This window comes from Squalius cephalus, assembly GCF_949319135.1.
Source record: "Squalius cephalus genome assembly, chromosome: 5".
Classification (NCBI taxonomy): domain Eukaryota; kingdom Metazoa; phylum Chordata; class Actinopteri; order Cypriniformes; family Leuciscidae; genus Squalius; species Squalius cephalus.
In genome coordinates this window covers 31,854,829-31,976,724 of record NC_137126.1, presented here as the reverse complement: position 1 = coordinate 31,976,724, position 121,896 = coordinate 31,854,829, and the positions used below count along the sequence as shown (strand labels likewise).

At 37.7% G+C, this 121,896-nt stretch overlaps 11 protein-coding genes across 19 annotated transcripts in view; 6 read left to right on the top strand and 5 right to left on the bottom strand.

The window, feature by feature from the left end:
* Positions 1 to 1,046: 1,046 nt before the first annotated feature.
* Positions 1,047 to 20,962, top strand: slc25a25b (solute carrier family 25 member 25b). 6 transcript variants are annotated; one of them, XM_079871667.1, is made up of 11 exons: positions 1,047 to 1,891; positions 11,679 to 11,805; positions 12,323 to 12,410; positions 12,807 to 12,842; positions 13,354 to 13,465; positions 14,858 to 15,016; positions 15,898 to 16,050; positions 16,605 to 16,712; positions 17,015 to 17,182; positions 17,774 to 17,924; positions 18,072 to 19,119. In XM_079871667.1, exons 1-11 carry the CDS (start codon positions 1,559 to 1,561, stop codon positions 18,257 to 18,259), a joined length of 1,623 nt encoding a protein of 540 aa, XP_079727793.1. In that variant the 5' UTR covers positions 1,047 to 1,558; the 3' UTR covers positions 18,260 to 19,119. The 6 variants fall into 6 exon arrangements, with proteins under 6 accessions (XP_079727793.1, XP_079727794.1, XP_079727796.1 ...); XM_079871669.1 differs by lacking the exon at positions 1,047 to 1,891 and adding an exon at positions 6,796 to 7,094; XM_079871671.1 differs by lacking the exon at positions 1,047 to 1,891 and adding an exon at positions 9,646 to 9,910.
* Positions 20,963 to 21,131: 169 nt separating this feature from the next.
* uap1l1 (UDP-N-acetylglucosamine pyrophosphorylase 1 like 1) lies at positions 21,132 to 26,365 on the top strand. Its single transcript, XM_079871666.1, has 9 exons — positions 21,132 to 21,823; positions 21,937 to 22,141; positions 22,538 to 22,713; positions 22,861 to 23,033; positions 23,164 to 23,357; positions 23,794 to 23,934; positions 24,009 to 24,194; positions 25,420 to 25,486; positions 25,873 to 26,365. The coding sequence occupies exons 1-9, from the start codon at positions 21,535 to 21,537 to the stop codon at positions 25,960 to 25,962; spliced, it is 1,521 nt and encodes a 506-aa protein (XP_079727792.1). The 5' UTR covers positions 21,132 to 21,534; the 3' UTR covers positions 25,963 to 26,365.
* Positions 26,366 to 26,470: 105 nt separating this feature from the next.
* On the top strand, positions 26,471 to 32,394 carry zdhhc12b (zDHHC palmitoyltransferase 12b). The gene is made up of 5 exons (XM_079872281.1): positions 26,471 to 26,922; positions 27,886 to 28,025; positions 29,402 to 29,494; positions 29,779 to 29,945; positions 30,837 to 32,394. The coding sequence occupies exons 1-5, from the start codon at positions 26,826 to 26,828 to the stop codon at positions 31,150 to 31,152; spliced, it is 813 nt and encodes a 270-aa protein (XP_079728407.1). The 5' UTR covers positions 26,471 to 26,825; the 3' UTR covers positions 31,153 to 32,394.
* A 580-nt stretch (positions 32,395 to 32,974) lies between these two features.
* Positions 32,975 to 51,902, bottom strand: pkn3 (protein kinase N3). Of its 2 annotated transcripts, XM_079872279.1 has the most exons (22): positions 51,589 to 51,902; positions 50,083 to 50,359; positions 49,199 to 49,353; positions 47,054 to 47,183; positions 45,914 to 46,065; positions 41,367 to 41,583; positions 39,289 to 39,471; positions 38,904 to 39,013; positions 37,601 to 37,744; positions 37,390 to 37,465; positions 37,003 to 37,171; positions 36,782 to 36,884; positions 36,612 to 36,685; positions 36,371 to 36,440; positions 36,193 to 36,284; positions 35,529 to 35,705; positions 35,040 to 35,102; positions 34,855 to 34,931; positions 34,616 to 34,758; positions 33,959 to 34,066; positions 33,807 to 33,887; positions 32,975 to 33,724 (listed from the first exon to the last, which is right to left on the bottom strand). In XM_079872279.1, exons 1-22 carry the CDS (start codon positions 51,607 to 51,609, stop codon positions 33,524 to 33,526), a joined length of 2,823 nt encoding a protein of 940 aa, XP_079728405.1. In that variant the 5' UTR covers positions 51,610 to 51,902; the 3' UTR covers positions 32,975 to 33,523. The 2 variants fall into 2 exon arrangements, with proteins under 2 accessions (XP_079728405.1, XP_079728406.1); XM_079872280.1 differs by lacking the exons at positions 49,199 to 49,353; positions 50,083 to 50,359; positions 51,589 to 51,902 and adding an exon at positions 48,229 to 48,652.
* Positions 51,903 to 52,455: 553 nt separating this feature from the next.
* Positions 52,456 to 56,292, top strand: iscub (iron-sulfur cluster assembly enzyme b). Its single transcript, XM_079871753.1, has 5 exons — positions 52,456 to 52,628; positions 53,103 to 53,216; positions 53,622 to 53,732; positions 53,897 to 53,975; positions 54,121 to 56,292. Exons 1-5 carry the CDS (start codon positions 52,533 to 52,535, stop codon positions 54,213 to 54,215), a joined length of 495 nt encoding a protein of 164 aa, XP_079727879.1. The 5' UTR covers positions 52,456 to 52,532; the 3' UTR covers positions 54,216 to 56,292.
* Positions 54,630 to 58,965, bottom strand: tmem119b (transmembrane protein 119b). The gene is made up of 2 exons (XM_079871752.1): positions 58,786 to 58,965; positions 54,630 to 57,144 (listed from the first exon to the last, which is right to left on the bottom strand). The coding sequence occupies exon 2, from the start codon at positions 57,127 to 57,129 to the stop codon at positions 56,245 to 56,247; it is 885 nt and encodes a 294-aa protein (XP_079727878.1). The 5' UTR covers positions 57,130 to 57,144; positions 58,786 to 58,965; the 3' UTR covers positions 54,630 to 56,244.
* A 1,441-nt stretch (positions 58,966 to 60,406) lies between these two features.
* coro1cb (coronin, actin binding protein, 1Cb) lies at positions 60,407 to 79,141 on the bottom strand. 3 transcript variants are annotated; one of them, XM_079871749.1, is made up of 12 exons: positions 77,830 to 79,141; positions 76,072 to 77,181; positions 68,733 to 68,932; positions 68,492 to 68,614; positions 68,252 to 68,381; positions 67,952 to 68,133; positions 67,759 to 67,878; positions 67,564 to 67,668; positions 67,037 to 67,182; positions 63,135 to 63,192; positions 62,647 to 62,889; positions 60,407 to 62,556 (listed from the first exon to the last, which is right to left on the bottom strand). In XM_079871749.1, exons 1-12 carry the CDS (start codon positions 78,914 to 78,916, stop codon positions 62,437 to 62,439), a joined length of 3,624 nt encoding a protein of 1,207 aa, XP_079727875.1. In that variant the 5' UTR covers positions 78,917 to 79,141; the 3' UTR covers positions 60,407 to 62,436. The 3 variants fall into 3 exon arrangements, with proteins under 3 accessions (XP_079727875.1, XP_079727874.1, XP_079727876.1); XM_079871748.1 differs by having other exon boundaries at positions 77,335 to 79,056; XM_079871750.1 differs by lacking the exons at positions 76,072 to 77,181; positions 77,830 to 79,141 and adding an exon at positions 74,027 to 74,191.
* Positions 79,142 to 84,097: 4,956 nt separating this feature from the next.
* On the bottom strand, positions 84,098 to 92,578 carry ssh1b (slingshot protein phosphatase 1b). Its single transcript, XM_079870696.1, has 15 exons — positions 92,395 to 92,578; positions 90,773 to 90,810; positions 90,566 to 90,666; positions 89,861 to 89,925; positions 89,650 to 89,771; positions 89,474 to 89,542; positions 88,345 to 88,410; positions 88,001 to 88,195; positions 87,771 to 87,864; positions 87,554 to 87,682; positions 86,978 to 87,024; positions 86,721 to 86,867; positions 86,401 to 86,601; positions 85,310 to 85,937; positions 84,098 to 85,126 (listed from the first exon to the last, which is right to left on the bottom strand). Exons 1-15 carry the CDS (start codon positions 92,464 to 92,466, stop codon positions 84,185 to 84,187), a joined length of 2,916 nt encoding a protein of 971 aa, XP_079726822.1. The 5' UTR covers positions 92,467 to 92,578; the 3' UTR covers positions 84,098 to 84,184.
* An 842-nt stretch (positions 92,579 to 93,420) lies between these two features.
* Positions 93,421 to 99,367, bottom strand: svopb (SV2 related protein b). Its single transcript, XM_079872645.1, has 16 exons — positions 99,243 to 99,367; positions 98,880 to 98,989; positions 98,412 to 98,497; positions 98,192 to 98,290; positions 97,987 to 98,058; positions 97,745 to 97,869; positions 96,313 to 96,376; positions 96,045 to 96,170; positions 95,798 to 95,926; positions 95,607 to 95,680; positions 95,448 to 95,527; positions 94,683 to 94,787; positions 94,436 to 94,547; positions 94,218 to 94,299; positions 94,029 to 94,118; positions 93,421 to 93,946 (listed from the first exon to the last, which is right to left on the bottom strand). The coding sequence occupies exons 1-16, from the start codon at positions 99,302 to 99,304 to the stop codon at positions 93,743 to 93,745; spliced, it is 1,620 nt and encodes a 539-aa protein (XP_079728771.1). The 5' UTR covers positions 99,305 to 99,367; the 3' UTR covers positions 93,421 to 93,742.
* A 5,451-nt stretch (positions 99,368 to 104,818) lies between these two features.
* On the top strand, positions 104,819 to 109,209 carry ungb (uracil DNA glycosylase b). The gene is made up of 7 exons (XM_079872881.1): positions 104,819 to 104,927; positions 105,034 to 105,215; positions 105,306 to 105,401; positions 105,496 to 105,593; positions 106,011 to 106,099; positions 107,958 to 108,136; positions 108,392 to 109,209. Exons 1-7 carry the CDS (start codon positions 104,918 to 104,920, stop codon positions 108,530 to 108,532), a joined length of 795 nt encoding a protein of 264 aa, XP_079729007.1. The 5' UTR covers positions 104,819 to 104,917; the 3' UTR covers positions 108,533 to 109,209.
* A 230-nt stretch (positions 109,210 to 109,439) lies between these two features.
* The window catches only part of myo1hb (myosin IHb), a 22,318-nt gene continuing 9,861 nt past the window's right edge, over positions 109,440 to 121,896 (top strand). Inside the window, exons 1-13 of the mRNA XM_079872302.1 lie at positions 109,440 to 109,509; positions 117,399 to 117,560; positions 118,046 to 118,161; positions 118,751 to 118,949; positions 119,060 to 119,140; positions 119,218 to 119,397; positions 119,497 to 119,595; positions 119,729 to 119,842; positions 119,985 to 120,056; positions 120,486 to 120,605; positions 120,695 to 120,762; positions 121,051 to 121,156; positions 121,316 to 121,396. Of these exons, the coding sequence (XP_079728428.1) occupies positions 109,489 to 109,509; positions 117,399 to 117,560; positions 118,046 to 118,161; positions 118,751 to 118,949; positions 119,060 to 119,140; positions 119,218 to 119,397; positions 119,497 to 119,595; positions 119,729 to 119,842; positions 119,985 to 120,056; positions 120,486 to 120,605; positions 120,695 to 120,762; positions 121,051 to 121,156; positions 121,316 to 121,396 (1,419 nt within the window). The 5' untranslated portion in view covers positions 109,440 to 109,488. The remainder of the gene's footprint in view (positions 109,510 to 117,398; positions 117,561 to 118,045; positions 118,162 to 118,750; positions 118,950 to 119,059; positions 119,141 to 119,217; positions 119,398 to 119,496; positions 119,596 to 119,728; positions 119,843 to 119,984; positions 120,057 to 120,485; positions 120,606 to 120,694; positions 120,763 to 121,050; positions 121,157 to 121,315; positions 121,397 to 121,896) is intronic.

The window sequence follows — 121,896 nt, the reverse complement described above, 5'->3', positions numbered from 1 at the left end:
GGTCTACTGGAAGGCAACAAATGTGCAAACATGGCTGAATGGAGTGATTTTATTCCTGAAACTTAGAAATTAACTAAGATTTGTTCAAATAGTTCAAATACACAGAATCGGTCATGAATGAAACTTGTGGTCAGTTTACTTCTTCACAGTTACATCAATACCATAGATAATTAATGCAAATGCAATATTGTATGCATCAGGTTCTTCTGAAGTTTATCAAACCCATGTCTTTCAAGATGCTTGTATCACAGTTTGCTTTTGGTAAAGTCTGCCAGATTTTATACAATCTTTCAACTCTTGTGGCTGAACCGGCCTTCATTATTTAGAAGACACACTGTAAAAAATGTTTATATGTTTTCATAAGTTAGACAATATTCAACATTTTTTAAAGTCAAGTTAATACAATTTAAGTTGAAATGACTTAAACATCCAAGTTGATTGTACTTAAAAATGTAAGGCAGAAACTTTTTTTTACAGTGCAGTATTAATAATCCTCAGACACAAAGCTGTTGTTATTAACTTATTGGTGTGTTTCCCCAGTATAAAAAGCTAATTGCACTTTAGGAAATTGTCTTTAAAGGAAATTCAAATCCTAATTTAAACAGCAGAAAACTGCATTCTATGATTTGTCCAGCAGGCGTCTCTCTTAAATATTTTTTGGGGGGAATTTGATCACTAGCCTGTGATGTATTATGATTCTGAGTGATGATGGGTAAATGTAGGTGTTTGCCCACTGGAATATTTAAAAGTAGGGTTCCAGGGTCAAATTTAACAGCATATTACACACACAAGCATACAATTACAAATCTGCATTTGCTAGATAAATAATATCTATAATATCATAATTCACAATAATGAATTCTAAATAATAGTAATTCTAATAATAATAATATTTATATTGTTATTATTATTATTATCTAATTACAGAGGGGAAAAAGAAATATTGGGGCGTGACACGTATACAAAAGTGATTGGTAACTGCATGTGTCCATCACGCACATCATTGGCCCCTCCCGCTTCAAAGGCCCCTTCCCTTTCATTTCGTTACTCATTTCCGGTCGAACACGAGACTCCGCCCGCCTTACCGGCATTCTCGTTGCATCAGCTGTCATCCAGACCGCCAATTCAAACCGGATTACCTTTAGAAATTCACAAACTAAGGGATTTGTATCCGGAAAGAGATTCAGAGCGATGTAAATGCCGGAGTAAGCTGATTTGTCTGCGCTTTTTGACATTCTAAAACCCGGAGTATCGTTGGGACATTCTTCCAGCTCATCACTATGACCCGGAGCCCTGAATGCCGCCGCCGCTGCTATAGCGAGTGAACGAGCGATCCATTTTGAAACTTACTCCAAAACATATCAAACCAATAGTTGAAGTAAAGAGGCTCTTGTGGAATAGATAACTCTTTAGACGTATTTGGAAGCTTATCTCAGTGCACATCTGTCACGCATCTTGACTGAAAACGATCGGGTAACCAGCCACAGGCTCACGCTCCCCCTACGCTCGCTCACACAGAGACTCTACGTGACACTGTCTGGAGTTCAGCCCGGGTGAAATGCATCAGCGTGGCTCTTTCGTCTCTCCGTTGCTCAGCGGAGTTTTCTGCCAGTGCCGCTCGGAGGAGTATCAGGGCTCGGATCCCGGAGGTGGTGGCCGGACTGTGGGCTCCACACTAGCCGCAACATCACTCTCAGACCACGGATATGATGAGTCCTGCGACTCCCCGCATCATTGCCCGTGCCCGGTGTGCGGGGGACCCGAGCAGGAGCACCGACTCAAGGTGCTCTTCCAGATCCTGGATGTCAACAGAGACGGAGGAATCTGTGTCAACGACCTGACCATCGGACTGAAAAAGCTGGGCGTCCATCGCACTGAACACGAACTAATGGTGAGTGATTTTATCTCCTTTATATCCAGCACGATTGAATTATTGAATTAAATGATGGAATTTTATGATGGGTTTATAGGTCAAATTAAACACATTGAGAGGATTAGGAAAGAGGTTAGTTCATCCAAAAATGAAAATGATCCCATAATTTAATAGGTGTAGGCTATATGACTTTCTTCTTTCAGCCAAACACAATCAGAGTTATATTAAAACTTATCCTGGCTCTTCCAAGCTTTATAATGGGAGTAAATGGTACCATAGATTTTGAAACCCAAAAAAGCGCATCCATCCATCATAAAAGTAATCCATACGGCTCCAGTGGGTTAATAAAGACCTTCTGAAGCGAAGTGATGTATTTTTGTTTACAACTTTATAAACTATAATCACTGGCTTCCAGTAATGCCCGTATGTCGAATTCCAGCGGAAGAGTGACCTCTGATTTCTTTTACTGTCTATGGATCCGACGCATGATGTATTGATGAACACGGAAGAGCAGAGGATAGAGCAAATTAAAACACGGGTCACAAATTAGAATTTTTAATGAGAAATGTTTAAGGATTTCGATATAAGAGAAGCTTGAGTCTGTTACCCAGCCCTATTTGTTTGAACCGCGAGAGTTGTCTACTCTCACCTAAGCTTATGCTAACTCCTACATCTTTTGTCATGCGTCGGGTCAGAGGTCACTCTTCTGCCAGAACTCGACTTGCATACGGCCGTTACTGGAAGCCAGTCATTATTTAAAAAAACTAGCACAATTCACTCCCAATAAAAAGCTTGGAAGAGCTAGGATATGGCTGAAAGAAGAAAGTCATATACACCTAGGATGGCTTAAGGGGAAACTAACCCTTTAAAATAACACGTTTAGTTTATAAATGATTATTTATTAAACCCCAGAACAGAAGTTTTGTACTTCCAGACCATTAGATCCTTACTTTCACAGCTCTCGTGTGAGGCTGCTCACTAAACCAGCAGATTTGAGTGACATTTGCTTAATACAGTGCCACAAAAGACAGCTGTGCCCCTTTCTCTCCACTGTGTGAAGAGGATTGCTATTTTTCCTAGAGAGGATTACACTTGTTTTCAGTGTGTTTGATGTGGACATATGGCAAAAAGACCTTTATTGTTAGGTGAACACTAGCAAGGCTTACACATCATGATATTAATTGCAGTTTTTGTAGCATAGTTTCTGTTTTGGGGCAGTCGTGTGGGTTTCTGTCCACCCAAAATATACATTTAAGGAGCCATATTTAGTTGAATTTTAGTCAATAAAAGATGTCTTTATCCTTATTTAGCTGGAACAACAGCTGTCAGACACTGTGGAATATTTTTTCTAATAAAAAGATATATGTATTTTTATTAATTTTTATTGTTTTAATATTATATATTTTTTATATTTATATATATATATATATATATATATATATATATATATATATATATATATATATAAGCATTATTGAGGATGCCCATATACTGACATCTTGTTTTCTATTCAGACTCAGAGTTCCGTGTAACTTTCACTATCAAGTTTATTAGATATGAATCTAGACTACAGTGCAATTGTGCAAAGGAGAAGGAAATGCATAATTGAAAAGAGTCTCTTGAGAACATTCAGAGCAACATAATAAGGATAAACAATAGTGGTAAAGTTTCACCGAGTGGTAAGAATACACAGAACCTGCTTTGGGTGATTGTAATATTTTAAAGCGCAACATAAATTTGTGGAATGTGACGTGAGAGAAGGCAGAAAATGTTTCACTTTCAGAATCAGTCCTTCAGGAAATACAATAAGCTATACAACTACTTCATATCAATTAGCCAGAGCAGCATGTTGGGAAAGGAGCATCCTGTACATCAGGGATTCAGATCTTGGATACTGATCACCTGGAATGTGGCCTGTTTCTGTAGCTGAGTCACGAGACGGGACGGAACCACCCGGCAGCTCTCCCTCTTCCTCCCCCGTCTCTCCCTCTGTGATGGGGGAGGGTTGGAGGTGACTAAATTTATAATTTACATAGAGCATAATTTTAAGGCTTTCAGAATATGAATTGAGGGAAAGTTTCAGAGGTGGTTTACTCATTGGCTTATAATGAAGACAAGCATGTTCTGCATTCCACATTACTGATACTGATCTATGGGTGTTTTCTAAAGCTTGATGGTTTGAGTGAGACTTGGTTTCCTTAAGGTCAGACTTTTTTTTTTTGGGATGACGGCAGTCTTGGACAAAAGCCTGGGTGCAGTTTTTTGCGCATCAAGAATTCTTTTGTTTGACAACTAACAAAAGCACTTTGAACAAAACCGAAAGTTCCTCTATAGTGGACCAGCTTAGATTTGTTGGCACTGCTCAAATAGACCAGTAACTGTGTTATTACATGTTTTATTATGAAGGTCAAGAGAGTTTACTGCATAATTCATAACCTCTCCCGCAGATGAATGAAATCTGCTGCTTCAATTATGGAGGGCAAGAATAATTTCCTAGCACTTAAATGATCATGGGTGGATTGCACTTGTGGATTCTTGACTTAATTTGCATGCTGGATTTGCAGATGCAGTGAGAAAATAAATGCAAATAATACAGCACTAGCCATATGTAAGAACAGGACCTGGCTCATAGTTTTTCTATTCAAAGACATTCAAAGATAGAGGTTAAAGAAACATAAGAAGCTATAGGTCTTTAATTATAAGAGTTTTTAAATGAATCTTAAATAGGTTAACAGCTTTGTAGACACTTTTTTCACTTTTATCGCACAGTAACTGCTTAAAAGTCAAACAGAACGATGTCAAACTGCCACATATAGAGCTATCCAGTTCCACCCGCATCAGAAAATCATTTCCTCAGTGGATCATTACATTAGAGTCTGCTAGAAACCTTCTTCAGTAGCTAATCCTCTCCATTCAAATACAATAATGATGCCTTTTATGTTCTGTCTAGATACTTGTGCCTTCTCATGCTTTTTATCTTTATTTTCAATCTATTTTTTGTTTTATATTTTTAATTAAGTGCAGTAAAAGCTGGCAGCCAGACCTCTCATCACATTCAAAGGTCTGGGTGAATAATTTAGGATCTCTGTGTCGTCACATATTAATAGTTTAGGAGTGCAAGGGCCCCCTGGAGGAAAGGGGGAACCACTACAGTGATTGGGAAAATTATTTATTTACCAGTAACATCACTGAAGTGCACCTGAACCTCATATGAAGTCAGTTTTTTTGTGCATTTCCTCTAATGGCCTATTGAGGACAGGCTTTGTCTCACTTGCTCATTTTATTGGATTTAAAAATTCTGTCATTAATTACTCACCCTCATGTCGTTCCAAACCTGTAAGATTTTCATTCATCTTTGGAACACAAATGAAGCTATTTTTAATTAGGCTAAATCTGAGAGCTTTCTGTCCCTCCATTGACAGCTACGCAACTACCACTTTGATGCTTCAAAATGTTCATAAAGAGATCATAAAACTAATCCATATAAATTGGTTTTATAGGCTTTTATTTTTAGGCTTTTATTCACATTCATTAGCTCACTCATCAGTTGTGGTAAGCGTAAGCTCAAGCAAGTTCGCTTGACTTGCGAGAACCAATGAGGTTCATTCTCATGTTTTATGCAGCACGAACGTTGCAGCACTAAAACGAACGACATGAGGGTGAGTGATTAATGACAGATTTTTCATTTTTGGGTGAACTAACTAACCCTTTAAAAAAAAATATATATATATATATATATATATATATATATATATATATATATATATATATATATGATAACTACATAGTTATTATAATCATATACATGCATACAATTTGTATCCCTGTGTAATTTGCAAAAAAAGGTAGGTTCCTGAGATCTGAATATTGATCTTAGACCTCCCTGTGAAATAAATTGTGGTGCAGCTGCAGTTTTAGTCTGATCAATAGAAAGAGATTGTGCTCAAATGAGCTGTATTGAAATCCTGGCATTTACAAGTAAAATGAAGGAGGGAAGATGTATTTGTTAAAATTAAAATGTCCTGCTGTGCATGCCCAGATACATTTTAAAAAAAGATTTGGTTTCAACATGCTGATAAATGAATGAATGAGGTAGATTTGTATAGGTGCGTATTAAAGTGTTAGAAGTGCTTGGAATCACCATGGAGGCGATACAGGGGAGATCCTGATGATGATAGAAAAAAGAGTCAGCAGAATTTCCTCATTGCTGGGTGAGTGAGAGATCACTCCATCAAATGGCTATATTTCATCCTCTGATTGGCTGCCTGTGAATTGTCAGGCAGGGGCAGCCAGTGTGGAGCGCTCTGATTGGCTGAGGCACAGCTGCAGTGAGGTTGCAGCTTTTTTCACTGCATCACTTTTTGCCGGCTATAGATGCAGCCAACCTGCAGAAGCTTGTAGGCACCAAGGAATACACGCACTTGAAACATGGAATCGCTTTATAGTTAAATTGATTGTGAGGATTTCAGATTCTTTTAGTTAAGTTGTCTTTTTTCATGTTTTTGGCTACTGTGCAGTGGTGTGGAGTCACTTGAAGAGTGAATGATTTCTCTTTTTTTTACCTGCATGTTTTTGCACTCTGCAAAGAACAATTTTTTTGGAAAGTTTTCTGGACAGTTTGTTGTGGAAAGATGCTCTAGGTTCGAGATGATTTCAGAGCAGTTATTGGAACTGGTCATATACTGCATTTCAAAGTTTTGACTTAGTCACTGTGTTACTGTGGAAATTCTGTCGGATATGCCAGTGAGTTTTGGAAATTGTGCGGCAGTGTCCTCATCTGCCCTCATCCTCCTGGCCTCACATATGACTGCCTAAGCAGTTTCTTTCTATACACTCACATAAAACATCTGTAGACTTAAATTGATAGTTCTTACAAATACCTAGGTACAACAAAAACTCACACCACTGCTGGATGTTGTGATTGATCAAATACACAAACTCATAAGTTCTCAAGAGTAAACAGACTAGGAGCATCTTCACGAAGATGCTTAAGGAACTGTGGTCGTCCCTTTCCCAGTGGTTTCTGGGAATAACCGCATGCGAGCATGGTGCCACAGGGCCACATGATGGACTTAAGGAACGAAACGTAGAAGATGCTGCAATAAAAGAAGGCCAGAAGAAACCAGGTACACAGGCAGATTCAGTCGATCAAGTAAAGAGCACATCCACAAGGAAAACTACAGTGCTGATTATGGTGGCGCCTCCTAAGGATCTCCAGCAGGTATTACAAAGAGAATTACCACATAAGTCTTTATAATGCGCATGCATTAGCCTATATTCCAGAGACCAGAGGGCAAATGTGATAACAATTCAACTGCTATATGATCAGTGAGATAAGATTATTGCAATTTATTTCACATTATGATTCTTGATCTAAGTCTTTTCAACTCAGACTTTAAAAAAAAAAAAAAAATTAAAAATAGTAAAAAGCTATTATTTTAATCAAATTGTCTTCATGTCATATAGGTGTCTGAGAAAACAGGAGCATTGTAATGAAATAATTTCAGATAGTCCAACAGACATTTGCACATGATCTGAACTCTAAATAATAATTTACTCAATAAGAGGTTATGCCTGTTATAGTATCAGGAAAAGTTCTGAAATACCACTTGTTTTTATTGTAATTATATTAAAGGAACAGTCAAACAGCTTATAGTCTGCATTTAATTGTGTGATTTATTTATTTATTTATTTTCTAGACTTAAGCAAAGTCCTACTATGCATGTAAAATTAGCTTGGTCCTCCCTAATTATTGCTTCACATCTTTACCCCTGGTTTCACAGACAGGGCTTAAGACTAGTCCTAGACTAAAATGTAAGTCTGAGCTGTTTCCACTGAAATAAACTTATAAATATAAATATCTTAAAAATATATCAGTGCCTTTTTAGTTTTAAGATGCACATCGGTAATGTTTTTTTCTAAGCATGTTTATAAAAATTACTTAAATGTCCTAATTGATCTATGGTCTAATCCTGGCTTAGTCTAAGCCCTGTCTGTGAAACCGGGCCTTAGTGTGTTACAGCCTCTGTTGCTTTTTAAAGTCCCCCTGTAGTCCTATTCTATCCCTTAAAACTCATCTTTGAACACCAAAATGACATATTACACCCTTGCTTCATTTAGTAGGGATCATTTAGTTCATTTAGTAGGATCTATCGCAGCCTCTACTCAATCACACCAGTTCAGAATACCTGATCCACTCAGTTAACTTTACTGTAGTACACATTGCACAATGGCAAGTGGAAATACTGGTATTGCCTAATTCATGTTTAACATGTATGAAACAGAAACTGAGTCAGAAGAAGTGGATGAGTGAATTATACATCGTCTATAAGCCGATGTATCAGAATGGTAATGCATTTAATGTATCGCTCTTTACAATGTCGGACACACAACGATAATTGATATGATTTGAACAACTTAAAACATCAGTGGAGAAAGGCATGTACAGTAGTTCATAATATACATCATATACATAATTCGCCAGCTATATTGCTAAAATTACCAGGTTTTTTTTCATATCAACAGAAAAATATACTGGGATAACCTGGTTTCTCTTGAGACTCCCCTGCTTCAGAGCAGTTAATGATATGCGATGACACGATGACGTGATTGGTTACAACATGCTTGTGACGTAGAGAACAACTGCGATTTCAAACCACGTCTTTTTTTCACTGCAGTTTAAAGAAGAAAATACTCAACAATGGTGTTGACTTATGAATTTGCACATGTTTTGTCTTAAAGCATAATAAAACAACACATAGACATATAAACAACATTAAAAACTGACTTTAAATACTGTCAGAAATATTTCACCTGGTCAGAGTCAGATTAATTAGTGACAGATCATGTGCTAGTGACATGATTAAACCCCATTACAAATGTGTGTTATCAGATGGATTTTCTGTTATCTCTAGGGACCAATGAGATTAATCACAAACCGCTCAGTAAAGTGCTCAGTTTCATGTTTTCTGACCACCAATTTCACTAATTAGTTGTTGCTGAACAGATAGTGTCCCTTAGGAACCACAAAACCAGTCACATTGGTCAATTTTTAAAAATTGAGATGTATACATCACCTGAAAGCTGAATAAATAAGCTTTCCATTGATGTATGGTTTGTTAGGATAGGACAGTACTGGGCTGAGATACAACTGAAAATCTGGAATCTGAAGTTGCAAAAAAAATCTAAACATTGAGAAAATCGCTTTTTAAGTTGTCAATTTATGTTCACGATTGTGCTGCATTCACTCACAAATTTTTTCTGTATATTTATGGTAGGAAATTTACAAAATATCTTCATGGAACATGATCTTTACTTGATATCCTAATTATTTTTGGCATAAAAGAAAAATCGATAATTTTGACCCATACAATGTATTGTTGGCTATTGCCACAAATATACCCGTGCGACTTTTTGTGATCCAGGGTCACATATGGAGAGTTTTGTTAAAATGTATTTTGAAATGGGTAATTTATGGGATCTGAAATTAAGTGATAGATATATATATATTAGTGTTTTTTTCCTATAAAGTAATTGTTGAATTAGATGATTAATCAAATAAAATTCTGTCTGTTTTCCTTATTTTAAGTATGTGAATTTTCCAGAATTGTGCTGTTACATGACTGTCAACCTTTAAGACTGATACACCGATAAGCCGTGTGAGAAGGTGATGCTGTAAATGACTTGAGCCAATTACATTGCAAGTTGCAGTTCAAGCCTTAAAATGGGCGGGTTTTAGACGTCCCCTAATCCCATGTGTAAGAAATTCCTGCATCATAGTCCTGGTTACTTCAAGAACAGTCAAGAGCTGTGTACATATGTATCTTTCTTACCTTGCCTTTAAGTTTTTAGTTGTCATGTTTTTTTCTTAAGGTGAACATGTTGTGTTTGTGCCTTTACGTGCCTGCCCATATCTCAGAACGGGTAGAATTTGAGTATTTTGAATCTGATAGTTTACCGGCACAGCTGAAGTCCCTTTTTAAGTTGAGTTTATTTCTTCCATCACAAGAGTTCGATTCTTACAGGAAATGGCGAAAGGTATGTTATCTGTATTATGTTAAAAAAAGATTGTTTAGTGTGTTTCTCGATGTAATAACATTTTGTTTTGCCTAGCCTCATACAGTTTTATTTTAGTATTATTTATATACTATTATAATATTTATTCATATTTTGAATTAGTTTTTATTTTTTACATTTACATTTATAATCTTTCTATTATTGTTATTTCAGTTTTAGTTTTTTAGTTAATTTTATTACTGTAATTTCAATTTTATAACTGTTATTTCAGTCAATTTGACCTACTGTAAACTTATTTATTTCAGTTACTTGCCAAGGTAACATTTCTAAAAAAATAAATAATAATAATAATAATTAAGTTACTTTTAAATTACCGAAAATGATTTTTAATGGTTTTCGGTTTAGTTACCAAAATGTAACCTATGGGTTTGGTGTTTTATAGAAATTGAGGAAAATTAGTTTCAATGTAAAAAAAAAAAAGTCCTTATGAGCCCAAGACCTGAGCTCCCTTCCTGTGTCCTTTACAGAGTTCGAGCTCACTTTTATTTGATAAATGGCTTGGACATCAAATGTCCTTTTATTTGCACAAAATGTCAATAATCGATATTGTAAACTTAAAGGAACTTTAATATTTATATTATAGAATGTAATAGTCAGATTGCAAGCGTTTCCCTTCTGGTTCTTCAGATTCATTCTATTAGAGTATTGATGGTCGTTGTCACAGACCATCTGAACTTCAGAAGGCTAATAACCCCCAAATCTCGTTTCCATTCTCATGACCCACTTGTCTGCAGTTGAGTCATTGCAGCGTCCGGATTGAGTGTGTGAAGACGATGTCTATCTTTAAGCTACTTTACACTGACAGGGCTATTTGAGACACAGGCTGGAGGCCTGTGATCTTGACGGTCTAAATGATGGACATTAGACTGTCAGACATGACAGATTCTGAATGGCTTCTGATTACATGTACCTGTCTGTCATGGCCATTTTAATCAGCAATATCTCTTGAATGATGATTAATTAATGGATTATTATAATTGTTGTTATTGTTATCATATTTGCTTATATATAGTTAACAGTATGGCCTCCTGTGGTATAGATTTAATGAGCACAGTTCAAAAAGTACTCATTTATGGACTGTATGTGCTTGTATGGCTATGAGTTCTTGTAGTCTATGTACAGTAGAGGGGAAATTTTATTCAGACACTTCTACACTTTTTTTTATGTTTAGCTAAGGTATCATTATGCAATAGTCTCTAATCTCATAATAGAAAGTAACATAAATGATCTGACTCGTGTTCTAGTTTTCAGTGGCTCATTCTGAAGTGCTGATGTCACTGGGTGGGGTGTTCATTTGTCTGCTTGTGGTTGAAAAAGTTAAGTAGTGGACAGACCAATGATTTTGTCACCCCATAAGGTACACGCACTGTCTGAGCAACATCAGCCATTAAAACTGGAAACACACTTTCTTTTGTTTCTGTCCTTCCAGAACACTTCAGGTCAATGATTAATTCTTCTTTTCCATCTCTTTCCATTACCTCCAATTATATGCTGCTCAATGGTTCAGACAGCTTGTGTCCTAAAGGTCAAATGTTATCAAGATGGGCCTCATAAAGCTGATGCTCACGAGAATGTTAAACATGGTCCGTTCAATGCTATCTTCAGCAAACAAAGGCCATATGTCTGTCCCTAGTGCCCCATTAGCTCAACACCCCGAACAACACCGGCTCACTGTCCTCAAAAAATGTTGTTCTATCTTGAGGTTTAGATTTCTGCATATGTGTTTCAGAAAATCGTCAAGGCTGGAGACAAAGACTTGGATGGTCAGTTGGACTTTGAGGAGTTTGTGCACTACCTGAGGGACCATGAGAAGAAACTGAGGCTGGTCTTCAAGAGTCTTGACCGAAAGAACGATGGTAAGTTTTTCACTGACGTTCTATGATGTTCAAAGCGTTTCTAAGGATACTGATTTTTTTAGAAGGCAGCTTGCATAACAGCTTGGTTTGTGTAACATTTAACAACACTATTAGCTGTTTGATAACGTTGTCAATCAAAAAGCTAATCATATTAATTACCTTTATGTGTTCGATGTTGTAAAGAATGATACCATTGTGGAGCATTTACCTCAGTAAGTTGACCGAGTGAATCTCTGTGCTGGCGTGAGTGAGTGAAGGCGGGGATAATTTGCATTTTTTTTATGGATCCTAGTATACTAAATGATGCAAGGGTGTTACTTTCAAGCTATTTTAAGGCATGAAAACATTTTTGGGAGCTTGGTTTTTATAAAAACTGTTTTGAGTTTTAAAACTTACAGGATATTTTTTTATAGTACAATGACCTCAAAAGATCAAGGAAAATTTGATTTCTCAATTCATGACCCCTTTAAAATGGACAATTGTTTCAGTTTCACCACATTTTCTTTTAAATCTGCAGGTCGCATAGACTCACAGGAGATCATGCAGTCACTAAGAGACCTTGGGGTTCATATATCTGAGGAACAGGCTGAAAAGATCCTCAAGAGGTAAGTTGTTTAACTGCTTTTTATCTGCCAATCTCCCTTTTTCTCTTAAGTCTTTTATACCTACCTAATGATTCAGGCCTAACTGATCTGTATAGTGTTGAGGTGACTGAGAAACATCAACCAGCACAGATTATACAACACATCTCCTGGTTCTCATTTTTCAGCATGTTTCTTGAACATTTTTTGACCAGTCAATTCCAAAGAGTTTTTAACGCTTATTTAAAAACCCTCCCAAAAAAAAAAAAATTAATTAAACGAAGCACTTACTATAATAAAAGTTATTATTTTATTTTCTGTCTGTGTGACTGTGTACATGTCTTTGGTCGTGTGCTGTTTCTTTATCACTCTCTCCTTCTTGTGATCCCACACCCACTGTCTCGCTGCTCATCTTATCAGAATAAGGAGGGGTAATATATGTGCCCCTATAATGTAGTAAGTAGCTGTCTTTTCCCTGCATGTTTGCCTTGCTCTGCATTTGCATTTCATCTACTTTCATCTCTGCGATTTCATGTTGCATATTTGATACTCTCTCTCTCTCTCTCTTTCTCTCAGAATCTGTTTTGTCCCATATGGGTGATGCTTTTGAAATAATGAATAAGCCAATGATTTATATATTTAAGGGTTTTCAATAATATTATTCATTTTTAAGGGAAAGTCAATAATAGAACTTTTAGCAAAAGAAAATATTCTTAAAATTATTAAAGAAGGAATTCAAAATAAAAAGGCTGCGATGTTTGTGCATGTGAATAATTTTATTTTCTAGTCGCTTGACTGTATATGATTAATTTTGCTAGAAGTAATGCAGGTCTAAGCAGTTTCTTATCTAACTGCAAGCTGGTCTTATTTAAAAAATCAACAGCTGCTACCAAGAGCCAAAAAAGTGCTTACAAGAAATGGACATATTATTTACTTTTGGTCTCTATTTGTCTTTTTATTTGAATAGTATGGATCAAAACGGTACGATGACGATTGACTGGAATGAGTGGAGAGATTACCACCTGCTTCACCCTGCTGAGAACATTCCTGAAATCATCCTCTACTGGAAACACTCCACGGTAAAACACGACCACACCGTCCTGCCATGTAGTTCAAAGTTCCCAGCTTTGCTTTCAGCACCAACTGTCTCTCATTGCTCCTTTCAGGAGGTTTTGGTACTTTTTATAGTCTCTTTGTTATGTAAATTGCCTTTACTTGCATCACTGACATACTGTACACCAGAGATCTCATTAAAACTGGAGATGCTCTTCCACCTTAGTCATTCAGTCCTACTAAGCCTGCTTAGTTCAATTTGTTTCCTTGCACCTGAAATACTCCATGAATGGGACAAAAGGACGTCACTGTGATCCAGTCTGATCCTGTTAAACAGATCAACAGTGTTTTGACGTCACTGACGAGACCTTTTTTACACAGGAGAGGTAGATGTATTCCACCTCATGGATTATTCTAGCACCTATACCCAGGTGGACAGATAAGTCACTTGTGTTACAAAAGAGTAATGTCAGTTTGATTTTTGAAAATTAAAAGCCAATTATTTCTGGATTTCTTTTATGATGTTATCACAAATTCAGTATGTTATTTGATAAATAAAATTAATAAAATATAGCCCCCTAAAACTAATGAAAATAAAAATGGATAAATGGATATTACAAAAAAGACAGAACTAAATAAAAAATTTTTTAAATAGTCATGGTGAAAAAGAGTAAAGCCAGGTGCACACTGTGCGATTTATAATGGTCCTTTACGATTGTTGCATGTCAGACTGTACGATCATGATCCTCACTGTAAGCCATGTCACACTGTAAGATCTCAGGTGTCATTAATGTCAGGCTGTACAACAGTCAAGATGCGTTAAAAACATACATTTTTGTCATGGCTTGTCTTGAAAAACAAAGACAATTTGACGGTTGTCATAGAAGTCACACTGCAGGACTGTGACTCAACTCTTCTGACTTTGCCAGAATTTCGCAACGGTCATTAATCGGCTGTCAGTGAACATGTCAAACTAACTGTCAAAGACTTCATATTTTAGCCTAGTATCAGAGGAATCTTTTAGGATTTGCAAAATTTGTCTCAGATGGCCAAAGCGTGTCCAAAAACGTTCAGTGTGAACCCGGCTGAAGACAGATATCTCTCATCTTTTCGTATACATTCAAATTTTTCTAGTACTAATGATAAATCACCTAACCGGTTGATTGTCCCATTCATTATGTTCTCACTGTACAATGTCATGTGTCAAACTCCAGTCCTGGAGGGCCACTGTCCTGCAGAGTTTATCTCCAACCAGCTCCAAAAACACCTGCCTGGAAGTTTCTAGTAATCCTGAATACCTTGATTAGCTGGATCAGGTGTGTTTAATTAGGGTTGAAGCTAAACTCTGCAGGGTTGTGGCCCTCCAGGAACTGAGTTTGACACCCCTGCATGTACATGATGTCATTTCCTCTCTACAGATATTTGATGTAGGGGAAAGTATGATTGTCCCTGATGAGTTTACAGCAGAGGAGAAGAAAACGGGCATGTTGTGGCGACACTTGGTAGCAGGAGGTGGAGCAGGTGCTGTGTCCCGTACCTGTACCGCACCTCTGGACCGCCTAAAAGTTCTCATGCAGGTATGAGTCCTGTATAAAACATAGCACACATCATATGATTACTGAATAATACACATTTAAGTTTGGAAAATGTATAGGCCTATGTGATGTGATATTATCTCTTATGGTCACCTCTAATGTACATTCATTATATGGTCTCTTATGGTCACCAAGGCTATATTTATTTGATCAAAAATACAGTGAAAACATTACTATTGTGAAATATTATTACAATGTAAGATAACTGTTTTCTTTTTTGAATACTGTAATTTATTCCTGTAATGTCAAAGCTGAATTTTCAGCATCATTACTCCAGACCTCAGTGTCACATGAGCCTTCAGAAATCATTCTAATATGCTGATTTACTGCTCAAGAAACATTTCTCATTGTTATAAATGCTGAGCTGTAGTGCTGCTTGATTTTTGTGGAGACATACATTTTCAGGTTTCTGATAAATAGAAAGCATTATTGGAAATAGACAATAAATGACCCATGAATTAATCTTGGCTCATGAGCTGAAATACTAGGCTTTCTTCAAGCCCCAGTTAGGGTGGTACATGAACTGAAGTGTTAGTGAGATCCCCTGTCACCAGTGTCCTCTTTATGAAGGGACTTCATTGCAGAGACGCTGCTACTGAGTGAACTGTGTAAAGTCACTAAAGTACATGATGTTCTGTTCTTTGGATGAGTGCCTCGGTGGATGACCATGCACATTAGAAATTGCCTTGTTTCAGTTTGGTTTGTTGGATTTTACAGTTCATCTTTAAATTCTTTAGTATGTTGAATTTATAAGACTCATGGAACATTGAACCTCTTGTCCGGTGTAAATTTACCTTAAAATGCTTAAATGAAACAATTTATCAGCAAATTGAGATGTTTCACCACTGGAACGATGTTGGCAGGTTCACGCGACCCGCAGCAACTCCATGGGTATCGCCAGAGGATTCGCCCAAATGATCCGTGAGGGTGGAGTCCGGTCACTGTGGCGAGGGAACGGTATCAACGTTTTGAAGATTGCACCTGAGTCTGCTATCAAATTCATGGCATATGAGCAGGTAGCTTGTTGTTCAAACATGTAATATATGTTTTAGCATAGCTATTTGATATTTAAAGAACATTAATGTTGTTTTTGTAAACAAACAGTTGCATCTCTTTTGTTGATTTGTTTACATTGACAACTCTGTTCACACCAAGGATGATAACTATAAGTAAAAATACATAAATAACTATATTTATAACGGCACAGAGAAAAAATATTGTTGGAAGGATTTTTCCCAGCTGATGAACGATAAAAACATTGACAGCCAATCAGAATCCATCCTGCTTTAAAGACCTCGAGCATTTAAAGCAACAGACGACAAAAGTGCGTTGCACGCACTGATCTATATAGAATGACTATATATATATATATATATGTCATTCTATATAGATCAGTGGTTGCACGCTTTAGAATAAAAAGAACGATATTGTTCGCTGGTGTGGACGTTAATATAGTAATGGTTATCTTTATAGTTATCATTCTTGGTGTCTTTAGCCAGAAAAAAAACTGAATAAAACTTTGTAGCTATTATATCTGTGATTTCTAAAGCTCTTTTTCCCCGCTCTTCAGATTAAGCGGCTGATCGGCAGTAATCAGGAGACGTTGGGGATCCTGGAGAGGCTGGTTGCTGGGTCTCTAGCAGGAGCAATTGCCCAGAGCAGCATCTACCCCATGGAGGTAAGACCATAAACAATCATTTAAGAAAATGTAAGCACTACTTTGAGAAAGAAAAATAAGCTTTTTGTTCTGTCATTTAGATAATAAGTATTAATCATATGCTTTCACTAGACCTCCCATGCATTCTTTGTATCATGTGTCCGTAATGTATCATTTTAAAAATTCCAGTTTTTAAGAAATAACTGCCATCTCAGAATCTGAAACTAAATCAAGTTTTGGTGATGTCTTTCTACACCAAACAAAGTATTGCATTTTCAGATCTCTTGGAGTTTTAACAAAAACACTTTTGTGTGTTTTTAAAGGTTTTAAAGACTCGTCTTGCCCTGGGAAGGACGGGTCAGTACTCTGGGATCGCGGACTGTGCTAAATATATATTTAGGAAGGAGGGTCTCACAGCCTTCTACAAGGGTTATGTTCCCAATATGCTGGGTATCATCCCTTATGCTGGAATAGACCTGGCTGTTTATGAGGTAGGTTTTTACACAGTAAAAAAAAAAGGACTCTATTTTTTTTTTTTTTTATCAGTGTTGTTGATGTTAACTAAAACTATTAAAAAGGTTCCATTAATTGAAATAAATCTGAATTGTTTCAATTAAAGCATAGAAATAAAATGCTTAGACGAAACAATGTATGGCTTATATATATGACTAATAAAATTGAAAAAGCTAAAATTAAATCTGAAAATATAAAAATAAAAGCTTATTCAAAATATTAACAAATACTATAATGGCATATAAATAATATTAAAATCACAAAAAAATATTTTTTGTGTGTTTTTTACCTTCTAAATGTTTAATATATTTTATGTTTTATTTAATAAAAAGTATGTGTTATGTAATTATAATTAATATTATTATTTATTTATTTTTATCTGTAGACTCTAAAGGACTTGTGGTTGCAATAAATGATGCTAAGACAACTCCGGGCGGCATGCGTTTATTTATTTTAATATATATTTTATATTTAATGTTTTATATTTTATTTATTAAAATGTATGTCATATAATCATTATTTTATGATTAATTTATATTGTAAATATTATTCTATTTCTTTATCTGTAGACACTAAAGAACTCATGGCTGCAGAGGTTTGCTACGGACAGTGTCAATCCGGGTGTGTTTGTGCTGCTAGCCTGTGGTACAATGTCTAGTACTTGTGGACAGTTAGCGAGCTACCCATTAGCCTTAGTGAGGACACGTATGCAGGGTCAAGGTAAGTCTTTAACCTCTCAAATACATCATTACAAGCCTTGATTCTTTACTACTATTATCATTCACAAAGGAAACTATAATTGTTTCTCTGTCACAGTCTAATGGATTTATTTTCACTTGCGTTTTGTTCTCGTTCTCCATCTATTAGCGGCTTCTCAGGAAGGCAGCCCTCAGATGACCATGACTGGTCTCTTCAGACACATTGTACGGACAGAGGGTGCAATTGGACTCTATAGAGGCTTGGCACCCAACTTTATGAAGGTCATCCCTGCTGTTAGCATCAGCTACGTGGTTTATGAGAACCTAAAGATCACCCTTGGCGTCCAATCCCGGTGAGGGGAAGCCAAAGACTGTTAAATCCTTAATGGCTTTTGTTTTTCCTCTCAACTTTTCTTTTGGACCAGTGAAAGAGATCGTCCTAGAGGGCCGGTTTGCACTCAAGGGGAAGTGTAGCAACACTTGGCCAAGAAAGAGCTTGCATGATCGGAAGAAGAAACCTTTGCGTCAAAGACCTGACGTTTGATCTGTGAATGTAAGAGTAACTGGAATATATTAGAACAGGGCAAACAAACAATCCTAGCTGCAAGTATAATGTGAGCACCTCAAAATGGCATCTGTATTGGATCCCAACGCTCCCTTATTCCAATCCTGAGGTCATGTGAGGTCACCAGGTTGTGGTAGTAACATTTTAGTTGGGACCAATAATATGCAAGATATGCTTTTTGGAAAGGAAGGGCCAGACACCTGATGGATTCAAAGAGCCAGATTTACTAAAGCATTTAGTATATGCAACTTTTCTCTAAGAAAATAATATTTCATCCATTAACTTATTCATTTAAACTGCACAACTGGAATTGAATGTGCTAAATGCTTTGGCAGATATGATGCTAGTAATCCTGATGATCACTGACTCATTCATCCACTGGATGGCAGTGTTCTGTAATAAAGGGCTGACAGGGCAAGGCTCCCATTTTCAGTCACACTTTCATATGCTTGCATTTCGCTCACATAATTTATTACTTGTATTATTACGTTAACTGACATGCCAGTTTTGACATCTTAAAAGTTACAAGTGTAACAAGGGAAATATTTGAACCATATGTCTTATTCATCAAATGGTCCAAATAATATTGTTGAGGGCTTTTCATTGTTGTTTTTTAAATGTTGTTTACAACATTCATTGAAAGTTAATATTTAAAAAATAAAAATAAAAAAAAAAAGAGTCCTTGAAATTAAGAATACTAGACATGTGCACACACTCCTAATGGTGATTGGCAGCTAATCAAGCGTTAAGAAAAAAGTTTCAACACTGGGTCAGTTTGAGAATAAAATGACCTGGGTTTGAGAATTCAGCACCAGTTTAAATGTGGTGGGTTGAGTTCCATGTCTAGGTAGACACTGTATGGTCTTAAGTTGGAGAAAGCAATGCTACTATTTGATTTGTTTTTACTTTAAAACAATCCTGGATAATTTACTGATAAATTATCTGTTCAACTGCAGTGTAAATATAATTTCTCACCAGTATTAGTTTGCAAACATTTCAAACAGGACTATAACACTCTAGTAAAGGAACATATTTAAGCACTTTATTTTAATAAAAAATAAACCAGACTTGAATTTTTAGGAGGATTTATAATGGAGGATATTCAGTAGTTGTGGTGGTTGTGATTTAAGTAAATATATTATTTTTCAGCATTTATGTTTAATGTTTGTATCAGGTTGGTTGGGGGGGGGGGGGGGGGGGGGAGTTTAAGTTTTTGTAAAGAAAACACTAAAGAGGTTTAAGTTAGGATTTCTTTTGAAAAATGTAGTTGCTAATGTATCTACTCTGCAGCAGTCAGCAAATATCTTGTATATTTGGATATGACATTTGTCAGGATAGGCACCCCAATGTTCCAAACTTGCATTTTTTTTTTTTTTTATTGACAAGGAAAAAATAAGTTGCACTTAAAGCTATTGCATGTGAAGCCCAAAAATCCCTCCAGTTCAATGGGTTTTTGCCCTTTGTTGTTCTACAAAACTCTAGTATTAATATAGTTGCCTTAATTCTACATAAAATAAAGCTGCTTTTAGACTCTGGGGGAAATGTAGGGAGATGGTGTTAATGACTGAAATATTTTTCTAATGATTTGATTCTCAGGGAGAATTTAGTGGTCTCCAATACTCCTGTGCAGATGTGCCTCCTGAGTCTCGTCTCCATTGAGCTCTTGAACTGATATCTGCATATAAGTAAATATATAACTTGTATGAATGACTTTGTGCAGGCCTAACAGTTTGCCTTTTTCAAGTTTCAATACATGACTGAAAAAATAGCAAACACCCTTCTGTGTCCCGATGGTAGTTGAACTGAACTCAGCTGTGGCCCAATTCCCTTTGAATCAATTCATTCTTTGTAATGCATGTATGTGTGTGTCTTGTCTGAATATGCACAAATTGCACTGTGGAGTCTTTACAGGGCTTTAAAAGCTGTATTTGAGCCTGCCTCATAATGAATGCAGCTTTCTATTTTTTGTTTGTTTTGCATTTTGCACCTTTCACAGGAGAAATCTTTGGACTGCTCTGAACTTGTGGGCTAGACCCATTCGTGTAGTAGTCCTGAGACTGAAGGCTTTAGATTTATGTTTGTTTGTGGCGTTCAACACAATCAAGGAATGCCGCTCTGAGACTGCCTGTAATCTATTGCCTTACTGTTCGGCTGTTTTGGTAGCCGTGTTAGGGCTTCTGTGAGTGCTGTGAATGCACAGTGTTTGCCGTGTATATCAAAATGTTCTGTTGCTGGGGTCCCCTGAATATCATAAACATACATGCTAATGAAATATCCAAATATCTGTTCTGCAAAACATATCTAAACATTTCTAGATGTGATGACACATCTGTGAAGTTTTAGTTGATGCTGAGATGTGCAAATCAATGCAAGAATGTTTACTGGACAATAAAGGAAAATAAACTGTCCTCTGTAAAATGCATAAACTCTATGTAGAGCGGAAATATTTATGTTTGTACAATAACGGTTAAATAAAGTTATTATTGATTCTGTTTATGGAGGGTGGCATTCCACCATATTGTGTACTTTGCTCTTCCAAATGAGACTTTATTCTTTATTCTAGTCAATTTTAGTTCATTTTGTTTTCTATAGGGTTAATGTGGTAATATTTGAATGATAAAAAAAAGAGGAAGAGCGACTCAGCAGACTAGCGCAGGACTAATCACATGACAGCGGTTTGCTCTCTGAGGAAGTCATTCATCCACAGGTCTAGAGTAAATACTGGATGTGTGTTTCGAAACCTGCTGAGCTGCCTAGCTAGACAGCATTTGGGACGTTCCGAGTCAACGCAGCTCTGATTCGCTTTGATATCTAAACAGATTCGAGCTGCGAGTAAAGAGCTAGGCAGCCTACTAGGTTTTAAGACACAGTCAGCCACTATGCCTAAAGGGAGTTCCCAAACTTTTTGCTTGACTGGTTTTCTGTTATTGCAACTAGTATATGCCACTCCAGCGATAATGTTCACTGGTCACGAGTTGCAGGCAGTGAAAACAGGATCCGGACTCATACGAGACTCGACTGGGCGATTGTTGTCATATCATTAATGTGTTAGTCCTCTTGTAGAGAAATGTTGTCATTCGAGGAAGCTAAAGCGAGGTTAGAAACTGCAGGGCAGAGTCATGTTTTACAGTTTTGGGCTGAACTTTGTGCGGAAGAAAGGGATACAATTCTGGAGGAGATATCTCAGCTTCAGCCCGAAGAGTTACTCGAGCATTGCCGAGCGGCTGCAGCGGCTGCAAGCCGACACTCGAGTGCTGATGGTCGGCTAGACGAGCGGATGGAGCCCGTTCCTCCAGAGTTCTTTGGAAGTGTGCGTAAAAGTGACAAAGAAACACTTCAGATGTGGGACGATGAAGGTACAAGAGCTCGTCTGGACTCTAACATTCAAAAGAATGTACAATACTGTTGCAATGTGTTCAAAAGTAGCAAGGCATTTAATGCACACTATGTATAAGACTTCTTTCTTCAGGGTTATTGCAGATTTCACGGGGCAGAGTGGCTGTTTTGCTGTTAGCTGGTGGTCAAGGGACTCGACTTGGAGTGTCATATCCCAAGGGCATGTACAATGTTGGACTTCCAAGTGGGAAAACCCTGTACCAGCTCCAGGCTGAGCGTATCCAGAAGGTGCAAGAGCTGGCCAAAGTGAAGCATGGTTGTAAATGCACAGTACCATGGTATGGTTCTTTTAGTTGCAGTTCACATGTGGGTGTTTTGCAACTATAAACACTTTTGGCATAAAGTGTAATTTTGGTCATTTTTCCGGACCAGTAAATGTCATTTCCACCACATTGTGCAAATTATGTATAGTGTTTAACATAATTTTATGGTGGAAATTATTAATAACTAATAATATTTATATGTTGGGTTTTGATATTTGAAAGTCTGGGTCTGGGAAATGGGTAAAATAATGTTGACATGGTAAAAAAAAACAAAAAAACTCTATTTTATAAAAAGAAAGATGTTACCCCTGGGACAGTGCTTGTAGTTGAAGAAACCCTAATGCATTTATCCATAAACAGCCTCCAAATAACAGAAGAACATGTAATGAATTGTTTTTAAATGATGTTTAGGTACATAATGACCAGTGAATTCACCCTGGGACCCACAGAAAACTTCTTCAAAGACAATGAATATTTCGGTCTATGTCCATCCAATGTGGTCATGTTTGAGCAAAGGATGATACCAGCAGTTGGCTTTGATGGAAAGATCATCCTGGAGAAGAAAAGCAAAATAGCCATGGCGCCAGGTCAGAGAATTTTTTTATTTTTGCTTCAGAAGGAATACTAATTTTGTATGTTATTTATTAGTTTTTTTAAATTAGTAATAGGTAGTTCATAAATGAATAAAATAAAAATACATTTAAATAAAATTATATTTTTCTTGTCCACTTCAGATGGAAACGGCGGCCTCTATCGTGCCCTAGTGGACAACAAGATTTTAGAGGACATGGATAGAAGGGGTGTGGAGTATCTTCACGTGTACTGTGTAGACAACATCTTGGTGAAGCTGGCAGACCCAGTCTTTATTGGCTTTTGTGTAAACAAAGGAGCAGACTGTGGTGCCAAGGTAAAAAATATACTAGTTGTAGGACTGAATTAGATACCATCCTTTTTTTTTTCTTTTTTACCATTATTAGTTTCTTTTTATTTATTGTTTTTGCATCCAGTTAGCTATGTTTACCTTTTTTTCTGGTCAGGTGGTGGATAAGGCCTATCCTGCAGAGCCTGTTGGAGTGGTATGTCGTGTGGACGGTCTGTATCAGGTGATTGAGTATAGTGAGATCCAACCAGAGACCTCAGAGCTGCGAGGCCCGGGAGGAGAGCTTCTGTTCAGTGCTGGGAACATCTGCAACCACTTTTTTACACGAGGATTCTTAAAGGAAGTGGCTGAGTATGTCATCGACAATATGTGTAAAGTGTTTCTTATGTGTAAAGTCAACCATTGCCCATAAATGGCTTTTTTTGCTATAATATAATACATTATATTGTTTTGTTATAATGTATTATAATAAATTATAATGTTTTGTTATACTGTATTATAATAACAAGAACGAGGATGCGCAATTTCAAGAAGACTAGAACTTTTATCGACTTTTGTCAATGTACAGGTACAAGATTAGTTATACCTGTAAAGGGACACTTAATATATCCTAATACATCCCAGATGTAACTGTTTGCATAGTCAATTTTGAGGTTAATCCCAAAAAGCACATGCTCTCAGAATACAAGCATTTTATTAAACAATTAGCAACGTATTATCTCTGATTAATCTGCAAACAAAGCCCTTTGTACAAAATATTTCCTATTTCAATGCTTTTTCCTTGCAGAAAGTTTGAGTGTCAACTGAAGCAGCATGTGGCAATCAAAAAAGTGGCATTTGTGGATGGAGAGGGAAACCTGGTGAAACCAACCAAACCCAATGGCATCAAAATGGAGAAATTTGTCTTTGACGTCTTTCAGTTCTCAAAGTGTGTTTACTGCTAGTGTTAATTTTGGCAAGTTTGGAAATTGCCATCTTCTTTATCATAGTCTCTTCTTGCAGGAAATTTGTCGCTTTTGAGGTGTTGAGAGAAGAGGAATTCTCACCCCTGAAAAATGCTGATGGGGCTCCTCTGGATACACCAACTACAGCACGCCGATCCTTGTTAGTGCAACATTACCGCTGGGCTCTGGCAGCTGGTGCAAGCTTCCTGGATGAACAAGATAAACCCATCCCCTCAAAACACAGGTGATAACACAAACTCCCTTCATAAAATAAGAAAATATTAAGTCATTTACTTAAGTAAATAAGGCACCTTTTTACCAAAGATTGTTTTGGATGGCGTCCTCAAAATTTCTCAGAGGGATAGTTCACCCAAAAATAAAAATTCTGTCATCACTTAGTCAGTTGCATGTCATTCCAAACCTATAAGACCTTTGTTCATCTTGGAACACAAATGAAGATCTTTTTTAATGAAATCTAAGAGATTTCTGTCACTCCATTGAAAGTCTATTTACCCCAAACTATGACCGTTCAAAACGTTCAGAAATCCACATGAAACGAGTGGTTTAATCCAAGGCTTCTGAAGAGACATGATCTCAGTGAATTCAACAGATTGAATTTAGGCTTTTATTCTGTACATTGATTATTACATACATATATTACTAAAATATGTTAAACGAAAGCTCAAACGTACTTGGTTGACACACGAGAACAAACATGTCTCTTCAGAAGACTTGGATTAAACCACTCAATTCATATGGATTTATTTTTTACTATCTCTTTATGGATGTTTTGAAGCATCAGAATTTTGGTAAGTAGACTTTCATTGGAAGGACGGAAATCGTTCAGATTTCATTAAAAACGTCTTCATTGGTGTTTTGATGATGAACGAAAGTGTTATGGGTTTGGAACAACATGAGAAGAGTGAGTAACTGATGACACAATTGTCATTTTTGAGTTAACTATTCCTTTAATGTAAATGTCATAATTTGTTCACCCAAAAATGAAAATTCTGTGATCCTTTACTCACCCTCAAGTTTCTGGAGACAAAATATATTTTGAAGAATATGGTTAACCAAACAGTTAATGGGCCCCATTGACTTCCATAGTGTGGGGAAAAAATACTATGGAAGTCAATGGGGCCCATCAATTGTTTGGTTACAGACAGTCTTCAATATTATCTTATTTTGTGTTCAGCAAGTTTGGAACTTGAGTGTGAGTAAATTATGACATAATTAAAATTTTTGAGTGAACCATCCTTTTTAATGTAAATTTCCTGAAGTATTATAATTCTAGAAATTTCTAAAAATCAACACCATTCTCGTTATGAATCCAATACCTTCCAAATGGTTTAACCTGAAAGGAATATGCCCGTTCATGCGGAAAATTAACTATTTTGAGGCAGTTCCTAAAATGGACAGCAGGGCATGTGGTTTACAGTGGCTGACTTGGTCTACTCTTTCTTTTGCAGTATGGGACAGAATGAAGACCCCCCAGCAATTTGCGAAATCTCTCCACTTGTATCATACTTTGGCGAGGTAAAAATGGACTTACTACTTTTATGACAATATGGAGCTTTTGCTTTAAACTGGAGTTGCTAATACTGATAAAACAGTCCAGTTATTGGATCTCAGGTTAACATATTTAGCTCAAAAGTCATTCAATTACAAAATGTTAGAGTTAGTACAAAAAGAGGCAAGATTGGCCCTGAGGCACAGAGTGAAAAAAAGGATAACAAGCCAGTGTGAACATATGGAGCATGATGTGAAACAGAGCGAATGATGTCAGAGTAGTGTTCCTGTTCTCAGGAGAGCAAAAGAGACAGCTGTAGCACTCCATCACTTTCTCTCCTTTTTTCATTCATTTCTTACCCTCAGTATATCTCAATATAGGATGGATACATTTTAACTGCTGTGTTTTACAGGGTCTGGAACGTTTCCTTGAACAGAAGAACTTGAAGTCCCCTTTTCTACTTGATGAGAATGAAGCCAAGAACCTTGTGCAAACTACATAGTGTTTCCAAATTTCAACTGAGGATCCTATCATGTTTAGGCAAATTTTGTTAGGAAATCAAAGGGATGTTTACAGATAATAATTAAAAAAAAGTCAGTAATTTTGTGAAATACTTTTTTTCTCTCTCCAGTCTTCAGTCACCTGATTCTTCAGAAATTCAATTTCAAAAACATTTGTTCTGCAATTTTTTGAAACCATGATACTTTTTTCCCAGGATGTGTTGATGAATAGACATTTTAAAAGCACATTACTGAAATTCTTCAAAAGGTTAGAGTAGAATTTACTCATGATAATAAAATAAAAATTATTATAAAATACAATGTAATATTTTTGTTAGTTTGTAATGCCTTTCGTTTGAGACAACTTTACAACAGCAATAAAATCACACTTATCCAACTTACAGTTAAGAGAAGGTGTTTTCTTTTCCCTCGGCTTTGCCTTTGCATCCCAGTTTCAAGCCGAGACGTCACATGACCACAGCTGACCAATAGGAAACGCGACATCTACCCGATTCACGTCTAAGCAGCGGAACGGAACGGCATCAACAAGCTTATTAGAGCGAGAGAAACACAGTATCTAATGAAGTACCGCGCTACTGTTGCATTGCAGAGCTATAGCCAGCAGCGTTAGATGTTCAGCATACAGACCCCATGCTAGGGTGAAATATTCTGGTTCAAATGGTTCTTGTTCTGGAATTTAGCGTAGGAGCTCACTTGACAGCTGGAATGTAACGTTAACTGGGTTTCTTATGAGCTGGCTAACACAGCTAGCTGTCTATAGAGGTCTGTGAGTCTGAGAATAAGATGGACTTCAGTACGAGCACACAGTAGATGCATGCTTAGGTGTATATAGAAGTATGCTAGGATGTTCAAAAATGTGTTCGGATCAGGATTCCTGGTGAGGACCGCTCATGTCATTTTGACATGGGTTATAACGTTGATTCTCTTCCTCCACGACACAGGTAAGTGCTCTTAATAGATGCTGATTGTACTGTGAGTGTATCCGCCTCATCTGTAAGACGTCACGTGTTATGTTATGCCTATAATGTACATAATGCTACTGCACACCGGTATCTGCATCACTGAGTGTTTAAGGATCTACTTTTAACGTTACATATGATCCCTAACTATTATACTCTAGCACACTGTTACATTATATTTTCTGCTATGACAAAAAGTCAAAATGATCAAATACAAATTTATTGTGATATAAAAGTCAAAATTATGAGACGAAAACTCATGACGTAAAAGTCTCAAAATAATGTGATAGGCTACTCATGATGTGATTAACTAAGTAGTAATCATGAGGTAGATCAAAATTATGAGATACTAAATTATAATTATGAGATAAAAAGTTGAAATTTTGACACACTAAGTCATAATTATAAGATTAAGTCACGCTTAAGTCACGCTTAGAATAATTACTGCATAAAAATTAGACTTTTGTCATAATTATAACTTGGCTCATAATTTAAACTTTTTTATCTCATGAATTACTAATGGCTGGAATACATTATACAACTTTTGCTAATTGCTGAAAGTAAAAGCTAGCCTGCAGTTTTTGGGATATCAGAGTTAACAGATTTAGATTTAATAAAGCACATGTCTGTTGTGTTTGGATTTGGAAGTCTGTAAGTGTGTGATCTTCAGTCATTTTTTCTCTGTAACTATTTACAAAGTTGGAAAGAGTATGATGTATAGTGTTCCAGCCTTTGGTATATCAACTTTATTTCAACTTTGTGTGCCAATTTTGTGTTGATTTTATGTGGCATAAATGGGATTCCACAGTTCTGCACAATTCTACTCTGTTTCTCTCTATTATGCTCTATTCTGTAATTTCCTTAACTCTGTCCTACTCCACTATGTTGTATTCTACTTCACTACTGTACTCCTTTCCACTATGCTCTTTCTACTCTTCCACACAGACCTGCGCAAACAGGAGGAGACGGGAGAGCTCACGCTGCCGGTTCTCTTTGTCCTGCTGGTCCTGGTGTCCGTGTTGCTGTACTTTGCGGTTTCTCTCATGGATCCTGGTTTTGTCTTGTCTGATGACTGTGACTTGCAGGTCAGTTTATATAGGGGTTCTCCAATTTTTTGGTCATCCAGACTCCTGCGACGTGAAATATTTACTTGAAGTACCCCCTGCAATTTTAAGTTAATATTATAATAATTTAATAATATGTCGGTTAAAGCTACAATATGTAATTTTTTTCGCCGCTAGGGGGTCGCTAACCTCTTACAATAACAAAGGCGTAGATTGATGACGCAGTGATAAGCGGAATGATGGGACTTGTCGTCATGCTGATGGATCTAATAATGTTTATGGAGGAGTGAAAACATTCATGTTTTTTAAAACGACTGTGGTATGAAGCAGGGCACGATTGCTAATGAGAGACAGATATCAGCGCCACACGCAAGTCCCGCGGATATATAAAGGAATAAGGACATTTAATTCTATCGAACTAACGTACCCGCAAGTGCTGAATTACTACTCACACAGGTCAGTTTATTTGATGAATTACACTTGTGAGGTAATACAGCGTTGTTTCACTTGGTCTTAACGTTACACTATCATACTAAACAACATTTGAGTGTGTTGAAAGTTATGTTATTCTATATGTTAGTTTGTTGGCTGTATGAGACTAGCAGTGAGCTAGATCAACATTAGAATAACATTCTGATCATATTCATATTCAACATTTCATCATGTTGAGCCATATAACATTGATTTGTTTTATGTACATTTGCTCACCTGTCTAATAAAGTAGCCTACATGCAAAAGCGGCATCCCGGTGAAGTCGAAGTTTGATGCGAAGCTCTCGGCATCTCGAAAACGCCACGCCGATATTGACCCTCGTTTTAGTTCTCCCTTTGTCCCAAAGTCTGCTTGCCATGATCCATAATGTTTGAACGAAACAACAACAGCGTGCCACTAAACATTACGCAGTTGTCCACATCTGTCGCCATGGTTACTATGGCGGTACAAACCAGGGATAATGTGGATATTACGTCACTGACAGGCGACAAGTGACAAGGGACGGGCACTATTTAAAATTGTGAATTTCTCTGAATTTACAAATTCTTGGAAACATTTGGGATAATGTAAGTACACAATTGAAAGAAATATAACACTGTGCAAGTGGTTTTTGGATATTTTGATACAAAATGATTACATATTGTACCTTTAATGATCACATGACATTCAGGTAAACAAATAAAATATTTCTTCTTTTTAAAACAGGATTTATTAGCTGCATCTATTCACAAGCCCCCTGCATTTCTGTTTTGAATCCTCAGGCGTTTACAAACCCCAGTTTAGAAAACCCTGAATAGAAATAAAGGCCTCTTAAAGTTTACCAGTCTTCAGAGTGAAGTTTACCTCCTCTACATAGTCATCAGATTTTTTCAGCAATAAAAATGCACCATTTGACTGTATTTCAGTTCACACTTGGTATTGCAGAAGAAACGCAGGATATGATTCCACAGACTACCAAGTCCATACGGCTGCGGCGCTGTGGACACTGCCTGGTACAGGTGCGCTGTCACTTATTAAACGTGTACTAAATACATAAATAAAGAGCTTTTTATAATATTAATTCAAAGGTTTAAGGACAAGCTGCAACACAAACTAAATATTATTTACGATCATTTTTTATTCTGTTTTGTTTCAGAGCCATGAAAATGTTATTTAAATTAAGTTTTTGTCATTTTCTTTTTGGTTTATTATAATAACCTTATGTATTCATGCATAGGAAAAACATCTTTGTTCATTTATAACAATGTATCCATTCTAAAAATGAATGCACACTTTGACATAGCAACCCATGAGATCCAAACACTGTCAGACGTGTCAGCACTGTGTGCGGCGCTACGATCACCACTGCCCCTGGATAGAGAACTGCGTTGGGGAGAGAAACCACCGCTGGTTTGTGCTTTATCTGGCTGTCCAGCTTGTTGTCTTACTGTGGGGACTGTACATGGCCTGGTGAGTAATACCTGAGGCCAATTCACACTGCGCCGACAGACGCAGACCAACAGCAGCAGACACTTCACTGGCTTTTGTCGGTTCAGTGTGTAAATGTCTGAGAAGTGGCGTACTGTAATCTGGTGATTGTCTGCGTTGGTCGGCGTCTGTCGGGGCGGTGTGAATTGGCTTTATATATCATGCATGGGATGTCCAGAACTGCTAATGGACAATAGTCCTAAATAATGTATTAGTTTCCATACCTTTTCAAATCTAAAAGGTGTTCTCAAACCATTTCATCAAAATTAAAGCATCCAGAAAAGAAGAGTTCTGAGTTTACCATTAAAGGGGTCCTATTATGCCCTTTTTTGTTTGCACAAAAAAAAACCCACAGGTTTGTTTCCACAAAAAAAAAAAAAAAAAAAACATTATTTATCACATATTTTACATTATTGCAGCACCTCTTCTCCTAATCTTTCAGTAACACTGTTTAGTTCCTGTCACTATTAAGCCCCTCCTTCCAAAAAGCTGAATGTGCTCTGATTGGTCAGCTGGACCAGTGTTTTGTGATTAGTCAACCGCTTCAAACATGTGTTAGGAATTGTCACGCTTACTAACGCAACTCAATCGAGACATGCCTTCATTTTATTTTTGTGTATGCCTTGGGCAGGAATTATTTAAATGAGGAATATTATGACGTGTACGCTTCTGGAAGAAAACTCAAGACTACAATCATGGGTTTTCAGCGAGTTCAGAAACAGTTCTTACTGATATAGGGAAGAACTCCCTTTAGAGTGGACTTTGTGCTTTGTAACTTCACAGACCTTTTTTATACTCAAACAGCAACATTACACACTAAAGAAAGTTGAAAATATAAAAAAGCATAATAGGACCCCTTTAAATCTTGTACAGGTCCGGCTTCAGTCACGCTCCCACCTGGCAGCTGTGGTTGAGGACCAACGGTGTGCTCTTGGGAGCAGCAGCGGTGGTGGCGGTCCTATCCCTGACCGTGCTTCTTCTCCTGGGCTCTCACCTGTACCTGGTGTCCCTAAATACCACCACATGGGAGTTCATGTCTCGACACCGAATCTCTTACCTCAAGCACTGCGGAGTAGACGAAAACCCCTTTGACCGTGGAACCCTGCGCAATCTCTGGGGCTTCTTCTGCGTTTGGGAACCAGTGGTTTGGGAGCATGTGTATTTCAAGCAAGGCAACAATCCCATTTAATTCCCTGGGAGTCATGACTGCCGTGACAAATAACCCATTAAATGGAAGTTGATGTTTTGGTGGGAATTGCTCCAAACTGCATCTGCAACTACATCTAATCTACTTCTTCCTTGTGAATGACCCATTCCATTTTGAAAGTGATTCTTTCTTAAATGCATGAACTTCTTGTTATCAAATAGGTTGGAATGAAGACCATTTCTATAAGCGTTTTGTGAATACTTTGCCCAGATATTACTTTGACGATTCGTCTGTGCTGATTTTGCACATTTTATTAGCAAACGCAGAACAAAAAGCACAAAATCACAACAGCATTTTGGAGCTGTATTGTGGTTTCCCATTAATGCAATATGAGATTAGATTACAATTTTATATGCTTATTAATTATTATCTTGGCTCTGCTCAAATAATATCTTTCATGGTACTAACAAGCTGTTGGACAAAAGTAACTTAACTAGGCAGTCTGCCAGCTTATTTTATAGCTGCAGCAAATGTTGTATTCTTACATCAGCAATGATTTTTGTGCAATTATTGAACTTGTGAAATACAGTCAGTTGTATATTGTATATACATATTTTTACATGTTTTTTTGGAGGGGGAGGGGGGAATTGACCCCATTTAAGATCAATTTTTAGACGGTAATAAGTTCATATGAAATAATTTCCTATAGCACTTTATTTATCAGTGGTGAAATTTCAATATGCTTGTAATGTGATTTTATCATATTAATTGTACTGTTTTATCTTGACAATCTATACATAAAACATGAGAAATTATCATATTAGAAGACAAATTTAGAATACAAACATAATCAGTGCAGTACTGTTCAACATTACAGATTTTTTTTTTTCTGAAAAACTTTATTTTTATATAAACAGGGTATTTCTTATTACACGTCAGCAGCTTAAAGAGAGGAATATGTAGGTGAACGTGACACTCCTTTGACTGTTAGATTCTGGTCCAGTAATATGTTTGGTTGATAAATGCAGTATAATGAATTGTTTTCTTCAACAAACATTAGTTCGAAATTTCTCTGCATAATATAGAGGCATAAAAAGCAATAACTGTTTTTTCTTTTACTTGATTTCAGTTTCTTTAAAACGTTACTTTGCACTCGAGTGTTCTTAACATTAATATTATGCTGAGATTTCATGAATGATTTGTGCCGTTTTGATCAAAGTTATGCAATTTTTTGTTCCTCTGTAATATTTTGAAACGTCAATATTCAATAAACTGAACAACATGATCACATTGTATTTTATTTCAGAAAATACATTCATCCCGTTCAATTACATTTACTTAGATATTTTATTATCCTTCATTAGTGTCATTTTGTTCACAGTGTAACCTATCAGTAGTAAACCACATTGACAATGATGCAATGGTGGCCTGATGTAGAAAAGTAAAATTTAGACAAACATGTTAAATAAGGAACAACGTAATCAGCTTCTATCATACGTGGTGCAGAGAGCAAAACAGTTGGACTGTTTAAAAATCAGCTTAGTGAGTGAATGTGCTAACCGTATCATGCTAAGACATCGAGTAGAATATGCCTAGTCTAATTCAAAAGTCCTACATTTGTCCAGAGGAGACAAAAATCTGTTTAAAGCCAAAAAGTCACAAGACGTTTGGAAAGTTGAGAACTGGTCTAAAATCAACAAGCAACATTTATCTGGGGCACCAATCCTAAATCAAATCCAGATTAGGGACAACCAGAGATCAAAATGTGAGGGTTTAACATGAACATACATCCCATAGACTGAGCGTGGAAGAATTTGCATGATCTAACACTGAGCACACAGTCCCATAGTTAGAGCCTGGAACTTAAGGAGCTTAAGATGTATCGCTCGGATCAGCACTACATCAGAAATCTTTAAAAACGGCACAGCGTTCGGACAATTATTATCTGTTCAGAAACAGTGCAAGTATATTTTGGCATCATAGTTCATTGTAACAGGAAGACTTCTTTATTTTAACAGCTGACTAAAAATAAACATCTGCACACGATAAACAGTATAACATCCCGAAAATAACATTAATATATACGTTTATAACTGCATGTATAAATATCAGGGATGGTCGGAGCAGGTCTGAGCTTACTCACAGTGGTAGCCGAAGTTTTGGTCGGGGGTGATCACATGGTTTCCTCTTGGTTTTAAAGTCCAGTCTGGACTGTCTTTGGAGTTTAAGCACACATTTGCAGCCAGTTTCACAGAAAAAGCATACAGCAGCTTGTAAAGGGTGAGACGGGGCCAGCTTCACTTGATTCGACTGCATAACTCAAGGGAGAGAATAATTGGATAAACAAGACAGAGAGAAAAGAAAGCAGAGATTTGATATGTCACAGCCCCTTCGGAGTGTAATCGAGTGGAAGTCAGTGCAAAGCAGAGAAGTCAAAGTCTGCAAAGAACTCCTGCTGCTCTGCGGTGAGGAAGAACGGAGTCTGCGGAGGGGTCAGGACTGGCTTCAGGCGCGTGAACTCCTCGTCAAAGTTACTGACGTCTGCTGGTGCTTTAATTGACGGCAGGAATGGAGGTTTGGCTCTTTTGGCCAACAGGGCTTCCCAGTCTATGCCCTGTGGAGAGGAACAGGCCTTTTAAAGAGAACGTTTAAAAAGAAGCTTCTCTAAGGTAGTCAAAACTATTAGTGACTGTCACCTGGAAAAACCTGTGTTTCTTCACTTCATTGGCATCTTGGTCTCCTGCTCCCAGCCGTTTTTCAGGGTTCTTCTGCAACAACTGCAATGAAAAGATAGAGTCAGAGACTGAATTTCAATTTCAGTTCTTCTATGAGAGGGATGAGCGGTTACCTTTTGGACCACAGAGACCGACTCAGGGGACAAAAACCTGGGGTAGCGCACTTCATCGTTCACTATGCTGTCAAACACTTCTTCCTCATCATCACCGGGGAATGGAGACTGGAATAGAAAGGATACAAGTAAAAACTCAAAGTTTTGGGGTTGGTTTTTTTTTTTATGCTTTTGAAACAAGTCTCTTCTCACCAAGGCTGCATTTATTTGATCAGAAATCAAAACCGTAATATTGTAATTGTAAATAAACGTTTCTATTTTTTTCTATGTAATTTATTCCTGTGACGCAAAGAGGAATTTTCAGCATCATTGCTCCAGTCTCTTCAGAAATCATTCTAATTTGCTGCTTTGATGCTCAAGAAACATTATTATCAATGTTGAAAACATAATATTATGGGGGAAAACTGTAATACATTTTTTAGGATGTATTGATGAAAAGTAGTTCAAAGGAACAGCATTTCTTTGAAATAGAAATGTTTGGTAACATTATAAAATGTCTTTAGTTTCACTTTAGATCAGTTTAGTGTACCCTTGCTGAATAAATTTCATTAATTCAAAATAATTATTATTTTTTTTTTTTTAAATACATAAACAACATTACAACACATGGCCAAGAGTTAGTGATGCTGTATTGTGAGTCTGAGGACCAGGACTGACCTCTCCCACTAGCATCTCATAGATGAGCACACCCAACCCCCACCAGTCCACTGCGCGGGTGTAAGTGCTGTCCGTCAAAACCTCCGGGGCCAGGAACTCTGGGGTTCCACAAAAGGTTGACGTACGATCGCCATGTCCCATACCTAATTGGAAGCAATAATTTGGTGACTCTGCTCAAATAGTAATTTGAGATGAACAAACAAAAATTCCACAGGACAAATGGTATTGTTTAAATATACCTTCTTTGCAAAGGCCAAAATCTGCAATTCTCACAAAGCCATCAGAATCCATTAACAGATTGTCCAGCTTTAGGTCCCTACAAAAAGGAAAGAGAGAAATCATACATGCATTATTATTTCATATATGCATATAATATGGGAATTTAGTTATAGTTGTTGAATAATAGAAGTAATAGTGTAGTTACCGATAGACAATCCGGTTTTGGTGCAGAAACTCCAGGCCCAGTAATACACAAGCAGAATAAAACCTGCCAGAAAAACCCTCAGTTTACAGTCACAGACAGATGAACGTGTCAATGCTAAAAATAACAATGCTAAAAATATTCAGTGTGTGCGTCTGACTCCGAGAACATGTGAACAAGTGTGGCACTTATGTAAAATGCTCTGTAATAAAACACACTGTGGGTGTCTGAGTGTTTTTGTTGGGGGAGAGGGGGGGGTTAACCAAATGTACCTGGTAACCAAATGTCCCCACACAAAGATAAGTGATAGCAGAAACTAAACATACTAAATTATGTTTTTATAAAAATGTAAAAATGCAGAACGTTAAGCGAGGGCTGAGATTAGGGGTAGGGTTAGGGGATAGAATATAGTTTGTGCAGCATAAAAATCATTATGTGTAAGGAAAGTCCCCATAAAACATGGAAACCCAACATATGTATGTGTGTGTTTACCTAGCCTGCCGTTCAGAGAAGATGTTATTGTGGATGTGGGTCATCAGGTCTCCTCCAGGTGAGTATTCCATCACAAAGCACACATGGTCAGGTGTCTGGAAACACCCATATAGGTTGACCAAGAAAGGATGACGGGACACATTGATGGTCTCAAAAATCCTCTTTTCACACATTAAACTATAAAAAGAATAAAATGAATTCACAATATATTACAAGCCGAATACAGCTAAGGTGTCCACTAAATCAGAGCTTTAAAACATTTAAATTCCAAGAACTTACAAAATAATGATACCCTTACAAGCATCCACTTCCTAAAAATATGAGGCAGCTATACATTTTCATGTATACAGACCCATTTATACAGTATAAAAAAAGGTAATCTCTTAAAGAAGTTTCCAGAATTATTGCCATTGTATTAAATATATAATTTTTTGTATTATTATTTATATATATATATATATATATATATATATATATATATATATATATATTTATTTATTTTTTACAAAATATTACCTAACATAAAATACTACTTAAAATAAAAATGTACATTTATTTGTATAGAACTTTGAACAATAACTCTCAAAAGACTACAAATTACCATATCCAATTCATGGTGCTATTTGCACAGGAAGACATTCCCGACAGGGATACAGAGCCTCACCTGTCCACTTCATCTCGGGTCACAACGTCCCCTTTCTTCAGAGCTTTGATGGCATATAGTTTCCCAGTTCTCTTGAACTCAGCCAGCAGGACCTTCAATGAAAGACAATAAGATATCGCGTCAATGCCACCCCCCAGAATCATCTGATTACAGTACAGAAGGACATCTGCAGTTTTACCTTTCCAAAGTGCCCTCTTCCTAAAACAGAAATGCAGTTGAAGTCCTCCATTTGCATCCCCTCTTTCCTCCTGAGAAACAGGATATATACAACATACAGTGAGCAATTGAGGAAAGAGACAATAATGTGAGAGGGGTTACATGTTGAAATTTAAGACTTAAGGTTAGGGATCTTCCAAAATCTTCCTTAATCTTAGATATGAACAATAATAATAGCATTAATAAATAAAATATTGACTTACTGAGGTGTAGGCTGGGATACAGGTCTGCCTTTGAGAACTTGCCGATCCTCACAGGAATTCACTCTGGTAGAAGTCTGGGAAACACATCACAAAACACAATTACAACTTTAACTTGACAAGAGCAATATAGAACTACAAATTAAAAGCAAGTCTTTGTCCACGAGACGTACCCCAGAAAATGATTCGTCAGTTGTAGGGTTCTTTGCCAAGAGGAGGCGCGGGGGCTTGGCGGGACGCTCCTCGCTGAAATTCAGTTTAACAACTGCTGAGTCTCTGTGATAAACAGCCACAACGCAGAAAGAGAATCACTTTCTACACTGATTAATGGACATATTTTCCTCAAACAAATCTGACTCGACCAAAACCCCAGGGACACCTGTGCAAGTCTCACCCAGAGGAAGGGGGCGTGAACAGAGATGGAGGGGACGTGGGTTCAGAGCCGGGCAGTGGAGGGCTCAGGGCGGTGATGGTGCTGTTGCAGGGGGGCAGCACGCTCATCATTAGACGCCCCCAAGTGGCAAAGTTCATATTCATTTGCGCTGCCCGCAGGAAATTTTTCCCTGAGAAAAGCATTAGATCAGCTATTTAGAATACAAATAATGACGCATTCCTCTGAAACATCAATCTTAATCGCTGAGCTTCAAGCACTGCCTCTACATGTCATGTTAATAGCTCCATAATGTCACTCTTTATAGTTTTGAAAGCATTCAAGTGCTTATGAGAGAGATTAGGACAATCACTTAGGACAATACTGGAGAAAATGTGAGGTCAAGCACACCTTTTTCTTTTGGGAAAATCCGTTTCTGTCGCTGTAGTTTAGGATGCCGCTCAATGACAGGGTTAATGAATCTCACCTGAAACCAAACCGCACAATAAACAGCTGACTATATGCATTAGGTTAATGCATTAAGCTCTAAACTGTACCAGACTCGGCTCCGTGTTTTAGCATGATTTGGCACTAGGATGAAGGTGTTATGAGGTTCTCTCACCTCTGTGAACAGTGTGCCCTGTGGCTCTAAATAAAGACACATGCTGTGTCGCTGGTTGTCTAGGAAGTCTTCTAAACGCAGGAACTTCACAGCACACAGGGACCTCCAGTCTCGCCAGTACACTGCAATCTCCAGCTCCCGAGACTACAGGGGTCAAAGGTCACATGAGACGCAGAAAGAAAGAAGAAAAAACACACACACACACACTCAGATATCAACTGTAGTTGTAGTTCTCTGTAGATCAATTCAATAAATACTTGCTGAATAAAACTCACAGACCCCCAAACCTTTGAATGGTATTGAAGTGTATGTTCACTGACATGGCAAAGTAAAAGTTATTCCAATTATAATTGATTAAAACTGAAACATGCCTTTTAAAGGGATAGTTCACCCACAAATTATGTCATCATTTACTCACCCTCAAGTTGTTCCAAACCTGTATAAATTTCTCTCTTCTGCTGAACATAAAGATATTTTGAAAAATGTCAGTAACCAAACAGTTGATTCCATACTATGGAAGTCAATGAGACCCATCAACTGTTTGGTTACCCATATTCTTCAAAATATGTTATCTTGTGTTCAGCAGAAGAAAGAAAGTCATAAAGGTTTGGAACAACTTGAGTATGAGTAAATGACAGAATTTTCATTTTTGGGTACACTATCCCTTTAAGTATTGTCCTATTTAAAAAAGCAGTTTGAGCTGTTTTCCCCCCGACAGAGATTCATCAAAATGTGCATGATGAGAAGTCAGACACTAAGTTATGTTTTTCTAAAACAATCAAAACCTCAAAGACAGGTACAGCAAACTTCCCCATTCATCAAACAGATGTGAAGCGCAACCTTTGAATAGAGAAAAACTGCAACAGCAATTCAGAAATAATGAAATAAGTTCTCATTTTCCGCCAGAACAGCTGAATCAGCTTGGAGAGAGCTGCAGGCTGACTTGGCCAGTATTCAGGCTGAGTGTTTGTGTCCAAGGGGTGAGCAAAAGATTACAGTAATGTTGCGGGATTAGTTTGGATTACTCTGGAGGCGGCTGATTGCACTCTGGGAGAAAAGCTGCGTTAATGAAGGTGAGGAAAAGCCTTCAGCCAATGCCATCCCAGGCACTTTCCATAAAACAGATGTGGCAAGTGTTGCCTTGGATGACTGACAGTTATAAATTGCAAGCCGTAAAAGCACTCAGACCAGGAGTTTGAGATTGTGATATCCATTAAGGGTGAGCTCATTATCTGAATTCAAAACTCTTATTTATTTACTAGACATGTCTATGAAATATGCAGTAGAATTTGTTGGCACTGACCCGTTCGAGTTCAATGCTAAAGCTCTGATTCCAAGCCTCCTTACTCAGCGGCCGCCAATGTGTGCGACCAACTATCTTGTTATCCACCTTCAATACAGCACTGATCTCAGCTGAGAGAAAAGAAAGAAAAAGAAAGAAAACAATACATACAAAACAATACAAAAAAAATTACATAATTTAAAAAGTCACATAAAAAATTAAGTAATTTGAATTCTAATGATTAAGTGAAAAAAATGTCCATTAAATTCCATTCAGTCTGTTTATTTGAACCATTTTAAACACATTGGATAAGGTAGGAAAATACAGATTCCTTCTGTTACTCTCCACAGCGAGACCAATCCATTATATCCATTATATTCCACTCTGCAACCCCTGAGAGACTCACATGAGAGCTCGTCCGTCTTGGTGGTCTTGCCGTTGGTGCTGCGGGTGGAGAGACCAGTTCTCATCCTTAGTGATTTGGACTCAGAGGGACTTCCAGGGGCAGAGGACATGTTGCTTACCCGACAACGGCCTGGAACTGACTCCAGCAGGTCCTGACAACCCATCAGCCTAACCTCCAGTCGCCCTGAAAACACATGCATGCAGGTTTTACACAATACAGCAGCCATACGTATACATGACAAAAAAAAAAAAAAAAAAAAAAACCTTGCCAAAAAAAAAACCTTGCACAAAAACAAAGATTAGTATACATTCAACTTTCATTGCCTCTATACTTGTACTTTGTACAAGTATACCAATCAGTAGTGCAAATATGAATAAAATACAAGCCCTATGGCAAATATAATTATGCATAAGTGGGTAATAAGAGGTCGGATAAGAGCCATATCAGACCGAGCAAAGTGACCAGTACAGTTAAACAAGTCTCTTATGCACACCAAGGCTCCATTTATTTTTATTAATAATACAGTAACAGCAATATTGTGAAATATTATAATTTTGGATGACTGTTTTCTATTATAATAATTTTTAAAATGCAATTTATTCCTGTAATGACAGCTGAATTTTCAGCATCATTACTCCAGTCTTCAGTGTCACATGGTCCTTCAGAAATTATTTTTTGGTGCTCAAGTAACATTTCTTATTATCAATGTTGAAAACAGCTGTGCTTCTTAATATTTTTGTGGAAAAATATAAAGTTGTGCTTATACACACACACACACACACACACACACACACACACACACACACACACACACACACACACACACACACACACACACACACACACACACACACACACACACACACACACACACACACACACACACACACACACACACACACACACACACACACACACACACACACACACACACACACACACACACACACACACAAGATTCTTTGCTGAACTGATTAGAAATGAAAAAGAACAGCAATTATTCGCAGTTATTTTTAACATTATAAATATCTTTACTGTCAATTTAATGCATCCTTACTGAATAAAAAAAATATTCATTTCTTTACAAAACACCTTGTCAAGCTCTTCTGTCAGCTTTTTCCCCCTTTTCAAATGTCCTATAGTACTTTCCGAAGAGGACAGGAGTGAGCAATGCATGGATGAGGTCAGAGGGGTCCTTGACGACCCCTGGAATATGTCCTGGACCATTCACAGACAGTGTCAAAATTTAACATCTTAAAGGCAGGGTAGGCAGGATTTTTCTAAAAAACTTTTTCCCAAATTTGTTTAAACTGTCTTTATATACCAATACATAATTACAATGTAAGTACTCTGAAAAAGAGAGTATAAAAATCGAGTGTCTGTAGTCCTCTCAGGGCTGCAATAAACACAGCTACTTTTAAATGGAGGGTAACTGTACACCAGTGATAACTATTCATCAGGAGGGCCTTCTGGCCAAAGACAGAGCAGTTGCTATGCCACACTGTGATGCAGTTGGTTAAAGGGTAAACATTCAAAAGTGTGATGGACCTTGACACTGGGTTAGTCAAGTCAACTAATTTGGGTTAGTTCACCCAAAAATTAAATTTCTGTCATTAATTACTCACCCTCATGTCGTTTCACAACCGTAAGACCTCCGTTCATCTTCAGAACACAAATAAAGATATTTTTGATGAAATCTGAGAGCTTTCTGAACCAGCCATAGGCAGCAACATCATTGCAACTTCAAGGCCCAGAAAGGTAGAAAATACATCATTAAAATAGTCCATGTGACTACAGTGGTGCAACCTTAATTTTATGAAGCGACGAGAATACTTTTTGTGTGCAAAAAACAAACAAAAATAACGACTTTATATGAGTACTTAATGACAGAAGTTTCATTTTTGGGTGAACTAACCCTTTAATATGCCTTTGATGGTACAGAAAGCAGTACAACAGGGCCTTCAGTCTCTTAAAGTAAAGACACTTTTCACTAATTTACATATCGTGGCATCACAACTATATTTATCTTGACATCTTAATACCATAACCTTCCTGCTAACTTTCAACTGTGTCAATACCTGTCAGGCTGGATGGTTTGAAGAGTGAAGAGGACGCTGAAGACGAAGAGCGCAGGCGATCTCTATGCAACCCAACGACAGGCGAGGACCCCACTGTCAGCTCCTCTTTAATGGCAGCTCGTTTGGGATGGTCATGTGGAAGGTCTCCAAGCCGCTGCTCCAGAGACAAACGTAAAAGGTCCAATTTCTGAGAGGACTCCTGCAAACGGGCCTGAGCCTGGACACAGAAAGACATGCTCAAAAATACAAAAGAGGCTCAGAGCTAACAGATGTGAGCTACATTTATGAATGACAGTAGAGTGAAACAAGGCCACTGACAGTAATAGAGTTAGTATATATTATATTTCCTATATCAGGAACTCTAAAACTGGCTTTTTTAAAGAAAATTTTATGTAATCGTTATCATCCCAATAAGAAATTCAGGCCGATATATTAAAGCCGATAAATAATGGATTATTTCCTTCAGATGCGCGCTGTTCGCCATGATGGTTGAATTTCAAAGTGATTCCAATCATATTTCAAGAGAAGGATAAGTACAGTTTAGTGCAACATGTGCAGTGCAAATCTGTTATATAGGCTTCACAAAATTATAACGAGTCACATCACGTGTCATTATGAATACCACATTTACAGTCACATCTGTTACTGTAAACCTTTATTTTTGCATGATGCTGCATGCACGCTGGTAGGTGTGGTAGGTATAGTTTACCATACATAAGTGTAACATTGGTCAGCGAAAGATAAACCAAAACTTAAGACAGTTGAGGAAGATCCATGGGCGGAGTATTTATTTGTTTGTGAGTTAGACGTTAACAAGTAATCAGAGTCTGATATTGATCTCAAATATAGATAGGCCTATAATATAATACGTGGTTAGTGGTTCTCATATGGTTTTAATATTTTGTCGTAATGGTCGGAATATTATGTAAAACGATTTTTTTATGGTGTGAACATGCATTCCTTCTTGAGATCCCAGAATGTTTTGTTAAAGTATTTGACTTGATGTAGGCACATTATAATAGACATCCAGTTTAATATAGTATCTACATACCTACATTATTGCATTGTGAAGAGCCAGTGTCAAGGTCCATCACACTTTTGAATGGTTGGTGCCAGTTTTCATAATGCATTTCGGTAAATGCGGTAAAATCATTTAATCATTTTTCGGTACATATTGGTAAGTGTCAATTTGTGATGGCAGATACCCCTGCTGGTTGGTAGCACTTTAATTAGAACAATTTACTTTTTTAGTTGAGGCTAAAAAAAATATATATATTTTATAATTCCAAATGACATAGATGAACTGTCAATCCTATGCAAATAGGAAAAAATGTGTTGAGTTATCAAAACAACTGTGTATTTACAATATGTATTTAAATACATAGTATAAGTTATCAAAAATAAACTTATAATAATAAATATAAATACAAACAATGGGCGACAAGGCAGATATTAAATATATGGAGAAGCCTAATGGTTGTTGTAAAAATTAAATCCGGGGTGTAATAAACCCTGTGTTTGAAAGCAACGTATTATTAGTTAAACGTCGTTCTGCTGTTAAGTGTGTATGTTACACCATTTACATAACGCTCCGGCAGACAGCGGCATGTGTCACGACTCACTAGGTTACTGGAGGTGCCACAACATAAGGCGACATGCTTTGCAAGAATGTCAGTGGCACATGACGCAATTCATCGGCACGTCACAAGTTTTAGTGGCACATGCCAATGGCATCTGTGCCTAAGATGCAATGCCACTTAATGTTAATACCAGTTCTCTAAGTGCTTCAGTTTACCGCTGATCATCTTTAGCTTAAGCATCATGTGCATGCAGCTCAAACAGCAATGCATGACATAAATAATTATGATTGGGACTCTCATATTACATAATACATAACATTATAATGAGAACACTATTGTAATAAAATGCTGTGAATTCTTTGGATTTAGTGTTTCAGCGCATCCACAACAGGAGTGTCACATTCTGATTATGTAACTTAGTTCAAGTTAACTTGTGCTTTTGCATACATTGGTTGGAGTATATACTAATATTACGTTTGTTTTGCATAAATATCTGATTAATCTCATATAGGATGCGTTTCGTTGAGTTAATTAACCCGTTAACAAAGCACTTAAGTTTCCTGGTGTTCATTCAGCTTCAGCGCACGCAGCGAGGTTTCTTTTTCCAAAAACAAAAAAACTGATGCATTATTAATAACAACTAGAACTTTTATTTTAATCATATTATTATTTTTATCAACAATATGGTTTAATTCAAATTATTTAATTATTGTTTGTGCATAGGCTATTCCATTTTATTTAACCATGGCACGTGCATTTGGATTCTTTGTACGCAAGTGATATACGTGTTTGCATTATTTTGGCATGATTTTATTTCTTTGAGGCAATGCTTTTTTCTTTTTTGATAAACAAAGTTGGCCATAGAAGTGTAAAATTAAAACTGGTTCAAACTAGGCTACTGTACTGTATATATTTGATTTATGTTAAAGTTCTTAGGACATCTCTTTTAATCATGAGACATTTGTTTTTGTAATTAGGCTCTCAGATTATATCAAAATTTGGATTTAGATTTATCTGCATTATAAGAATTATCGGTTATCGTATCGTATTTTCATATCAGTGCATCCTTAGTTATGACTGGACAGGGAAGGATTGTAACCTGTTTTAATACAAGCTGAGTGATTGTAAATGCTTCTAGTCTTCAAAATGCAAAGTGTAAATCAAAAAAAAAAAAGAAAAGAAAAAAAAAGATTAGTGAGGCCATTTCAGCAGCAGGTTATCTCTGAGCAGCGCTAGAGCACAGATTTCTCATTTTATCACTCGCAGTAGACTGTCTTGTCTGTCTTAATGCCAAATCATGTGCTGGGTGTGCTGCTTCAAGGTCAAACATGCATGGCTGAGCAACACTGCAGGTACACGCTCAACTCTCAGGAGTGAATCAAAACACTTCCAAAAAACACTTACAGGTTTATCACTGTTACGAATTCACATGCATAGATGTTAGCCAATACATCTCATTATTTAAAGTGCCCCTGTTATGCTTTTTTGGATATTACCTTGTTTGTGTTGTCATCATGTTAAGAAAATCATGTTTTTTTCTGCACTACGAAAGCAAATACACTTTACATGCACTTCCAAAGGATGAGGATTCAGGCTCAAGTTGATACGGTAAAACCCGACACCATCGTGACTGATCGTATCACTGAGAAAGCCTTTGGAGTTGAAATTCAGATATGGTAATGGGCCAATCACAACAAACTGACCAATCTGACTAATCAGAGTAGAGTCGGCTCTCGGAAAGTAGTTTAGAGAGACCGAATCCTTGATCTACCATTTAGGAATCTTTAAAATGGTATAATAGGGGCACATTAATTAGGGATGTGTACATTAATCACAGTGAATGATTAAAATGTCTCCACAATCTGCCTTTGAAAAGAGATTGAGGTATCATGCTAGTGCACATTCTATCAGATGCAGTTCTGGCACCCCTGACCCAACATACAGTACAACATGATGTACATTCACATCATGTTTAGAAACGCAGCAGTAGGGTTACGCCCATGTGAAATTGCAGTTCTTCGCTATCACAAAAGTTTATTATTTGCATGAATTTTAAAGCCTTAAACTTAATATTCACAGAATGTTCTGACATAGCTTTCTGAGCGCTTAAACCTGAAGCGCATGCACACTGAAAGCCTGTCACACAACGCATGTACGGAACTAAGTTCTCTTTCGACTCATATTGCGCTTAAACTGTCAAATACACACAAGGTTACACACAAACACAGTCGTTTATATCTTAAGTGAATGTAAACAGTTCGATTACGTGTCAGTATATTTATGATACTCATTTGTATCAGTACTGCTGCTGTCTATGTCATTAATGGAAAACCACTCACTGCTCTTGCCTGAATAACTTCAGTAGCATTAATAAGAATCAGTGTAGGGGTGGGCAATATGACCAAAATCTTAGATCACAATATGAGTAATTTTATTTCACGATAACGATATATATCACAATATAGTTGTTTTTGCTTTAAATAAGGTTATAATATCAAAATGTTTGATACCATCGAAATTCTTGCCACTTTTTTAACATAAAAAAACTGATACTAGCCTAAGTTAAAAAAAAAAAAAAAAAAAAAAAAAAAAAAAACTTTTTCAAACTTACTGAAGACTAGTAACTAGTGATAAAGAAAGAACAAAGAAACAAATTACAAGCATATAGGAAAACAAACTACAATAGAACAAAGACACAAATGAAATAGACCATTGAGCTCCAATGGGTTTCTAGTTCACAACATTCTACAAAATATCTTCTTTTTATATTCCACAGAAGAAGAAAGTCATACAGGTTTAGAACCACATGAGGGTGAGTAAATGACCAAATATTAATTTTGGGGAAATATCATCACTTTAACAGTGGAACCGTCTGTTGTTCCCTGACGGTAAGCGCATTCAGAATGAGTCATGCATGCGTGTTGGTTTCTGAAAAGCCTTTACATCAAGTCCAATATAAACAATTACCTCTGCTAGAGCACGTCGGTCCTGCACTTTGCGTACTCCAAGCTGCTTGACCACATTCTTGGCACCTTCTGCCACAGCTGCTTCAATCTTCAGATGGTGCCTGAGCTCCTCCACCCGCAACTCAAGCGGACTAATAGTTTCAGATGGGCGACCTGCACAAAAACATGTGTATAAACCAGTCGTGTATCATATATATATATATATATATATATATATATATAAATCCCCATAAGAAATAATAGTGAATAACCATTCAACAACTTGCATTACTGTTTTACAATTCACTGACAAAAGTAATTTCAAACATTTCACAAAATAATAAATGTTTATTGTTTAATAGATACTTAAATGTGAATTTAATCACACAAAAACAAGTATTTAATTTAAAATGTGCAGTGAAATTAACAATTCATTTCTATATAAAACATGAGCAAAGAAATTGTTAATACATTCTAATTAGGTTTGTTTTATGCACCAAGTCACAACAAATCAACACTAGAAGTATCACAACATGACAAAAGTATATCACCCACTTTATAATCAACAGTGTAGACAGCATCTATTAAAAAGGGAAACATTGAATTCAGTCGTGTCATGCTGTGCCACTAACTTCCAATGCATCTGGTAAACCACACCCAATGAAAACCACACCCAGAGTCAATACTGAAAGGTTACCCCAATGCAAAGTTGACATTTAAGCTTAAGTTCAAAATATATAATAATAGATAGAGAAAAATAGATCCAATTATTTCAAAGCAACTCATCTAAGATGGGTGATGCTGCTGTTTTGCTGATGTCAAGGCTGTGATGTCTGTCTGAATGCTTGAGAGATTTGGCTCAACACACACTGTACCTTGGCAACCTGTTCTCTTTTTGATTATTATTTTGAGAATTTGGTTTGCAAGTTTTAAGATCAATGTCATTGTAAGAATGACTTTTTTCAAGAAACTTGCGACCCTCCTGCAACACACTTTGGGAAACTCTGCCATAGACTGATTTTGTTCATCTTGAAAATCGTTTTAGTGTTGTATCTTGGCTGTATTAGGGGCAATGTCCTATGAGGACATATTTTGCTTGAAAAATCCATAATAATCATAATTTCCTACATGTACTCTTTACTGATTGAAAATGTTTGTTTACCCTCTGGCTGTGTGGTCTCCCGCTCTCCTTCTCTGGCCTGGGTGACTTTGACAATCTGCATGCGGAGCAGCTCGATTTTCGTCTTGCTATCCTGCAGCATCTGCTGGGCAGTGGACAACATCTTCCGATCCTGGGGAGTGACAAGAGAAACAATAGATCAATAGGTAAATCTTGCAACTGCATTATAACAAATGGTAAAGACACTGTCAGAAAAAAAACAACAACAACATAAATAGTCAGGGACCACAAAGAAAGAAATACGAAGGAATCCAAGATCCAAGATAAACATCATGTTTCCCACATATTTTGACCAATTAAATTTCATGATTAATTTTCCAGTTTATTATCATTATGATGATCATTTATTATTACAACACCAATGTTTCCAAAAATACATTATAGCCAATGAATATCTATCCCTTTCTAGCCAATGAAATATAGAAGAATATAACTGTAAAATGTGTATTCACTACAGAAATTTATATGACTTTTACAGGTCCGAAAATGTCCTGATATTTCCAGGAAATGTGTTTTCCATGACCATGGGAACCCTGTACTAATATGCAGCCACAACAGCATCCATATGTTCCAAAAAACTGTAAACACTGTGGAACTATAAAAAAAAAAATTCTGTTTGTTCGAACATCAGCCTGACACAGAAACAAAAGGGGAGTGTTTGAGAAACCAGACATATTTTTGCCGTTCCATTTGATGACATTATTACTTTATTAGCAGGCACACACACAAACACACACACACAAAAAAAACCTTACTACAGCTTTAAGCTGAGCTTCCCCAATATGAGAAACTCCCATGTAGAATAGAAGGCCAAAAGTGCAGCAGTCTTCATTAAACTCTTCTCTTACTCGTCATGAGAAGCAGCCAGGTGTTCACCACACCCAAACATACTCAAAGATCAAACACTGACTGTGCAATTTTTCGTCCCAGAGCTTTAGGAGCCGTGACGTTAGAGTCATAATAGCACAACAGAGCTATATATCCTGAAATGCAGCAGCTACATTATGCAAACGAAAGAGACACATTGACTGATTGCGATGCCCAAAACAGCCTCCTACAGCCCCAGTGTAAACAATGTTGCAACATGAAACATGTGACCTTCTCTGAAACCTGCAGAAAAGACCCATTCAAGAGGTAAAGGAAGAACGAAACCATACCGTCCATAGCGCTCTCCCCCTCTCAATGCAGCTCAAGAGGTCATCTGTCATGTTTTGTGAACTTTCAGATGGCTGGTTGACATCCCCTTGCTCTTCTTTGACCCCCATCAGACGTTCCCTCCTGATGTGTTTTTCTCTCCATCCTCAAAACTGCTCATGTCAGTTTATCCTGTATAGCAGACACTGAGCCTCAGACATAGCAGATCAAGGATCAGTATCCGAGAAGCCACAACCATTCTTTCTTCTTATTGTTCTACTGTCCTTGCATCTCGTTCGCTCACTCACCACTCCTCCTCCTCCCTCCCCTTTTTACATTTTTTCTTTCAGCCTCTCTCTCTCTCTCTCTCTCACACTCCGTTTACAGATCTCCTTCCACAGGAGTTAGCCACCTCTAACTGCTGCTCCTGCTGTGCCCTGCCTGGCTGGCCCAAACCCGAATGCTTCGGCATTGGTCGGCAGAAAGTCACATGGGCTGCTGCTGTCGCCAAGACCGGAGAAACCGATTCAGTACCAGCAAGCTCTTCCATTTCAGACTCAAAGAGAGGATGTTTTAGTGTGCGACTGTGAGTGTCTGAGCGTGTGTGTGTGTGTGTAAGATCAAGGCCCGGTACTCAAGCTGTCTGAATCCAGCACAGACATAAATCACAGAGCTGCCAGCACACAGTGTTCTCAGCCAGACACCGCAGCATTATTGAAGCCCTGTCTGATAGAAACGCACAGACTCAAAGAATAAGTGGCAAATACACTCAAAGCTAGCTAGAGGTCATGAGACTATCACTCTAAAAGGGTTATAAAGAATGGGGGTCAGGGGGAGGGGACTTGGGACCTCCTTTGTGTGCATATTATCATATTTCATAGCATTTTGGCAGCGACCCAAACTGATTTAAATTCACACAGAGGAGTGGAAGGTGAGTTAATCATCTCCAAGATGCACAGGAGATAAAAAGGGGCCATGAGGGGAAATCCTCACCTTGACAGAACTGTTGGCGTAAGTCTGGATGATGTTCTCAGCTCCTTGTTTTACTTTGAGCTCCATGGTAAGCTGTTTTTTCAAAGTACGGACACGGCCGCCCAAGGGTGATGTGACCTCTTCCCAATGGCAAGGGTCTGGAGAGGTGGCATCATCTGCGAAAACAAGAGTTTTCATAGATTTATTATGTAATGAAAAGCAAATGAGACAAAGACAAAAAGTTCTGCGCTTTATTAAGACAGAAATGCAATTTGGTTAGCCTTTTTCCTGATATTCAAATTTGTTCAAAGGGGTGTAAAAACTAAAAAGCCACAACTTTTATATATATATATATATATATATATATATATATATAAAAAACAGTCTACAATACCATTCGAAAGTTTGGGGTCAGTACTTGTTTTTTAATAAGAAATGAATACTTTTATTCAGCAAGGACACATTAAATTGATCAAAACAGCATTGGTCATTGCAGTAAAGATATTTATAATGTTACAAAAGATTTGATTCTATTTAAAAAAAAGTTTATTCATCCAAGAACCTTGCAAAAAATGTATTGCGGTTTCTACAAAAATATTAAGGAGCACAATTGTTTTCAACATTGATAAGGATGTTCTTGAACACCAAATCAGCATATGGTGATACTGAAGAGACTGGAGTAATGGCTGCTGAAAATTCAGCTTTGCTATTGCAGGAAAAAATTACATTTGAAAAGTTATTTCAAATTGTAATATTTCACAAGACTGAATAGGGAAAAAATAGGGTGGAAACCTGGTCAGTTCAATCAGTTTAATCTACAACATTTAAAATAAATATATAAAAAATATCAATTATCAAAACTCACAATATAACGTCAAAGGCTGATCACACCCTCCTGCTCTCACCTGTCACAGTCTCTTTCTGTGTAGCCATAGCACGTGCATTCAGCTCCTGGAGCTCCCAGTGGAGCTGCTCGAGTTTGCGGCTGGAGGCTCTAAGCTGACCGTCCACATCGGCAGCATTCTTGCGGTTGGTCACTGCCCGTCGCAGTCGCTCAGCCGCCTCTTTGATCTTCAGTTCCCGCTGGATCTCCTGCCGGAGAAGGGCAATGGCATCTTCTACACGCTGCTGGAACTCAGGGTCCATGAGGTCACCTTCAGCCAGACCCCGCAGACAGCTGCTCTGTGGTGTTCAAGTGACATTGAGAAAAAAGCAGTATATAAAAAGTCAACATGCTTGCTCGTTTATGGCCTTTTTGATAAAACATATTGAGATCTGCGTATCAGCTCAAGTAAGGCAAGCATCTGAGATGCTGTTAAAAAGGTTAAGTAAACATATAATTTTACTATACTACCCAAATAATCCATTATTTACATGTGAAGGTGATATTATTGATATATTGATAAAGTAGACTTACTATGAGCAAGGTTGGATAGGGTGAAAATAAGGTCACTTACTGATATAAGCTGTTACACCATAAAGGCAAACACACATATCTCATAAATACTCGCAGACACTTAGATATTTTCAAACTGCAGTGGTTGGAAAGAGCTAAATGAAAGGAAGAAACCTACATTTTTCTACATTTTTCTATTTTTCTATATAGTAATGGATATTTTCTGAACAAGCCATTCATACGGCATTTCACTTTGACACACATAGAGGGCAGCGTTTCACACATTCTGACTGTCTTAAATTAAGAAAAGGACAGAAACAAATCGAATCAATTTACATAGACAATATATGATGTCGTCCACATAATTCAGTTTAATAATAGAAGTATTCAACAAATTGTTCAGTAGAGTTGGTCTAATACATCCATCAGGACTTTCCTAACAGCAGTAAAGCTGGAAAAACAGGCAGAGCACATTTCAAAATAAAGAGACGCTGTCATTAACCACTGTCACAAAATAACCATTTCAGCTACTTTAAATCACAAAAGACTTAAATGTGACTATTTTTTTTCATTCACACATAACTTCAGTTACATTTAAGCCTCTGAAGGACACAGGAGGAAGCCAAGTCCTGTCAAACTCGTTAAACCTGAAAATCTTTCGTGATATTTAATTGTTTGGTAATAACCTTGTCCAAAAAATACCATATATAAAGCAACATAATAGAAGGAGGCAGATCTAATTTTTTTCTAAATCAGACATTTTTATTTTACACTAGTTTCGCTATTAATTTTAAAAAAATCCTTGTGGTCAGGGTGACTTGTGAGTAATTCGGTTGCATTACTCAATCAAAAACATTGGGACTCACCCACAAGTTAATGTAAACAGGAGCGTCTGAACGAACTTAGCGATCTGACTGCTTTATTTTATGACTTATTTGATATTCAAACAGTACTTTTTTCAAACGTAACCGTATCAATTAGGCTGTGTGAACTATATATCTCATTTGTTTCTTACCTGTAGCGTCACGCCCGACATTGTGAAAGAGAGTCCGACACACGCAGACAGACACTGATGCTGCTCGGACTAACCGACTCTTCGCTCGAGCTTTCGGCTGACTCTGGCTCACGCGGCGCCTGATTGAATGACACTAGAAACCATATCCAGACTTCCAAGTGAATCTGAGAGAGCTCAAACAAAAAAGACATTCAAAGGGAATAAAAAGTGTTGTGCTGTTGTGTGCTGGAAGAAGATACAGGTGGCTGACTGTCAGCTGGGAGGCTAGACGGCTCTCGAATTACCGGTAGTTTTTTTTTTATGGAAGTTGCATTGCCTTTTGCCTTTCCCATTTCCTGAGGTTTGAAAAATCCTCGCCGCCTCCCTTTTCAATGATTGGCTGGCAGCGCTGTCAGTCACAAGCGTTGCACTGAAGTCATTTGGTGCAGAGAGAGACCAATAGCACACACTACTACTACGACAAGTCCTACTATTATTAATAAATATTAAATAAATATGTATACTATTATTTAATATACACAATAAATGCACCACGGAAGCTGCAAAGTTTCAATAAAGGCGTCCGCATAAAAGTAAAAAAAAATACTCTATGGCGCTACAAAAAAAAAACAATTTTTGAGTTTATCAGTTTCGATTTGATTAAAATTCTTATATGGTCTTTGTCATCTTTGTTCACTGTATGGGAGTAAACTTTTTAACTTTAATGCCTTCATATTTATATTAAAAACGTATAAACTGTTCAAGTTGAATAAGAACAATAAATTGTATGCAATAATAATAATAATAAAGGTATATAAAGGCATATAAATAATAAAGGTTTAAAACTAATGTATGCATAAAATTCAGGCTCCACTTGTCTCATATCTCGCGATGGTTGAAAAGTACGAGATTCAACTGCGTATAAATCCGCTATTTGAGTTCTCAAGTGCGTCATTATAGATATCATGGCGGCTCTGCTGGTTAAGAAATGCGCGTCTCCGCTATTTCTCAAAACGCTTTCAGTTCCACATTTGAGGATGCAATCTGGGTATCACATAAAGGTAAGCTAGCATGACTCATGTCAATCGACTATTAAAGTTTTCTGCTTTGTTGTAGTTCAAGTGGCTTCCTGTCTGTGAGGTTGTGACATCCCTTGATGGTAATGACAGTAATTGACACTTCTATCATGTTTCGCATGGTTTCGTTTTAATGTTTTAAGTCAGTCCTTGTTTCATATCACATTTGTATAATAATGTGAATAATTAAAGGATTTACTTGTTTCTTTGAATGAGCCCAGGACTTCTATGTAACACAACATCCTTTGAGATCATCACTAAGACTTTTATTTTACAAATGACAACTTTTAAATTTGATGGTAAACTGAGCACAAAACTAACTAGTTAAAAAAATTGGGGGCCATTGGAGATCAGTATGGTCGTTTATTTGTCTTGTATAACGCACTGACACATGATACTGACTTTTTTAACCAAATAACTCAATTGGCCCCTCCCCTAAAATGTATTTTTGTTTTAAAGGTTGTGGACCACTATGAGAACCCAAGAAATGTAGGATCTTTGGATAAAAATGCCAAAAATGTGGGCACAGGGTTGGTTGGCGCCCCTGCATGTGGAGATGTAATGAAACTGCAGGTAGGCTAATCCTCTCTTGCTTAACTTGTGAATGGCTGCTTTGTTCATCCTAAATAATGCTGTTGTTTTTTTCCCCCAGTGACTGGGTATGTTTACTACTGTAGGGTTATTGACTGTCATTTATCATTATTTAAGTAGGTGAATCCCGCAGGATCTTAATTCTCCATTACATGGCTGAAGCCTCGGATTGGATTGAGGATTTAAACAGGATGAATCTGCATTAAAGAATTATTTATAAAACAATCAACAAACAATCCAAAATTTAAAACCATTATTCAATAAAACTCACATATTCAACAAATAACCAATTATCTATGTAAACTATGAAATGATGGAAACTCATTTCATGCAACCCTTCACACAGTGATTATTTAATCTTAAGTGTACTGTTTTTCTCTCACCTAGATTGAGGTGAATGAGGCTGGGAAGATCGTGGATGCCAAGTTCAAAACCTTTGGCTGTGGCTCTGCTATTGCTTCCAGTTCCTTGGCAACTGAGTGGGTGAAAGGCAAATCTGTAAGCAAAAATAGTCCCATTTGCTAGTTACAGTTCTAATTGCTTTGTCTTAAATGTTTATCCTTTTTTCAAATCTGTGTTGTAATAAAGCTTGATTGATTGTAACTGAGCTTTTTTGTCCTAAATGGTGGTATCAAACCTAAAAATGAACTTCATTTGTACAGGTTGATGAGGCCCTCGAGATAAAAAACACTCAGATTGCTAAGGAGCTTCGCCTTCCACCAGTCAAACTGCACTGCTCAAGTAAGATTTCTGATTCATCTGCTTGTACAATATTTGGTGCTCAGGTTGACATTAACAGTTAACATTTATATTTTTAATACAAATCTTAATTGTATGTTCAAGATGTTTCTGTTCTGTTACTGACCTGGTTCTCTGTGCTTTGCAGTGCTGGCAGAGGATGCCATTAAAGCAGCTTTGGCAGACTATCGTCTGAAACAGGAAGGTGAACAGGGTGAGAAGACCGCCGTGTCCCGCAACTAGGAGGTGCACTTGATCCTCTAAATCAGTGGTTCTCAGCTGGTTCTTCACAACCAAATGGGGTTTCAGGTCTGTTCTGACTGAATTGCGGGCAGCAGGAAAATAAAACCAAATGCCAGTGTTAAAATGCGTTCCACAGTTAAATATTGACGTGGAAGAGAATAATGCATTTCTTTTCTTCCATTATGCAATGAAATTGATTTTACATATTGTTTGGTCTACACCGATTATGGTAATTTTAATAAATCTCAGTGTCACCATTTGATGCCCAATGTAAACTCTGTCTTGAAACAATACCAGTTGAGAAGAACCACTGCTCTAAATCCTCCATATGAGTTTAGACCAAAGCTCTCCAACTCTTGCACTATAGCTAGTCTTTTAAACGCACAATGTAAAAGCACTGACCTATAGAGACTGTTATTATGTCCAAGCCATATTTGTTTAGATATGTTGATGTAATGAAACGAGTAATAGTGGTTTCACTTGTTAGCTGAATGCGCACAAATCTTGTTCTCTTTTAGTTTGAAGGAATGAAAATGTGATTCTGATGGTGACTTATCCTGCTGGTCTTTTATTCAATGGCCTTTCAAACACTTTGTTAAATAAAGCAAGCATCTGTAAACATCAGGCATGTTGGAATTGGATTTAATGCTGCATACCCATGGGATCAATAAATATGAAGCTCATTTACAATTAAAATTTAGTTTGCACTACATTTGGTTTCAGCATAGCTATTATACGGTTTTTCCACTTGAAACTGTCATCCATTCTGGCTTAAAAAATAGAAATATTCATAAGAGTTCCAGAAGATTTGGGTGGTGGGGGGGGAACACCATAGATGGCGCTGTTTTGCCAACAATGCTCAGGTCTAAAATAAGAACAGAATTCTCAGTAGTACTCTTTTTGTCTCATGCATTAAAACTTAATATGTAATACTATAAATGTATTTTCAATTGGAGTAAAATGCAATATCATATTTGTTTCATGAACTGTAAGGTGTAGATCTAAAAAACAATTCAAGAAAATCTAGATATCGTGTTTTTTAATCTTGAACATTAAATAATTCAGAAGTGTGAATTAACTGGTGAAGTTCCATAAAGATGTTTATTGAGGATATTGTGTTCTTCATAAAGAACATGTTGAGACTTAACTGATCTTTAGACTAAACTCTTAGAAAGGTGGCATGGGACTTTGTGGCATTCAACAGCTGTGGCTGAATACCTCTCGACCTTGAAAGGAAATATTTAGAGCCAGAATGTGTAAACAATAACCTGGCTCACAGCAAAGCTTTTCTATACTGAGGCTCCTCTCCTTAATTGGAGTAGTAAATGTGCTTGCTTTATTTTTTGGGTGTGTGTGTGTTTGCAGCACATTGCAAAGTTGTGAGACATTAGAAAAGAGACAACATTAAATGACAAAATAGCATTCTTCACATATAAGCCATCACCCTTCCAGTCTTTATAAATGTCATCGCTAATAAAAAAAGAGTAAAGAAAGCAAGAATAGGCATCAACACGTCAAACGAAAAGAGATTCACGACAACTAACTTTAAAATCCAATTTTTATGTTAAAGTCTTGCCCAAAAGGCATCCGTTCATATCATTTACATTTAAGTAAATTAAAATACAAATTTTAAGCAGAGTACATTTATATTTGGTACATCAAAGTAAACAGTCATAAACAATGTTAAAGCCATACATTTTCCTGAAAACAATCGGATAATTTGGTTGCACTTTATTTTACAGTACGTCTACTACTTACCTAAAAAAGTATTGGGTTATATAAGCTAACTACATGGGTTAAGGTTGGGTTTAGGGGTAGGTTCAGGGTTAGTACCTAGTTATTACCCAGTTATTACAATTACTATAAGTACATAGTATGTACATGGGAACAGGACTGTGAAATAAAGTGCTTCCGATAATATCAATAAAACTTCATACTACATTCTTTAGTTTTACAATGTGTCCAAGAAATACACTTTGGTCAGTATTTATGTCTAAGTGTTTCCTTTAAGGCTTTAAAAAGGTCCACACTAAAATGCTGTTTTCTCTTCACTGATAAATGGTGAGTCTGAAGTAGCAACTTCCTGTTTGTTTGTGTTCTCTTGTATCTCTGAATTCTCTGGCCCAGATAGATGTTTGCTCTCTTCAGGGGGCCCAGAGTCCGAGGGGTCAGTCTTTTCCATGTCACAAGCAGGGACGCTGTCCTGGGACCTGCTGGGGCTGCTCTTTTCCACTGAATCCTCAATGGCAGACTGATTTGTGGTCTTGTCCTCGAGCAGGCCACAGCCATTCTCTTGACTCTTGTCGCACTGAGGACATTCCTCGTCGTCGGCAGATTTTTGATCTTCTGCCGTTTCATTCTTCTCTTTCCATGGAGTCTTGGCTGGAGTTCGGAGGTTCTTGGTAGCCAGCATGATGTCCTCCTGGAGCTGCCTGGCTGAATTCACCGGCTCCTCAGTGGATCTGGTGTTGGCTTTCTCCGGGACTTCGTTGAAGATGCGCACTCCTCCAGTCTTGTCTCGCTCGTCCACGTACATCTTGGAGGGGAAAGCGCAAGGGTAGTAGGTGCTGACTTTACGTCGACGACTCAAGATGGCAGCCGAGCAGAGGATGGTGAGGATGAGAAAAAGTAAAGTGGTAATGACAATTATGGGAAGGTGGTTCTCTTGTAAGAAGTCCACCATCTGATTCAAGAATGATTTGCTATGTTTTTCTTCATATATGGAGGTGGTCTTTACCGATTCATTGAGTAAGGAGGAAATGCTAGGTGTGGGGATCAGGTCTGTGCTCTCAGATTCCCACTGCCCACTGCCCTCCATAGAGTCATTTAAAATTACTGGAGTGCCATTCGCGGTGTGCCTGGTTAGCAGAGTGACGGATAGGCCTATGAGGCATCGGAGAGCTGAGTGGTCCATCCTGTGACTGAATACCTGAGGTGGTTAAAAGGCATTTTAATTACTCCATTTTACATTTTTAAACCACTTTAAAAAAAAAAAAAACATCCCAGCTAACCGAGAATCTTTTCAGAACTTTGGCTAACATTTGTTGACAAGGCGCTTGAGTTATGAATGCTATTGTTTGGTTCAAAGTAATATTTAAAGTTTCCCTAACATTTGCAAAATAATAACCTAATTTTCCCTTCACATTTTCACTGACATTTGTATAACCAAGAGAAAATGTCTTTCATATATTTAAAAAAAAAAGAGTTGAACATTCAGACTGAGAACATTCAGAAATAACTTTTTCATAACTTAATGGGAACATGAGCAAAATGTTCATAAAACATATTTTTGTTAGCTGTGATGTTATCAACTTAGACTCACTAACTTAAACTTTAACAACAAATAGTTAAAATCAAAAACTTTGGTATGTTCTCACTTCATTGTGACATTCATTCACTGCAGTTGTCTGCAATCAAAGCGCCACATGGAAACCTCATTGGATTCTGAGCCAGATGCATTACTGTATGTTCATAGCAACTGCAGCCGAACATCACTGCCATGTCCGCTGGTAACACTTTACGATAACGTTTATTAATAGTAGTTAATGCACAGATCATGAACTATCAATAAACAAGAATTTAAAAAGATTTATCAATCTAGTTAAATGTTCATTTATAAAAATGTACTATAGTTAATTGTTAATTCGTGTTTGTTCATAATTATGTATATTGATTATGATAAAGAATGTTAAATTCTACAACTTAACATCTAATTCTATACACTGTAAAAAGTGATCAGTTGACTTACTTAAAAAAGGAGGAAACCTTTTGCCTTAAAATTAAGTTAATAAACTGCATGCGTAATTGAAAAAAATAAGTTATGTGAACACATAACTTAATTTTTTCAATTATGCATGGTTTATTTTACTTAATAATTTTAAGGCAAGGGGTTTCCTCACTTTTTTTAAGTTAAGTCAACTGATCACTTTTTACAGTGATTTAAGTATAGTGTATAACGAATATAGTTTCACAAAACAGCTGGTGAACCAACAAAATAAATGATGCCGATTTGTTTCTTTAAACAAAGATCTTTCATCAGAGGTCTCTCTGCTCTGTGCCATCTGTGCTCAAGCTGACGACCATAATCATCACTGGGCATTTGTTGCACAATGGAAATAGTATCAAGCTCATGTGGTGCCTCATTTTCCAACACACACACACACACACACACACACACACACACACACACACACACACACACACACACACACACACACAAAGCATTAATATTAGTCTATGTCAGTGCTTTAATGCTAGCTTCAAAGCAGTTCCAAATGTATGAAAGTTCTGTCCTCGTCACATGAACTTCCTTTTATGTAAGTCTCTGTCTTTTAGGGTCAACTTGCCAAAGTCAACAGCAAGAGTACATTCAGAAACTATTTTATGTCACAGAATCTTTTAAACAGTTAGAGAACAGTTTTAAACTTGGTTAGCCACATCTGGACATGGACCTTTTAAAGCTGTGCATTCCTGTAAGGCAAGTCATCTGTCTACCGTTACATGGACAGGGACGGCATTACTAAAATAGAAAACAGACTAAAGTAATGTTGAAATCTGAATTCATACTTACTTTCAAGAGCTGAAGTTCTAAAACATGCCGACTGGAGAAGATCTAACATGGAGAAGAACGCTTCTGCTGTTTCCTCCTCTCAAGCTGAATGTCTGTTGTTACAGACTGCACGATGAAGAACAGTTGGATTGGTGAGGGGGGAAGAAACTCTTGTTCTCCCCTCCTCCTCCTTTTTCTTCTGCTTCTACTCTGTCCCAGAAAGACTGACTGGGCCAGTTCCAGACACACTGTTCTCGTTAAAGGCTGGTTGGGGGAGAGCCGAGTTTTTTTCCTCCTGCCTGTGCACTGGAGAACTTCAAGCCACCAGATGTAACAGTCTGTTTCAACAAACTGGGGAGACTCTAAAGAATATTCTCCAGATTTTTATTTTCATCCATCCAGTATCTTGAATCTAAAAACCCTGATTAAACCCGTTCTTCTAATCATTAAATCTGTTTGAGGGTGAAATACAGAAATTGATGGTCTCTTGTAAAATACTTTGGGTTTGTGTTTGGTCTTCAAACAGAAGCTATCAGATCCCTGAGGAAGAGGTTTATGTTTCCTGTGCTCACGTGAATTAGGGGGTAGAGGGCACACGTGCCGTGAGCCACTGCTGGAACAATGGACAGGGTGTTGAGAGCAGAAATATATAGGGCTGCAGTTTGCCCTAAAACCAAAGAATAGCAATATAATGAGCTGAAAATGATGGAAAGGCTAAAGGGTACAGTATTTAAAATAAAAATAAAAACAATTAGAGGAATATTTGTCTGCAGGAACATATATCCTATCTTATAGTCCTCTTAGGATTAGTTTTCAATATGGCAGCCCTTTGAGGCATCTAATGACTTGTCAAGACATACAAGATCATGAAAACATCTGCTTTAAGAGCACCTAAGCTAATCTTGAGAGAGTTGAGGATGAAGGATGGAGTATGTCTTTTTCATGTCATTCTTTCTTTATTTCATAATAATAAACTTCGCTGAGAACAGACTTAGAAAATAGTCTTTACATGCAGTAACAATAAGTGAGAGATAATGTCCTTTACTAGGAATCTTGGGATAATGTAGGGGTCTTGAATTACCCCAAAGAGGTTTATTTTGCAATAATGATTAAAAAAAAATACAAATGTGGGGATGAAATACTGATCTAAATAATTTTACCTGTGCGTATATTATCTAAAATTTTCTACTAATAAAGTAAATACAAAACTATTAGCCTAAAAACAACAAGAACATTGAAACAATATCACAACAATAATAATGAAGTCCTTTGAGGTCATCATTAGAAATATTAGGAAACATCTGATCAATGAATGTTACAATAGATCAGAATCAAGTTTTCAAGATGAGAACATTTCATAAGCATAACATTTGGTTGCACTTTATTTTAAGGTGTCCGTGTTATAGAGTAATTATGCATTTAAGTACAGTGTAATAATAATTAACTACATGTACTTACTACAGGGTTAGGACTGGGGTTTGGTTTAGGGTTAGTTGCATGTAATTATGCATAATTTATAGTTATTACTACAGTATGTAACGTGTAACAAGGACACTGTAAAATAAAGTGTGACCCAGGATTTTTGTTTAACATCATTGTAAACAGTCCTACAAACACCAAGAAAATGACCACAAACTTCATGAAGAATTATTAATGAAAGGATTTATTGTAGAGTCAACCTTTTTTATTTTAGGTGAAGTTTGGAATGCATGCACAAGACTGTTTAGGACACAGATAAGTGCTCAGATTCATGGATGATGTCCTCCAGCAGTGGTCAACTGAAGAGGTCTGTCTAAAACCAGAAACACACATAGAGGCACCAATACATTTACAGTACATATACATCAGAAGAGCTTGCAGGTAGCCACTGCCTCGTAAAGCCAAGTTCATGTATCAGAGCATGTGTCAGCCCAATATTCTGAAACATGAGAATAATTCAAAAGTGAGGGCAAACATAGATAATGATAGCAAAAAAAAAAAAAAAAATAGCCATTTCCTATTCAAAATAAGTTGATACTATTTCTTTGGACAAAAAAGTCATGCAAATGGCAAGTGTTGAGCATCCAATGTTTCTGACTTCAAAGTGGTTGATTTCCTGAGGTGCAACAGTAATTTCATAATTACTATAAAGTTACAGCGGTAGGTTTTTGATTTATGATGCCTATGCATGATTAATGCATTTTGAACAAGTTTAGGTTTAAGTTCACATTCATTCTGCAACGTTACGTTATTGCTTCTGGATATACTGTATACTGATATACTGATTGTGTTATATTTTGAAAAACCCTGTTGTTGGATGCTTTATAATCAATTATGATGATCTCAAAGCCAGGCAATGGAGGAGATTACAATGTGCTTAATACTTCAGTGATCATGATCATCACAAGGGACAAGATATGGACCGATTTTAAAATCCTAAATGTTGAATTTTAATGGTTATGAGCATTTCTTAGATTTCACTAGAAGCACCCACACACTACACACGGGCCGATTTTGGGCCCAATTCTCCCCTTCCGACAATCCTAGGTAAAGTCCTGATTATCTTGATGGTTCAACAGATTATCTTATCAGATTTTCCTGTGGTGTGACTCAGGTGCGTTAAGGGTGATTGAATCTGCTCGGGTCCGCACTGATCTCAAATCGTAAATATCCAACATGTATCCAATATTTACGATCAGAAATCCTGTTGTGTGGGGGGAATCCCGAAGACAAACACGCACGCACTCTGTAGATTGTCACATGGAACGAAACGATACAAAATCAGAAAGCGAGCTGCCGGTGTGGTGAAGAGATGAGTCCCACCATAGAGATGAGTCCCACCTTAGGACCCAAGCAATCCGATTGGTTCAAAGCGCGTTTTATGGGTAAAACGACTTGTCCACCATGTTTGTTTACTCTAAAGTCATGTTTGACTGCAAAAGATTTTGCGAGATTTCCCGTGTTCACAGTCGGTTTTTCATTTTTTTTCCGTGTTTTTGTGAATGGAATCTGTTGGAAAAAAACTGTTAAATCTATAATAGTTTTTTTATCGTCATGTTTGTGGTCTCTCACATTTTGAAAATCTGATACGATTTAAAAAAATCTTTCCATGTGGGCCAGCCTTAAATCATATCCTTATCATCACCAATGATTAGTTTCTGAAGTACCAATGGCCTTTACAATCACACATTACTGCCTTTTCTGCTTATGTCCCACTTTGAATAGTATGACATGTAAATTCATGTTTTTCAATAAGCCACTATCTACAACTGGGAAAAACATATAAAAGTAGAAATAAAAGGAGAGGTGACCATCACCTCAAATTTGGCAGCACAACAAAAAAGGAAAGAGAAATACTGATTTGTATATACAACGACACTCTGTAACATACTGGTAAATATCAGAATACTCATGGAAACAATGTTACAATAACTAAAAAAGTAAGAACATTTTTAACAAAATGTAAAACATCTTTGCCACAATTTTGCTTCTGTTATGCGAATGCTTGGGGGAGACTTGGCAAAAAGTAAAAGTCCATCTTGGAATGTTGCTTGAAGTTGTCCATGTGAGAAACACCAAGCGGAATGATCGAGTCAAATTGAGAAATTTTGGCAGTGACTGACCTCCCCTGCCCACCTGAATCTCTCTCTTTCTCTCCATACTGATGCTATGGCTCAGACCACCACCAGTGTCTTAGATTGCCACTTTAGCCACCTGCTCTTCCAGTTTGGCGATTCTCCTGTCCTGCAGCGTGACCAGATCTCTAAGGGACTTGACTTCTCGCAACAGCTCCTCTAACTTTACTTCATTCTTCTGTGGGGCAGAATAAAAGAAACAGTGTTTTAGCACCAGTTATTAAGGGGGAATACAAATACAAACAAGCCAATGAAGCATCATCCTTACTCTGGTTATCTGAGGAGAGGCAGGTTTCTGAGGAGTTGCTGGCTCCTCCACCTTCTTGGTTGCCTTGTTATCCAGCAGATTTTTCTTGACTACTTTGAGGTCACGGTTCTTTCCCGGGACATAACCATGTTTGAGCGAGATCAGGATTGGTTCGCCATTCTTGCCTTCAAACCACTCCTCAGCCTCTAATGCCGGGTCTGGACCTGCTGTGTCCGGATAGAGGTCGTCCTGGAAGAGGTCTGACTGCCAAGAACAGAAGAGACAGGAAATACCGTAATGAGTATTTTGGAATCATGTATTCAAGCTGTTTGTTTTCTCTGAAAACATTTGCTGCCTTAATGTTAACTGAAATCATGTGCCTCCCCTTTTCTTCATCAATGAATGACCATTAAATCACACTTTTTATTAAGCTTTGCCATTATATTGAGGAATAACTAAATCATAGGGAATAATTACATAAACAGCAAACATAATACAGTAAAAAGTACCTTTCTAGGGACGGTCATGATAATTGGCTCACACTTTCTCTCATGAAGTTTATAAAACCTGTGAGAAACAACAGAGATGTTATTGGTGCCATTGTGTTATTATTGGTGCTAACAGCACAGCAATCTTTTTTGCTTCATTTATGTTACAAAAGATTTCTTTTTCAAATAAATGTTGTTCTTTTGAACTTTCTTGTAATCAAAAAATACTGAGAAAAATTTTTCCACAAAAATATTGACTGTTTTCAACATTGATAATAAGAAATGTTTATTGAGAAGCAAATCAGCATATTATAATGATTTCTGAAGGATAATGTGACTGAAGACTGGAGTATTGATGCTGAAAATTCAGCTTTGCCATCACAGGAATAAATTACATATAAAAAAAACTATATATATACACTGCTCAAAAAAATTAAAGGAACACTTTGAAAACGCATCAGATCTCAATGGGGAAAAATATCATGCTGGATATCTATACTAATATGGACTGGGTATGTGTTATGAACGAAAGGATGCCACATCGTTTGATGGAAATGAAAATGATCAACCTACAGAGGATTGAATTCAAAGACACCCTGGAAATCTAAGTGAAAAAATGATGCAGCAGGCTTGTCAATTTTGCTGAAATTTCATTGCAGCAACTCAAAATGGTACTCAGTAGTTTGTATGGCCCCCACGTGCTTGTATGCATGCCTGACAACGTCGGGGCATGCTCCTAATGAGACGACGGATGGTGTCTTGGGGTATTTCCTCCCAGATCTGGACCAGTGCATCACTGAGCTCCTGGACAGTCTGAGGTGCAACCAGGTGATGTCAGATGGACCGAAACACAATGTCCCAGAGGTGTTCTATTGGATGTAGGTCAGGTGAGCGTGGTGGCCCTTCAATGGTATCATTCCTTCATCCTCCAGGAACTGCCTGCATGCTCTCGCCACATGAGGCCGGGCATTGTTGTGCACCAGGAGGAACCCAGGACCCACTGCACCAGCATAGGGTCTGACAATGGATCCAAGGATTTCATCCCGATACCTAATGGCAGTCAGGGTGCCATTGTCTAGCCTGCAGAGGTCTGTGCGTCCCTCCATGGATATGCCTCCTCAGACCATCACTGACCCACCACCAAACCGGTCATGCTGAACGATGTTACAGGCAGCATAACATTCTCCACGGCTTCTCCAGACCCTTTCCTGTCTGTCACGTGCTCAGGGTGAACCTGCTCTCATTTGTGAAAACCACAGGGCACCAGTGGCGGACCTGCCAATTCTGGTGTTCAACGGGAAATGCCAATCGAGCTCCCTGGTGCTGGGCAGTGAGCACAGGGCCCACTAGAGGACGTCGGGCCCTCAGGCCACCCTCATGAAGTCTGTTTCTGATTGTTTGGTCAGAGACATTCACACCAGTGGCCTGCTGGAGGTCATTTTGTAGGGCTCTGGCAGTGCTCATCATGTTCCTCCTCGCCCAAAGGAGCAGATACCGGTCCTGCTGATGGGTTAAGGACCTTCTACGGCCCTGTCCAGCTCTCCTAGAGTAGCTGTCTTTCTTCCTGGAATCTCCTCCATGCTCTTGAGACTGTGCTGGGAGACACAGCAAACCTTCTGGCAATGGCACGTATTGATGAGCCATCCTGAAGGAGCTGGACTGCCTGCGCAACCTCTGTAGGGTCCAGGTATCGCCTCATGCTACCAGTAGTGACACTGACTCTAGCCAAATGCAAAACTGGTGAAAAACAGTCCAAAAAGATGAGTAGGGAAAACATGTCAGTGGCCTCCACCTGTAAAACCATTCCTGTTTTGGGGGTTGTCTCACTGTTGCCCATCTAGTGCACCTACTGTTAATTTCATTAACACTAAAGCAGCTGAAACTGATTACCAACCCCCTCTGTTACTTAACTGACCAGATCAATATCCCAGGAGTTTAACTGACTTGATGCTATTCTCTGATTAAAAAGTGTTCCCTTTATTTTTTTGAGCAGTGTATATATATACACACACACACACACACACACACATACATACACACATATATATACTGAACAAAATTATAAACCCAACAATTTTGTTTCTGCCCCCATTTTTCATGAGCTGAACACTCTAAAATGTGCAGTTTTACTGTATTGAAAAAAAAAGGTCTTTGTTTGTGGCATGTGGGATGTTGGTCCACTCCTCTTCAATGGCTGTGCGAAGTTGCTGGATATTGGCAGGACCTGGAACACACTGTCGTATACGCCGATCCAGAGCATCCCAAACACATTCATTCATGCTGACTGCAGGAATGTCCACCAGAGCTGTTGCCCGAACTGAATGTTCATTTCTCTACCATAAGTCGTCTCTAAAGGAGTTTCAGAGAATTTGTCAGTACATCCAACTGGCCTCACAACCGAAGACAACGTGTAACCACACCAGCCCAGGACCTCCACATCCAGCATCTTCACCTCCAAGATCGTCTGAGACCCGCCACCCGGACAGCTGCTGCAACAATCGGTTTGCATAACCAAAGAATGTCTGCACAAACTGTCAGAAACCCTCTCAGGGAAGCTCATCTGCATGCTCGTCGTCCTCATCGGGGTCTCGACCTGACTGCAGTTTGTCGTCGTAACCGACTTCAGTGGGCAAATGCTCACATTCGATGGCGTCCGGCACTTTGGAGAGGTGTTCTCTTCACGGATGAATCCCGGTTTTCACTGTACAGGGCAGATGGCAGTGTATGGCGTCGTGTGGGTGAGCGGTTTGCTGATGTCAACGTTGTGGATCGAGTGGTGGGATTATGGTATGGGCAGGGGTATGTTATGGACAACGAACCCAGGTGCATTTTATTGATGCCATTTTGAATGCACAGAGATCCCGTGATGAGATCCTGAGGCCCATTGTTGTGCCATTCATCCACAACCATCACCTCATGTTCCAGCATGATAATGCACGGCCCCATGTTGCAAGGATCTGTACACAATTCCTGGAAGCTGAAAACATCCCAGTTCTTGCATGACCAGCATACTCACCGGACATGTCACCCATTGAGCATGTTTAGGATGCTCTGGATCGGTGTATACGACAGCGTGTTCCAGGTCCTGCCAATATCCAGCAACTTCGCACAGCCATTGAAGAGGAGTGGACCAACATTCCACAGGCCACAATCAACAATTTTTTTTCCCCCAATGAAGTAAAACTGCACATTTTAGAGTGGCCTATTATTGTGGCCAGCCTAAGGCACACCTGTGCAATAATCATACTGTCTAATCAGCATCTTGATATGCCACACCTGTGAGGTGGATGGATTATCTCGGCAAAGGAGAAGTGCTCACTAACACAGATTTAGACAGATTTGTGAACAATATTTGAGAGAAATAGGCCTTTTGTGTACATAGAAAAAGTCTTAGATCTTTGAGTTCAGCTCATGAAAAATGGGGGCAAAAACAGAAGTGGTGCGTTTATAATTTTGTTCAAAGTACATATATATATATATATATAGATAGATAGTTCATGCCAGATATATAAAAGGTAATAATTAAGTAAAATAATAATAAACACAGAACATATACCTTGATAAAGGAGTAGATACTAAAACTAATGATCCATACAGTGATAATTAGTTGTCAAATAACATTTCAATGACCTTTATGAGCCACAGCATGATCAGTGCCACACTGCCATCCCATTAGATTTTATAGTTAATGACAGGCTAATGCCTCCCCCTACTGGAGAAGAAAAAAATCAAACTAGCAGCAGGAGTAAAGCATCAGTCAAGTCACACCACTGAGAACCATAATCACAACAATGCTGATGGCTTCAAGTCAGTTTAGTTTCTCTACAATATCCAGGTTCTGATGTGGCCATCAGCGCTTCGAACAACAAAGGTTTTTTTTAAACACTTAAAAGAAATACCTGTCCAGTGCAAACATCGCATACCTGGCTATCTCACACTTGTTGACGTCTAGGCCTCTTTTAGGCATGTATCCCATGCCTCTCTGGGGCTCCTTGCTGGAAAACGTGTTGAGGTAGTGCACATACGGTGCCTCGTCTGTGATCTCGAAGTAACGGATACTGCTGTCACCCTGGACCAGAAAACAAGCTTACAGTTTTGCAAATTTCTCCACAATGTCCTTTTCACAATTTTTTCAAAACTTTTAGAGAGGCCCCAAATGATTTAAATTTAGTTAACATAATCATAATTAAAATAAAAAAACACAAAACATAAAGATGTCTAACATTAAACTGACATAATGGTATTACATATAACAGAATTGTCAGAGGTACATATCAGCTCAAATAGGAGGGACTGTGACTATTGTCTCGGACAAAGAAGGGTCTTGGTGTCAAATAGGTTGAGGAAAAACTGTGCTAATATGTGTATAATTCATTTCAATCAATATGTTGGAGAATTAATACAATATGGCTGAACTTGCGCTTCTTGGGTCACATAAAAACTTGCTCACCTTTCCACACAGGTAGACCACATTAGTGTCAGGGTCATAGAAGGGAAGCAACACTCCATTGCTGGTGTCCATTTCGTGCACTGATATCGGCTCTTCCATGTTTTTCTTAAAGATCATATCAAAATATTTCATTATAGTGCATAAACAAATCTAGCTTTTTCAAAAACAGAGAGAAAATCCATTTGTTTGGCTTACTGGATTCCATAAGGCCAGTTGCCGCTCACTCATACGACTGAAGCCGGTGGTGAAGATGTTTCCATCAGCCAGAAAGATGGCCCTCATGGGCCGGGCCCCCTCATGGGCCTTATCCTTCTCCTGTGATCATCAATGCCAGTGAGACACTCAGAACTGTGAAAAAAAAGAGTCCTTTTGAGATGTTTTCACTTACCGCAGTGATCTTCCCCTTGCGTGGATCGATAACGCGCACTTTCTTATCCTTGCATGCGGTGCAAATGAGGCTGCCGTTGCGACTCCAGCAGACGCTGAAGATCACGTCAGGATGCATGTCCTCCAGGTTGATCAGAGCTTCTCCTGTGCCCACGTTCCAAACGATGATGAGATTATCGCATCCTGACGGAGGAGAGAAGACAAGAATGTTTTTTTTTATCATTCAGTCACAGGTTTTTGATCCTCAAGATGATTAATGCAAAGGTTTTTATGTAGCGCGCTTGCTTTTAAAATCTCTTACCCGCACTTAGCAGAACATTACGAGCTGTTGGATGCCACGTCACAATGCCCACCCTTTTGGAGTGACCCTCCAACACCACGGCTGGCTCAGAAAGAGCTGAGGTGAGGCCGTTCTCAGGGATTTGCCACACCTATGTAACAAAAATGGGAATATTTGAATAATACTAATTACTCTTTTTTTACACTTTTTGGATCTGAGCATGGTTTCTATGAGAGGATGTAGCGAAGGAGCTGGGCGTACCATTACTGTACAATCTTCAGAGCCGCTGGCAATGACGTGATCATTGTTCGGGCACCAGTCAATGTCCAGCACAGGGCCCGTGTGACCACAAACAGTGGGGTAGGCCTTGTCAATACGACCCGTCTGCAAAACATGAAGCGGGCAGAGAGCATTCATTTATGTCTCATCTTGCATAATTCTGAACAACTAAGATTGGAAAAATGATGAGTGGACATTTAATTCATATGCGGTTATGGCTTACCTTTTGCAGAGGCAGAACAAGGAAAGCTCCACCCCCACTAGCCTCCACAATAATAGCAACAAATTTGGGGTTTACCGCACAGAAGGCACTGTCCCAGGTAACCCGCGAAACCCTAATGTCATCATAGCACTGGTCATTCTTCACCGCCTGACCAAACACATGACGGAATTTACTCTGTCGTACCACTCGTCTGATCATTTCTGAAAATATAAGACGAGAAATGTTTTGTTCTTACTTTTCATAATGATTTTTTAGATTTAAAATAATACTTGTAGTAATTAAATATGTATTATCGTTACTATTACCTGACAAACCTGACAGTTTATATTTTGCAGTATAACAAAGTCATAATGACAGATAAATGTTCAATGTTGTTTTCAGACTTAATACTGACAGTGTATCATATTTGAGTAAGATGAGCAGTCAGCTAGAGAGCACTGGGAAACGGTTTTCCATTTCACTCTGTATAAGCAATTCTCCATAATAGGCAAAGAGAAAATGCAGTTTTGTGTGTGTGAATTTCATTGAGCCTCTGTGTAGAAACTTGTTATGAGAATGCCATGCTCTGATGACAGTTTGTTTAAATTATTGAATATATATATATATATATATATATATATATATATATATATACAGTAGTCAACATTTGAAGTGGATCAAAAAATTCATCAAAAGTGTCCTAAGACAAGAGTATTGTTCAAAATTAATGTATAACTTCGATGAAAGGTCACTTCAAATGTTGACTACTGTATATACAGGTGCTGGTCATATAATTAGAATATCATCAAAAAGTTTATTTATTTCAGTTATTCCATTCAAAAAGTGAAACTTGTATATTATATAGACTCATTACATGCAAAGTGAGATATTTCAAGCCTTTATTTGTTATCATTTTGATGATTATGGCTTACAGCTTGTGAAAACCACAAAATCAAAATCTCAGAAAATTAGAATATTACATGAAATCACACAGTAATTACACAGTGATACCATGGTCATTGAACCAGGTTTTGGTTATTTTGGCAGTGTGGGCAGGTGCAAATCCTGCTGGAAAATGAAGGAAGCATCTCCATAAAGCTTGTCTGCTGAAGGAAGCATGAAGTGCTCTGGAAATGTCCTGGTAGACGGCTGCGTTGAGTGGACAGCACAGTGGACCAACACCAGCCGATGACATGGCTCCCCAAACCAACACAGACTGTGGAAACTTCACACTGGACTTCAGGCATCTTGGATTGTGTGCCTCTCCATTCTTCCTCCAGACTCTGGGACCTTGGTTTCCAAATGAGTTGCAAAATTTGCTCTCATCAGAAAAGAGGACTTTGGTCCACTGTGCTTTATTAAATCCAGAGTCAACGCAGCCGTCTACCAGGACATTTTCAGAGCACTTCATGCTTCCTTCATTTTCCAGCAGGATTTGCACCTGCCCACACTGCCAAAATAACCAAAACCTGGTTCAATGACCATGGGATTACTGTGTAATTACTGTGTGATTTCATGTAATATTCTAATTTTCTGAGATTTTGATTTTGTGGTTTTCACAAGCTGTAAGCCAAAATCATCAAGATTATAACAAATAAAGGCTTGAGATATCTCACTTTGCATGTAATGAGTCTATATAATATACAAGTTTCACTTTTTTAACGGAATTACTGAAATAAATCAACTTTTTGATGATATTCTAATTATATGACCAGCACCTGTATATATACAGTGGGGAGAACAAGTATTTGATACACTGCCGATTTTGCAGGTTTTCCTACTTACAAAGCCTTTAGAGGTCTGTAATTTTTATCATAGGTACACTTCAACTGTGAGACATGGAATCTAAAACAAAAATCCAGAAAATCACATTGTATGATTTTTAAATAATTAATTTGCATTTTATTGCATGAAATAAGTATTTGATCACCTACCAACCAGTAAGAATTCCGGCTCTCACAGACCTGTTAGTTTTTCTTTAAGAAGCCCTCCTGTTCTCCACTCATTACCTGTATTAACTGCACCTGTTTGAACTCATTACCTGTATAAAAGACACCTGTCCACACACTCAATCAAACAGACTCCAACCTCTCCACAATGGCCAAGACCAGAGAGCTGTGTAAGGACATCAGGGATAAAATTGTAGACCTGCACAAGGCTGGGATGGGCTACAGGACAATAGGCAAGCAGCTTGGTGAGAAGGCAACAACTGTTGGCGTAATTATTAGAAAATGGAAGAAGTTCAAGATGACGGTTAATCTCCCTCGGTCTGGGGCACCATGCAAGATCTCACCTCGTGGGGCATCAATGATCATGAGGAAGGTGAGGGGATCAGCCCAGAACTACATGGCAGGACCTGGTCAATGACCTGAAGAGAGCTGGGACCACAGTCTCAAAGAAAACCATTAGTAACACACTACGCCGTCATGGATTAAAATCCTGCAGCGCACGCAATGTCCCCCTGCTCAAGCCAGCGCATGTCCAGGCCCGTCTGAAGTTTGCCAATGACCATCTGGATGATCCAGAGGAGGAATGGGAGAAGGTCATGTGGTCTGATGAGACAAAAATAGAGCTTTTTTGTCTAAACTCCACTCGCCGTGTTTGGAGGAAGAAGAAGGATGAGTACATGAAGCATGGAGGTGGAAACATCATTCTTTGGGAATGCTTTTCTGCAAAGGGGACAGGACGACTGCACCGTATTGAGGATGGATGAGGCCATGTATCGCGAGATCTTGGCCAACAACCTCCTTCCCTCAGTAAGAGCATTGAAGATGGGTCGTGGCTGGGTCTTCCAGCATGACAACGACCCGAAACACACAGCCAGGGCAACTAAGGAGTGGCTCCGTAAGAAGCATCTCAAGGTCCTGGAGTGGCCTAGCCAGTCTCCAGACTACCCTGGTAATCCAGAGTTCTCGCAAGAGCACAGGTTGAATTTGATCAGCGAGTTACTCTGGTGTCGAGTAATGATGCTCATTAAATATGCCCCTCGATCTGAGCTGCACCAATCACATCGGGTTATCAGATATAGGCGGGCCAGAGGCGAGCTAAACAGATGACGACAGTGCTGTGACTTCAAAGTCATTAGTAAACATTGCAAGATGGCTATGGATGAATACCAGATGTTTGAAACGGCTTTCGCCGCTACAATGAACGAGTTAGACTTGGCTTTTTATCTGAAACAGGAACAGAAGACGCCGCTCGAATCGTTCCTTTGCAAGAAGGACGTTTTTGCTGTTTTGCCGACCGGATACGGTAAGAGTATAATCTACCAGTTAGCTCCGCTGGTAACTAAGCGTATGGGGTTTATTGTTGTGATTGGTCGTAATGTTATCCAATTGCGTGCAGTGAGATTTTCAAATGCATGCTTGGTGCCGTCCCTTGAGCTGGGCAATTTTCATTAGTTGACGCCAGACCATTAATCTTTTAGATTTAGGTCTGGATTTCCAGGCTATCTCCAGACCTGAGCCCAATAGAAAATCTTTGGAGGGAGCTGAAAGTCCGTATTGCCCAGCGACAGCCCAGAAACCTGAAGGATCTGGAAAAGGTCTGTATGGAGGAGTGGGCCAAAAGAACTACAGGAAACGTATGATCTCTGTAATTGCAAACAAAGGTTTCTGTACCAAATATTAAGTTCTACTTTTCTGATGTATCAAATACTTATGTCATGCAATAAAATGCTAATTAATTACTTACAAATCATACAATGTGATTTTCTGGATTTTTGTTTTAGATTCCGTCACTCACAGTTGTAGAGTACCTATGATAAAAATTACAGACTTCTACATGCTTTGTAAGTGGGAAAACCTGCAAAATCGGCAGTGTATCAAATACTTGTTCTCCCCACTGTGTGTATATATATATCCTATATTTAATTAAATTGGACTTAATTTAATTTGATTGGATATGATGAGTTGTTACATAATGATCTATTTCATCTATTTCTTCTCAAACAAACAAAACATTTTTCCTTCATTTAATTTACATGTACTCAGATGAAGCACATATTTTAGCTTACTTGACAAAATTGTTTTATAGTGTCTGAATGCCTCAAATGTAAACTATAAAAGTAAAAAAAAAATATTTCTTGAACAGATATAAATTTGTAAATAAAATAGATAGATAAAATAGTTTATTTATCATCCAGGATAAAAGATGCAACTCAACATAATCTAATGAAACCTAATAAAATCCCAATGAGCTGCCAAAACAGACATTTCTTATGATGCTACTCACACCAAAGATGCTAAAAACTTATGCACACATCAATTCCCAAAATGTCAGTCTAGTTAGGCAGATTTTGAGACACAGAGTGCTTATTCCTGGCCAGTGTTATAAAGGGTACAAGATATAGGCCTACTTATTGATATTCATAATTAAACATTAACAATCACTGGTTATATGAGTCGTTTTTATTAATGCATTATGTGCATTATCTGAAGCACTTGCTGAGATGAGCCTGATTGGTGACGGTGCCTTCCTAAATAATAGCAACTACCATTAATAACAATGTAAATAAATTAAGACGATTCCAAACAGTGTTTGAGAGAATAAAATGCGGTCATCACAATAAAGCCATGGATGTGTTTTTGGAAATAGGTCAGATGTATGGCGGTGTGAGTGTGTTTGCTTTCTAATGGCCGAGCTGCGTTATTGATGATGATGGTGATGATGATGATGATGCTGCTGACGAGCATACCGGCGAAAAAAAAACCTCACATTAAATGTCTACTAAATCATAAATTAAGATAAAGAGTGAGAGATAAAACCTATCTATGGATGAGAGAAAGAAGATAATCGCCTATAGTGCAAGAGTGAGAATGAAAAATAAAAATAAAACATGACATAATCGATAGATGGGCAGGCTTCTGCTGGTGTGAGAAAATGAGAGCTAATCGCTAACCGAACAAATGAATGAAAAAAGCCGGAAAAGCATCAGTAATGCAGCTTGTTTTGAGCCGAGCATGTTTTATTTTGCATGCGCTGGCGAAATGCGACGTGCCGCTTTGGAGTGGAGGCGTGCTATCAACCCGGCACAGGTCATGATGGTCAACTTTCAATTAATATCTCACTATTTCTGCTTATCTCGCCATATGCATGATCATCAAATGCTGGATGTAGTCTCAAATGTCAGAAAATGACGCTAAATGCAGCAAATGCACATGCACGAGCGCAAGTTTTTTTTCGGTTAGGTAGGAGCTGTTTCCAGAGCTTGTTTTAAATCAGTGATGCTTGCTAAAATCGAGCTAGCATTCCAGTAGAGGCTAGTGCAAAACTGACCTGCCTTGCATTAATATGACCAAACGCAAAACGCTTACCTTTATCAGTACTAGGTCTCTCAGAGCGTCAAATTCAAAGCATTAATTTAATTTCTCTCAGATTCAGTTTGTGCTGGTGACTGTCTCAGTGAATTGCGGCTAGCCACAATAGCTTCCCTCCTCTCCTTTATTCTGAATGAACGGGAGAAAACGCCCTTGTTCTCCTCTCCCCTCCCCTCCTCCTCATGTCCTCCTACATGGACATCAATTCTATGTGTGTGAATGAGAGGTGTACACATTGTAACGTACTGGCCGACAGGTCACTGCGGTTTAAATGGTAAGACATCTTATGCGTGGAAAAACATTTGAGCATCTTTCCTTTGCAAACACTACATTGATTCCAAGCTTTTCCATCTTGTGTATTTAAACACGTTGTGCTTCGCCTTAAACGGAGCTAATAATGTTACAGGAATGGTAATTATGTTAAGAGTGAAAAAGGATGAAGTCATGCTCATGTTGGATTATGTTACAAAGTGCAGTGTGTCCTAAAATCTAATATGGAATCTTATTTTTCTGTTTCAGTGTGGTGTAGAGCTTTTCAAACTTTGTGATATCAAAGACCAAATATATCCTATAGTTTAAGATTAAGAGACCACTGCAAAATTATCAGTTTCTCTAGATTTATTACACACCCATCTGTTTGAATAAAATGAACATTTCTGATTATTCTACAAACTACTGACAACATCTATTCAAAATTTCACATATAAATATAGTCATTTAGAGCATTTATTTGCAGAAAATGACAACTGGTCAAAATAACAAAAAAGATGCCATGTTTTCAGACCTCGAATAAGTTTATATTCATTTTTAAACAACACAATACTAATGTTTTAACTTAGGAAGAGTATTTGCTGGAATAAGCCTGATTTCCAATCAAAGTATTCATGCGTCTTGGCGTGACCATCCATCTTCCTCTTGATCACATCCCAAAGTTTTCAATGGGGTTCAGGTCTGGAGATTGGGCTGGCCATGACATGGTCTTGATCTGGTGGTCCTTCATCCATTCCACACCTTGACTGGCCTGGCTGTGTGGATTGGAGCATTGTAGAACATTGTCAGAGCAGAACAAAGCCATTTTTCTTTCAGGATATTCTTGTACGTGGCTTGAGTTATGCATCCTTCGGAAAGACGTATCTCCCCAATTCTAGCCTTACTGAAGAACCACCAGATCATCACCAGTTCTCCACCAAATTACACAGTGGGTGTGAGAGACTGTGGGTTGTAGGCCTGTCCTGGGCTCTCCAATTATCGGCCTAACCATTAGAGGACCAGCTGAAAACTGGACTTATCAGAGAAGATCAGAATCAGGCAGATCTGTTTTTGTGAAGGACTTGTGACTCAAGCCACATACAAGGTTATCCTGGAAGAAAACATGCTTCCTTCTGCTCTGACAATGTCCCCAACTTGAAGGATTGTTTTTTTTTTTTACAGGACAATGCTCCAATACACACAGCCAGGCCAATCAAGGTGTGGATGGAGGACCACTAGATCCAAGTCCCTGTCATGGCCAGCCCAATCTCCAGACCTGAACCCCATTGAAAACCTCTGGAATGTGATCAAGAGGAAGATGGATGGTCACCAGCTATTCAAAGAGCCATTGATAATTATGATAAAAACATATTAATAATATTAATTTATAAACTGAAAAGAACATTCTAAACAATGTCAGTGTAATTGTGTATAGTTTTCTTATTGGCTGGTTATGTTGTTGCAAAGAATCATGCTTATGGTCTCACCCTCTTGTAGAAGTGCATTTAATGGATTGTTGTTAGTCTTATGTTAGATCATAATTAGTGTAACTGTGATGATACAGTAATGTTCAGGTACTGTGATAAATGGTATTATTTGTATGTTCATCTACTGTTGTGTTTATATATAATAATACATGCTATAATAAAGCATTCTCACCTGACAGACATTTTGGATAACTGTGCATATGTCTTACCTAAAACTGATACTCACTGAAATTTGATTAAGACTCTTTATAACCCTGTTAGCTGTATAAAAACTGGAAATGCAGTCAGCTTGAAAACCTGACTTACCTTTCTTTGGTGAGGATCTTCTTTCCATTTTATGTGGAGATGTTTGTACATGAAAGGCTGTCTTCATTTGCAATACTTTTTGAGTCTGGCTTCCCATAGCCACATCTGGCCTGGCTTCCATTATGTTTGCCCTGCTGTGATGTATCACTTTCTCCTGGATTTTGTTGCTGTCTCTGATGAGTTCAGAGACAGGTCTGTATCTGGACACTTCGTTTTCTTCTGAGGCAGAAGAATTACTGCTTGGAATTCTACAGGCGGCGTAAGGATATCTGGTTGGGACTGCAGTGAGTTTAGACTCTTCTTCATCCTCAATGTCCATCATGTATTCAGAGTCAGAGTCACGTCTACCATATTTCAAAGGATGTTCCACATTTTCCAAAACTGAGTCTTTGCTTGTTTGTATCTTTTCCGTGTCTGTTTTAGCAAATGGATTTTGAGGCTTCTTTGGCACAGGTGGTGGTGGGCCCTTTATTTTTGCTCTTTTTTTCAATAAAGGTCTCAGCTGAGACATATCCATTTTGTTTAGTTCTCTATCATCGACAGTTTCTATCAAGTTATCGCAGTCAGGTGCAACAATTTCATCATGTGGGGCTAAATAATATCTTGGAATATCAGCAGCCTCAGGCTCTATGGACATGCACATGTAGGATGGGGACTCTATATAATAAGGCAACATATCAAGACATGATGCATGTGCATTAAAATCCTCAGCGGACTGCAGTGCCTCCTGCCTTCTGCCCATTTTGATATTTTTCAGCAGCAGGTCCAAATATTTGCTCGGCTCGTCTATTGAATGAGAAGCAGATTCCTTGCGGCCAACAGCTTTTTTAAAGGGATTCTTTGGTTTCCTTGGAACAGGTGGTGGTGGTCCTTTGATTTTGGCCTTTTTTTCTGTCTGAGCGTCTGTGGGTAAGACGTCAGGGATCATGCTCTGTATTTCAGTGTGAGGAACATACATATGAGAGATGTCAGATGACTTCCTCGCCTCCTGATCAGGAAATGTATGAATATGAAGTGGTGGTGTGATCACAGCCGTGAAATAGAGAGGCTCTTTTTCCCGTTTCAAAGAAGCCATCTGTGTGACTCTTGCGGCGTCACCGCCATCAAAATCTGAGTGAGAAAAAGAGTTTAAATGGTCAACAAAAACTGTATCTAAACATTTACCGCTGGAAATATTCTATTTGACCTCTATTTCTGAACCATCCAGCCTGTAGATCTTTGGATCACAGACTCTTTTTCTCAGATGTACTTCTTGAATTTTACCTTTTTCTCCTGATAATTCAAATAATGGTGATGTATTGTGCCTTCCATTACGGTGACCATCTTTCTTGTTTTTTATGGATTTCGACTGAACAGCTTTTTGATAATCAGATTTACTGTCTCTTTTCACACATAGTGCATCTGCTCCCCACACTCCCTTTTTGGCTGGGTGAGGCGCATTGCTAACAAGGACTTTTTTAGCACTGGATTCAGTTAAACTCTCAGATGACATGACTGCTGAGTGCTTTTCCATGACAGTGAATGCCCCTTTGTCATCATTTTTCTTCTCAGTGTGAAACAAAGTATTGCTTTGGCTCAAATCTGAATGGAATGCGCTTAATGACTTTTGTTCAGAGTCCTCTTCAATCCTTAACGGAACTAGAACTGTGTCTGCATTTGTGGGTTCAGTAACAATCTCAGAGTTAGAGTTGAAATCTGTCATTCTAGACTTTAATAAACAAAGTTCATTGAAGGGAGTATGCAAGATGTTGTCCTTACCTTCATTTTCACCCCATGCAGGATCTACAGTCTCTTCTTTTCCCCAAAATGGTGTATGGAAAGTTGGGTTTCTTTTGTCTTTTCTGAAGTTTTCTTTGGGTGTTGCTGCAAAATGTGTCTGTGAGGCATCATAAGGTATTTCTTTTAAAATACATGTTGACATATCTAGACTGATATTTTTTTCCTCCTGTAAATTATCCTTCTTATTTGCACTCCGGAGCCATGGGCGACTTGAATGTGATTGGCGGATTGGTGGACATGTAGTCACAGTCTCCGGACATAAAGAATCAGCTTTGTCCAAATACTCAGATCGGTCCGGATAAGGACTTTCTTTGTGTTGAACAGTTCCAGCACTTTCTTTGCAAACTTTTTCACAACTTTTTCTAATTTTAGCACTACTTAGGGTCTCAACTTCCTCTTTATCTTTACCCTTTGAAACTCTAATCTCCTGGAATGGCTGTCTTTCAAGTAAATTAGCATTTTCTGATTCCAAAGAGAATTTCCTCTTTATTTCAACATTACCACTCATCTTTGTCATTGCCTCTGTGTCTAACATCGCATTGTGTCTGTCCACCAGCGTTTGTGTCTCATTCTTCCCAACGGTCATGGCATCATCTGTTGAGTCCCCCTGACAAGAACCTTCTAACATGTTTGGAGTATCCTTGAGGTGAGTTTTGTTAGTCATTCCTTCTGTTTTGTCAGGTTGTTGCTGGTCCACAGCAGTAGATATATCTGTGGCGGTTGCGTCGCTTGTGACTGTTTTGAATTCTGAGGTACATGGACCTCCTGCCAGGCTCAGTTGAGGATTTGGTTTCCTGGCATTCTGTGAAACATCCGTGTCATAACTCTGACTGATCTTTTTTCCTCCCTGGTCGAAAGAGGGCTCAGTGTTGTTGTCATCAGGTCTTGTTGGTTCCTGAGGACAGGGCTCTAGTATGGAGGTGTCCAAGTCAACAAAATTCTGGTCTGTTTCTTCTGGGTTGTTGGAATGTGCTTCCTCCTCACTGTGGTTTAGGATCTCATAGTCACTAACGGCACTGGTCAGGACGTCTTCTTTTCCTAGCTCCTTGACCGGTTTCTGTCCCATCACCCCTGTGAAGAACACATATCACCACCCATGAGTTCATGAATAGACCGTATATCTTTATCTATAATGAGCCCCCTCCCATCTCAAGCTCTCTCTTGTTCCTCTCACATCACTCCTTTCAGGAATGTTGCAATGCCTAAAATTAAATGTCTCTCAATGTAGCCACTGAGTCACAGAACCAAAATGGCAACTGGCAGAGTAGATCAGTTACCAGGTGCGAAGGTCACATTAGACATGAAAGGGGAAAACCCATGGACTCCAAACATATCCCATGGCGCTTGACAACAAAACTCCTGTTTCCATCTAAGTTGTGAGTTTAGTTTATTTATTTAAATGTATTACAATTAAAATTAATTACAAGTAAATGTGTACACACACAATATATATATATATATATATATATATATATATATATATATATATATATATATATATATATATATATATATATATATATATATATATATATATATATATATATTAACTTTCTCAAATTGACCTTCTGAAACTTCTATTGCCCAGCCTGAGTGGTTTGAGTGTAAGAAGTAACCCATAATGCTCAGCTTATAGGGTCACAATGTGTCTCATAGGAAGAATAGTCTAAAATAGCCTTCCAAATATAAGCATATGATAAGGCTTAAGCAGGTCCTTTGTCCTCTGCCCTCAGACCTCAAGAAAGCACAATGTTTTACTTAAAAAATGATGTCATGCTACAGCATAAATAAGTAGATTCTCCATTAGCATATTTTGCGGTACACAACACAGCTTATGTATGTGGATTTGTCTATATAAACATGAATAAATATGGCTCTACATTATCAGGAAATGTCATCTCATTTTTGTCTCTCAGCATGATGGGATATTTTAAGGGTCCAGTGCTCTGTGTTGACTCTGTCTGAGAATGTCAGCTGTAGAGGTAAACGCTCAACTGGCTGCGTTGCTGAAAGAATGGCAAACTTATATTATGGATGTGTCATTGCTCAGGCACTGCGCAGGTTATTTTGAGGTTGATGGCCTCAGCTTGCAATAGCCCAAGCAGCTGGGAAGGGCCATCCATAAAACCAGACTCTCTCCGTTTAGCTTCATTGCCCTACCCAAAATGGTATGTGAATGAATTTGCAGGTTGAGCACAACGTTTAATGCTCAAATAATGCCAACACACACAATTTCACATACAATAAAAGAGAAAATGCTAGAGAAAAAATAATTTATTAGTTGTGGTTGGATATAACTTGTTTCATGTTGTAACGGTTATATTCAGTTAGCTACTGTATGTTCTGTTTTGGCTATGTTTCACTGTGTTTTGGTTCTGTTTTCTCTGTTTGACCTAGTTTCCCAGTTTATTTATATATTTATTTAATGTTTTTATATTATTTATTTATAATAAACTGGGGTTTATAAATAACAGGGATTTATAATCCCCTTCACCTGTTGTCTCATTAATGATCTCATTAGCTCTTTTGTTTGCTCTGTGTATTTAAGCCCTCAGTTCGAGTTAGTTCTCTGTCCGCTATTGTTTGTGATAAAATGAGTTTGCTACTTCTTAAGCTCCTGTTGTTTCCACAAGTGTTTAAAGTCACCCTGTGGTGATAATCAAGGTTTTAATATTGTTTATATGACTATGTGATGTTTTTAATATGTAAGACAAATCGTGTAAATTCATAAGTTAACACCATTGCTGAGTATTTTCTCTTTCAAACTGCAGTGAAACAAATACAGTCTCAAAAATGTGGTTTGAAATCGCTGGTGTTTCTGACGTCACAAACTACATTGTAATCAATCACATCAGCGCGTGATCATCAACGAGTGGATCTCTGAGCTGGTGTGAGTGGAGGCGGGGCTAATTTGCATATTCACAATCAAGAATGAGTTACAATCAAGCTATTTAAAGGCATGAAGAATTTTTTTTTTAAGGAAAAACGCTTAAATATGTCATTTTGGTGATCAAAGATGAGTTTTAATGGATAAAATGATTGACTACAGGGGGACTTTAAAAAGCAGATGGATAAATAAATTAGACTGGTTGTCCGACTGGTTGTCTTTGAGCTTTTAAGACACTTATTGGAATTGCAAATGACAACTATCAGTAACTTTCCTTATTCAATAACTGTCCTTATTATCTATACAAAACAATGCAGTTAATGCAGAACAAAAACTAAATGCAGTCAAACATGTCCTAACAAGGTTCAATGAATACAGAGACAAACGTTGTAAAAAGATGACAATAAATCTCCCCCAGACAAGTAATTCACAAATACGTTTACATTTATGTATGTCTGTATGTCTGCCCAGATTGATTACAATACAGCAGAAATCACATGACTGGCAAATGCAAATGTAACATAACTTAACATAAGCAATAGAAATACAGCTGACAACCTCACCGTGTTAATGTATTCCTAAAGAAGGAGAAAAATCCTCACCAATGATGCAGATACGTCTTTGGATTGCACCAAATACACTAATTTTAGTCTGTTTAACGACTCCAGCCTCAAGTCTCTGGGCTGCTCCAGTGTCTGCAGGTCTTGTGATGTCAAAATCACATTTGCTTAATTCAATAAGATTTCCCTCTGTGAAGCACTCAAAGATCAGACAAAGCAACACTTTTTCTACATTAACGTGTCATTTACTTTACTGTCATTTTGTAGAAAATGTCCTCATACTAAGAAGTTAATTATTATGTGCAGCACATATATATATTTTTTTTAATTAATTATCAACATGTCTCTCTCTCCTTATGAGGAACTAAAGGCTGTAAATAAATGCAATACTGGTCCATTTCTGATGCAGACAATAAACAATTTATTTTTTATAATTAACTGTACATTACATTATAAAACATAGTGCAACACAACTTAAAATGGTCAAAATGAAGTACAATATCTGATGTATGTTCCCAGTCTCTTTTAAGAGCTGTTAAGTTAGGGCTAAAGGCAATCTTACAGTTTCTCCAGTTGATTTTATTGTTAGCTTAGTGTGTTCAAACATGTCAAAACATGACAATAAATAAATGACTTTGGTCTCTTCTATTCAAATATGAAATGTAGTATCAAAATGAAAAGACAAACAGCCCAAAAATAAGCCACAAATAAACGTTGCTCTATAAAGACCGCAACCAGGTGAAGACAAAACCTCTGTGAAACAAGCGGTTTGTACCGAAGAACCGTTTGATTGCAAATGGCAACAGGTAAGGCACTTGCATGTCTGAAGAAACGAAATGTCTAGTACTCAAATCAGCAGCAGCTGGGAGGAGGTATGAGCCATGAGCGGAAAACAAAACTACAACTTTAGTCTTTTTCGGGAGGCCATCTTTTTTGGCAATCGTAATAATTTTGATTTACAGAAATGCCTCCCCAAAACTATACAGTTTGAAATGGGAATGTCCTCACTAAAATATGGGCGAAAAAATAAATGAAATAAAAAGCCAATATTAAGTTCCAAATAACTGGCAATTTACAAAAGCATTATGAAACAGGTCTCACAGATATTAAAATAAAAGCTAGAACATAGTTTCATACAGCAGTGACTGATTCCATGTGGACCATATGGGAAAAAAAGCTTTCACTCAAAACTCACTTAAGGTGCTTTTCTTTCGCATCTGATTTTCGTTCTTCTAAATGAAAACTAGTTGCTAAATAAAACGGATTCTCTTCAAATTCTTGCTTACACTTATTGCACAGGCCACTTTGCATATTTAAAAATTTTCCCACAAAAAAAGTAAAAACATAAATAAAAAAAACTTAATAGACAACAAAGATCAATAACATAAATTATTATATATATATATATATATATATATATATATATATGCAAAAATATTTAAGGTCAAGTTTAACCAATACTTGCAAACTTACTAGTTATCCCAGAGCACTTATCAAACTTTGTGTTCTTTTACACATATCAGACCCCATCATGGTAGTAAAGTCCCTATGGCCACAATATCATAAGATAACGCACTGCTCGTACCTGTTAATACTTAACGTACATTACTGTTATTATTATCAGATGCCATGATGTCATTTCGTATAGGAGACACTTTAAAAGGACCTTTTAAAGGACGATAGTGACACATTTGAACATCCTCTGATCAACTTGAAGACTGTATTGTACTAATGTGTTGCTGCTAAAGCTTTTTTGCACATCACAGGCTACAATTTGTACAATAAACAGCTTAAGCTAAATTACATAACAGGAGCTATGCCCTAGTAGCATATTTCAGATGTAGTTGATCTGATAAACACCAGCTGAGAAGCAAATTAGAGAATTGTAAGACAAATAGCCAACGACATTCAGGTTGCATTCTTCTCTGGAAATAGACAATAATTATGTGGCTTTGTTGATGTCATTTTTTGCAAATGGCAACATTTAAGGACTCAAGTAACTATCAGGTTGGAATGACACAGTGACAATCACAAATTTCAGACTTAACTTTAGTCTGAAATTACTTTTGTGGTGTGACATTATGATTCAATTTTTTTCACAAAGGTTTGTGGAGCTTTTAAAGGCAAAACTTCAAGTGAACAACAAAGTTTAAAATGTTCATTACTTTGGGCTAAAATTTTGATCATGTTTTAATAAAGCCATACTAAAATGTTATCATGGTCATGCATCAGTATCTACATCTGAAAATGTCTATTATCGTTAGTAAATAACACGCAGCCTAATTTTTACATGTATGTGCACTTTTATGGTTTGTGACAATTATCTAAATCAGATAAACTGCCTTTTTTGTCATCGAATCATCTCAAATACACGATTGGTTTATCTGCAATAGCACATCAATTTGCTGGTGAACAAACTGGGAGGCAAAATTTCATCAATATTGTTGTTGGTAATAATACCCGCCAGAGGACATTAAAATGGGCTTAAAAAAATGAAAACAATTTGAAACGATGGATATCAAACAAATATTTGAGTAAAATCATTGCTAATTTAACCAGGTCTTGATTATGCCACCTTTAGATGGGCCACACGTACAGTAAAACTGTAACAGGTTGGGCTTCCTTTAGCAAGACAAAGAAATGCGATATCAACAAAGCCGTTAATGAAGGTCCAAGCCAGAGCATGCTTTAATATATATCTTAGTTAAAGCAGACAGACACATGAAGAACGCAGTGCAGTTATGTAAAGGGCTGCTGGAAGGACGTCCAAGCCTGGCCTGATTGTTCTCATGAGGTGTCTTGCAGCTTCAGCCTCCATGGTTGCTTTCGATGGCTGTGGGACTGGAGCAGTCCCATTCACTGAGAAAGCAGTTCTGACATCTTTGAGTCAGCTTTTCAAACTCTGCAACAGAGTCGGAGTTAAAGAGAGCTTGGGAGAGCAAGAGGTTTCCCAGCAAAGTGAAGGCTCTTGCTCCTCATAGTCAATTGAGACTGTGGCAGAAAGCGTCAGGTCCTCTGTGGAAATGGCTAAGTCACCTAGCTTGGCCAGCGAATTAGACCTTTTAAGTTGGGAGGACACGGTCAGTCCGGCGAGCCGCACACGGGTCTCAATCTCTTGGGCTCTCTGGCGTACCAAGCCCGGCTGGCCTCTCCGAATTCTCTGAAGACTGTCGCTGCTGGAGCTGCGCGTCAGGGATGAGCCCGGTGCAAGTGTTTGCTGGAATTCACTGGAGCCAGGGGGCAAGTTGTGAACGCTCCCCTCATCCACTTCCATGTCCTCCGTGGCAGTGTCCTCTACACTCAAGTCCATCTGTTCTGACTGAGGACCGGACAGTTGCTCCAGTCTATGGTGCACCAGCTGTGTCTCCAGGTGGGCCCCCTGACTGAGCTCCGCCATAGGCCTCTCACCACCCAGACTGAGCCTCAGGAGAGTGAGCTCGGTCATAGAACTGCTGAAGCTCCCCTCGTCCTCCCCCTCCATTTTGTCCTCAGTCTCCAAGGAAAAATGCAAATCCTGAGGAAGGTCTTCGCACCTTGGTTGCTTGAGGTAAGTGTCCGAGTTGGACCGACTGGGGCAACGAATGCACTGGCAGTGCCCGCTGCTCATGTGATGCCGAGGGGCAGGAGGAGGCACCTTTTTGGCGGAGGCGGGACTGAATTTGTGTCCTCCGGGGGCCTTGATGGAGAGACTGGGAAGGCCAGCATGACGTGGCAGGTTAAGGCGATGGGTGCGACGTTCGCAGCGGCGGCCGCTGGGCAGGCGCAGGCAGTCTCGGCACGACTGATATGAGGGCTTCACTTTGTAGGGGTTTCCAATGCTAGCACTGTCCTAAACCGATGAATACACACAGGCAGGGAGAATGCATGGTTAGGTTTTTTAAAGGTGTAAGAGTACGGGATGCTTTAGAGAAAGTAAAGCGTTTAGGATGGATTCACAGAAAAGAGCTCTTTGAGCTATAAGCTTGCATACAAGCCAGGAGAGCTGCCGCTACAGCTAAGACGTCATACTCACGTCAAAGCCAGAAGGGCAGCTGCGTTTCCCGGCCAGCCTGTTGCTGTTGTTGGCGTTCTCGTTGTTAAAGCGGTTCGAGTTAGCCAGGCTCCCGTCTTCCCTCTGCGTCTCCTCACCACGAGCTAAGGCAGCCATCTCTGCCTCCTCCTTTTGTGCTTCCTCCTCATCCTCCTCCTCCACCGTGCTGAACTCCAGCCGCATGCGCATATCCTCCAAGGGCTCCAGTCGGCCGCAGGTCTGGGCTGCTGTCCCCTCTCCAGGAAGGGCCAAGTGAGCCATTGGGAAACCCTCATCGTCCAACAACGCATCCCTCTCCACGTCCTCAATCTCAATAAAGACTCGTTCCATGCCTAAAAGCGGAGGACCTCGAACTGGCGTGGAGGGTTCACTGTCCAGAGCAGTGTCTGAGAGTCGCCGGAAATAGTAGTTATAATTGAGATGGTCTGTCGGCTCTTCTCCGCAGCAGGAGGAAGCACTCGCTCCTCCGTGGCCCCAAGCCATCTCCACCTGATCAGGGTGTAGCGACGAAATTTGAGGAGTCTGGTCATCACTGGCAGCTGAAGCCTGAAGGCCCTCCAGCGAATACTCATCACCATCTGGTTGCCAGAGTTTGTTGTGTCTCTGCTTGCTACAATGACAGAAAACAAAGGTAGCAGTCACCTCTTGATAGTGTGAAAAGAGAAAACACAACCAAAGAAATCTCACAAAACAAAAAAAGCTAAAGGTTTTGGTACTTTTATTTCATGTTTGAAAGACTATGTGGTCACCATTAACTGTGTAGGATGTTTGTGTCCCCACCAGGCTACTTAACAAACAAGTCTTTGTTGTTCAATCAGCTTTGACCAGAAATACCAAGCTGGTTGACTGGCTTCACCAGCACCAAACCATCTTGGACCAGCATGGAAATTCATGCTGTTCTAAAGCTGGTCTTTTTCACATTATTCAATAATCAACAAACATACATATTAAAAAGTAAGATGCTCTGAATAAAATGTGTATGCTAAATGAATAAATATAAATGTAAATGCAAAAAAGGAACTTATGATGTTAAAAAGAACATTATCGTTTCTCATTATCTTGGCTTTTCCTACCTGGCATCTAAAATCCCCTCGTACTCAGCCAGTTGTTTCATAAAAGCTGGATTGGGTTGTGCTATATTCCTCTTCTGTTTAACAAAACTGTGCGCCTTTTCAAGTGACCATCCATACTCCTTCATAGCATAAGCAATGACAGTTGATGCTGAGCGACTCACTCCCATCTTGCAATGTACTAGGCATTTAGAGTTGTTTTTCCTATATGAAAGACATACAGGCATCCAAGTCAAAAAAGGGTCCTTTATTGAGTGAAACAGCACATGACAGGAACAATAACACACTTTCCAATATGTTTTCAACCATGAAAAGTAACTCACTTGGCTCTAACTATGAAGTTGTAGGTTTCGTTCCAGTGCGCCAGCAGATCTGTAGTCTCATTATCATAAACACGGATGTTACAATAACAGAAGGTACCTGGGAAAAAGTTGTCAATCTCTCTTGTGACATTGAGGATATACCCCACCCTGCATAAAAATAAACTGACATTAGACTGTATACTGCAGATTTGTGTTAAATACACACATACTGTAATCTTAAATAGACACACAGTAGGTCGATATATATCAGCACTAACCCAGAGTCTTGAAGCTCCTCCAAGTTGGATGCATTCCATTCTGAGCCCTGAAATTAATGACATGCACAACAACAATAGCTTTATTAGCTTCTAGAGTCTTAAAGCTCCTGTCGATAACCATCATTTTGTTGTAAACTTGAGGGGTTCTTGTTTTCAGTAGATGCGACGAAGACCGATCAAGTTTTGAGCATGTGTTCTACAAATTTTGATTTCAGTGTAAACACATGGCATTTAAATGAAGAAATTTCTAAATTAGTTGTAAAAAAAAAAAAAAAAATGAACCATTCTTTTTGTTTTTGACAGATAATTTTATCTGCAAGCTCCAGTGTATGTTTGTTTGCATGCTGCATGTGGGCCCTTCTGCACCAATCTATATCTGTAATGTTTGTTTTTTTCCAGAATTGTTTGAGAGAGTAGTGCAATGCATCAGTGAATGCAGGCTGTCCTATCAGTAAGCTAGCAGTATGCGCTCTGCTTTTTAGGTAAGCAAAAAAAAAACAAGAATCAAGCATGGCAACAAACAAACAAAGCAAACAAGAATCAAGCATGGCAGAGAAATCTTGGAGGAAGCTTTACCAGGTACAGATGGTCAAATATGAGCGTAGCCTTGTCCATCTGGCCGAGGATAAGCAGCATCTCATTGTCAATAAACTCTTTATACTCCCTCAGGTTGCAACTCATATGTTGTTCCAGCTCATTTCGGATCTACAGAAGTGAAAGGATTCAATTTAATGCTCCTTCCATGGCTGATGCACTTATGTAAAGCATGGCATAAAAGCCTCATTACATATACCTCCTTAGAAGTAATATTTTCCAGGTCCTGAAACATCATTATGTTTCGGAGTTTGGCTTTGATCATACATTCTGTTCTCTCTCTCTCTGTTGGCCTGTTAATGATATGACAAGCAATGTTAATATATGCAAATTAATAAAGATTTTAGTCCCATATCAGAGTTGTTGCATTTATGTAGCTTTGAAGATTTATCATAGAATTTTTATTTTATCCAATGACATATTACTCACTGATCAGAAAACATGACTGGGGAGTCAGGTCGGGTGGTCTCTAGATCTGTCATGGCATTCCACTCATTGATACAGCTTTGCTCTGAAGAGATGCAGCTCTCATAATAGCCAACCCATGTAAGGGCCATCCCTCCAGGGAAATAGTTGTATCTACGGGACACCTCACATGCTTTGTGCAACATCTGGAGGGCAGACCTGCAATATACAATAAGTCAAATATAATCAATTCAAGAGTAAAAAAACATGTTATAAACACACTATAAGAGGATATGTAATAGTTTGTATATTTAACTTTGAAATCTCTTTCCAGCATAAAACAACAAATAAAAACCAAGCCAACGTACCACATGGCCTGGACTGACACTGGCTTAAAAACATGCAGTCTTCCTGCTGTGCTTACACTGAAACCTCTGGAAGAAGAGAAGAGAGGAGTTCAGGCGTGTAAATTATGAGCTATGGCATCATTTGTGATTATATAGAAATGCATAAGCAGGCAGCAGGATGATTTTGCTTTCCCAGGTTGGTCAGTGGAAAACACCACAAACCAGTGGAAAATTCTCTTTGCATAGTGCCTCTGCCAATAGCCCCAGGTCTTTCTTTCTTTATTTCGAAAAAAAAAAAAAAAAAAAAATATATATATATATATATATATACATATACATATATATATATATATATATATATATATATATAATACAATAAGTGTGTTGCAACATACCCAATGGAGAAACAATATCTATAGTGTTATAAACAATAATTGCAAAATGTCCGAAAAGGAGCGGGATGAAGCAAAAGCTTGTTATTTTTCCCACCACTTATACAACTCTAAATATCACATGCACTGAGACCATAAACATGTTATTTCATACTGAACCTGTAGAGGTCATTCTCTGTACATATAACATACAGGATGATTTTAATTTGACCAAACATAAACAGGCTGACTGATGGCAAATTCAGTTTATTTCAATGTGCATGGTATGTGTGAGCAATAAAAAAAAAAAAAAAAAAAAAAAAAAAATTGAAACTAAAAAAAGAAGCTAAAAAGGTTTCTTCCATACTCCTGCAACTTACTGATATCAGACAGATACATTTCGACACAGGAGTTTTGAAGTCACAATGAAACTGAAGTAGTGACGGATCTTTCCTTTCTAATTGTGACATACATTGAGTGAAACGGATTATTGAAAAAGAAAGGCGGGATGGTTTAAGGCGGATTATTGAAAAAGAAAGGCTTGGATCCATCCATCAGCTGTTGAATGGATGGAGGCATATCTGAATGCGAGCTTGTAGTGATGGGGTTTTAAGAGGACAAAATTATTGGAGTCCGGCATTTGTCACCATAGATACATTTTGATTAAAAATGACAAGCTAAAAAAAAAAAGGTTACAAAAAATTAGACATGCATGGATGATTCATTCACAATAAAATCAATAACATGCATTTTAACCTTTAGTGAACTAGGATATTTACCCATCTCCATCCAAGTGAATCTTGGTATCACTCCAAAGCGGAAGAGTCATCCCAATAGAGCAACTTTTACTGCAACAAACAAACAAACAAACATTTGAGTCAACCAATCGGTGTGGTTATGAATAATAATGCAGTGAATGCATAAAGGCTGTTAGTTAGCACAACCCGGTTCTTACCTGTCCTTATCTGTGAAATCCATCCCAAGCAGTATGTTTTCTTCAGTGTCTTGACGCCCATTTGTGTAGACAACCACCATGTAGCGCACATGGTCTGTCCATCCACTTTCTAACCTTACAACCTGTTGATGGAGACAGTGTACATTGGTGTATACACGATAAGAGCAGAAGCCATTCCTACATTGTACTAGATATAGTGTATGCCACTTACTAATTTAATTCTATCCTCAGAACGGAGGGTGTTTATCATTACTTGTAGGTGTTGTGGTAGATCACCTTAAACAACAACAACAACAACAACAACAACAAAACGATCAATTAAAAGAAAAAACTCAGATAAGTAATAATCTTATGGGAAATAAACCACTATTTTCATCAACAATAACACCACAATTTAAAAGAAGTTGTGAATGGAAATGTGTCACACATCCACCTTTACAGTTGTGGTTCAGGGCTGTAACCATCATAGACATTGAGGGGGGCAAGTCCCCCCAAATTGGCCAAATTGCCCATGCACTCCATTAATGTCAATGACAAAAAGTTTTAAAAGTTACACTTTAAGGCTGGTCTGCCTCAGCGGTCTAACAGCACTCGTCGATTTCTAACAAGATTGAGACAGCCAATCTAAGAAGGCAGCTTTTACTGTTCACAGAAACCGAACATGAACTTCACCACGACGCTTCAGTTGTCAAAAGGTGTGAGGTAAGATGTAAGTAGCTAAGCATTTAATATTTAACAAACGTTTTACAATAGAAATGTTAAATGACCGACAGTAACTTCCAGAGGCAAAAAATTTGTGCCAAATATCACCGTTTTGAATTGAAAAATAAGTTCCTTTAAATAAGACACCAAAAATGTGGTCAACCCCAAATGTTCAAGACATTGTTCTGTTACTTACGACCTTATTGTGGTTTACCTGCATTTTTATGATGGGTGGGTGTTCTGGGCCCTTGTGCACTGCTCCCTTGCTGTAAAAACAGAGCTGCCCCTTTTACCATGAAGAAACTTTCACTCAGGCTGAAATAGGCCACACATACAATTATGAACACACTCCAAAATTAAGATTAATTATCATAGTTAAAAAAGGATTGATCTAAATAAGATAAATAAAAATAGCACTGACCTTAGGTTTGCTTTTCGATCATCATCACTGCCTAAATCCTGACAAATAAAACAGCAGAAGAGAAATTACAAAGGGCCCTGATCGAAAATATACCACATGAAATTACTTTGCATTTATTATCAACCAATTCTGAATGTCTCACATCATGCTATTAAAAAAAGCACATAAAAAGCTATTAAAAGCCTGTCTGATAGGATGGATCCAGAAATGCAAGCCCTGAACTGAAGACTTTAAATAGTTTGCGGAAACGTTTTACGCTCAAGTAAAACACAAACACTTGTGATAGACACAATAAAAACTGAAAGCCTAATGGATGATGGGCATTACTGAAGGCTTTTGCTATAGTAAGCTAGTTCATTAGTGGGCTGTCTCTAAGAAGCTGCATAGCAAAATCTGGGGGGAGACATGACAATATTATGGGTCCCATGATTGGTCACCAGGCAGAGTATCTATTCAATGACATCATTGCAGTGAGTGTACTGGGAGTAGTCAGAGGAAGACTCGGTTCTTTCGAACAGTTCGTTTCAAATATCCAATTCAAAAAACGATTCGGCTATCTATTAAGTCATGGCGTAATTGCGTTAATTATTACGTTTTTATGCGCTAGTTCAGGCAGGTAGGAACCATTATTTAGCCATCACAGTAATTTAGAACCGAATATATTTTGCATTCACATTAAACTACTAAAATATATATTTACATTTCTTGGCTGAAAATGTTTTTTTATCTATGCATTTAAAGAAATTATTATCTATTAAAGCCCACTCCATATCTGTGCTGATAATAAAACCCACACAAAGTCGTTAACATTCTAGTATGTTTTATTTCTAAGATTTCTACTAAAGTAACACAATTTTTCGCTATAAAAAGTCCAAATGTAGCCAACTATTAGATTACTTAGTTCATTAATCGCACATGCCCGTATAAAGATCTCAGTTCAATGATCCGTTGACTCGAAACAGACCGATTCAGTCCGTTTCGTAATTGTTCAGTCTGATTCGTGAATGAATCGTTCAAATGGGAAAGGATTCGACTCAATGAACGATTTGTTCACAAACGAGGCAAACGCTCAATTGGTAGGAAGTATATCAAATATTAAGAAAGTGTTCTAAAGCATATGTGGTATGGCTGAATTGACCTATTACGATAAACAAGGCGAGTTTATTACCACTTTAATCCGCAACACAAATTAGATTACGTTATGTAACGGTAAAATAAACATTGACATTAAATGCACCATGTCGACGGCCACTGAAGGAAAATTATTACCAGATATTGTAACCAACTACACAGTTTTTTTTAACCATTTCAACAATATGTAAACAAAAATCAGTATTTGGCATGCTTTATTTTGTTTGGGCAAGTCAAGTTAATCCCCATCATCACGCGCCCGCGCTCTGATACACTGACTGAAAACACCTCCACGCTAATGTCAAAACTTCACTCATGCGCGCATCACCTACACAGCAGGTTGAACCCGGTGACTTCATTTAGTATCACATTTACACATCGTTAGAAAGGAAAACTGATCCCAGAGCAAAAGGCCCGGCGAACATTAGCTGTTTAAGCGCTATTTACACATGCATCCCCGGTATTTCCTCCACCGGTCAGCCTCCACTCACCTCCCCCGCGTTGGTGCTGGCTGAGGATGCGGCGCTGGGTGTAGGGGAGCGCTGCAGAGTCACTAGAGCCATGGCTGAGCTGCAAAGCGTTCAGCGAAACCTCACAGGCGCTCCGGTCCGAAGAGGACACGCCGAGATATCCTGTTCTGATTGTGCGCCCGCCAGTGACGGGGTTAATGCATTCAGAGGCGCATTAAATCTATTTAGCGGAGCGATAAACCCATCATCGGCTTTGTCATCCACCTCGACGATTCTGCAAATTCTCATTCACGCCAACGATGCCAATAAACAACGGTCTGTGCTCTATCTTCGCGGCTGGACCGTTGATTTAGTGACAAGACATAATGGACCTTGTTTCGGGACCGCCGTCCGTGGTTGGTGTAGTTCTATGATCGTCTGTGTTAGATATGGGCTTCTGGGCCAACCGCGTGAAGGTGACTTGCACTTCTCCCTGACAACAGTGCATCCTATGCAGACTCAACACCCAATCATCCACATACTACCAGAACCCTCATGATGTAGACTATCTCAAAACTAACGTAATGCTTGGTCGCTAGATTTTTGCTTCCTCCCTATGACGAAGAGAAATGTGTATGGTTCAGCAACCAAAAATGAAGCTGTGTGTGTTTGTAATCCACATTCAACATCTGTTCATAATGATATAAAAATAAATAAATTGAGTTTTGTCTTTTAGTCCATGTCTGTTAGCTGAAATGTTGTCATGATGTTTAATTTAGCAGATATTTAGCTATACACATTTAAAAATCTTTTCAATTAATGTGGGCTTATAGCTACTCATTCTAGTTTTCTAATCCTAAAAACAATCAACAAAAATGCTGATGACTCATCCTGCACTACACAACATTTTGTCCAATCAAATTCTCTTTAGAACAAGAATATCCCTCCCCCTTCAGTCTTACAGCAAGTAGCAAATCATGGTTCATGGCTGTCACAATTGAAGTCTATTGCATGGAAACTGAGAAAATTAAATATTGCGGAAATGTTACTGACAGGACAAACCAATATTGATACAATCCACCTTTATGCTAAAAGTATTAGGCAGTAGGTGTGTATAGTCTATTGGAAAAATATCAAAGGACAGAAATCGACACTTCATTGGATTCGACACAAACCATTTCATTGGATTTTTTAGTTACACAAGTACTTGGCATCATAAACAGGTTTATGTACCATTTCAAAAGAAAAAAGACCAGAAACACAGGTTAGCAAAATTTCTGATGAATTTTGCACTTATACATCATTCAGTATTTACCAGCATGGCCTGATTATACATGTTTTTCTTTACTACTCTTCCTGACATCAAACAGTTTCAGCTTTCCACGTGCTGTTAAGGAGACGTGTTGCTGGAAGTCTCGGCTGTCTCAGAACCATGCGGCCTTTCCATGTGTTTTTGTTCCATGGTGTTTTGAGTTGATTCCTGTAAGCTCCGCCCAGTTGTTTCCATAGGCAAAGCCCAGGATGCCACTGTGCCCAGCAAGCAACATATTAAATACACAGACAGAGTCAGGTAAACTGATGTTTTCAGAAGTACCTGAGGGGGGACAGACACAAACATGCATCAATACATGTTCAATACACTTTTATTCTCCTAGGAATTTTTAGGAATGCTCTACCTGAGCAATAAATGGTGTGACGAGAGCTCCAACACGAGCCATCCCACTGCTTGTACCAATACCAATAGCCCTGGTTGCGGTGGGAAAAACCTGAGGAGGCCAAAACAAGAAAAAAGAAAACGGCATTTTAAATGAAAATTCTACTGGGATTGACTAAGCACAATAAGCCGCTTTGCAATTAAGCTTTACCTCAGGTGTATAAACATACGCAACCTGCCAGCCTGCTGTTATACAGGCTCGAGCAATGAAAATAAAGACTGTGAGAAGTGTCCTGGAAAAAGAAAAGAAAAAACAGTGTCTTGAAAAATATTTAGACTGTTTTTATTTTTATTTTTTTTAAATACAAAGTTTATTTGGAATACTTCTCAGTGTCTGTACAACTTTTTTTGATGATTTGATGAATGTACCTTTGTGTGCAGGTGTACAGTGGCAAGATACACAGAGAGAATGCTAAAAAAAAGAGTGCCATGCTTTTTTTCCGACCTATTCGATCAATCATCCACACGGAGATCAGAATACCTATTTCGACATCAAGACATAAATCACACAGTTGTCTATTAGTTGCATGTAGCTTGTATAACAATGTTTGCATTTAGGTTGATTAACTTAAAAACAACACTTGAGAGGGGAGAATGACATATGGTGCCACGTCACCTGGAAATTCTGCGAAGGTGGTCCACAGAAGGTCCTCATAATCATGAAAAGTCAGATATTTGCACTCCAAATTGCACTGAGGTTCCATACTTGAGTTGTCAGTGACTGGAATTAGACACAGTTTTACTGACATTCACAATATACACGGATAATTAAATGTGCCCCCCAAGTGTTTAAAGTGAAATGAAATTGTTAAAGAAATGACATCAATTGAGTCATTACAAATCAAATCAAAACCGTTTTCACATGCTAGTTGTAGCAAAAAGATATTACAGACAATTTACACTACCGTTTAAAAGTTTGGGGTCAGTAGTCAAAAGTGACAGTAAAGACTTTTATGAACTTTCTATTCAAGAATCTTGAAAAAATGCATCATGGTTTCCACAAATATATTAAGCAGCACAACTGTTTTCAACATTGATAATAATAGGAAATGTTTCTTGAGCACTATATCAGCATATTAGTTTGATTTCTGAAGGATCATGTGACCCTGAAGACAGGAGTAATGGCTGCTGAAAATTCCTCTTTGGCATCTTATATTAAATGTTGAAATAGAAGAAAAAAAAAAATCATATAAGAAAGAAATCATCACTGTGTTTTGATTAAATAAATGCATCCTTGGTGAGCATATGAGACTTTTTTTTTTAAAACATAAAAAAAATACCGACCCCAGAACATTAGTGTAGATTAGATTTATGGTCCTAGCCTAAGTTAAACACAAACTGTGTTTAGTTTGTTCACAATTAGTACTTAAAAAGCACTCACCACCACTACACGTAGATCCTGCTTGGAACAGCTCAGTGGTTAGCAGCACAAGACCATAATATGAAAAAGCACTACATAACCTGTATTAAACAAAACAAAGATACGTTTTAAGTTTTACTGTATGTGGAAGGATTTAACATTTTTTAACAATACGCATACCAGATAAACCAGATCAGAAGTGTCGTCTTGCGGTATTCTGGAATAAAAAGATCTCTAATCCTCCCACGATCAGTCTAGAACACATAAACACAATTCTTTTTGCTACTGTAATTTACAATATAAACATAAAAATCCAAAATGAGACATTCCACAATGTAGAGGAAAGATGCAGGACTGGCAGCTCCATATACCTGTGTGTTGGATATAAGTCTTCCTGTAGGCATAGAGCTCCCATTGGACGCTGCTATTCGTTTCAGAGTTTTCAGGGCCTTGTCTTCTCTGCCTCTCAGTACATCAAATCTAGCACTCTCTGGTAACCACTACATGACAAATGCACACAATCAGCATTCAAAGTGTAGAATTAATACAGTATCTAGGCACCTGTACATGAGCCTTGTGTCTAGTAACAGTTTAAAACATTGTTACAGCCATACATACACAGCAGGAGGCAGCAAAGATAACAAGAGGAAAAGTGGAGAAAGCTAGCAGCCATTTCCAGCCTATTGTGGGCATGATCATCATCGCCAGTAACACTTCAAACACAGCACCCACGGCCCAGAACACCTATCAGGACAGCGGATTAATTCATGTTTTTAATGATCAAGATCATTATAAGAACATACTTTGGTAATTCTCATTATGAGAGAAAAAATGTTAAGGTATATTTAATAATAACCTACAAAATGAATAAACTGGTCCTAATTACCCCTAACAGGATTATGGATATCCCTCTGGTTTTCACTGGGAGGAATTCAGTATATAATGTCACACTGTAAGGAAAGGAATGATTTTTTTTTTTTAAATAATACAATTATAAAATTAAATTTAAATTAGGGCATGAAGTATTATTAAAAATGTCAAATTATATATAAACTCGGCAAAAAAGAAACGTCCCTTTTTCTGCATACTCTATTTTAAAAACAATTATGTAAACTCCAAATAAGCTTTACATATCTTCAGTGGAAAGGGTTTAAACAATGTTTTCTATAACAATTATGTAAATGATTTTTAACTTTCTATTCATCAAAGAATTCTGAAAAAAATGACTTTTAATTTAATTACTTTTAATTTAAAACAGCACAACTGTTTTCAACATTGATAATAATGAAATGTTTCTTGAGCAACAAATCAGCATATTACAACGTTTTCTAAAAGATCATGTGACATTGAAGATTGAAGAAATGGCTGCTGAAAATTAAGCTTTGCCATCACAGGAATAAATTGTAATAATATTTCATAATATGACTCCTATTTACTGTATTTTTGATCAAATAAACAAAAAACCTTTGAATTTTTATTTTATAAATATACAGAAAAACAACACAGCTGATTATTCTAGATCAACAAGACTGGTCAGGTTCTTCATAGTAGTGAGCAAAAGCAACACTTCACAGGTTTAATGGTCCCTTAGGTAGGGTGACCATACGTCCTGTTTAACCAGGACATGTCTGGCCAGGATTTCGAGATCGCCCAAAATGCCCGGGGATTCGGCTTTTGCTTTCTACAGTCACCATTCATTATGTTTACATTATTACATTATTTGACACTGACACGTACGTGCCAGCTTTGCAGGTCATGCATTCTGCTTCACTCGGATCCCGATCGAGACGAAAACACAGGAATTTTCTTAGCAATGCTAAAACGCACATCAACCGATCACTTGTTTAGCGTTCATGTAAACACTACATTCAGATTCACCAATCGGAATTAATTCAGTCCTATTGAATCAAAAGGTGTCCATGTAAACAAAATGAATGGCGACGAAAGCAAAAGCCGAATCCTGGATATTTTGGGCGATCTCGAAATCCCGGCCGGACATGTCCTGGAAAAAGAGGACGTATGGTCACCCTACCCTTAGGGAAATATGGAAGTTTAGATAATTACATTTTTAACAGGTGATGTGAAAGCAATGCTCAAATCATATTGGCACTAATGAGAGTACAATCATGTAGCACTAGTAGTCACAGTTTCAAAACGTAGCATATATGTTCAGCTTAATCTCTAGAACATAAATAAAAAGACCTATAAATAAAATGTTGCATCTGAGTGTTGCTCACTTATGAATGTGACTTATGACTGAATGTGCACTGAAACCGTAAGTCACACTTCATTGTTTGTTCACTGATGTAAAAACTCACGACTGAGGGGCTCCTCCCAGGCCAAATCCCACGAGGCCTCGCAAGACTAAGATCCAGCCGTAAACAGGTGCAAAAGCACTGAGAAGCCCATAGTACAATGTCCACACCATGCACAGTATTAAACACTAAAAGATGGAGACAGTGAGGTTATCAGTGAGGCAATAATGACTGCTTTATGTTTATAGTTATATAAAGAATGCCTGCATTGACATTATTCATTTACTGATTTAAACCAAACATACCACTTTTCGGCCATACTTGTCTGCAATGTTTCCCCAAAGTGAGGAGCTGAGCATCATTCCAATGAACACTACCTGACAAGGTACGTACAAAATAATGAACATATTCTCCTTTACACGATATTCTATCACTTTTCATGAAGCTATAGCCAAATTTAACCCCAGGAGGTGTTTAACCATGTTAGTGTACAACAGTAAATATACTGACCGCTGTTATGAATGCCACTTTCCAGCTCGAGAGCCTCCATTCACAGCGCAGTTGAGGAGCTACAATACTAAGGAGCATCATTTCCATAGCATCAGCCATCTTCACATGGAAATATAGGAATATAGTTCAGTTTTCAGCAAACGAGTTAAGTAAACAGAGCGAATTGAACAAATTAAAGCTAATTGTTCAGTAAACATTAATTGTAATTAAAATGTCTTACCCACGCAACCCCAGTTAGCATAGACAGCTTCCACTGAAACATTCCAAAACCAATAGCCTCAACTGCTTCCTCCACAGTGAAGGTTTCTAGTGAAAAATAAATACTCACTTAATGATGTGAGCAAGTATGCTAGTATGTATGTATAGTATGTATTACTTCTGAGCTAGTGTGTATTCAGTAAAAAGCGTGACCCTGTGAGGAATTAAATTCTGTTGACAGAGTAGCTTGAACTAACTGATAACCTGATGCTGCAATGCTTGTGACACAAATTAATTTTTTTCCCCTAGTTTTGACTATTTGCTTTGCCGGTAACACCGGCAATAGTTTTGATGAAAAAAACAACAACAAAAAAACACAAGTCAGGCCTTAATCACCATTTTAGGCTTTAACCATTCAACGCAATCCTGGAATAAAGAGAAATTGTTCAAATTGTGAGTTCATCTACAAATGTAGGATAGAGATGCCAACCTGACATTCCAGAGCTTCGGGTTTTGCTATCCTCCAAATCTGCTTGCTTCGGAATAGTGCAAGCTCCTTCATCGCTAGGCTCATTATTCTCAGACTGCTCCTCATGAACCCTAAGGATGTGTTTTCAAAAATACAGACTTTAGCCTTAGCACGGTTATAAAATCCAATGTAAATCTGAAACTGATTAAATATTTAAAATCAGTATTATTGAAGCTGCTCTAGGCTTTTAATTTCACAAACTAAACATAATTTAAGACTGCATCCTTTGTCTGACATTTCCAGGCTACGGTTTTAAGTTCAATTCAATTCAATTTTTACTATTTTTAGCTATTTTTAAGTTAACACAAAACACACATATATTACCTGATATCAGCGTCTTTCCATCGTTTGTAAGGCACTTGCGATGATCTTGTCAACCCATTCATTTCCCTCTGCTATAATGGAGCCTAAACCATAACAGCACATTTAGCTATAGAACAGGTTAGACCAGTGTGCGATCACATTACATCAACATAACATCAGAGACGGTAAATTTAGGGAGGGAGCTTGGCCCAAAGTAGTTACACAGTCCTCTATAGTACAACCCACATGGCATCATGTCATCCCTAAACAACAAGCCACTCCAGCCCTAATCCAGGTCAAGAGAATGTGTGGGATTCTTTAGGAAAATCTTATTCAATGCCATTAGAAAAGTTTGTTAGATAAACAGTAGTATTAGGGATGTTACGAAAAGGGTAAACTATTGGTTCTCATCAACTAGACACTTCATTCTAATTACAATATACCCAGGATGGCTGCAGGATGACACAAAAGGTATTTAAAATATTATATTAAAATAATCAAACTTGTGTAGCGTCTGGACCAATCAGACACACACAAATGATTCTTTATATTTAACGACCAATCCAGCAAGCTCACTCTCCCAACAAAGGTCTGTGACCCATCCCTCGAAAACTGCAACTAGCATTCTAAATGAAGCCAACACACAGGCAGCACCAGGTCTCTGGTTACAGGACACATGAAAACTGATTTGACCTCAAGGAATTTGCAGAGAGTTGTGACTCTCACTTAATTCTTCTTGAGAAGGAAAAATAAACCCTTTTAATCCTATATATTCTAGATATAACCACTTGAGAAATGTATAAACATGTATCCAATTTTCCCATCTTATGATTTTCCTTTTATGGGGTTTGGCCTATGCATTCATTATCTTTTTTAAACTCTTTTGGGTTAATGTTTCAGACTTGCATAGTATGGTTAACCAAAATCACATGTGTAGCATGTTTGGTCTCTATGAACTAGAATCTTTTTTCCCCATTTGTTAATTTACATTTCATTTTGCTAACTCTGTGACACATTAGTATTTTAAGAATATTAAAGGTTCTTTTCTTAAACACCCAATCAAATTGTATATTCAAATGCCCTGCTAGAACGCAAAGGCCTTATCCACACTATACATCTTCTTTTGAAAACGCATCTTTTTCTCTCCGTTTTGGCCTTCCATCCACACTGAGATGGTGTTTTTATTAATAAAAACTAACGCTTTTTTTCGCATTGTAGTGTGGACTGTCAAAATGGAGGTATTTAAAAACAATTATGTAAGTTTTGTCATATGACAAATTTTGTACCAATAGATATTCATGTTTATACCGGTATTGTGCCTGTTATGTGCTATTCATTTTCACACTGTTGCTAAAATATGTTATGCACACTCTTCATATCACAGAGTCCAGCAAAGATGACAGAAAATTTACTCACATTTGCTGTCCTGTGGCAATACATAAGAGCAGTTGTGTTTTAGACCAAACCTATGTTGACAGAGTGCGACCTAGACACAACAGTGAATGGTGAGACACACTGAAACATCGGAAAACGCCTGAATACACTACTGTGGACGGAGACCGTTTTCAAACGAAAAAGCCGTTTTCAAATGTATCCGGATTAATGTAGACGTAGCCAAAGGATCGTAAAAAAATTCCCTCCAAAGAGAACAACTTCTCATTGGCTCACACTGCTCCAGAGGGAGTGACATCTTCACACTTTAAAAATCACAAGATCATGCCTGTTAGTTCCGTTTTCTGAGAAATCCTGATGTGAAGATGAAGATGAACAAGAAGTCTTCTAAAGACCCCCAAGCTTGTGCCAGGCTGCGGCCTTGTCTTTCCATTCACCAAAGATCCTGACTCCCACTGGTTCTCTCTCATCAAGACAACATCAACAAAGATCAACTGGAGCCTCAACAAATTGCATCAGGACAGTTTAATTCAAATGGGCGAGACAAGCAAGTATCAAACTTAGTCTCATTATTTGATACATTAAGTATCCTTCCTTACCCCTTTTAAAGAAGGGCATGTTAGAACTAAACTGATGGTCTGCTCAAGGCTGTTGATCTGCTGAATTTCAAACAATGCTATAACTTCTTGCTTTCCTGTATTCTGCTTCAGCTCTCTTTCCCTTGGTAAACTGTATGCATGTAAGTGTATGTTAAAAGTAGTTTAAGTGTTTAGTCTAGTTAATAAAGTCTTGTTCATGTCACACGTAAAGTTGTCTGTGTTTCATGCTCATAAACTGGAGTCCCTAATCATGCAGTTTTTGACTAGGTGCTCTGATTAGTACTATACTGTAAGAAAGACATTTCCCATACCCTGGAAATGAAAATTTCATAGAATTAATAAACAATTAACATTGAGTGTTCACGGTACAAACAGGTTTATTGATTGTAATATTAATTCTATTAACTGATCCAAATTTTCATAATTAATTATAACAAGTTATTATTTTTATTATTATTATTTTTAGCTAATCTGCTACATTGAATCTAAATGTGGCAAGCAGAGTGGGTTACAGTTGTTGTTTTTTTTACAATAATTTTGGCACCAATTTCAGAAACTCTAGACACAAAACTCAAAACAGTCATCACTTGTAACACAGGCTGTCCGATGTTCAAAACTCTTCATTGTGCCTTCATATTTTTTTAAAGAAGACATGCACTTGCAGAATAATTGCTTCAAATAAATAATTTATCATGTAATATCGAACATTACTTTAGATCGCCCACACACAAGATACCCATATATTTTCAATGTGTTGTAGTTAGTACAATCATTAAATATTGTTATACAAAATATGTAATGCAGGTTTCATTATGGTTCTATGCATACATACTGTAATAGGACTAGAGATAATAGTACAGACACAGCGGAATCATTAAACAAAATCTGAAATTTATTGATGAAATAATCAAATTAATCAAAGGACAAATTTAGCTACAAAAAAGAAAAAGAAAAACTACAGTACAGTAAAATGTCACACACTTCTGTTTCCATCAACCCTGTCTTGTGGATTTGGCCACAGGTTCTCATCCACATCACAATAAATGTTGTCATTAGCTAAAGATCTAGGAAAGAATGTTATGGCATGGCGAATCCAGGCCTTACACAGTGAAGTCATTGCATGCGTTATCCATGGACTGGAGAAGAGTGACTTGTTCGTGAAGGCGCCTATCATTTACCTTCCACCTCCATGTGGATAAAAATTCCTCAATTGGGGCAAGGAAAGGAGAGAATGGGGGTAAATATTGGGTGATAAATTCAGGATGGGCCAAAACCATGCTTCCACCATTTGAGCATGGTGAAACTGAAGATTATCCCAGACTATTACATACACCATCAACTCTACAGACCTGATTTAGCTCATCCAGGAAGGCTACAAGGAGAGCTGCATTATATGGCCCAATACGAGGTCTACCACACAATCTTCAGATATAGCCAGACACATGGTGATATTGGCTCCACGTTGTCCAGGTACTTGGACGATCAATTCTGACCTCTCCTCCTTGCCTTGGCTAGATTTGACCACCACATATTCCTTGTCTTCCACCTCCCACTGCTGGCTCCATGTTATCGCTATGTTGAGTGTGATACTGCTCATCTCACTATGAGTGCCACAATGTGAAATCAATCACCACTCATAAGTTGGCAGTAACCACAAAAGCAATTACAAGGGCCATCTTGCATACAGCAATGTCAAATCTGAAAATGTGGTCTGTAAAAGTGGTACATGAGACTATATAAACCCTGTCTGATAAAGAATGATGATGAAATATTACATTCATGCTGTAGATAATGTAGTCCAACTGGGTCATGTTCTATGGTAACTGGTGTCAATTGATCTTGTTATCCTGAAACTTTCACAATCTAAATATGTAATATTGTTCATCAGTTTCCATAAAAACTATGCATCAAGAGGAATGCAACAGTTACTTATCATTTTGAGCAGTTGTATCAACTGAAATTTAAATCTTTGTAATGAAACGAATAGACAGTCATCTCAGATGTAATGTGTGAGTTCCATTTTGAAATGGTAATACTTTGATGTTAAGTTTTGTCATTTTGAACAGGTGATTTTAGTTCAATGAACAATTGATCTTAGGTTTATGTGCATTGTATCAAAGCAATTGGAAAACGTGTTAAGAGTTTTGGAAAATGTTTTGATCATCAGTTGTGAGTTTTGGGTCTAGAGTTTTGAAAAATGACATGAAGGTTCTGATATTAGTGCAAAAATGATTGTATATAACGGTAAGAGCCGTGGGAACGGAGCGAGGCCAGTGGCGCGAGTGCTAATGAGCGTCACCTGCATGCCACACCAGTCTCAAGTCCCACAGAGGAGCTCCAGAAGGTTAAAAGGAGGAGTGATGACAGTGCAAGATGAGAGAGTACCAGGGGAGTATTTCAGAATGCAAAGTTACCTTACTGTCAAACATACCCTGAACTCTTGGTTGATTAAACCAAACCTTGCTTACTCGAGGTATGCTGGTTCCAAAAATGTGTCCGGGAGTAAGTTTAGCCAACTATGTTAAGTCATAGTCAACTATGTAAAGACGTTCTCAACAGAGCGACGAATCGACGAGTCACCATGGAAACGGGCGTTAAGAAAAAAGGCACCACCATACTACTACTTTCTTCTTCTTTTGTTTAATGGATATTTAAATAGTGCATATCGCCACCTATTTGGTGGTTGTGCAATCATTTTTCAATCTTTTCGTTGAATAATCTTTAATCATTGTGAATAATAACTATATTGTTATTGTATTGTATATTGTAAAAAGACTGATTAAACAAAATAACATATGTGCTTGCAAAGATAACATGGCTGTAAAAGTTTATTTTTTATGTTTAGTCATTTTGCTTCCAAGTCCTGTTGCAAAAAAGAAAGAAAGAAAAAAAAGTTGTTGTTTTTTTACTCCAGGGTACTCCAGAAAGCAGGTTAAGTGACATATCGGGGAATGCAAGCAGATAATCTTTCGTTTTCAAAAACGGAGGTAACTTTCAGGGTCTGCTCTGGAGCAGCTTCTGTTCCAGGGTTAGGTTACTTCAGAGGTGTTCAGCGCATGCGTGCCCTATTGATGAAACTTCAGTGGGCATGACAGAATGCACACAATATTCTATAATATATATATATATAATATATATATATTACTTTCTATAAATAACTATTGTTTTTATTGAAGAACATAGAATACATAACTTCTAATATATTAATTTAATTACCCCACATTAGTTCATTTAATATATCAATTAAAAACAGGCAGCTTTGACATAATTACAGTAGAAATACTGGAAATAGTTTAGCATATGGAGCATATGTCTTGTACAATGGGAGACCTTTTATATCAAAAAGGTTGAACTAGAGTCAATGGTAAAGTAAAAAAACAACAACATTTGTACCAAGAGAGATCTCACTTTTGGTTAAAAATGTTCATGTTTTGAACAATTCAAACAGAGGTCTGACATTTAGTCATATTTAAACACAACATGTGCAAGATCATGTGACCTGTCATGTCTATGTTCAGCTAACAGTTACAGTCATGGTTTAGGAAACACGGTTTAGGTTTGAAGTTTCGCTTTCAGTTTTGCAAATGGTAGAGCGAACCTGAATTTGCATGACATGGCAGCATAACAGTGATGCAGCAGTATTTGAAAAGGGGTCTCTGAAAAAAAACCCCCGCCAACAGTGCATACACTTATCTTACTTTGGGCATGTCAAAAGGTAGGCTAAGTTTCTGAGAAAGTCCAACAAGCTCTGTATTTAAATGACTGTTTCAGGTAATTAGTGAAAAAATAATGTATTCAACTTTTATGCATTTCCTATACAGCATCCTGCAGAGAGCAAGTTAGTGGTGAGAACATGCAGCTGAGTGAGGAGCAGCTGCATCAGATAGAGCAGAACAGACGCGCCGCACTGGAACGACTGGCCAGCCGAAATGTACCTGGACCTGTTGGTGAAAGCTGGCGAAGACAAATTGGGACTGAATTTACAAAACCTTATTTTACAAAAGTAAGTGATACGCAGTGTGAGACATTATCAAAATAACAGTAAGAAGAGAAAGTAAAAAAGACTTGTTCCTGTTTTGGTTATTTTTTCCAGCTAATGTCTTTTGTTACAATGGAGAGGAAATGCTTTACTGTCTATCCCAGCCCTGAGCAGGTGTTTTATTGCACAACTTTGTGCGCAATTGAAGATGTAAGTTCCTTAATATATGAAAAGGAAGAGGTATAAAAGATAAGTGCTTTATAGTGAAATTTCAATATACTACAGGTTGTGTTTGTGTTGACAGGTAAAAGTGGTCATTCTTGGGCAAGACCCCTATCACCATCCAGGTCAAGCCCATGGTTTGGGCTTCAGTGTGCTGAGGCCTAAACCTCCTCCTCCTAGGTACAGCATTGTACTTAACTGTGAACTGTTAACTGTAAAAATACCTATTTTTCAATCATCTCACCAAAATTAGTAAATTACATCTTAGGCAATTCATACAGAGCGTGTTTTTGTGGTTAAAAGTGCAGGACGCACAAAACAGTGCAACTTAAAAAAAAGAGCAAGGTCTAGAGACGCATTTTTAAAGAGATTTTCTGTTAACTTGAGCCCCGCATTTTTAGAATGGTGTGTCATGAGTGAGACGCTGCAAAAGAGGCAAGACACGAGCGCAAATATCAAACACATCACATAAAAAAAACAATTGAAAAGTAGCACAGTGGAATGGAAAAACGTGTTCTGCGTGTACAGCTTCTTACTGTAAATCTCTAATGAGAATTCTGTAATTACATATTTGTTGACTTGCTTCACTTATTGCAGTTTGGAAAACATATTTAAGGAGCTGACAGAAGATATTGTTGGTTTCCAGCACCCAGGTCATGGAGACCTCACAGAATGGGCTAAACAGGGTAGGTGATCAACATACACTACCGTTCAAAAGTTTGAGGTCAGGAAGATTTAAAAAAAAAAGTCTTAATACTTTTATTCAGCAGAGATGCATTAAAGCTCCAATATGTAGGAATTTTGTAATAAAATTTCCAAAAATAACTTGCAGAGTGTGATATATTTCCTCCAGTTGTGTAGCCTACTTACAATATTTCAAAAGTCTCCAAAGATTTTTTATTTCAGAGAAATTCCTATTTTAAATAACTGTCCGTCCCGGAAAAGAAATGTTGCCTCTCAGTGACGCAATGTCTGCACTATCCTTTTTTTCCGGTGTGGACCATGTGATAGGCTATTCCACCACACCGGAATATCACATGGTCAAATGCGGAAGTGGTGGTTATAGCGTTATCCATAGACTGTATGGTTATTGCTGTTATGGATCACGATTACTCTTTGGCGAGTATTGAAGTGCCAACAAAACGAAATCGTCCATATTCGGATACACGCAGACTGTGTGACAAACGGAGGAATAAAACCCGGTCCCGGATAAATATCGGCAGGCGTTTTCGAGATGGAGAGAGCTGCGCGACAATCTTGGACTTGACAGAGACTCTGCTCTCGCGAGTGTACTGATAGACAGGTAAGACATGCAACTGTCAATAATAGCACTTATAAACAAAGTTATATTGCTCTTTGTACTTCGGTAAGGCTTTTTATCACGTGTGGTGACCGAGATTATATCAGTACAATTAAATACAATCGGATATGTGTTGTTAAAAAATATATTTAGTCATTACTTGCAAATGTTCGTTCAAATTTACTTTTAGAAATTGGTTTGAACACGTTAAACAACACGGCATTAACCATAAAAACGTAAAACTGCACAACATTAACCCAACACAGCATTTGACAAATAGCTGTAAGTTGTAACGGGATAATATAGCATAACATTTCACGTTCCTTGCAGTTCATTAATTATGATGACATAAAATAATACGATCAGACATACAGGTAATACAAAAACGAATAAATTACCTCATCCGTGATCATGATTTATTAATTCCATTTAGATACATCGCTAGATGGTGAAAACGCATTAAAAACGACATCTCCCATCGTCACCTCCTTCATAGCGTCATCAAGCTTCGCCTTTGTTATTGTTGGAAACTGCGCCCTCTTGTGGTCAAAAAATCACATACTGGAGCTTTAAAGCTGCAGTCCATACCTTTTGGTGTTCTAGTGGTTAATAAACAGAACTGCATGTGTCTTGCGGAATAACATTGTAGCCGGAGCTACTTCTATCTGTTTATGTCTATGACGAGTCACACAAGCACTACTTCGCAGTGGTACGACCCGTACTAGTCTAAAATAGTCAGAATAAACACTTATTATAGGTGTATCGTAGTGATTTTGGATAAGACAAAAACACGGTTTGAAAATGGAAAAGTTATGGACTGCAGCTTTAAATTTATCAAAAATGACAGTAATGACATTTAGAATGTTACAAAATGTTACAACTGTTTTTAACATCAATAATAAGAAGAAATATTTCTTGAGCACCAAATCAGCATATTAGAATAAATTCTGAAGCATCACATGACACTGAAGACTGGAGTAATGGCTTCTTAAAAAGTAAGTTTTGCCATTACATTTTAAAATATATTATTTTATTTTTTATTGTATTTTTGATTTTATAAATGCAGCCTGTGTGAGCATAACAGCCTTCTTTCAACAACATTAAAAATCTTACTGACCTCAAACTTCTGAACACTTGTGAATGAGCCTGTTACAAGTTATAGCATAATTTGTAAAAAAAAAAAAAAAAAAAGCTAGGCCTAACTGATTTATTAAGTTGAATGTAAATGTTCTTTCCATTGTCAGGTGTTCTGCTGCTTAATTCTGTGTTGACAGTGAGGGCTCAACAACCCACCTCTCATGAGGGTCAAGGCTGGGAGCGCTTCACAGATGCTGTGGTCCTGTGGCTCAGCAGGAACCTCAATGGCCTGGTCTTTCTGCTTTGGGGCTCGTATGCTCAGAGGAAAGGCAGAGTGATTGACAGAGTAAGTTCATGGAGACACAATTATGAAATGTAAATATATTTATCAGGAATAAAAGTTTTTTTATTATTAAAGACGTTGAATGCTTACTGTTATACCTGTCACTGTGCACTTGTGGTATGAATAATCACAGTTGACTGACTGTAAATACTGCAGCTATACAGTGGCACTTGTGGCTAAAAACTGGACCTTTACTTTAAAAATCATTACGAGGCAGTAGTTTAAAGGAATATCTGACTGGCTGTTTTTCCCCCCCAGAAACGTCATCATGTCCTTGAGACTTCACATCCATCACCATACTCTGCACATTTAGGCTTCTTTGGATGTAGGCACTTTTCTAAAACTAACATGCTACTTAAAGCAACAGGAAAGAATCCGATTGATTGGACAGCTCTCTGAAATAATATTGCGCTATTTATTCTTTAAAAACTTTTTTTTTTTTGTATAACAGAGGGGCTATGGACATTATTCTACATCACAGTTAAATGTGTTGCATTGTATGCTGCATTTATGTTGCAAATGGGTCACAACTCCCTGTAGTGAGGTTGACCTTGTAATCATCATGCCAGTTGTTATAATGCAAATAATTACATTATTTGGACAATAAATGGATACAGTTAATGAATGTAGTCATTCATTAGTAATATTAGACAAAAAGAGTGTTATTTTATGGACTGACCACAAATTTCAGCTTCAAATTAAAAAGTAAAAACAAAAACCTGTTATGTAGCCTATATATAGATAGATAGATAGATAGATAGATAGATAGATAGATAGATAGATAGATATTTAAACTAATATATGCAAGATATTAAATCAAAATGTTTAGGATGAAAATTCGAAAGGGATTTTAAGATATATCATTTTGGACAGAGAGAAACATGTAATAGCATTAAACACAATCCTCAAGTATTGGCCAAAAAGTTAGTCATTTTTAGACAACGCAATGCTGATTTCAATAGCTTCTTTTGAATTGTAAAAAAAAAAAAAAAAAAAAAAAATCACAATGTATTGTATATTTAGATCACACCATGTAGTCTGCCTTGAGCATTTGGGAATGAGGCCAGTCACAAACTAAAAAAAAGAAAAGAAAAGAAAAATAGGACACTACGACAGCCCATGTAGAGCATGTTTCATAGTGGGATGTCCATAAATTCAGGTGATGCAACCAGAATAAGCAGTGTCCCACTTCAACTCTTATTGGATCTTGTCTTTTTTTTTTTTTACTCTGGATACCAACACATAGCCTATACAGTACGGTACACCTCTCTGCACCGCTGGCACTGTCCCATTCTCTCCCGGGACTCTCAATTGAAACAAACCAAGCAGGACGTGAATTTTGTCTTCCTTAAAACATGTACTGCCTGAACTCTAAGGTAAGATCTACTAACTGCTCGTAGTGATGCTTATGCTCAAGCTTATTTCTTGATACTGGAATACTGAGTGTATCCTATGTGTGTGTGTGTGTGTGTGTGTGTGTGTGTGTGTGTATATATATATATATATATATATATATATATATATATATACATATACATATATATGTATATGTATATATGTATATGTATACATATATATATATATATATATTAATTTCCTCCAGTGTTTACATTATAAACCTTATAACACCATGTAATGTTTGAGAATCTACTATCACGGTCAGTTTAGTTCCTATTTATCTGAAGTGTGTTGTGTTTACAAGAGGTCATATGTTTTACCATTGTATCAGCTTGCACCACTAACGTATAAAATAGGTCAAAGGTGTAGTCGGGGACACTAATTAGGACTAAGAACATTAACATGGCCACTTTGTGTGGAATATCCGATCTTTAGGGCTATGCTGTGATTCCACGATTCCATCATTTTACACAATGATGTATTGACTTGCTAATTGACGTTCACTGCATTTACTTAAAAAAAAAAAAAAATGTATTCTTTTATTAATTTAAAAATGAAATGTTTTGAAGCCACGTGTTATCAAAAGGTAAATGATTAGTAATAAGATGTTGTGGAAACTTAGTTTACCTTTGGAATCTTGTCTGCAGCGAAGTAATTTGAGAAGGCTTCTGAAAAAAATCCGATCAGAATTAAGAATTTGAAATTGCAAACACTGTGTGTGATATTCAGCACCATTAGCCCAGCCAAAGGCATTAGTTCGGGGGCGGTCCTATCTGTTGGCCTGACCAATTAGATGACCAGGAAACATGTTTGGAAACAGGCAGGCAGGGACTTTGCAGTTGCGTTTGGCGGTAAACAAATTTTAGGTTTTATTTTTGTTTTATCATTATTATTTTTTTGTAGGAGTAGGAGATAATGATGTGGGCGGAGGAGATAAATGTCAAACTGATAAAAGCAGAGTCGGGCTTCAGGAATAGGCTATAGGCTACTTCACTGGAAATCCTGTTGGTTGTGAATTTGGATGACATATGGCGCTTCGTAAGTAAATATGATTTAGCCTAACTCAAGTTTGGTACACATCATACATGGATGGAAAGATAAAAAGGATAAAAAACGGTTCATCTTTTACTCCATCACTAGTTCACCATGTAATTATGACAACCGTGTAACTTTACACGTTTAATTTCACACATTTAACCACAAAAGTCATACATTAGGTAGCCTACTTTTTTCTATTATGATAATAAAGGTGTTTATTGTCATTAGTGTTAGACTTAATGCAGGTTGAATGACTGATTGATTAGGTCTAATATTCACTATACAGTTTTGCACCTATAGCACCCAATAGACAGTGGTGTGTACATCATCTGATAATAGAACAAACAACTATGGCAGACATAAACAAGCTCATAAAAACTTAAAGTCATAACCTAAGTATTTGTTAACATTTTTGCTATTAAATAAACTTTGAGTTCACTGCATCATTCAAAATTATTGGTACACTCATTCTCTCATATCAGTGCACTTGGTTCATCATGTCCCAACTGGAAAAGTCTTAAGGAAAAGCTTAAACTGGTAGCTGGTCCAATCTAGTAGCTTGGTCAGGTCACCACCAGCTTGACCAGGTGCCAGCAAGCTTTGGCAGATCTTGCAGACCAATTTTACAAGCTAAGGATTGAATCTCACTGTATTATGGCTACACGTCATGGGGTAACACATTTGCATAATGTTCACCTATGTTCTACATTGTCGGCTGGCGAACAACTTGACCCGCCCTCAAACACTGTAGCTTTGTCATATGATTAACATGTCGAGAAGACGCTGTGTCCTATGCAGTGAAAGTAAATTTGTTTTATTTTCACTTCCGAATGATGAGGCCGCAAAGAATCAGTGGTTAAAATTCATTTTTTTTAATGATACCACAGCAGTACAACTACAATCCCAATATTTTGTTGTGTTCCATCATTGTGTCCATTAATGCAGATTGTATGTTCTTACTACTTTGAGTATTGATAAAGGATGGAGCAAGATTTGTTTTACAAACTTTAATGGTACATCAGTCATCAACGTTAGTGCTCGCTGCTCGGCTAACGTATTTGCTGTTATTGATACAGTTCCCACATGCACTGCAATAAATTAGAAATATACACATCGGTTTGTTGATGGACATACACTTGTTAATGCTGATGGTGAGTAATTACAGTTGCAACATCTCATAATGTACGTCAAACTGAGTAGCGTATCACTTGGAAACATCCAAGTCGCTCTTGCGATGGAGGTTCGGGTTAATCATCGGACTCGTGCTCGGATTGATATGGTAAAATCAATGCAATCGTTATTGTCTTTACAGTGTGCACGATCGCTGAGGACTGAGGAAGCCTCCGGAGCTAAAGTAACCGCATGTAACCGCGCGGTAAGCGGAAGGTCAATCATAACAAACTGGGCCGTCTGGCCAATCAGAGCAGAGCAGGCTCTCGGAAAGGAGGGATTTAGAGAGACTAAATCCTCAGATGAGTTGTTTGAGAGTTATTGAGTTATGTGGTGATGTGCAGTGTATATTATGAGAAAATGAAAGCGTTTTTTGACCTTTGATGCATGTAAACCTGTTGTAGGAGACCTCCAAAACAAAATTAGGAACCTTTAAAGTGAGTGGTTCATTGGTGCAAAGAAAAAGCAGACATGATGACTAGGTTTTAGACAATATTACTGCCTTTTGAGTTGGACACATTTGAGGACACATACTGTTTTAAATCCATTCCAGTCTTATTTGGTGCACTTGTTCAACCGTTTCACTGAAAAGAATTGGTTCAAAAGCAGGGCAGTGCATAGACATTTTTAGGGGCAGTGGCCCTGTCTAAAAAATGTATATCTCAAGACATGAAACTAAAAATACATCAAGTAAGTAGGGCAACTGAACCATACATTACCTGAGGAAGTCTAGTAATTACATTCTTTTACAGTAATGAGGTAAACATCCGCTGACTCAGGTTCCATCAGAACCTCAAATGACTGTCCCAGCAGTCTGAGTAATTACACATCTATCAGTTTGTAAAAAATAAAACAGAGACAATTTTACACCAAATGGGCTATGAGCCACGGGCCACGTGTTGGTGAGTGGGTAGTAATTAGCAGAAAACGGATCCACCTAATCAAAGATCAGTAACTAGACTCCAACAATGTAATTTTGTGCAGAAGAAGACAGGTAGGAGGGGAGGGAGGAGGGTGTTAGCTCAGGTTTCCACAGCCTTGTGTTACACATGGTGGGGCAGCGGCCGCTAAGGAGAGGTGCTGAATGAGATCTTCTCTTGCTGCCCCTCCATGAATCATTCAGCATCTTGGAGCAGACCAAGAGCTGAGTTTAGTAGTGGTGCTTAAAGTGAAATAATGTCACGAGAGCTCTTCACCATGGATAGAAACGTGAGATAGAGAAAGAGAAGAACGGTTAGAAAGAAAAAGCAAGCAGAATTGATCAGGACTGAATGTGAAGTGGATCACTCTAGATGTGTCTTCTTCTGGTCTGAGTTTCCATCATGCCAGGGCAAACTGGACACTGAAAGCCCTTTATTCTACTGAACACTGGACTAATACCAGGAGAATAAAGATTCATCTATTCTGGAAAAAGCAATGGATACTGAGGTAATTCAGGAATATTTCAGATGCTTATAGCTGACTGTGCCCTTTTTTTAATTTGGCCTAAGATTAATTAGTATTGTGTCTATTTAGAGTATAAATGTTTGTCTCAAGATTGTGACAGAAAATTAGATCATATTACGAGCATATTGACAAAAAGTGCACAAACTGACAAAAAGTACAAAATAATTTTTGTTCTATAAGTTCCTCTTGGTATTTCTTTTTTTACATTTTATACTTGTTTTAATATTTAATACAAATGTGACAGCAAACGACTGTGAGAATGTTATTATTTGAGGGTAAAATTGAGTTCTCCCTCATACTTAATATATGTATGTATATATATATATATATATATATATATATATAAACAGAGAAATCCGTGTAAATAGGTTCAAAAAGGTAAATCAGACTTTTAGCTGTAAATATTTGTCAAGACTTTGTTTAGTGACTTTTACAGAAGAATGTGGGTCAGTGACCAACGGTCAGCTCTAGCTTTTTCCGAAGTCTCAAGCCATATTGTGAGCTGAGCACTGGGATCCTGTGACATACTAAAGTTTTGGGACAATAGCGTGGCCTCTCAGATGATGGTCATTTAGCCAGATAGACTTTCCTTCTCCCTCAAAATCAGCTTTAATGTCTCAATGACTCACTCGGAAATACAACAAGATGTATCTAATAACATTGACACCAAAGTGGAAATCTAAGTCCTCACGGAAATTAAACTGTGGTTTTTTCAATTAAAGTCCCCTTGTAGTCAATAATTTTATCCCTTAAAATTCACCTTTGATCACCAAAATTACATATTTAAATGTTTTTTCCATAGAAAAAAAAAATCTTCATGCCTTAAAATAGCTTGAATGTAACTCTACACCCTTTCCTCATTTAGTATACATGGTTCTATGAATATGATAATTAACCCCGCCTTCACTCACTCACACAAGCTCAGAGATCCACTTGTTGACGTGATTGGTTACAATGTAGTTTGTGACGTCAGAAACAAGCGCTTTCAAACCACGTTTTTGAGAATATCTTTGGTTCACTACAGTTTTAAGACGAAAAGGCACAGCAATGGTGTTGACTTATGAATTTGCACATGGTTTGTCTTAAAGCATATTAAAACACCACATTGACATATAAAACAACATTAGAAACTTGATTTTCACCACAGAGGGACTTTAAGACCTAATTAGTTGTGTAATTACAGGAGGAAAATATCAGCAAGCTCAAACTTCCCAATGGTAATAAAAAAAAGTGTATATTATTATAATACATCATTATGATATATATAATATTGTATCATTTATATGCATAACTAAATATTCATGTTGCAACCTAATAATTTTAAGTCTTTCAGTTGGTTATTGGTACCAAGAAATAAAAGTTTAAAACACTGAGTTTAAAGCTAAGATGATGATTGTCTTTTAAACAGATGCAATACATAACATTCTGTGTGTAATGAGAGAGGAACACTGACAGACTGCCAGAATCTTGGCATCCCCTCTTGGCTCTAGTTTGAGTGCTCTTTGCCAGCTTATAGACAGGACTCAAATGTGATGCCAGCTTTATCTTTCAGAACATTTCCTAGTCTCTGTCTGCACTTTTGCGGTACAATAGACTGACAGCTTACTTAGCTATATTTTTTTGATAACACTTTTTTTCAGTAGTCCACTACAGACATTTTACTATCTATAAGTAATTTTGCAACGATGTCAACTTCCAGTCATTACAGTATTAGACTGTCTGCTTAATATCTGCTAACATTTGATTTTGATGCTCCTCCAACATTCTACTGACTATAAGAAACTTTGCAAGTATATGTCAACTTATTCTATTAACACTAACCCCAACCTAACAGTCTACTAACACTCTGAGTTAGTTGACATGTAGTTGCAAAGTAACTTATAGTTAGTAGAATGTCTAAGTGGACTATCGAAATAAAGTGTAACCTTTTATTTTACTAATGTTATCAAAAACTGTTTTAAATATTACCTGGACATGCAGTTTAGAAAATTAAACGTGTAACTTATTGTGCACATCTTGTGGTTTCAACTGGACTTCTTCAAATATTATATTATTGAGAGAGAGAGAGAGAGAGAGAGAGAGAGATTAATCTGTCTGTTCTTAGAGGTAAATCAAGCATCAGTATAGCACCAGACAGGAATGGTTCATTTATTTTTTGTATGCCTGTGACCTTGGCCCAAATTCCATCCCATGACAGGAATGGAGAGGAACCGTGTAATCTCTGATAGAAATAGATTTGCTCTCGGGTTTAAAGGAACCAAGATAGGACAAACCTATGCCGAGCAGAGCTTTTCAGGATGCAAGACAATAAATCCATAACGATTTCTGTTTTAGACAGATGTTTCTTGACACACACATACACGCAGACCCCCGTTTCCTTAGCAAACTTTTTATTAATGACTTCCCATGGTGGAAGTGGTGAGTGCGATATGACATTGTTTCCTGTTGTACTTGAAATAATCACAGATGCTCTTTACAAAACTGGATAAAATCACACAGTTCCCAAATCATTACACAGAGAAACAATCACTGCACTGAAGGTAAGGACTCCCACTTTTACTTTTAACTATTTTTTAAATGTGCATTCTCTAAATACATTTTCAAAATATTGTTCGAGGTCTAAGATAGGCCTGTAATATGAGAAAATTATTTATGCAAATTATTACGCAAATTGTAGATTTTAATTTATTCCTGAAGTGAATCCTGAGCAGAGCATGCAGTGCAGCTGGACTAAAATACAGCTGACTGTGATATGTCTCTGAAAATAAACTATGTAAATTCACTCAGTTATTTTAATTTTTTTTTTTATATAACAGTTTAGGAGTAGTAGCCTATGACTCAGGAATAGTATGTCATGTCAAGAATCACACTGTTGCAACAAATAAAATTTAGTATCAGCTATAGTGTTTTTCTTTAACAAAATATAAATTATTTAGCCTTTGAATATATAGTTAATATTTGCAATATTTGTACCCTGTAAAAATGTGTACACATTTAGGCATGCATATGATCAAGGTGATCTGTTGAAGTTCAATTTGAGCATCAGAATGGGGAAGAAAGGAGATTTAAGTGACTTTGAAGTTCGAATGTGGCATTATTGTTGCTGCCAAACGGGCTGGTCTGAGTATTTTCCCGGGACAGTTTGGGCCCCTTAGTACCAATTTAGCATTGTTTTTGTCCATGTCCATCCCTGACCACAGTGTACCCATCTTCTGCGGCTACTTTCAGCAGGATAACACGCCATGACAAAGCTCAAATCATCTCAAAAACTATTTTCTTGAACATGACAATGAGTTCACTACACTCAAATGGCCTCCACAGTCATCAGATCTCAATAGAGCACTTTTGGGATGTGGTGGAATGGGAAATTTGCATCATGGATGTGTAGCTGACAAATTTGCCAATATGTAATATGTCAGTATGGACCAACATTTTTACCAGCACCTTGTCAAATCTATGCCACGAACAATTAAGGCAGTGCTGAAGTTTCTTTATTCATTTATTTTTAAGATTTCTTTTTTAAATAACTTTTTTTAGAGGACATAGGACTTCAACACACAAAAATATATCCTTCCTGTTTGTCATAGACCAAGGCAGACCCTGCCGTTATCAGTGTTGATTGATGAATGTTCCTTTTGATGGACTGTGCAGAAAAAAACATTTTAGATTAGATAAGTAAGGCAGGGCTCAGACGGTTCATGGCATTTTGTTGACAGGATTTGTTCAAGGCCACATCCAAAATGATATATTAGCCTACTGGATGTAGAGTGATAAAGTGATAAATAATAAAGTCAGAGTGAAGGAAAGTCAGTGATGTTGGTCATGTGTGTACATCAGTGAGAGAGTATTGTTAAATAATCACCATTAAGATATTTTTTTAATATAAATAGTCAATTAAATAAATAAGTGTTTTAAAGATAAGTTTTAAAGTACAAAGCACTTGTTTCAAGCAACTTCTACTACTGTTGCTGCACAAACTTATAGCCTGAAAACAAGGTGAAAACATTTAAGTTCATAATGGTAATTCATTCCTTAATGTCAAACAGGAAAAATCATGAATATTTGTGACGTATAAAAATTAAAAATCGGTTTATTATTGTGCAGTTTAATCTTCTCCTTGAAATAAGAACACATCTGTAAAAACACATCTACCTTTTTATTGGAATCGCTGATCGACACCTGTTCCTTTATTTTTCTTGTCTGTGATTAACAGAGTTTAGAGGAGCGCTGCCAGCGGATCCTACAGGAGATGGAGGGGTGTTTGACGGCTCGGGACCGGGTGGGCATTCAGGACTTTGTTCTCCTGGACGCCTACACCAGTGAGACCGCATTTATGGACAACCTTAGAAAACGGTTCAACGAGAACCTTATATATGTGAGTCCTGCACCCAGTCATGTGACTTCTGAGAATAGACTGGGATAAAGGCCGGCAATGCAATATCCAGTATCACTGTTACTTTCATTATTGAGATGGGGTAGAGAATAATGTGGACTCTCATGCTGAACACAGGTCACTGCACACAGCAGGTATCCTACTAAGTGAAAATGTTCTCTATACATCTCATTTGCCTTGTCGCAAGAACTGGAAACTCACTTGGCTGATGATTCAGCATGGAGAAGGTTATCAAGGGCACCTTACAAAGATAAACCTCCTATACGAAAATGCTGAGACAGTTATATTTCATTATGATCCTTCTTTAACCTGTGAGTTTATATTTTTTTGGCAGATTGTTCCAGGACAAACTTTTTAAAAGTTGACAACATATTTTTAAAATGTTTTATTGTACTCGGATCATAACTCAATACTCTTTTGAGGCAAAGGCAATTTTTTTCTTAAATGTCTTTGTTTTTCTTACTTAGACCTACATCGGGACCCTCCTAGTGTCAGTAAATCCATATAAGGACTTGGGTATCTATACCAAGAAACAAATGGACATTTATATGGGAGTCAACTTTTTTGAGCTGCCTCCTCATATGTAAGTTTGCATATATACACAGGAAAAATGCATTATATACAATATATACAAATTATACTTTTATTCCTCAGGGAAACATTAAATAGATCAAAAGTGACAGTAAATACTTTTACATTTTCACAAAAAAAATATTCGAAATATTTATCATTTAAAATTATTATTAATTATTTTAAAATCATTTTTCAAATAAATATTCATCAAAGAATCCTGAAAAAAAAATTGATAATAAGAAATGTTTCTTGAGCAGAAAATCAACATATTAGAATGATATCTGTAGGATCATGTGACACTGAAGTAACGACTACTGAAAATTCAGCTTTGCCATCACAGGAATAAAATGCATTTTAAAATGTATTAAAACAGTTGTTTCAAACTTTAATAATATATCACAATATTACAGTTTTTACTGTATTTTTTGATCAAATAAATGCAGCCTTGATGATAATAAGAGACCTTTTTTTAGAAACATTTAAAAATATTACCGACCCCAAACTTTTGAATGGCAATGTATATATACACATTTACCGTTTTTAACTTATATTCTTCTTTGAAGATCATTGTTTTAAATGTAGTTTTTCTGACCGCTCAGATTTGCACTTGCTGATAACGTGTACCGGACAATGGTTAGTGAAACCAACAACCACTTCATCCTCATCTCTGGTGAGAGTGGTTCTGGTAAGACAGAGGCCTCCAAGAAAGTCCTGCAGTTCTATGCAGTAAGCTGTCCTAGCACTAGACTCCTGGACAACGTGAGAGATCGGCTCCTTCTTTCAAATCCGGTGCTTGAGGTCAGAATTTTTCTAAATTTATCAGTTGAAAACGTTGAAAAATTCTCAGTGTACATGCTCAAAGTGTTGCACAATGTGAAGTATTAATGCTGAGGGATTTATCTCTACAGGCTTTTGGAAACGCCAAAACCCTGAAAAATGACAACTCGAGTCGATTTGGAAAGTATATGGACATACAGTTTGACCATCGGGTAAAGTTCGATTCGGACAGAAGCAGAATAGCAGAAAAGCATTCCTTACAAATGTAAATACTTGCTTATTCTTTTAGGGAGCAGCTGTCGGTGGCCACATCTTAAGCTACTTACTGGAAAAGTCAAGGGTGGTCCACCAGAATCATGGAGAGAGGAACTTCCACATCTTCTATCAGTTAGTTGAGGGAGGGGAGGATGAGCTTCTTCGCTGGCTTGGTTTGGAGCGAAACTGTCAGAACTACCGCTATCTTATTCAGGTTAGAAACATATTGATGCCTTTTAATTGATGCATAGACTTATCAGAGTCATAAACAAAGTATATTTATTTTATTGTTCAAAATCTATTTTCTGGACAGGGAGAATGTGCCAAAGTGAGCTCCATTAATGACAAGAGTGACTGGAAAACCGTTCAGAAGGCTCTTACTATCGTTAAGTTTAGTGAAAAAGATATAGAGGTAAGATGCTCTCAGAGTGATTGGAGTTCGAGCATGTTAATTTGAGTTTTTGTCCGGTGGGTCACTGGGTCAGTGTAGAAGGCTGATTTTTAGAAAGAGAGGTCATTGTTTAATACCTTTGGTCTTCTTTTAGCATCTGTTTGCGATCATTGCCAGTGTCCTTCATCTCGGGAATGTTCACTTTGAGGCCAGTGCTCTGGGTTATGCCACATTAAACAGCAGTGCAGAAGTGCACTGGCTGTCAAAGGTATGTTCATCTGTCACTTATGTCAAGTTTTAGAATATTTATGCATTCAAAATGGGATAGTTTATACTGTAATGCCAATATTGACCTTTGACTTTTGTTTCTTTGTTGCAACCCATTTCTTCTTTATTCACGTTCTTCTCAGTTATTGGGCATCCCCTCAAACATGTTACAGGAGGGTTTAACTCACAGGAAGATTGAAGCCAAAGCAGAAGAGGTGATGAAAGAAGGATTCTGAACTTTGGCTTATTAGTATTGTCTATGTTCTAGTACTCATCCACTTTAGATCGTTTTCTTATGCCAAGTAAATACAACATTTAATGTGACCCAAGTACTAGTATGTTTACATAAGCATACTTACTGAAATATTGCTTGTACTTGTTAAAATTATTAATTGCAACATACTGTAGGTAGCCTATATGCAATTTTTAAATATATATTGTATGACACATTAACTGTTGCATAAAAAATGTTTTACATTCATATTCCCATATGAAGTTGTTTTGGACAATTAGTTTTAAATGGTAAATACATTTATTTTTAAATAATATTAAAATCATTTTGAAAAGTGATTTAAGAGATGGAATAGTATGATATGTTTCTGTACTTTGGAAATGCATAATTATGTAATATTTATCATTTTCAGGTTCTAAGTCCTTTCACCGCTGAACATGCAAAGTATGCCAGGGATGCACTAGCCAAAGCCATCTATGGCCGCACATTCTCGTGGCTCGTTAATAAGATTAATGAATCTTTGGCAAATAAGGTATGCATGGTTTACAAATTCTGCTTTTAATAGTGGTATATAATATATTCTATATATATATATTCAATATAGTTATTCTATCAATGCAGGATTCAACCAGAAAGACGGTGATTGGACTGCTTGACATCTATGGATTTGAAGTGTTTGATGTGAACAGGTGACACTGAAGCATTGCAATCATACACATTACACATTTCCTTCAAGAAAACTCTTAAAATGGGTTAATTAGTTCAAACCAATTAGTAACCTTCTTATCAATATAGTTTCAGAACAAGCCCTCTAGACACATCTAGACACAAATAAATGTGCCATTACTGTAAAGTAGAAACACGCTGCACTGATGAGATTATTGCTATTGCATGTAAATTGTCTTTTATTTGTTAAGTACATATTTTGATGGATTGATGTTTACCATGTATATAATTACTGGTGATTTGCTCCTCAGTTTTGAACAGTTCTGTATAAACTTCTGCAATGAAAAGCTTCAGCAGCTTTTCATCCAGCTCACCCTCAAATCAGAGCAGGAGGAGTACGAGATGGAGGGAATCGAGGTGAAGTACAAATAACATTAGTTTAAAATCAACAAGGCCTTTTCAGATATCTACAGATAGTAATGTTATCTAAATGCTTTGTTACACAGATCTGCCTCACTTTCTGTGCTTTGCCATATTTTCATTGATAAACTCTTTTACCCCATGTTGACATTTTAGTGGGAGCCAGTGCCATTCTTCAACAACAAGATCATCTGTGACCTGGTGGAGGAGAAACATAGAGGCATCATATCAATACTGGTACGTAGAATGGATTCAAGCTGACGTACATGACATGATTAAGGGTGCTTTCACTCTTGGTTCAATTGTCTGGTGTGACTGAAGGCAGGAAAATGCATAGCGTTGCTCACCTAACTTTTATATTTTGGTTTTTAAACCTTTGGTTTTGTTTTCAAAGCGTCAGCACATACCGGCACTTGCGTCTATCTGCCGTACTGCAAATGTTCTAAAGAACGCGGGAGTCCATTTCTGCTGAAGGCAAGCAGAAATGAGATAATTCTCTCTGCTTGCAGTGCTTCAGTCACGCTTGTCAGGAAAGTGAGGGAGAACACACACAAACACACAGGCTGCATCCGAAATCGCATTCCTCCCTAGGTGAAAAACAGTATGTGACAAAAGAAGTATGTCCGATTTCACAGTACACATAAAAGAGTAGGCAAAAAGTACCGGGATGACCTACTACTTCTGCCGAGATTCTGAAGTGTGCAAACGATGGACACTTTACTTTCCCATGAGGCCAC

Coding starts and splice junctions, on each gene's coding strand:
- zdhhc12b (XM_079872281.1), top strand. CDS start 26,826: ATGTTCAAAAATGTGTTCGGATCAGGATTCCTGGTGAGGACCGCTCAT. Junction 26,923..27,885: donor TCTCTTCCTCCACGACACAG/GTAAGTGCTCTT, acceptor TCTTCCACACAG/ACCTGCGCAAACAGGAGGAG. Junction 29,495..29,778: donor GTGGACACTGCCTGGTACAG/GTGCGCTGTCAC, acceptor ACTTTGACATAG/CAACCCATGAGATCCAAACA.
- slc25a25b (XM_079871667.1), top strand. CDS start 1,559: ATGCATCAGCGTGGCTCTTTCGTCTCTCCGTTGCTCAGCGGAGTTTTC. Junction 1,892..11,678: donor GCACTGAACACGAACTAATG/GTGAGTGATTTT, acceptor TATGTGTTTCAG/AAAATCGTCAAGGCTGGAGA. Junction 16,051..16,604: donor AATTCATGGCATATGAGCAG/GTAGCTTGTTGT, acceptor CCCGCTCTTCAG/ATTAAGCGGCTGATCGGCAG.
- iscub (XM_079871753.1), top strand. CDS start 52,533: ATGGCGGCTCTGCTGGTTAAGAAATGCGCGTCTCCGCTATTTCTCAAA. Junction 53,217..53,621: donor GAGATGTAATGAAACTGCAG/GTAGGCTAATCC, acceptor TCTCTCACCTAG/ATTGAGGTGAATGAGGCTGG. Junction 53,976..54,120: donor AGTCAAACTGCACTGCTCAA/GTAAGATTTCTG, acceptor TGTGCTTTGCAG/TGCTGGCAGAGGATGCCATT.
- pkn3 (XM_079872279.1), bottom strand. CDS start 51,609: ATGTCGGGCGTGACGCTACAG. Junction 47,184..49,198: donor ACGCCAACAGTTCTGTCAAG/GTGAGGATTTCC, acceptor GTCACTCCCCAG/GATCGGAAGATGTTGTCCAC. Junction 39,014..39,288: donor CAAGACGGACGAGCTCTCAT/GTGAGTCTCTCA, acceptor CTTTTCTCTCAG/CTGAGATCAGTGCTGTATTG.
- ungb (XM_079872881.1), top strand. Junction 106,100..107,957: donor CACAGAATGGGCTAAACAGG/GTAGGTGATCAA, acceptor TTCCATTGTCAG/GTGTTCTGCTGCTTAATTCT. Junction 108,137..108,391: donor AAGGCAGAGTGATTGACAGA/GTAAGTTCATGG, acceptor TTTCCCCCCCAG/AAACGTCATCATGTCCTTGA.
- tmem119b (XM_079871752.1), bottom strand. CDS start 57,129: ATGGACCACTCAGCTCTCCGATGCCTCATAGGCCTATCCGTCACTCTG.
- svopb (XM_079872645.1), bottom strand. CDS start 99,304: ATGAATGGGTTGACAAGATCATCGCAAGTGCCTTACAAACGATGGAAA. Junction 98,291..98,411: donor TGCTAACTGGGGTTGCGTGG/GTAAGACATTTT, acceptor TTCCATGTGAAG/ATGGCTGATGCTATGGAAAT. Junction 95,927..96,044: donor TCTTTGCTGCCTCCTGCTGT/GTATGTATGGCT, acceptor TTTGTCATGTAG/TGGTTACCAGAGAGTGCTAG.
- coro1cb (XM_079871748.1), bottom strand. CDS start 78,916: ATGGGACAGAAACCGGTCAAGGAGCTAGGAAAAGAAGACGTCCTGACC. Junction 68,615..68,732: donor TTGTTCTGCCTCTGCAAAAG/GTAAGCCATAAC, acceptor CATGTTTTGCAG/ACGGGTCGTATTGACAAGGC. Junction 62,557..62,646: donor CCTCTCCTCAGATAACCAGA/GTAAGGATGATG, acceptor TCTGCCCCACAG/AAGAATGAAGTAAAGTTAGA.
- uap1l1 (XM_079871666.1), top strand. CDS start 21,535: ATGTTGTCATTCGAGGAAGCTAAAGCGAGGTTAGAAACTGCAGGGCAG. Junction 21,824..21,936: donor TCAGATGTGGGACGATGAAG/GTACAAGAGCTC, acceptor TTCTTTCTTCAG/GGTTATTGCAGATTTCACGG. Junction 24,195..25,419: donor CCCATCCCCTCAAAACACAG/GTGATAACACAA, acceptor TTTCTTTTGCAG/TATGGGACAGAATGAAGACC.
- ssh1b (XM_079870696.1), bottom strand. CDS start 92,466: ATGGCTCTAGTGACTCTGCAGCGCTCCCCTACACCCAGCGCCGCATCC. Junction 87,025..87,553: donor TATTTGACCATCTGTACCTG/GTAAAGCTTCCT, acceptor CATTAATTTCAG/GGCTCAGAATGGAATGCATC. Junction 86,602..86,720: donor AACTTCATAGTTAGAGCCAA/GTGAGTTACTTT, acceptor TCTTTCATATAG/GAAAAACAACTCTAAATGCC.